General features: G+C 44.6%; 1 long non-coding RNA gene and 1 pseudogene across 1 annotated transcript; both read left to right on the top strand.

The window, feature by feature from the left end:
* Window positions 1–68,048: 68,048 nt before the first annotated feature.
* LOC125525406 lies at window positions 68,049–116,892 on the top strand. The gene is made up of 3 exons (XR_007291287.1): window positions 68,049–68,171; window positions 68,751–68,758; window positions 116,657–116,892. It is a non-coding gene; the product is annotated as an uncharacterized LOC125525406 (long non-coding RNA).
* Window positions 116,893–121,849: 4,957 nt separating this feature from the next.
* Window positions 121,850–122,906, top strand: LOC125518421 (annotated as a pseudogene).
* Window positions 122,907–144,179: the final 21,273 nt, after the last annotated feature.

Raw genomic sequence — 144,179 nt, 5'->3', positions numbered from 1 at the left:
CCCTGAGCACCAGATCAGGTTTGGTAACTTAGAGTACGTCGCTGCTACTTCTTGAGCCTGCGTTGGTTTTTTCCCTTAAAGAGGAAAGGGTGATGCAGCAAAGTAGAGATAAGTATTTCCTTCAGTTTGAGAACCAAGGTATCAATCCAGTAGGCGAAGAACACACAAATCACCAATACCTGCACAAACAATCAAACACTTTCACCCAACGCGATAAAGGGGATGTTAATCCCTTCATGGTCGCTTGCAAAGGTGAGATCTGATAGAGATAGATAAATAGAACTAAACAAAAGATAAAATATTTTTGGGTTTTTTGCGTTATAGATCTGAAAATAAAAGATTGCAAAATAGTAGACCGGAAACTAATATGATGGAAAATAGACCCGGGGGCCATAGGTTTCACTAGAGGCTTCTCTCATGAAGGCAAATAATACATTGGGTGAACAAATTACTATCGAGCAATTGATAGAAAAGCGCAAAATTATGATGATATCCAAGGCAATGATTATGCAATATAGGCATCACGTCCGTGTCAAGTAGACCAACTCCTGCCTACATCTACTACTATTACTCCACACATCGACCGACTCCTGCCTGCATCTAGAGTATTAAGTTCATAAAGAACAGAGTAACGCTTTAAGTAAGATGACATGATGTAGCAGAATTAACTCAAGCAATATGATGAAAACCCCATCTTTTTATCCTCGATGGCAACAATACAATACATGCCTCGCTGCCCCTACTTTCACTGGGTGAGGACACCGCAAGATTGAACCCAAAGCTAAGCACCTCTCCCATTGCAAGAAAAACCAATCTAGTTGGCCAAACCAAACCGATAATTCGAAGAGAAATAAAAGATACCAAATCATGCATATAAGAATTCAGAGGAGATTCAAATAATATTCATAGATAAGGTGATCATAAATCCACAATTCATCGGATCCCGACAACACACCGCAAAAATCGGATAGATCTTCGAGAACATCGAGGAGAACATGGTATTGAGAATCGAAGAGAGAGAAGAAGCCATCTAGCTACTAGCTATGGACCCGTAGGTCTGAAGTGGACTAGTCACGCTTCATCGGAAGGGAAATGGAGTTGATGTAGATGCCCTTTGTGATCGAACCCCCCTCCGGCAGAGTATCGAAAAAGGCCTCCAGATGGGATCTAGCGAGGTCAGAGACCTGCGGCGGTGGAAAAGTGTTTTCGTGGATTGATACGTCTCCAACGTATCTATAATTTTTGATTGCTCCATATTATATTATCTACTTTTTTGGACATTATTGGGCTTTATTATCCTCTTTTATAATATTTGTGGGACTAACCTATTAACCGGAGGCCCAACCCAGAATTGTTATTTTTTGCCTGTTTTAGGGTTTCGAAGAAAAGGAATATCAAATGGAGTCCAAACGAAATGAAACCTTCGGGAACGTGATTTTCTCAACGAACAAGACCCGGGATACTTGGACCCTACGCCAAGAAAGGAAACGGGAGGCCACGAGGTAGGGGGGCGCGCCTACCCCCCTGGCGCGCCCTCCACCCTCGTAGGCCCCGGCCCTGTTGCTCCACCGACATACTCCTTCCTCCTATATATATACCTACGTACCCCCAAACGATCAGATACGGAGCCAAAACCCTAATTCCACCGCCGCAACTTTCTGTATCCACGAGATCCCATCTTGGGGCCTATTCCGGAGCTCCGCCGGAGGGGGCATCGATCACGGAGGGCTTCTACATCAACACCATAGCCCCTCCGATGAAGTGTGAGTAGTTTACCTCAGACCTATGGGTCCATAGTTATTAGCTAGATGGCTTCTTCTCTCTTTTTGGATCTCAATACAATGTTCTCCCCCTCTCTTGTGGAGAACTATTCGATGTAATCTTCTTTTTGCGGCGTGTTTGTTGAGACCGATGAATTGTGGGTTTATGATCAAGTCTATCTATGAATAATATTTGAATCTTTTCTGAATTCTTTTATGTATGATTGGTTATATTTGCAAGTCTCTATGAATTATCAGTTTGGTTTGGCCTACAAGATTGGTTTTTCTTGCCATGGGAGAAATGCTTAGCTTTGGGTTCGATCTTGCGGTGTCCTTTCCCAGTGACAGAAGGGGCAGCAAGGCACATATTGTATCGTTGCCATCAAGGATAACAAGATGGGGTTTATTTCATATTGCATGAATTTATCTCTCTACATCATGTCATCTTGCTTAAAGCGTTACTCTGTTTTTAACTTAATACTCTAGATGCATGCTAGATAGCGGTCGATGAGTGGAGTAATAGTAGTAGGTAGCAAGAAGGATTTCTGGCGCCGTTGCAGGGGAGGTCTACGCAAAAGTCAACATACCAAGTAGCCATCACATACCCTTATCTCCCGCATTACATTATTTGCCATTTGCCTCTCGTTTTCCTCTCCCCCACTTCACCCTTGCCGTTTTATTTGCCTTCTCTCTCTATCCTCCCTCTCTTTCTCTATTTGCCTCTTTTTGCGCGCCTGCTTTTTGTTTGCTTGTGTGTTAGTTTGTTTACTTGTCATGATGGCTCAAGATAATACTAAATTGTGTGACTTCACCAATACTAACAACAATGATTTCATTAGCACTCCGATTGCTCCACTTACCGATGCTGAATCTTGTGAAATTAATGCCGCTTTGCTGAATCTTATCATGAAAGACCCATTTTCCGGCCTTCCTAGTGAAGATGCCGCTACCCATCTAAATAGCTTCGTTGATTTGTGTGACATGCAAAAGAAGAAAGATGTGGATAATGATATTGTTAAATTGAAGCTATTTCCTTTTTCGCTTGGAGATCGTGCTAAAGCTTGGTTTTCGTCTTTGCCTAAAAATAGTATTGATTCATGGAATAAGTGCAAAGATGCTTTTATCTTTAAGTATTTTCCTCCCGCTAAGATCATCTCTCTTAGAAACGATATTATGAATTTTAAGCAACTTGATCATGAACATGTTGCACAAGCTTGGGAGAGAATGAAATTAATGATACGTAATTGCCCTACTCATGGTTTAAATTTATGGATGATTGTTCAGAATTTTTATGTCGGATTGAATTTTGCTTCTAGAAATCTTTTAGATTTGGCCGCGGGAGGCACTTTTATGGAAATCACTTTAGGAGAAGCTACTAAACTCCTAGATAATATTATGGTTAATTATTCTCAATGGCATACTGAAAGATCTACTAATAAAAAGGTGCATGCGATAGAAGAAATTAATGTTTTGAGTGGAAAGATGGATGAACTTGTGAAATTATATGCTAATAAGAGTGTTTATTCTGATCCTAATGATATGCCCTTGTCTACTTTGATTGAAAATAATAATGAATCTATGGATGTGAATTTTGTTGGTAGGAACAATTTTGGTAACAACACGTATAGAGGAAATTTCAACCCTAGACCTTATCCTAGTAACCCCTCTAATAATTATGGTAATTCCTACAACAATTCTTATGGAAATTATAATAAGATTACCTCTGATTTTGAATCTAATATTAAAGAATTTATTAATTCGCAAAAGAATTTTAATGCTATGATTGAATAAAAATTGCTTAAGATTGATGGTTTGGCTAGAAACGTTGATAGAATTTCTCTTGATGTTGATTCTTTGAAACTTAGATCTATTACACCTAAGCATGATATCAATGAGTCTCTCAAAGCCATGAGAATTTCCATTGATGAGTGCAAAGAAAGAACCGCTAGGATGCGTGCTAAGAAAGATGCCTTTATAAGAGCGTGTTCTTCTAATTGCTATGAAAATAAAGATGAAGATCTAAAAGTTATTGATGTGTCCCCTATTAAATCTTTGTTTTGCAATATGAATCTTGATAATGATGGGACTTAATATGATCCACCTTTACCTAGAAGGCGTTCTAAGAATTCGGAATTTGTTGATCTGGATGCTAAATTTGATAAAGGTGGGATTGAAGAAATTAAAACCCTAGATGTTGCTAAAACCACTATTATGGATTTCAAGGAATTTAACTATGAAAATTTCTCTTTGATTGATTGTATTTCCTTGTTGCAATTCGTGCTAAATTCTCCTCACGCTTATAGTCAAAATAAAGCGTTTACTAAACATATCGTTGATGCCTTGATGCAATCTTATGAAGAAAAACTTGAATTGGAAGTTTCTATCCCTAGAAAACTTTATGATGAGTGGGAACCAACTATTAAAATTAAAATTAAATATCATGAATGCTATGCTTTATGTGATTTGGGTGCTAGTGTTTCCACGATTCCAAAGACTTTGTGTGATTTGTTAGGTTTCCGTGATTTTGATGATTGCTCTCTAAACTTGCACCTTGCGGATTCCACTATTAAGAAACCTATGGGAAGAATTAATGATGTTCTTATTGTTGCAAATAGGAATTATGTGCCCATATATTTTATTGTTCTTGACATAGATTGCAATCCTTCATGTCCTATTATTCTTGGTAGACCTCTCCTTAGAACGATTGGTGCAATTATTGATATGAAGGAAGGAAATATTAGATTCCAATTTCCATTAAGGAAAGGCATGGAACACTTTCCTAGAAATAAAATTAAATTACCTTATTAATCTATTATGAGAGCCACTTATGGATTGCCTACCAAAGATGGCAATACCTAGATCTATTCTTGCTTGTTATGCCTAGCTAGGGGCGTTAAACGATAGCGCTTGTTGGGAGGCAACCCAATTTTATTTGTATTCCTTGATTTTTGCTCCTGTTTAGTAATAAATAATTTATCTAGACTCAGTTTTGGTTGTGTCTTTTTGTGTTTAATTAGTGTTTATGCCAAGTAGAACCGTTGGGAAGACTTGGGGAAAGTCTTGTTGAACTTGCTGTAAAAAACAGAAACTTTAGTGCTCACGAGAACTGCTGTCATTTTTATTTGGAAAGTGATATTTAGTTAATTATTTTTGAAGATGTTTAATAGATAAATTCCTCACGTCCAGCAATTTATTTTAGAATTTTTGGGGTTCCAGATCTTGCGCTAGCTACAGATTACTACAGACTGTTCTGTTTTTGACAGATTCTGTTTTTCGTGTGTTGTTTGCTTATTTTGATGAATCTATGGCTAGTAAAATAGTTTATAAACCATAGATAAGTTGGAATACAGTAGGTATAACACCAATATAAATAAAGAATGAGTTCATTACAGTACATTGAAGTGGTCTTTTATTTTCTTTCGCTAACAGAGCTCACGAGATTTTCTACTTTAAGTTTTGTGTTGTGAAGTTTTCAAGTTTTGGGTAAAGATTTGATGGATTATGGAACAAGGAGTGGCAAGAGCCTAAGATTGGGGATGCCCATGGCACCCCCAAGATAATCTAAGGACACCTAAAAGCCAAAGCTTGGGGATGCCCCGGAAGGCATCTCCTCTTTCGTCTACTTCTATCGGTAACTTTACTTGGAGCTATATTTTTATTCGCCACATGATATGTGTTTTGCTTGGAGCATCTTGTATGATTTGAGTCTTTGATTATTAGTTTACCACAATCATCCTTTCTGTACACACCTTTTGAGAGAGCCATACATGATTTGGAATTTGTTAGAATACTCTATGTGCTTCGCTTATATCTTTTGAGTTGTATAGTTTTGCTCTAGTACTTCACTTATATCTTTTAGAGCACGGTGGTGGATTTGTTTTATAGAAACTATTGATCTCTCATGCTTCACTTAGATTATTTTGAGAGTCTTAAAAGCATGGTAATTTGCTTAAAATCCTAATATGCTAGGTGTTCAAGATTAGTAAAATTTTCTTAAGAGTGTTTTGAATACTAAGAGAAGTTTGATGCTTGATGATTGTTTTGAGACATGGAGGCAATAATATCAAAGTCGTGCTAGTTGAGTAGTTGTGAAATTGAGAAATGCTTGTGTTGAAGTTTGCAAGTCCCGTAGCATGCACGTATGGTAAATGTTATGCAACAAATTTGAAACATGAGGTGTTATTTGATTGTCTTCCTTATGAGTGGTGGTCAGGGACGAGCGATGGTCTTTTCCTACCAATCTATCCCCCTAGGAGCATGCGCGTAGTGCCGAGGTTTTTGATGACTTGTAGATTTTTGCAATAAGTATGTGATTTCTTTATGACTAATGTTGAGTCCATGGATTATACGCACTCTCACCCTTCCATCCTTGCTAGCCTCTTCGGTACCGTGCATTTCCCTTTCTCACATTGAGAGTTGGCGCAAACTTCGCCGGTGCATCCAAACCCCATGATATGATACGCTCTTTCACACATAAACCTCCTTATATCTTCGTCAAAACAGCCACCATACCTACCTATTATGGCATTTCCATAGCCATTCCGAGATATATTGCCATGCAACTTTCCATCATTCCGTTCATCATGACACATTCATTATTGTCATATTGCTTAGCATGATCAAGTAGTTGACATAGTATTTGTGGCAAAGCCACCATTCATAATTCTTTCATACATGTCACTCTTGGTCCATTGCATATCCCGAGACACCGCCGGAGGCATTCATATAGAGTCATCTTTTGTTCTAGTATCGAGTTGTAATCATTGAGTTGTAAATAGAAGTGTGATGATCATCATTTTCTAGAGCATTGTCCCAAGTGAGGAAAAAAAAAAGAAAGGCCATAAAAAAAGAGAAGGCCCAAAAAAAAGAAAAAAAGAAAGAAAAAAAATGAGAGAAAAAGAGAGAAGGGACAATGTTACTATCCTTTGCCACACTTGTGCTTCAAAGTAGCACCTTAATCTTCATGTTAGAGAGTCTCTTGTTTTGTCACTTTCATATATTAGTGGGAATTTTTCATTATAGAACATGGCTTGTATATTCCAACAATGGGCCTCCTCAAGTGCCCTAGGTCTTCATGAGCAAGCAAGTTGGATGCACACCCACTAGTTTCTTTTGTTGAGCTTTCATACATTTATAGATCTAGTGCATCCGTTGCATGGCTATCCCTACTCCTTGCATTAACATCAATCAGTGGGCATCTCCACAGCCCATTGATTAGCCCCATTGATGTGAGACTTTCTCCTTTTTTGTCTTCTCCACATAACCCCCCTCATTATATTCTATTCCACCCATAGTGCTATGTCCATGGCTCACGCTCATATATTGCGTGAAAGTTTATAGGTTTGAGACTACTAAAGTATGAAACAATTGCTTGGCTTGTCATCGGGGTTGTGCATGATGAGAGCATTCTTGTGTGACGAAAATGAAACATGACTAAACTATATGATTTTGTAGGGATGAACTTTCTTTGGCCATGTTATTTTGAGAAGACATAATTGCTTAGTTAGTATGCTTGAAGTATTATTATTTTTATGTCAATATGAAATTTTTTCTTGAATCTTTCGGATCTGAATATTCATACCACAATTAAGAAGAATTACATTAAAATTATGCCAAGTAGCACTCCGCATCAAAAATTCTGTTTTTATTATTTACCTACTCGAGGACGAGTAGGAATTAAGCTTGGGGATGCTTGATACGTCTCCAATGTATCTATAATGTTTGATTGCTCCATGCTATATTATCTACTGTTTTGGACATTATTGGGCCTTATTACCCACTTTTATATTATTTTTGGGACTAACCTATTAACCGGAGGCCTAACCCAGAATTGATGTTTTTTTGCCTGTTTTAGGGTTTCGAAGAAAAGGAATAGCAAACGGAGTCCAAACGGAATGAAACCTTCGGGAACGTGATTTTCTCAACGTACAAGACCTGGGAGACTTGGACCCTACGTCAAGAAAGGAAACAGAAGGCCACGAGGTAGGGGGGCGCGCCTACCCCCCCCAGGCGCGCCCTCCACCCTCGTGGGCCCCCTTTTGCTCCACCGATGTACTCCTTCCTCCTATATATACCTACGTATCCCCAAATGATCAGATACGGAGCCAAAACCCTAATTCCACCGCCGTAACTTTCTGTATCCACGAGATACCATCTTGGGGCCTGTTCCGGAGCTCCGCCGGAGGGGGCATCGATCACGGAGGGCTTCTACATCAACACCATAGCCCCTCCTATGAAGTGTGAGTAGTTTACCTCAGACCTACGGGTCGATAGTTATTAGATAGATGGCTTCTTCTCTCTTTTTGGATCTCAATACAATGTTCTCCCCCTCTCTTGTGGAGTACTATTTGATGTAATCTTCTTTTTGCGGTGTGTTTGTTGAGACCGATGAATTGTGGGTTTATGATCAAGTCTATCTATGAATAATATTTGAATCTTCTCTGAATTCTTTTATGTATGATTGATTATATTTGCAAGTCTCTTCGAATTATCAGTTTGGTTTGGCCTACTAGATTGATCTTTCTTGCAATGGGAGAAGTGCTTAGCTTTGGGTTGAATCTTGCGGTGTCCTTTCCCAGTGACAGTAGGGGCAGCAAGGCACGTATTGTATTGTTGCCATCGAGGATAAAAAGATGGGGTTTTCTTCATATTGCATGAGTCTATCCCTCTACATCATGTCATCTTGCTTTAGGCATTACTTTGTTTTTAACTTAATACTCTAAATGCATGCTGGATAGCGGTCGATGAGTGGAGTAATAGTAGTAGATGCAGGCAGGAGTCGGTCTACTTGTCTCGGACGTGATGCCTATATACATGATCATACCTAGATATTCTCATAACTATGCTCAATTCTATCAATTACTCAACAGTAATTTGTTCACCCACCGTAGAATACTTATGCTCTCGAGAGAAGCCACTAGTGAAACCTATGGCCCCAAGGTCTATCTTTATCATATTAATCTCCTACTACTTAGTTATTTCCTTTGCTATTTACTTTGCCTTTATTTTACTTTGCATCTTTATCATAAAAATACCAAAAATATTATCTTATCATATCTATCAGATCTCACTCTCGTAAGTGGCTGACAACCCCTATTTGCGTTGGTTACGAGGATTTATTTGTTTTGTGCAGGTACGAGGTGTTGGAAATATGCCCTAGAGGCAATAATAAAAGGATTATTATTATATTTCCTTGTTCATGATAATTGTCTTTTATTCATGCTATAATTGTGTTATCCGGAAATCGTAATACATGTGTGAATAATAGACACCAACATGTCCCTAGTAAGCCTCTAGTTGACTAGCTTGTTGATCAACAGATAGTCATGGTTTCCTGACTATGGACATTGGATGTCATTGATAATGAGATCACATCATTGGGAGAATGATGTGATGGACAAGACCCAATCCTAAACATAGCATAAGATCGTATAGTTCGTTTGCTAGAGTTTTTCCAATGTCAAGTATCTTTTCCTTAGACCATGAGATCGTGTAACTCCCGGATACCGTAGGAGTGCTTTGGGTGTACCAAACGTCACAACGTAACTGGGTGACTATAAAGGTATACTACGGGTATCTCCGAAAGTGTCTGTTGGGTTGACATGGATCAAGACTGGGATTTGTCACTCCGTATGACGGAGAGGTATCACTGGGCCCACTCGGTAATGCATCATCATAATGAGCTCAAAGTGACCAAGTGTCTGGTCACGGGATCATGCATTACGGTACGAGTAAAGTGACTTGCCGGTAACGAGATTGAACGAGGTATTGGGATACCGACGATCAAATCTCGGGCAAGTAACATACCGATTGACAAAGGGAATTGTATACGGGGTTGCTTGAATCCTCCACATCATGGTTCATTCGATGAGATCATCGAGGAGCATGTGGGAGCCAACATGGGTATCCAGATCCCGCTGTTGGTTATTGACCGGAGAATCGTCTCGGTCATGTCTGCTTGTCTCCCGAACCCGTAGGGTCTACACACTTAAGGTTCGGTGACGCTAGGGTAGTGAAGATATGTATATGCAGTAACCCGAATGTTGTTCGGAGTCCCGGATGAGATCCGGACGTCACGAGGAGTCCGGAATGGTCCGGAGGTAAAGAATTATATATAGGAAGTGCTATTTCGGCCATCGGGCCAAGTTTCGGGATCACCGTTATTGTACCGGGACCACGGAAGGGTCCCGGGGGTCCACCGGGTGGGGCCACCTGCCCCGAGGGGCCACATGGGCTGTAGGGGATGCGCCATGGCCTATATGGGCCAAGGGCACCAGCCCCAAGAGGCCCATGCGCCAAGAATAAGGAAGGGAAGAGTCCCAAAGGGGGAAGGCACCTCCTAGGTGCCTTGGGGAGGAGGGATTCCTCCCTTGGCCGCCGCCCCCCTAGGAGATTGGATCTCCTAGGGCCGGCGCCCCCCTAGGCTCCCTATATATAGTGGGGGAAGGACTGCCTCTCAATCCACGCCTTTGGTGCCTCCTTCTCCCTCTCCAACACATCCTCCTCCTCCATAGTGCTTGGTGAAGCCCTGCCAGAGTACTTCAGCTCCACCACCATCACGCCGTCGTGCTACTGTTGGAGCCATCTTCCTCAACCTCTCCTTCCCCCTTGCTGGATCAAGAAGAAGGAGACGTTACGCTTACCGTACGTGTGTTGAACGCGGAGGTGCTATTCGTTCGGCGCTAGGATCTCCGGTGATTTGGATCACGTCGAGTACGCCTTCCTCATCCCCGTTCTTTGAATGCTTCCGCGCGTGATCTACAAAGGTATGTAGATGCAATCCAATCACTCATTGCTAGATGAACTCCTAGATGGATCTTGGTGAAACCGTAGGAAAAATTTTGTTTTCTGCAACGTTCCCCAACAGTGGCATCATGAGCCTAGGTCTATGCGTAGTTCTCTTGCACGAGTAGAACACAATTTGTTGTGGGCGTTGATGTTGTCAACTTTCTTGCCGCTACTAGTCTTATTCTTGCTTCAACGGTATTGTGGGATGAAGCGGCCCGGACCAACCTTACATGTACGCTTACGTGAGACCGGTTCCACCGACTACATGCACTAGTTGCATAAGGTGGCTGGCGGGTGTCTGTCTCTCCCACTTTAGTTGGAGCGATTCGATGAAAAGGGTCCTTATGAAGGGTAAATAGAAGTTGACAAATCACGTTGTGGCTTTAACGTAGGTAAGAAAACGTTCTTGCTAGAACCCTTTCAGCCACGTAAAACTTGCAACAACAATTAGAGGACGTCTAACTTGTTTTTGCAGCAAGTGTTTTGTGATGTGATATGGCCAAAGTTGTGATGAATGATGAATAACATATATGTTATGTATGATATGTTCATGCTATTGTAATAGAATCACGACTTGCATGTCGATGAGTATGACAACCGGCAGGAGCCATAGGAGTTGTCTTATTTTTTTGTATGACCTGCGTGTCATTGAGAAACGCCATGTAAATTACTTTACTTTATTGCTAAACGATGTTAGCCATAGTAGTAGAAGTAATAGTTGGCGAGCAACTTTGGAGACACGATGATTGAGATCATGATGATGAGATCATGGTGTCATGCCGGTGACAAGATGATCATGGAGCCAGATGAGATCAAAGGGAGCTATGTGATATTGGCCATATCATGTCCTATTATTATTTGATTGCATGTGATGTTTATCATGTTTTGCATTCTGTTTTTAGAACGGGTAGTAAATAAGATGATCCCTCATAATAATTTCAAGAGTGTTCCCCCTAACTGTGCACCGTTGCGACAGTTCGTTGTTTCGAGCACCACGTGATGATCGGGTGATAGATTTCCAACATTCACTACAACGGGTGTAAGACAGATTTACACATGCAAACACTTAGCTTGACTTGACGAGCCTAGCATGTACAGACATGGCCTCGGAACACAGAAGACCGAAAGGTCGAGCATGAGTCGTATAGAAGATACGATCAACATGAAGATGTTCACCGATGTTGACTAGTCCGTCTCACGTGATGATCGGACACGGCCTAGTTAACTCGGATCATGTTATACTTAGATGATCAGGAGGATGTCTATCTAAGTGGGAGTTCATTGAATAATTTGATTAGATGAAACTTAATTATCATGAACTTAGTCTAAAATATTTACAATATGTCTTGTAGATCAAATGGCCAACGTAGTCCTCAACTTCAACGCGTTCCTAGAGAAAACCAAGCTTGAAAGACGATGTGGCAGCAACTACACGGACTGTGTCTGGACCTTGAGGATCATCCTCATAGCTGCCAAGAAAGATTATGTCCTACAAGCACCGCTGGTGACGCACCTGTTCTCCCTGCAGAACAAGACGTTATGAACGCTTGGCAGGCACGTACCGATGACTACTCCCTCGTTCAGTGCGGCATGCTTTACAGCTTAGAGCCGGGGCTCCAAAAGCGTTTTGAGAGACACGGAGCATATGAGATGTTCGAAGAGCTGAAAATGGTTTTCCAAGCTCATGCCCGGGTCGAGAGATATGAAAGTCTCCGACAAGTTCTTCAGCTGTAAGATGGAGGAAAACAGTTCTGTCAGTGAGCACATACTCACTATGTCTGGGTTGCATAACCGCTTGACTCAGCTGGGAGTTAATCTCCCGGATGACACGGTCATTGACAGAATCCTTCAGTCGCTTCCACCGAGCTACAAGAGCTTCGTGATGAACTTCAATATGCAGGGGATGGAAAAGACCATTCCTGAAGTATTTGCAATGCTGAAATCAGCAGAGGTAGAAGTCAAAAAGGAACATCAAGTGTTGATGGTGAATAAAACCACTAAGTTCAAGAAAGGCAAGGGTAAGAAAACCTTCAAGAAAGACGGCAAGGGAGTTGCCGCGCCCGGCAAGCAAGCTGCCGGGAAGAAGCCAAAGAATGGACCCAAGCCCGAGACTGAGTGCTTTTATTGCAAGGAAAGTGGTCACTGGAAGCGGAACTGCCCCAAATACTTAGCGGACAAGAAGGCCGGCAAAACGAAAGGTATATGTGATATACATGTAATTGATGTGTACCTTACCAGTACTCGTAGTAGCTCCTGGGTATTTGATACCGGTGCAGTTGCTCACATTTGTAACTCAAAGCAGGAGCTACGGAATAAGCGGAGACTGGCGAAGGACGAGGTGACGATGCGCGTCGGGAATGGTTCCAAGGTCGATGTGATCGCCGTCGGCACGCTACCTCTACATTTACCTACGGGATTAGTTTTGAACCTCAATAATTGTTATTTAGTGCCAAGTTTGAGCATGAACATTGTATCAGGATCTCGTTTAATACGAGATGGCTACTCATTTAAATCCGAGAATAATGGTTGTTCTATTTATATGAGAGATATGTTTTATGGTCATGCTCCGATGGTGAATGGTTTATTCTTAATGAATCTCGAGCGTAATGCTACACATGTTCATAGTGTGAGTACCAAAAGATGTAAGATTGATAATGATAGTCCCACATACTTGTGGCACTGCCGCCTTGGTCACATAGGTGTCAAACGCATGAAGAAGCTCCATGCTGATGGACTTTTAGAGTCTCTTGATTACGAATCATTTGACACGTGCGAACCATGCCTCATGGGTAAAATGACCAAGACTCCGTTCTCAGGAACAATGGAGCGAGCAACCAACTTATTGGAAATCATACATACTGATGTGTGCGGTCCAATGAGTGTTGAGGCTCGCGGTGGCTATCGTTATGTTCTCACCCTCACTGATGACTTGAGTAGATATGGGTATGTCTACTTGATGAAACACAAGTCTGAGACCTTTGAAAAGTTCAAGGAATTTCAGAGTGAGGTTGAGAATCAACGTGACAGGAAAATCAAGTTCCTGTGATCAGATCGTGGAGGAGAATACTTGAGTCATGAGTTTGGCACACACTTAAGAAAATGTGGAATAGTTTCACAGCTCACGCCGCCTGGAACACCTCAGCGTAATGGTGTGTCCGAACGTCGTAATCGCACTCTATTAGATATGGTGCGATCTATGATGTCTCTTGCCGATTTACCGCTATATTTTTGGGGGTATGCTTTAGAGACTGCCGCATTCACTTTAAATAGGGCTCCATCAAAATCCGTTGAGACGACACCGTATGAATTATGGTTTGGGAAGAAACCTAAGCTGTCATTTCTAAAAGTTTGGGGATGCGATGCTTATGTCAAGAAACTTCAACCTGAAAAGCTCGAACCCAAGTTGGAAAAATGCGTCTTCATAGGATACCCTAAAGAAACTATTGGGTATACCTTCTACCTCAGATCCGAAGGCAAGATCTTTGTTGCCAAGAATGGGTCCTTTCTAGAGAAAGAGTTTCTCTCGAAAGAAGTAAGTGGGAGGAAAGTAGAACTTGATGAAGTATTACCTCTTGAACCGGAAAATGGCGCAACTCAAGAAAATGTTCCTGAGGTGCCTGCACCGACTAGAGAGGAAGTTAATGATGATGATCAAGATACTTCTGATCAAGCTCCTACTGAAATTCGAAGGTCCACAAGGACACGTTCCGCACCAGAGTGGTACGGCAACCCTGTCTTGGAAATCATGTTGTTAGACAACGGTGAACCTTCAAACTATGAAGAAGCGATGGCGGGCCCGGATTCCGACAAATGGCTAGAAGCCATGAAATCCGAGATAGGATCCATGTATGAAAACGAAGTATGGACTTTGACTGACTTGCCCGTTGAGCGGCGAGCCATAGAAAATAAATGGATCTTTAAGAAGAAGACAGACGCGGATGGTAATGTGACCATCTATAAAGCTCGGCTTGTCGCTAAGGGTTATCGACAAGTTCAAGGGGTTGACTACGATGAGACTTTCTCACCGGTAGCGAAGCTAAAGTCCGTCCGAATCATGTTAGCAATTGCCGCATTCTATGATTATGAGATATGGCAAATGGACGTCAAAACGGCATTCCTTAATGGTTTCCTTAAGGAAGAATTGTATATGATGCAGCCGGAAGGTTTTGTCGATCCTAAGAATGCTAACAACGTGTGCAAGCTCCAACGCTCGATTTATGGGCTGGTGCAAGCATCTCGGAGTTGGAACATTCGCTTTGATGAGATGATCAAAGTGTTTGGGTTTACACAGACTTATGGAGAAGCCTGCGTTTACAAGAAAGTGAATGGGAGCTCTGTAGCATTTCTCATATTATATGTAGATGACATACTTTTGATGGGAAATGATATAGAACTCTTGGACAGCATTAAGGCCTACTTGAATAAGAGTTTTTCAATGAAGGACCTTGGAGAAGCTGCTTATATATTAGGCATCAAGATCTATAGAGATAGATCGAGACGCCTCATAGGTCTTTCACAAAGCACATACCTTGATAAGATATTGAAGAAGTTCAATATGGATCAGTCTAAGAAGGGGTTCTTACCTGTGTTACAAGGTGTGAAATTGAGCTCAGCTCAATGTCTGACCACGGCAGAAGATATAGAAGAGATGAGTGTCATCCCCTATGCCTCAGCCATAGGTTCTATTATGTATGCCATGCTGTGTACCAGACCTGATGTAAACCTTGCCGTAAGTTTGGTAGGAAGGTACCAAAGTAATCCCGGCAAGGAACACTGGACAGCGGTCAAGAATATCCTGAAGTACCTGAAAAGGACTAAGGAAATGTTTCTCGTTTATGGAGGTGATGAAGAGCTCGTCGTAAAGGGTTACGTCGACGCTAGCTTCGACACAGATCTGGATGACTCAAAGTCACAAACCGGATACGTGTATATTTTGAATGGTGGGGCAGTAAGCTGGTGCAGTTGCAAGCAGAGCGTCGTGGCGGGATCTACATGTGAAGCGGAGTACATGGCAGCCTCGGAGGCAGCGCATGAAGCAATTTGGATGAAGGAGTTCATCACCGACCTAGGAGTCATACCCAATGCGTCGGGGCCGATCAAGCTCTTCTGTGACAACATTGGAGCTATTGCTCTTGCCAAGGAGCCCAGGTTTCACAAGAAGTCAAGGCACATCAAGCGTCGCTTCAACTCCATTCGTGAAAATGTTCAAGATGGAGACATAGATATTTGTAAAGTACATACGGACCTGAATGTAGCAGATCCGTTGACTAAACCTCTCCCTAGAGAAAAACATGATCAACACCAGAATTCCATGGGTGTTCGATTCATCACAATGTAACTAGATTATTGACTCTAGTGCAAGTGGGAGACTGTTGGAAATATGCCCTAGAGGCAATAATAAAAGGATTATTATTATATTTCCTTGTTCATGATAATTGTCTTTTATTCATGCTATAATTGTATTATCCGGAAATCGTAATACATGTGTGAATAATAGACACCAACATGTCCCTAGTAAGCCTCTAGTACTAGCTCGTTAATCAACAGATAGTCATGGTTTCCTGACTATGAACATTGGATGTCATTAATAACGAGATCACATCATTAGGAGAATGATGTGATGGACAAGACCCAATCCTAAACATAGCACAAGATCGTATAGTTCGTTTGCTAGAGTTTTTCCAATGTCAAGTATCTTTTCCTTAGACCATGAGATCGTGTAACTCCCGGATACCGTAGGAGTGCTTTGGGTATACCAAACGTCACAACGTAACTGGGTGACTATAAAGGTATACTACGGGTATCTCCGAAAGTGTCTGTTGGGTTGACACAGGATCAAGACTGGGATTTGTCACTCCGTATGACGGAGAGGTATCACTGGGCCCACTCGGTAATGCATCATCATAATGAGCTCAAAGTGACCAAGTGTCTGGTCACGGGATCATGCATACGGTACGAGTAAAGTGACTTGCCGGTAACGAGATTGAACGAGGTATTGGGATACCGACGATCGAATCTCGGGCAAGTAACATACCGATTGACAAAGGGAATTGTATACGGGGTTGCTTGAATCCTCGACATCGTGGTTCATCCGATGAGATCATCGAGGAGCATGTGGGAGCCAACATGGGTATCCAGATCCCGCTGTTGGTTATTGACCGGAGAGCGATCTCGGTCATGTCTACATGTCTCCCGAACCCGTAGGGTCTACACACTTAAGGTTCGGTGACGCTAGGGTTGTAGGGATATGTATATGCAGTAACCCAAATGTTGTTCGGAGTCCCGGATGAGATCCCGGACGTCACGAGGAGTTCCGGAATGGTCCGGAGGTAAAGAATTATATATAGGAAGTGCTATTTCGGCCATCGGGACAAGTTTCGGGATCACCGGTATTGTACCGGGACCACCGGAAGGGTCCCGGGGGTCCACCGGGTGGGGCCACCTGCCCCGGGGGGCCACATGGGCTGTAGGGGGTGCGCCTTGGCCTATATGGGCCAAGGGCACCAGCCCCAAGAGGCCCATGCGCCAAGAGATAAGGAAGGGAAGAGTCCCAAAGGGGGAAGGCACCTCCTAGGTGCCTTGGGGAGGAGGGATTCCTCCCTTGGCCGCCGCCCCCCTAGGAGATTGGATCTCCTAGGGCTGGCGCCCCCCTAGGCTCCCTATATATAGTGGGGGAAGGAGGGCCTCTCAATCCACGTTTTTGGTGCCTCCCTCTCCCTCTCCAACACATCCTCCTCCTCCATAGTGCTTGGCGAAGCCCTACTGGAGTACTGCAGCTCCACCACCACCACGCCGTCGTGCTGCTGTTGGAGCCATCTTCCTCAACCTCTCCTTCCCCCTTGCTGGATCAAGAAGAAGGAGACGTTACGCTTACCGTACGTGTGTTGAACGCGGAGGTGCCGTCCGTTCGGCGCTAGGATCTCCGGTGATTTGGATCACGTCGAGTACACCTTCCTCATCCCCGTTCTTTGAACGCTTCCGCGTGTGATCTACAAAGGTATGTAGATGCAATCCAATCACTCATTGCTAGATGAACTCCTAGATGGATCTTGGTGAAACCGTAGGAAAATTTTTGTTTTCTGCAACGTTCCCCAACAGTGGCATAATGAGCTAGGTCTATGCGTAGTTCTCTTGCACGAGTAGAACACAATTTGTTGTGGGCGTTGATGTTGTCAACTTTCTTGCCGCTACTAGTCTTATCTTGCTTCAACGGTATTGTGGGATGAAGCGGCCCAGACCAACCTTACACGTACGCTTACATGAGACCGGTTCCACCGACTGACATGCACTAGTTGCATAAGGTGGCTGGCGGGTGTCTGTCTCTCCCACTTTAGTTGGAGCGGATTCGATGAAAAGGGTCCTTATGAAGGGTAAATAGAAGTTGACAAATCACGTTGTGGCTTTAACGTAGGTAAGAAAACGTTCTTGCTAGAACCCTTTTTCAGCCACGTAAAATTTGCAAAAACGATTAGAGGACGTCTAACTTGTTTTTGCAGCAAGTGCTTTGTGATATGATATGGCCAAAGTTGTGATGAATGATGAATGATATATATGTGATTTATGAGATGTTCATTCTATTGTAATAGGAATCACGACTTGCATGTCGATGAGTATGACAACCGGCCGGAGCCATAGGAGTTGTCTTTATTTTTTGTATGACTTGCGTGTCATTGAGAAACGTCATGTAAATTACTTTACTTTATTGCTAAACGTGTTAGCCATAGTAGTAGAAGTAATAGTTGGCGAGCAACTTCATGGAGACACGATGATGGAGATTATGATGATGAAGATCATGGTGTCATGCCGGTGACAAGATGATCATGGAGCCCCAAGATGGAGATCAAAGGAGCTATGTGATATTGGCCATATCATGTCACTATTATAATTTGATTGCATGTGATGTTTATCATGTTTTTGCATCTTGTTTGCTTAGAATGACGGTAGTAAATAAGATGATCCCTCATAATAATTTCAAGAAAGTGTTCCCCCTAACTGTGCACCGTTGCGACAGTTCATTGTTTCGAAGCACCACATGATGATCGGGTGTGATAGATTCCAACGTTCACATACAACGGGTGTAAGACAGATTTACACATGCAAACACTTAGGTTGACTTGACGAGCCTAGCATGTACAGACATGGCCTCGGAACACAGAAGACCGAAAGGTCGAGCATGAGTCGTATAGAAGATACGATCAACATGAAGATGTTCACCGATGTTGACTAGTCCGTCTCACGTGATGATCGGACACGGCCTAGTTAACTCGGATCATGTTATACTTAGATTACAGGAGGGATGTCTATCTAAGTGGGAGTTCATTGAATAATTTGATTAGATGAACTTAATTATCATGAACTTAGTCTAAAATCTTTACAATATGTCTTGTAGATCAAATGGCCAACGTAGTCCTCAACTTCAACGCGTTCCTAGAGAAAACCAAGCTGAAAGACGATGGCAGCAACTACGGACTGGGTCCGGAACCTGAGGATCATCCTCATAGCTGCCAAGAAAGATTATGTCCTACAAGCACCGCTAGGTGACGCACCTGTTCTCCCTACAAGAACAAGACGTTATGAACGCTTGGCAGGTCACGTACCGATGATACTCCCTCCGTTCAGTGCGGCATGCTTTACAGCTTAGAGCCGGGGCTCCAAAAGTGTTTTGAGAGACACGGAGCGTATGAGATGTTCGAAGAGCTGAAAATGGTTTTCCAAGCTCATGCCCGGGTCGAGAGATATCAAGTCTCCGACAAGTTCTTCAGCTGTAAGATGGAGGAAAACAGTTCTGTCAGTGAGCACATACTCACTATGTCTGGGTTGCATAACCGCTTGACTCAGCTGGGAGTTAATCTCCCGAATGACGCGGTCATTGACAGAATCCTTCAGTCGCTTCCACCGAGCTACAAGAGCTTTGTGATGAACTTCAATATGTAGGGGATGGAAAAGACCATTCCTGAAGTATTTGCAATGCTGAAATCAGCAGAGGTAGAAGTCAAAAAGGAACGTCAACTAGGGTTTAAGCTTCTGTCACTCTAGCAACCCATCATCTACTTATTACTTCCCAATGCCTTCCCCTAGGCCCAAATAATGGTGAAGTGTCATGTAGTCGACGTTCACATAACACCACTAGAGGAAAGACACCATACATCTCATCAAAATATCGAACGAATACCAAATTCACATGACTACTTATAGCAAGACTTCTCCCATGTCCTCAGGAACAAACGCAACTACTCACAAACCATATTCATGTTCATAATCAGAGGGGTATTAATTTGCATAAAAGATCTGAACATATGATCTTCCACCAAATAAACCAACTAGCATCAACTACAAGGAGTAATCAACACTACTAGCAACCCACAGATACCAATCTGAGGTTTTGAGACAAAGATTGGATACAAGATATGAACTAGGGTTTGAGAGGAGATGTGCTAGTGAAGATGTTGATGGAGATTGACCCCCTCCCGATGAGAGGATCGATGGTGATGACGATGATGATGATTTCCCCCTCCCGGAGGGATGTTTCCCCGGCAGAACAGCTTCGCTGGAGCCCTAGATTGGTTCCGCCTCGTGGCGGCGGTGTTTCATCCCGAAAGCTTGCTTATGATTTTTTCTAGGGCGAAAGACTTCATATAGCCAAAGATGGGCACCGGAGGCCTACTAGGGAGCCCACGAGACAGGGGTGCGCCCCCACCCTCGTGGATGGTGGGTGGCCCCCCTTGTTGGGGAACATACTAATTTCAAAAAATTTCCTACGCACACGCAGGATCATGGTGATGCACATCAACGAGAGGGGAGAGTATCGTCTACGTACCCTCATAGACCATAAGCGGAAGCGTTATGAGAACGCGATTGATGTAGTCGTACGTCTTCACGGTCCAACCGATCCAAGTACCGAACGCACGACACCTCCGAGTTCAGCACACGTTCAGCTCGACGACGTCTCACGAGCTCCGATCCAGCAGAGCTCCACAGGAGTGTTCCGTCAGCACGACGGCGTGATGATGGTGATGATGTTGCTACCGACGCAGAGCTTCACCTAAGCACCGCTACGATATGATCGAGGTGGATTATGACGGAGGGGGGCACCGCACACGGCTTGGAACAATCAACTTGTGTGTTCTAAGGAGCAAGGGGGAGGCCGGCCGGCCCTTGCATGGCGCACCAGGAGGAGTCCTCCTCCTAGTTGGAGTAGGACTCCCCCGGCCCCCTAGTCCAATTCGGTTTGGGCTAGGGGGGCCACGCGCCCTGCCTCCTCTCTTCCACCACATGGCCCATGAGGCCCAATACTTCTTCCCCGTATTCCCGTAACTCCCCGGTACTCCGAAAAATACGTGAATCACTCGGAACCTTTCTGATGTCCTAATATAGTCATCCAATATATCGATCTTTACGTCTCGACCGTTTCAAGACTCCTCGTCATGTCCCCGATCTCATCCGGGATTCCGAACTAACTTCGGTACATCAAATCACATAAACTCATAATACCGATCATCACCGAACGTTAAGCGTGCGGACCCTACGGGTTCGAGAACTATGTAGACATGACTGAGACACCACTCCGGTTAATAACCAATAGCGGAACCTGGATGCCCATATCGGCTCTCCTACATATTCTACGAAGATCTTTATCGGTAGAACCATTATGACAACATATGTAATTCCCTTTGTCTATCGGTATGTTACTTGCCTGAGATTCGATTGTCGGTATCTTCATACCTAATTCAATCTCGTTACCGGCAAGTCTCTTTACTCGTTCCATAATACATCACGTCGTGACTAACTACTTAGTCATTTGCTTGCAAGCTTGTGATGTGTATTACCGAGAGGGCCCAGAGATACCTCTCCAATACTCGGAGTGACAAGTCCTAATCTCGATATATGCCAACTCAACAAACACCTTCGGAGATACCTGTAGAGCATCTTTATGATCACCCAGTTACGTTGTGATGTTTGATAGCACACAAGGTATTCCTTCGGTATCTGGGAGTTGCATAATCTTATAGTCGAAGGAATAAGTATTTGCATAAAGAAAGCAATAGCAATAAACTGAATGATCATTATACTAAGCTAAGGGGTGGGTCTTGTCCATCACATCATCTATTTATATATAAAAAATAATTGACAGGTTCACCAAAAAAAAGAATTAATCTAGAAATTACCAGAAAAAACAGAAACATCCAATAGCTTATTTATTGACTAAAATTTTTATAGCCATTAGATAAGAATTAAGTGGAAAAAATTACCCACCATTGCCATTACAACAAAAAAAGTTTCCTCTACCACCACGAGCCTTTCAAGCTTCTGCCCTAGCGTTGTTCTTTCTTTTCTTCGCCATGCCCTTTGTTAATCTAACCCTACTCTAGCCTCCTAAACGACCCCGGTCAGCCTAGAATTCTGCACGGTGCAGATGGACAAACGGAACTTGCAGTTCATTGCATAGTAGGAGTAGCAGGGTTGGGAGGATTCGAGGGTTAGGAAAGTGATGGGGCCGATGGAGCGAAGGCAACCCCAATCGATGGATGATGACCCCAAATCCCAAATTACATTTGTCTCTATGCTTGCATGAATGCCATATGGCATGACTAGAACTTCTATGGAAGATTGGGAGTTCACCATGCTCACCTGGAAATCTGCTTTGTGTTCAAGAGTTCTGAACTCCAACAGAATCTGCTTGCCGTCCAGATGCCCGCTGGGACCTCTCTGGTGCATCCCTCTGTCGGTGTACTAAGGTAGGGGTACCCTAGTACCCCGAACTTGTGCACGGGCAGTCGCAGCATCCCCGCGGCAAGGCTTGCCGGGTGACCGCCAAGACCCTCCGCGGCTACTTTGAAGACCATTCAAGAACGAAGTACCCAAGACAAGACCCCGGCGAGAGGAGCTTTCCGGGAAGGCTATCAAAAGCATCTCCAGGCCCCGGCAAGAGGAGCTTGCCGGGAAGGAAACGAGACCCCGGCAAGAGGAGCTTGCCGGGAAGGCCACTCAAGGCATTTTCAAGGGACTTGCCGTGACGCACCACGCGTCCCGGCAAGGCCCCACTCATGGCATTCCCAGAAGACCTGCCGCGGCGCGCCACGCGTCCCGGCAAGACCCGGTGAGCGACAAGCTCCCGGACGCGACAAGACGACGACCGCGGCGAGGAGTTTGCCGCGGGAACCGCCTCTCCGAGCCCGCGCCCCAGCACAACCACCACGTGTCGCTCTGGGGGCCTCCCCCGAGCACACGTGGCAGGAGGTCGCGCGGCTAGGGGTGCGAGGTGGCGAGCAGGCGCTGACGAGATAACCATCGTGGCGAACGGTGGTGTCCCTAGCGGTCCCTCTCGGTACTGTTTAGGCGACACAGACGGGCATTTAATGCCCTTGTCCCCTGCCGTCAGGGTTAGGTATGATAGCACTGTAGCAGGTAGCTGTGCCTGCTACAGCACCTAGCTATGCCTATCCACGGCACCCTTTCCATTTTTGCCCTTGGCCCCCATTGCTCTATGTCGGTAACCCCTTGAGTATAAAAGGAGGCCCGTCTGCAACGTAGAGGGGGGTCGGCCATTCTGAGAGCCTTCGGGGTTAGCCACTTCGAACACTCACGCTCGGTCTTGCTAGCTGCTGGAGTATACTGTAGCACTCCGCGCTCCCGAGCTAGAAATCAATACAACACCACAAAGCAGGAGTAGGGTTTTACGCATCCGTGCGGCCCGAACCTGGGTAAATCGCCCGCGTGCTTCGCCTCGATCTGTTCTCCGCTCGCGTGCTTCGCCTCGATCTGCTCTTTGCGCGACCTCCGCCCCCGCCGAACCAAAAAGGGACCCGGTCCGCCGGTCCCATAGGTGTCCGTGGATCAGAAACCCCGGCATCTCTGGCGCGCCAGGTAGGGGGCGTCGAAGTTGTGTGAATCAGATCCGGCGTTCTTGCAAGCTAGATCTTTTTCATCTTCATCAAGCATCAGATCCGGCGTTCTCGCGAGCTAGATCTTCGTCTTCTTCATCAACATGCCGCCGAAGAAGAAAGTTTCGGAGGCAGCTGCTCCGTCCGCGCCGAGCCAGCCACCGCCGGAGCAAACGGCCGGTGGGGCAGGCGCCGGCGGAGGAACACGCGTCGACGAGGGAACTCGCGGTGCTGCCAGGTCCCAGGGCAAGGCTGCGCTGCCCATCGGCGGCGCAGCCGGCTCCCACAACGACCGGGCGCACTCCAAGACCTCGGCGTCCGTGCATGCACCGCGCCCATCTCAGGAGGCGCGGGACCGGCAGCGTCATGGTACTCACGGTACCATGCGCTCGCTGGATCCGGATCGGGCTGGTGGATCTCGGAGCGCTCCGGACCACCATGCACGTCCACCTGCTGGCGCGAGCGACACGCGGTCGCCCGGACGGGACGCTGCTCCTTCTAACATGGTTAGAAGTCCGAGCATGTCCCGCTCCTCGCACCATTCGCTACCGCCGCCCGCACCGCAGCCGAAGCTTTGGCGCGAGCTCAGCTACTCCTCGACTACCCCCCAGCGCCGGACAAGATCGACGACTGGAGGGCCACTATCCAGAGTCTCATCGGCTTCGCCAACGGCGACACTCCTCGGCAGCCGAGCGCTTCGCAGCCGCGGCGAGTCAGCCAGGTACGAGCCGGTGGTGACAAGACTGGTGGGGGTGCAACCAATGTGCACTCCCCACCCCGAAGGCTGAGGTCGCCGACTCGCCGGATCCACCTCGACAGCGACTCCACCGCGTCGTCAGATCCCCGAGCTCGTCGCGATCAGCGCCAAGTTCTTCAAGAACGGCAGCGGGAAGACGCTCGTACTCGCATCGAGCGCCGGAGAGAAGCGCGACGTCAATCAGACCAGCGCGCTGGGCCCTCTGTTGACATGCATGCGCCAGGGGAACCAGGCGACTTGCCGTACCTGGTAGGTTGCCCTGCGTTCACTCGTGAGCTGCGGCAAGTCCAGTGGCCCAGTACGAAGAACTTCAAGCCAGATGTACCAGAGAAGTACGACGGCAAGTTGCATCCGTCGGAGTTCCTCAGCATCTACACCATCGCGGTGCAGGCTGCTGGGGGACGGGACGACAAGATCCTTGCCAACTACTTCCCGTTGGTGCTCAAGCCCAACGTCAGGTCCTGGCTCATGCACTTGCCGGACAACTCCATATTCTCCTGGGCTGACCTATGCCATCAGTTTGTTGGCGCCTTCACAGGCGGCCACAAACCTCATGGCCAAGAGAGCGATCTTCATTTGCTCGTCCAGAAGGAAGGAGAGCCCCTGCGCCAGTACATCCAGAGGTTCAGCCGTGTACACCACAACATCCCAAATATCCACCCCGCCACGGTAATCAGCGCGTTCCATCAGAACGTGAGTAACCGCAGGATGCGGGAGGAGATGGCGATGTGCAAGATTCGGGACGTCAGCGAGCTATATGCCCTGGCCGACAAGTGTGCACGCGCTAAGGAATGGAGGAAATTCCCCGGAGAAAGCACTGGAGTGGAAGGATCAGACAGTGAGGATGCTGCCCCGGCAAAGAAAAACCGGCGGCGCAACAGGAAGAAGAGGGGCAACGAGGTGCTGGTCGTTGAGCAGTCTGGCGATGAAGGTGGCGCCAAGAAGGCTGCAGTTGGTAGCTCCGGCAAGGAAGTTGCCACATGCACCAACTGTCAGGCCGTGGCGGTCGCCGACAAGCGGGACAGCTCCGACAAGCAATATTGCAAGATTCACCGCACCAAGGGCCACGACCTCCAAAACCGCAAGAAGGTCGAGCAGCTCGTCCAGCAACAGAGGGCTGAGTACGAGCGGCGCGACAAGGAGAGAGCCCAAGGGGGTGCCGAGAAGCCTGGCCAGAAGCGCGCCGGCCAGGAAGGATGCCGCGGCAAGGCCAAGCAGCGGCAAGGAGACAGGCTTCCCCGCGGTCGCGACAAGGATGAAGACGGCGATGAGGATGAAGACATGGATGACGTTGAGACCAGTGAGCAGGAGTTTCAGAAAGCCACAGAGGTCTTGTGCATTGACGGGGGTGCTTCCCTGCATACCTCGCACCGCCAACTCAAACAGTGGGTGCGGGAAGTCAATGCAGCAGAACCACCCGTCGAATCGCGCAAGCTTCCGAAGTGGTCCAGCACGCCTATCATCTTTGACATTGAGGACCACCCTGACCGCACCACCGCGGTCGGGTGTCTGCCGATGTTGGTTTCGCCGACTATCCGCAACCTCAAAGTCACCAAGATGCTAGTTGATGGCGGGGCCGGCTTAAACCTGATCTCCTCCGCTGTACTCCGAAAACTCCAGGTCCCTGACAGCGAGCTCGAAGAGACCGGCACATTCCAAGGAATCAATCCGGGAAGGAGCAAGCCGAAGGGGAAGGTCACGCTGCCGGTAACATTCGGCAGCGAGTTAAACTTCAGGACTGAGAGGGTCACATTCGACGTTGCCGATATCCCGTTGCCTTATAATGGGATACTTGGCCGCTCAGCACTCGCCAAGTTCATGGCGGCCTCTCACTACGCGTATAAGGTGCTGAAGATGCCAGGCCTGATAAGCGTCATTTCTGTCCCTGGCGACAAGAAGGATGCTCTTATCTGTGCTGACAAGATCTACCGGGAAGCAGCAGCCGCGGCAGACCGCGATCCACTTGCCGCTGAAGCTCCCGGGACCAAGAAGACCAAGTCCGGCAAGAGTTCTGGTGCCTACTCCGGCAAGCGCACCTCTTCGGAGTGCTGCGCTGCCGTTGAGGACGCACCATCGAGCTCCAGGAGGACCAAGCCCGGCAAGAGCTCTGATGCCCACTCCGGCAAGCGCGCCTCTTCGGAGTGCTGCGCTGCCGTCGAGGACGCACCATCGAGCTCCACCGGCAAGCGCGAGAAGACGATGGCAGCTCCGCCAGAGACGAAGAGGGTATCCACCAAGGTGGACGGCGCTGGTGGTACCTTCACCATCAGTGCCATGCTTGACCCTAAATAGGAAAGCGCGCTCGTTACTTTCCTGCGGGCGAATGTCGACGTGTTTGCATGGCAGCCGTCTGACATCCCCGGTGTTCCCAGGAAAGTGATTGAGCACCACCTTGCCGTTTGTCCCCACGCGTGGCCCGTCAAGCAGAAAGTCAGGAAGCAGGCAATGGAGCACCAAGAATTCATTGCAGAAGAGATCAAGAAACTGGAAGCAGCAGGCCTCGTCAGAGGAGTGCTCCATCCCACGTGGTTGGCCAATCCTGTAGTCGTGCGCAAGGCAAACGGGAAATGGAGGCTTTGTATCGATTTCACCGATGTTAATAAAGCTTGTCCCAAAGACCCGTTCCCTTTGCCGCGCATCGACCAGATTATTGACTCCACAGCCGGATGTGATTTGCTTTCATTTCTTGACGCATACTTAGGGTATCATCAAATCTTCATAGCAGAAGAGGATGAGCAGAAGACCGCATTTATTACTCCATGTGGCACGTACTGCTTCGTACGGATGCCTTTCGGATTAAAAAATGCTGGTTCAACATTTGCAAGAGTGGTCCATATTGCTCTTGAGCCAGAAATACACAGAAATGTGGAAGCCTACATGGATGATATAGTGGTCAAGAGCAAGGACAGGGCAACCCTGCTTCAAGATTTGGACGAGACCTTCGCAAATCTGCGCAAGATCAGCCTCAAGCTCAACCCAGAGAAGTGCGTGTTCGGAGTTCCCTCCGGCAAGCTTCTCGGGTTCTTCGTGTCTCAGCGGGGAATTGAAGCCAACCCCGACAAGATCAAGGCCATTGAGCAAATTGAAGCACCAAAGCGCGTCAAGGATGTACAGAAACTTGCCGGTTGCGTGGCTGCTCTCAGCAGGTTTATTTCTCGGTCTGCTGAGCGCGCCCTGCCGTTTTTCAAATTATTGAAAAAGGCAGGTCCAATGAGATGGACGCCGGAAGCGGAGGCTGCGCTGCAAGACCTGAAGAGATACCTGTCCTCCCCCCCAATACTTGTCGCGCCTAAACCACAAGAGAAGTTGCTGCTGTACATAGCGGCAACCAATCAAGTGGTTAGTGCTGCGTTGGTAGCAGAGAGGGAGGCAGATGATGAGCCAGCAACCGCGGCAAGCGCATCCAGCGACAAGCAGGGGGCTTCCCTGACAAGCTTTGGTCCCGACAAAGATGGATCTGCGCAGATGCATGAGGAGACGCGGAAGAAAATGGTGCAGCGCCCAGTTTACTTTGTCAGTTCCCTCCTGCAGAGGGCTAGGTCAAGGTACTCTGGTGTGCAGAAATTGCTTTTCGGCCTTCTCATGGCCTCGAGAAAGCTGCGCCATTACTTCCAAGCACATGAGATCACAGTTGTCACTCGCTTTCCGCTCAAGAGGATACTGCAGAATCCAGAAGCGACAGGCAGGATTGTTGAGTGGGCACTGGAACTGTCAAGCTTTGGTCTCAAGTTTGAAAGCACTTCAACTATCCAGAGCAGAGCATTGGCAGAATTTATAGCTGAATGGACGCCAACACCAGATGAAGAAATCCCAGAAACGAGCATCCCCGACAAGGAGGCAAGCAAAGAGTGGCTGATGTACTTTGATGGTGCCTTTTCGCTGCAAGGCACCGGCGCTGGTGTGCTGCTTATCGCACCCACCGGGGAGCACCTCAAGTACGTAGTCCAGATGCACTTTCCCAAGGAGCAAGCAACAAACAATACTGCAGAGTACGAAGGCTTGCTTGCCGGTCTCCGGATCGCGGCAGACCATGGGATCAAGAAGCTCCTTGTCAGGGGTGACTCACAGCTTGTCGTCCGCCAAGTAAACAAGAATTATCAGAGTCCGTTGATGGAAGCTTACGTCGACGAAGTGAGAAAGCTAGAAGAGCACTTTGACGGCCTACAAATGGAGCACGTTCCGAGATCTCAGAACGCCCTTGCTGATGGCCTGTCAAAGTGCGCCGCACTTAAGCTACCTGTGGAACCAGGGAACTTTGTGCTCAAGCTGACCCAACCGTCCGTAACACCATCAACTGGACAAAGCAAGAAGAGGAAGTTGATTCCTGGTGACTACCTGCCGGCAGAGCTTCCCGAAGCCGCCGCCAAGAAGGTCCCCAAGATCAACACCGAAGGCGCTGAGGAGCAGTCTGCTCCGGTAAGCCCTAGGGCTTGTTCCGTTGAAGAAGAAGCTCCCGGCAAGCTTGTCGCGGAATGTCACGCTCCGGCAGAGACACAGCCTCTCGCCGTAGAAGTGGATATTCCCGCAGCAATCTCCAAGATCAACGCCAAGAGCGCCGAGGAGCAAGATGCTCCGGCAAGCCCCAGGGTTTGTTCCGTTGAAGCTGAAGCTCCCGGCAAACTTGTCGGGGAACATCAAGCTCCGGCAGAGACACAGCTTCTCGCCGTAGAAGCGGATGTTCCCGCGGCAGCAGAGTTGCCTTTAGTCCTTGTTGTCGAGCCACAGGCTCCAACGTGGGCGCAGCAGATTGTTCGTTTCCTTCAGACAGGAGAACTTCCCGAAGAGCAAGAAGAAGCCGAAAGAGTAGCCCGGCAGTCAAGTATGTACCAGTTCGTCGACAAGACACTGTACAGAAGAAGACTCAGCGGTGTGAAATTGAGGTGTATTCCCCGAGAAGACGGACAAAAGTTGTTGGCAGAGGTACATGGAGGCATATGTGGACACCACATTGGCGCAAGAGCACTTGTCGGCAAAGCATTCCGGCAAGGTTTCTTCTGGCCAACAGCCCTCCAGGATGCAACTGCACAAGTAACCAAGTGTGAAGCGTGCCAGTTCCATTCCAAGCAGATACACCAGCCAGCTCAAGCTCTCCAGACGATCCCTTTATCCTGGCCATTTTCAGTCTGGGGGCTCGACATCCTCGGCCCCTTCCCCCGAGCTATCGGGGGCTTTGAGTACTTGTACGTCGCAATCGACAAGTTCACAAAGTGGTCGGAAGTGGAACCAGTGAGGAAGGTGACCGCACAGTCAGCCGTCAAGTTCTTCAGGTCGATTGTCTGCCGCTTCGGGATCCCTAACCGGATAATCACCGACAACGGCACAATTTACGAGCCACACCTTCATGCAGTACGTCCAAGATCTCGGCGCCAAGGTCTGCTTCGCTTCTGTTGCTCACCCGAAAAGCAACAGTCAAGCGGAGAGGGCAAACGCCGAGGTGCTGCGCGGGCTCAAGACCAGAACTTTTGACAGGCTGCACAAGTGCGGAAGAAACTGGATCGAGGAGCTACCGGTGGTTCTTTGGTCGATCAGAACGACGCCAAATCGAGCCACTGGACAGACACCCTTTGCTCTAGTCTATGGAGCAGAGGCAGTTACCCCCACGGAACTCGTATACGGGTCACCTCGAGTGCTCGCTTACGATGAGCTTGAGCAAGAGCGGCTGTGGCAAGATGACGCGCTGCTCCTTGAGGAAGATCGTCTCCAGGCTGCTGTGCGAGCTGCTCGCTACCAGCAAGCTCTGCGCCGCTATCACAGCCGCAGAGTCAATGCCAGGAGTCTCGAGGAAGGCGACCTTGTTCTTCGGCGCGTTCAGTCGGCCAAGAATTCCAACAAGTTGACGCCGAAGTGGGAAGGCCCTTACCGGGTGAAACGAGTCACAAGGCCTGGCGCTGTCCGCCTTGAGACCGAAGATGGCATTCCTGTGAGCAACTCCTGGAACATCGAGCATCTTCGTAAGTTTTACCCGTAAGGCGCGGTTGTCGGGCCCCGTCCGGCAACCACCTTTCTGTACAAGTCTTGCCGCTGTTGCATGTAATCCTTTGTACAGAGCCAAGCGCAGACCCTGAGCACCAGTAAATGAAGCGCTGCCACCCCGGGGTTATAGCATGCATGCTAGGTTGAGTCTCGTCCTTGGTTAGGGTTGATAGTGCCTAACAGCGGCTAACCCCTAACTTAGAGGTCGAGTGTCCGTCCCTTTGCTCTTCTTTCGTGCGCAAGGGTCGCATATCCTGGCCAGACCGCTTGAGGACGAAAAGGAGAAGAAGGGCGCGCCGGCACCTGAACCCCGACAAGCCAATATTGCCGAGGGTTGCGGGTACCAAGATCCGTTCCCGGCAAGCCAGAGTTGCCGGGGGCTGCAAAATCAGATAAGTCTTTCGTCCCTCATCATGCATCCTCTTATGGACTGGGGAATGTGAAACCGCGTTTCTTCCCGAAAACTGCCATGCTCCCCCGACTCTAGGCCCTGGAGCGCGTTCCCGAGGCCAAGTTTGGTCGTAGCCGCGACAGCAAAGGGATGAAACGAGGAGGCCGCACCCACCTCGTTCCCGCCTCCGTCAAAGGCGTGAGGAAGGTCGAGCGACGTGGGAAGGCGGCAGGGCCTGTTGCCGGGAATGTCTGTCCGAGGGATACTAAGGATTCGCTCCTTGGCGTGGGTTCGACCCGCGAGGCAAATAACCCGGCAAACATCCCCTTTTCATTAAAAAACATCCCACTCAGGTACAGTCCATAGAGAATGAAAAACATGAAAGAGAGGGTTACAAGTTTTAGATGCAGCTAAGGCCCGAGGGCTTACAAATTAAAAAGATAAGGTGCCCGTAATCCCTTTCCTGTCCCTCTCTTCAGGAGGTAGGTCAAGGAGGCGAAAAGGGGAAAAGGGGCGCCTAGACGAGCCACAGGTGCCAGAAGACACCAAGAGAACATCCCGGGGGGCCGACCGAGGGCTTGACGGTGATGGCGACGCCGGAAGCGGGGCTCGAAGACGGGGCGGCAGGACGTCAGCACGCTGTCAAGGGCACCACGCCCTCGTACTCCGACCTGACGGCCTTGCCGCCAGCCCTCTTCCCCTTCCGCAGCCTCCCTACGCCAGTCGCCCGAGGAGACGCCCCCGGGGAGTTCAAGGAGCCGGCGACGCGGATGATGGGGTCGCCGGTGTCGCGCGAAGCGGCCGCCCGACACCTAGTCGGGCCCGCCATCCCGCCGACCGTTACCCTCATCATCGCTGTCGCTCTCCTCCTTGTCACCATCACTCGAGGAGGAGCCTTCGCTATCGGAGGAGCTGTCCACGCAGCACTTCGCCCGAGTGCCGAAGCACCCGAAGACCTTGACGGAGAGGAGACCGCCCTCCATCAACTTAAAATGGAGAGTGAGTCCCCCCGTCAAGCTGTGGATACGGGCGAACGTCTTCCACCCCCGATCAAGATACATCACATTAGGGGCTGGGAATACGACGCGGACTCGCGTGCCGCTGATTCCGCAGCCCCTCATGTGCAATCTCAGCGTCTCGGGTGGGTCCAACTCCATCGCGCTCGCAAACGGAGCTGGAAGCCGGAGGCGACGACGGGGCGCCCGGCGCGGCCTGACGAAGAACTCGCAAGGGTTGTCCCCTATATGGACCACCGCGGGGGGAGGAGCCGCCGGCGGAGGCGAAGCTGGCGCACCGCCCCGTCCGCCTCTTCCCCGAGCGCCTCGACCTCGTCCTCGACCTCGTCCGCGACCTCGCCCCCTCCCTCTTCCCCTTATGGCTGGCTCTGCCGCCACGGGCGCGGAAGAGGGAGAGGTGCGTTGTCTGGCGGCGATCCTCGCCGCCACTGATGAAGGGCCAGGGTTCCCTTTCTCCATGATGAATGAGAGAAAGGGAAGCTGAAGCTGAAGGAAGGAGGAGATGGGAGAGTGCGGGCTTCCGTGCTCCCCTCCTGCTCTTTATAAAGGAGCGAGGTGGGGGCTCAGCCGCCCCGCTCGGCGAATCAAGGCACGGGAAGGGCAAGGAGTCGGCCCCGACCCGCTGCCTCTGCTCGCAACGGCCCAGCTTCCCACTTCCACCGTCCGTGACTCCAGGCGCATGGAAGCCACGTGGCGAGGATGCGGAACCGGGGCGACGAATGAGGCGGTCTCGCCCCACCCCGTGATCGCGGGGAGTGGGCGCCTCGGAAACCGCGCACCGGCCCCAATCAGTAAATGCACCACGCCTCCACACCTACCTCCATTTAGGGAGGAGGGCGTGAACCGTTCCCTTCATCATGGCCCGACGCATGCTCGCGAGGCTTAGCCCCGCGCACGCCGCCCACGTCACCCACGGCGCCGCGTTTGACGCGTGCCGTTCTGGACGTGCGCGGCGGAAGCGGAGAGATATGCGGCGTGACCTAGGCCGCGCGTGCCCGTGCACTGTTTTGGGCCTGGCCCAACAGCGCTCGGCACCGTGTCTGGCCCAGGCCCGGGGGCTCCTGTCGGTGTACTAAGGTAGGGGTACCCTAGTACCCCGAACTTGTGCACGGGCAGTCGCAGCATCCCCGCGGCAAGGCTTGCCGGGTGACCGCCAAGACCCTCCGCGGCTACTTTGAAGACCATTCAAGAACGAAGTACCCAAGACAAGACCCCGACGAGAGGAGTTTCCCGGGAAGGCTATCAAAAGCATCTCCAGGCCCCGGCAAGGGGAGCTTGCCGGGAAGGAAACGAGACCCCGGCAAGAGGAGCTTGCTGGGAAGGCCACTCAAGGCATTTTCAAGGGACTTGCCGTGACGCACCACGCGTCCCGGCAAGGCCCCACTCAAGGCATTCCCAGAAGACCTGCCGCGGCGCGCCACGCATCCCGGCAAGACCCGGTGAGCGACAAGCTCCCGGACGCGACAAGACGACGACCGCGGCGAGGAGTTTGCCGCGGGAACCGCCTCTCCGAGCCCGCGCCCCAGCACAACCACCACGTGTCGCTCTGGGGGCCTCCCCCGAGCACACGTGGCAGGAGATCGCGCGGCTAGGGGTGCGAGGTGGCGAGCAGGCGCTGACGAGATAACCATCGTGGCGAACGGTGGTGTCCCTAGTGGTCCCTCTCGGTACTGTTTAGGCGACACAGACGGGCATTTAATGCCCTTGTCCCCTGCCGTCAGGGTTAGGTATGATAGCACTGTAGCAGGTAGCTGTGCCTGCTACAGCACCTAGCTGTGCCTATCCACGGCACCCTTTCCATTTTTGCCCTTGGCCCCCGTTGCTCTATGTCGGTAACCCCTTGAGTATAAAAGGAGGCCCGTCTGCAACGTAGAGGGGGGTCGGCCATTCTGAGAGCCTTCGGGGTTAGCCACTTCGAACACTCACGCTCGGTCTTGCTAGCTGCTGGAGTATACTGTAGCACTCCGCGCTCCCGAGCTAGAAATCAATACAACACCACAAAGCAGGAGTAGGGTTTTACGCATCCGTGCGGCCCGAACTTGGGTAAATCGCCCGCGTGCTTCGCCTCGATCTGTTCTCCGCTCGCGTGCTTCGCCTCGATCTGCTCTTTGCGCGACCTCCGCCCCCGCCGAACCAAAAAGGGACCCGGTCCGCCGGTCCCATAGGTGTCCGTGGATCAGAAACCCCGGCACCCTCAATTGATGAATACACCGCACGCCGGTTGGAAGGTCTTACTTCATGATGTCACTGCCCTTCTTCCTTCAACTATAGTCGTTGCTACCGCTCTGCTGTCTGACCACGGGCCAATCTCCCTCGCCTGGGTAGGCAGTAGGGACTACATAAGTCAGATGCATGAGGGATAGGGATGATAAACCACAACATGAGGGAGCTCGACTATTGGTGTTTGAGTGAAGAGTGTTGCATCCATGGCGGCAGAAGCTTTGCAGATGAACTCGTGAAGATGATGAACCACAAAGATGAGGGAGCCCGACTGTTGGAGTTGAGGTTAGAGTGTTGTATCCTTGGCGGCAGAAGCTTTGCACACGAACTGACGAAGATATTTAGGGATAATTCTCACTTCGCACAATGCTTCGTGGAAAAAATGGCAGACAAAATAATACATGCTGGGTAAGGTAAGGCGTTGGGGGAAGTGGGTAGTGGACCCATATTTTTCTCGAGCTAGATTCGTGGCAACTATGGTTCTATGCTGGCGCTAGATATGTGACCAGGACTTCTAGACAACCCAGATGGAACTTGGAAGCACATCACGCTGTGGAGAAGACTTCACAGGCCAATGAGCTGTGAGGCTGCGACTTACGTGGATGTATGCAAACAGAACACTTGCAAGTTTCTCGGTTGATGACACATCGCGTGCACTGCAAGTTTCCTCAGCTCAGGTATTTGTTCTGCATTAACCTTACTTTGCCTTAGCACATATAAATGTTTTTTTATTTTCAGTATTTCAATCATTGCATGATTAAGGCTGCAATCAGCACAGAGAAATTATGTGACTAATGCTGCAATTTTCCTTTCGGAAAGTTCAGGTTTTGCGCAAGTAGGGAACTCTGTAGGGAGGGTAAGAAAACCTGCCTTTTGTCTCTTCTTTGCTAAGAATTGAAGTGGTGGTGGATACTAACTAGAGCGTAAAGTTAATTAATAGTAATTCCACTATAATAGCTGCACAACTGGCTGTCTGTACCTTACAAATTTCTTATTTCAGAAGATTCTTTATCCATGTGTTACAACTATCTACGATGTCTCCCTATTGTTCCAACTCTGTAGCTCTACACGGAGGGTAAGAATTGCTACTTCCTATACTTATATATCTATTCAAAGAAGAGATGTCTTGGTAGATATTTTACTAACCAAAAATATATTTATAATTTCCCCCTTTTCATAGACATTGCATTGTCTATGAAGATCTCCTATTTCTTAAAGATTCTATACCCATGCGTTAACACTAATCAGGGGTCTCCTGTATTGCAACTCAATATATGTCTATGAATACATGGTAAATAATAATTTTTGTAGAGTTTTGTTTTGAATATGATGGAAAATGATAAACAGTTGAAATTGGGACCAGGTTACGCTTAGCAGATCATTATTGTTTCTTGAGATGGGATCCTCAAAATTTACAACATTCTTATTCTACTATTGAGAATATAGCATCCTCATTTTTTTGTGAAAAAAATATAGCATCCTCATAAACCAGTTCGTACATTTTTACACAAATTCCTTTTTTTTGTGAGAAAACTTCCGATCTATTCATCAACTGTCAAGGTAGTACAAAGAATACTAAAAGTAAAATTTACATCCAGGTCCATAGACCACCTAGCGACGACTACAAGCACTGAAGCGAGCCAAAGGCGCGCCGCCGTCATCACCCCTCCCTCATCGGAGCCGGGCAAACATTGTTGTAGTAGACAGTCGGGAAGTCGTCATGCTAAGACCGCATAGGACCAGCGCACCAGAACAACAACCGCCGCCAATGAAGAGAAGCATAGACCGAAAGGATCCAACCTGCAGACACACAGACATATACTGTGTTACAGAGATTGTTTTCATTGGCAAACATTTAATGTCCAACATGTTGGTCGGGCTAAATTGTGCTACTTCCACATGGGAATGAATATAATATAAATTGAATTGATGGGATCTACATGGTTGTGCAAAAAGTTTCTTGGAGGTCAACCGTAGTGGTATTGCTCTATGGAATATATAGTCACGTACAGTGGATATGGGATAAGCCTTACCTGTGCTTACAGAAATTAAATTATTATTCTTTTGCAATATTGGACAGCAGATCGTAGAGGTATTGCCCTATGGAATGTATATATATGTTGAGTTCTAACTTACAAGTGTTTATTTTTATTTTTTTGTTAGAAGATATGCCTAATAGCGAATTGCATGAAATTGGGAAATGAGAAAATATACCTGTACCACTCGCATTTCCCATTTTCACCGGTGAAAAAAATAGTGTGCTATAGTAAAATAGGGCCGGCCTTCAAATCCACTACTAGCATGATATATCGTGCTATAACGTGGTATTAGCGAGACACTATACACTCAGTTATATAGTGAACCATTGCCCAGCACGCTATAGTGTGCTATTAGTGGCACTATAGCGTCCTAACTTTTCAGTGATATTCACCTACGTGACAAATGGTCATACTATTTTACAAAATTTACATGCCCAAGTACTGATGAATACCTCTGTGCTTGATTTTTAAAAAATAATTTTACAAATATTGTGAATACGGGAGTGAGTTCCTAAAATCAAATCTACCTTATCACCTCCTATCTAGCTGAGGCAGCTAATTTGTCTACAATGCACTAAGAATGGAGTCGGCACTGAAGTTTCTACATACCCTTTTATGTTACTGGTATTTACCCCCGTGAGTGGTTGACATTTTGTGGGAGCACATTTTCACTACTGTGGGTTCTGGACATTTTGCTTCCATACTCTTGGTGTGCATAAATAGAACTGAATATATATCAGATGTTACATGGGTTCATGCATGGGTGCCTAAGCTTATGTTCTCAGCTAATTAATATTTTCCCAATGCAGGTTTATCTTGGCTTACCATAGTTTTATATATTTCATATTCATTAATATTGTATACTATTGAGTTGTTTCCTAAGATCATTTTACACAATTGCTGCCATATCCGAGTCTTTGCGATGATTTTCACGCCATAAGCAGCCAACTATTCTAGATAATGTGGATACCTAATACCTATATAGCCTGAGCTATGCAAGGAAGAAATCCAACAACATTGAACGGTTTGGGGGGCACAGCCAAGTACCAGTGAGTGAGATCAATACCCCAACTCCAATTTTGCAGTATTCCAAATAATATTTATTCACACTTAAAGGAAAATAAATTTTAATTCCATGAAATTAATTAAAGTAATAAGTTATCTGCCTCTGGATCTTTTGATGAGAGAGACGGACCGCAAGGGCACACTTTTTGGACATAGCACTGCTGGGTTAGATATAACAAATTTTATCATTTGAAGGAAGTTGATTGGATATTTCTAAAATAGGTCATTGAAATTCATTGTGGCTATCAATCCATCTTACATAAAGGATTTGTTACAATATGCTAAATATGTAATACTCATAAAATTGACCAAATAGTATGAATCCATAACATTTTTGTGTGCTATTTTACAAGTTGAGAGAAATGGGTTAGTGGAGATCATTGATTTCGTTATAATGACCTCACGAAGGTAATTAATAATATGTTATCATAATTAAACTTTATAATATTCTAGCCCGCGCATCGAGCGGGCCACTCTGCTAGTTCTCCTAATGATGTGATCCTGTTATCAAATGACAACATATGTCCATGGTTAGGAAACCTTAACCATCTTTGATCAACAAGCTAGTCTAGTAGAGGCTTACTAGGGACACGGTATTTGTTCATGTATTCACACATGTATTTAAGTTTCCGATTAATACAATTATAGCATGAATAATAAACCTTTATCATAAATAAGGAAATATAAAATAACAACTTTATTATTGCCTCTAGGGCATATTTCCTTCAGTCTCCCACTTGCACTAGAGTCAATAATCTAGTTCACATCGCCATGTGATTTAACACCAATAGTTCGCATCGTCATGTGATTAACACCCATAGTTCACATTGCCATGTGACCAACATCCAAAGGGTTTACTAGAGTCAACAATCTAGTTCACATCGCAATGTGATTAACACCCAAAGAGTACTAAGGTGTGATCATGTTTTGCTTGTGAGAGAACTTTAGTCAACGGGTCTCTCACATTCAGATCCGTATGTATATTTGCAAATTTCTGTGTCTACAATGCTTTGCATGGTGCTACTCTAGCTAATTGCTCCCACTATCAATATGTATCCAGATTGAGACTCTGAGTCATCCGAATTTGTGTCAAAGCTTTGCATCGGCGTAACCCTTTACGACGAAATCTTTATCACCTCCATAACCGAGAAATATTTCCTTAGTCCTCTTAGGTAACTAAGGATAAATTTTGACCGTTGTCTAGTGATCTACTCCTGAATCACTATTGCACCCCCTTGCCAAACTCATGGCAGGGTACATAACAGGTCTGGTACACAACTTGACATACTTTATAGAACCTATGGCTAAGGCATAGGGAATGACTTTCATTCTCTATCTATCTTCTGTCGGGGTCGAGTTTTGAGTCTTACTCAACTTCATACAATGCAATGCAGGCAAGAACCCTTTCTTGACTGGTCCATTTTGAACTTCTTCAAAACTTTGTCAAGGTATGTGCTTTGTGAAAGTCCTATTAAGCGTCTCGATCTATCTCTATAGATCTTGATGCCCAATACATAAGTAGCTCCCACTCAACAATATGCTATCCAGAAATTCTATATCACTTCCAATCAACAATATGTCATCCACATATAATATCAGAAATGCTACAGAGCTCCCACTCACTTTCCTGTAAATAGAGGCTTCACCATAAGTCTGTATAAAACCATATGCTTTGATCACCTCATCAAAGCGTATATTTCAACTCCGAGATTCTTGCACCAGTCCATAGATGGATCGCTGGAGCTTGCACACTTTGTTAGCACCTTTAGGATCGACAAAACCTTCTGGTTGCATCATATACAACTCTTCTCTAAGAAATCCGTTAAGGATTGCAGTTTTGACATCCATTTGCCAAATTTCATAAAATGCGGCAATTGCTAACATGATTCGGACAGATTTAAGCATTGCTACGGGTGAGAAAGTCTCATCATAGTCAACCCATTGAACTTGTCAAAAACCTTTTGCGACAAGTCGAGCTTTGTAGACAGTAACATTACCATCAGCGTCTGTCTTCTTCTTGAAGATCCATTTATTCTCTATGAGTGGCCGATCATCGGGCAAGTCCACCAAAGTCCACACTTTGTTCTCATACATGGATCCTATCTCAGATTTCATGGCTTCAAGCCACGTGTCGGAATCTGGGCTCATCATAGCTTCTTCATAGTTTGTAGGTTCGTCTTGGTCTAATAACATGACTTCCAGAACAGTATTACCGTACCACTCTGGTGCGGATCATGCTCTGGTCGACCTATGAGGTTCAGTAGTAACTTGATCTCAAGTTTCATGATAATTATCATTTGCTTCATATCTAGTTCGTGTAGGCATCGCAAGAACAGTTTTCTCTGATGTAGTACTTTCCAATTCGAGAGAAGGTACAACTACCTCATCAAGTTCTACTTTCCTCCCACTCACTTCTTTCAAGAGAAACTCCTTCTCTAAAAAGGATCCATTCTTAGCAACAAAGATCTTGCCTTCGAATCTGTGGTAGAAGGTGTACCCAATTGTTTCCTTAAGGTATACTATGAAGACGCACTTCTCCGATTTGGCTTTGAGCTTATCAGGCTAAAGCCTTTTGACATAAGTGTCGCAACCCCAAATTTGAAGAAACAACAGCTTAGGTTTCTTACCAAACCATAGTTCATACGGTGTCATCTCAACGGATTTAGACGGTGCCCTATTTAACGTGAATGCGGCTGTCTCTAATGCATAACCCCAAAAAGATAGTGGCAAATCGGTAAGAGACATCATAGAACGTACCATATCTAATAAACTACGGTTACAACGTTCAAACACACCATTATGCTGTGATGTTCCAGGTGGCATGAGTTGTGAAACAATTCCACATTGTTTTAAATGAAGGAAAAACTCGTAACTCAAATATTCGCCTCCACGATTAGGTCGTAAAACTTTATTTTCTTGTTATGATGATTCTCTACTTCACTCTGGAATTCTTTGAACTTTTCAAATGTTTCAGACTTGTGTTTCATTAAGTAGATATACCCATACCTACTCAAATCATCTGTGAAGGTCAGAAAATAACGATACCCGCCGCGTGCCTCAACACTCATTGGACTGCATATATTAGTATGTATTATTTCCAATAAGTCATTAGCTCACTCCATTGTTCAGGAGAATGAAGTTTTAGTCATCTTGCCCATGAGGCATGGTTCGCAAGTATCAAATGATTCATAATCAAGTGATTCCAAAAGTCCATCTGCATGGAGTTTCTTCATGCGCTTTACACCAATATGACCTAAATGGCAGTGCCACAAGTATGTTGCACTATCATTATCAACATCGCATCTTTTTGGCATCAATATTATGAATATGTGTATCACTACGATCGAGATTCAATAAACCATTCATATTGGGTGTATGACTATTGAAGGTTTTATTCATGTAAACAGAACAATAATTATTCTCTGACTTAAATGAATAACCGTATTGCAATAAACATGATCTAATCATATTCATGCTCAACGCAAATATCAAATAACATTTATTTAAGTTCAACACTAATCTCTAAGGCAGAAGGAGTGTGCTATGGTGATCGTATCAACCTTGGAATCACTTCAAACACACATCGTCACTTCGCCCATAATTAATCTCTGTTCATTCTGCAACTCCTGTTTCGAGTTACTAATCTTAGCAACTGAACCGGTATCAAATACCCAGGGGCTACTACGAACACTAGTAAGGTACACATCAATAACATGTATATCAAATATACCTTTGTTCACTTTGCCATCCTTCTTATCTGCCAAGTATTTGGGGCAGTTCCGCTTCCAGTGACCATTTCCTTTGCAGTAGAAGCACTCAGTTTCAGGCTTTGGTTCAGTTTTGGGCTTCTTCACGGGAGTGGCAACTTGCTTGCCATTCTTCTTGAAGTTCCTTTTCTTTCCCTTGCCCTTTTTCTTGAAACTAGTGGTCTTGTTAACCATCAACAGTTGATGTTCTTTCTTGATTTCTACCTTCGCCGATTTTAGCATCGTGAAGAGCTCGGGAATCGTTTTCATCACCCCTTGCATATTATAGTTCATAACGAAGTTCTAGTAGCTTGGTGATAGTTACTAGAGAACTCTGTCAATCATTATCTTATTTGGAAGATTAACTCCCACTTGATTCAAGCGATTGTAGTACTCAGACATTCTGAGCATATTCTCACTATCTAAGCTATTCTCCTCGATCTTGTAGGCAAAGAACTTGTCGGAGGACTCGTACCTCTCGACACGAGCATGAATCTGAAATACCAATTTTTAGCTCTTGGAACATCTCATATGCTCCGTGGCGTTCAAAACGTTTTTTAAGTCCCGGTTTTAAGCCGTAAAGCATGGCGCACTAAACTATTAAGTAGTCATCATATCGAGCTTGGAAAACGTTTATAACGTCTGCATTTACTCCTGTAATAGGTTTGTCACCTAGCGGTGCATCAAGGACATAATTCTTCTGTGCAACAATGAGGATAATCCTCAGATCACGAACCCAGTCCGCATCATTTGTACTATCATCTTTCAACTTATTTTTCTCTAGGAACATATCAAAAACATAGGGGAGCTACAACGCGAGCTATTGATCTACAACATAATTTGAAAATACTATCAGGACTAAGTTCATAATAAATTAAAGTTCAATTAATCAAATTACTAATGAATTCCCACTTAAATAAACATTCCTCAAGTTATCTAAGTGATACGTGACCCAAATCAACTAACCCATGTCCGATCATCACGTGAGATGGGGTAGTCATCAATGCTGAACTTCTCTATGTTGATCATATCTACTATATAATTCACGTTCGACCTTTCGGTCTCTAGTGTTCCGAGGCCATGTCTGTACATGCTACGCTCGTCATGTTTAAGCCAAGTATTCTGCATGTGTAAAACTGTCTTACACTCGTTGTATGTGAATGTAGAGTCTATCACATCCGATCATCACGTGGTGTCTCTAAACGACAGACTGTAGCAACGGAGCATCTCAGGGAGAACACTTCTACCTTGAAATTTAGCGGAGGGACCATCTTATAATGCTACCGTCGTTCTAAGCAAAATGAGATGCATATAAGATAAACATCACATGCAATCAAAATGTGTGACATGATATGGACATCACCGTCTTGTGCTTTTGATCTCCATGTCCAAAGCATCGTCATGATCTCCATCGTCACCGGCTCGACACCTTGATCTCCATCGCCTCGTCGTGGTCGTCTCGCCAACTATTGCTTCTACAACTATTGCTAACTCATAGCGATAAAGTAAACCAATTATATGGCGTTTGCATTTCATACAATAAAGAGGCAACCATAAGGCTCCTGCCGGTTGCCGATTGTAACATCCCAAATTTTCAATTTGGAATGTTATACATTAGATCATCATTGCATATCATATTTTATTGCTTTTGGGCCTGATCCAGAAATTCTATGCAACTCAAGGACCCATGGAGAGAGTTGGGGATTTCGTTATTTTCATATTTGAGTTTTCTCAAATTTTGAAAATAGGATCATTTGATTTGATTTATTTTATCTTCAATTATTTCAATTATAGAAATAAGTGAGAGGGAATAAAATGACTTTCCCAAAATAAAGAAATATTGAGGATTTAATAAAAAAATCAAATAAGATTTTATTTTGGAGTTTTTCGCTGTTTCATTTGAATTTAGGAAAAATGATCATTTTTCAAAATTGCTTTTAGGCCCCAAATAAATGTTCACTTTGTCCGCCTTGATTTTAGAAGTCGGGAAAAATTTATTTCAGAATTTTTGGAGTCCGTTTAGTATTTCTTTTCTTTCTTTTTCTACACGTAAAATTATTTAAAAAAAACAGACCGACCTAACCGGGCCATGTCCGACTAGGACACTTGGCCCGGCCGGCCTTTAAAGCCGCGAGGGACCGAGCCAGCCACAGCCGCCCCAGCCCCCAAAACCCTAGACGCCACCGCCTCGATCCGCGCGCCGCCGCCGCCCTCGGTCCACACGCCGCCAGCCGCCGTCGCCGCGCGAGTCCGCCACCCGCCGCCCCTCGCCTCGCCGCGCGCCGCCGCCACCCGCCGCACCGGAGCCGCGCCGCCGCCGCCGTCGTCTCAGCGGAGCCGCCCGAGGTAGCCGCCGTTGTCTCGGTTTTCGCAAAGAAAACCGATCGGTTTTTTTGAAAACCTAGATCCGTTTTTTTAGATCCAGTTCGGTTTATTTTTGTCGGTTTAGTTAATTAGCGAATGACTGCTTTTTTGTTCATTTTTACGAACGGTATTCGTCGTTTAGCCGCAGACAACGAACGTTCGTTCGTTAGTCTATTCGTCGTTTTTTCTTTTTCTTGGATTTTCCGTGATTATGTCTGATTGCAATTTCTGATCCGATTTTAGTTTTAGTTTAACTTTTCGCTCGTTTATCAGAATCAGGCGATTCAAGCGCCTAGTGTTTCGTCTCGAAACCCTCTTTCCGTTTAACCAACTCAAACAAGTTTTTGCATCTGTAAAATTTGACTTAGATCCAGATTAGTAAACGAAGCTTGTTTCTTTTGCCGTTTGACTTTTGTTGCTTCGTTTGATTTGATTCTTTTTGCAAACTGGAGTTCTTAAGTTGAACTTTCTGGGTAGATTTTCTTATTTGAGTTTTACCCGTGCATTAGATGAGTACTTATTGTGTGCTTGTTTGTTTGCGATAGAGTACCCGGAGTGCGCCGCTTGCTACTTTGAATCTCTAGGTTTCACGGATCATCAGCAAGGCAAGTAACACTTTGATCATACCTCTTACTACCCAGTTTTATTGCATTAGATCAATCCTCAAACATCTGCCTTGAATAGGATCTGATTAATATGTGGGTTTTGGGAAGTAGATGAGGTAGCACCTATTACCTATTTTATAAAACCCTGGGAGTTACTTGTACGTTTGCTTATGCCATGCTATGCTTGTAGACGTGGATTGGGTGAGTGTATCCATGACAGATGTGAGATTGTTAATTAATGGTTTATTTAAGGTGGCAACTTTAATACACATCTGGGTGGATTGAGGCACCTGGGTATTCCAGCGATTGCCTGTTTTTCTTTATGGACCGCCACCCAGGCTCAAAGGGATCATGAGATTATTCATGCTAGAAACTTCCGTGTGCAGCCACAAGCTACTATGGGCTCTAGCATAGTTGATTAAGTCGTGCGAACTCTTACAGTGGTAGACTAGCAGATGTAGGGGGAAGTAGGTGTAACGGTCAACCCGATCGTAAGGTGCTAGCGCTTATGAAAGACTATCTCTCGGTCATCCATTTCCCAAACACCATGTAGTGCGAGAATCCCAACGGAGGAGATCGAGTCTTGTAGGGAAAAGTGCGCAAACCTCTGCAGAGTGTATAAACTAATCATGGTTAGCCGTGTCCCCGGTTATGGACAGTTTTGAGTATCTTGTACTTGGATTATCATGTGAATCTCATCATGTGACTTTAATTAATTTTGTTGGGTTTTAATAATGATGTTTAATTGGGATTGAGAGGGTGTCTACACTCTCAATGTTTAACAACCACCTTGATAGTTAAATAAAATGTATTCCTTTGCAGTAGGGAAAAACTGGCTTTACGCAAAACTGTAACCATAGAGCTTTCCACCAGCCATATATGCATGTAGTATAGCCTATTCAGTTCACTATTCTCTATGTGTTACATTGCCAGCATATTCCATGTGCTGACCCGTTTTCGGGCTGCAACGTTCATGTTGCAGACTTTTAGACGACGAGTAAGGTACCTTTAGGCCGTGGTTCTATACTCAGTGATGGCGTTGGAGTTGATGGACTCACTTATCTTCCAAGCCTTCCGCTGTTATCGTTATTAGTTGGCCTTAAGCCATATTTATTGTAATAAGTTCTCTTTTGAGACATTCGATGTAATAAGTGTGTGATTGCTACTCTATTATAAATCCTTCAAGTACTGTGCGTGACATCATTACTGATCCAGGGATGACACTAAAGCACAGAGATCGGACTGTTTGAGATCTGGTCACTACAAGATGGTATCAGAGCACACGCTGACTGTAGGACACGACCACTAAGCTAAAAGCCCTAGATCACTACTCACTCTTCTCATTTTTGACTCCTCATTTTTTCTACTCTTTTAGGATTGCGGATGCAAGGAACAAGTTCACGCAACCGGATGAAGATACACCCTTTGGACGTCACTTGAAGGAAGTCACTAGATACCTGAACATCGGAGTACCAAGCTTCACCGGGACCTACAACGCCACTTTACCTGAAGAGGAACGCTGGATGATTCAAGTTCAAGTTCCAGGAAGGACGTTCACGCCTGTCACTGAGCCCATAGAGTTTTCCTTTGATGCACCAACCCGGAGTCTAGGAAAGAGTATGGCAGCCCACATCACTATGGGGCGCATTGGAGAAGTTTACCACAAGGATCTCAAGGATACTATCTACCAGATTTGTGGGCGCCGAGATGAGCAATGGGAGATGACCAGCACCAGGAAGGATGGATCAATTGCAGATTTCATCCAGGAGTTAAACCAGCACATTCGACGCCAGGAGAACCAGATGTGCGCAGGCATGATAGACCTGAAAAAGGCCATGACCAAGATCACGGAGCTGGAGGAAGAAGTCAAGTCTACACGCGATGGATATGATGAGGAAATAGCAACACTAGTGGATAAGAATGATGATCTAAAGAAGAAGCTAAAAGTGTTCATGTGATTTCCCGCAATTGGAGGAGAAGATGATTGCACTTGTCCAGAGAACTACATCATCATCGACGACACCGACTCGGACCCAGACGATAGCGATGATGACTATGTTGATGAAGCTGGAGAAGATATCATGGAGTCTTCATCAGAGCAGTTTTTCTAGTCGACCACCATATCAGTAGTAGTATTCTCCCATGTATCTAGTATAGCCCGAGCACTTTTGTAACGATAGATAGACCGTTGTATGCCCTTGTTTGATTGAATGAAGTGGTTTTGTTTGCATTTGCTTCATGTGCATATGGGTAGTGTTTTCTCTCTAGACCTCATTCTATCTTATATTCTCATCTTTTCTAAACCCATCAGATGCCTCCGAGACGTGACAATGGATTTGCATTTCCACCGGAGCTCACTCAGTTGATCCAGCAGTAGAATTCGTTGATGCAGTTGCTAGTCCAGAATCAGAATCAGGGGAACAACAACAACAACAACAACAACCCACCACCGCCACCACCTGTTGATCACTTAACCCGTTTTCTTAGGCTGAATCCGACAGTGTTCTCTAGTAGCACCGAGCCTATAGTAGCATATGATTGGCTCCGCAAGATTGGAAGGGAGTTAACCACTACAGGATGTACTGATGCTGAGAAGGTGCGCTTTGCCGCACATCAGTTGGATGGACTAGTAGCATCATGGTGGGAGAATACACTGTCACCTACCCTATAGCCACGGTGACATGGGACCAATTTCAACAGGCTTTTTGTACTGCCCATGTTTCAGCACGAGCTATGGCCATGAAGAAGCATGAGTTTCGCAACTTACGCCAAGGAGGATGGACCATTGGCCAGTATATGGATGACTTTAGTAAACTAGCACATTATGCCCCAGATGACGTTGCTACAGATGCAGCTAAGCAGGAGAAGTTTCTGTAAGGACTGAATGATGAGCTGAGCATGCAGTTGACGGTAGCAACTTTCAACAACTACCAGGAGTTGGTAGATAGAGCTCTCATGATTGAAGGGAAGCAACAACAGATTGAGAACCGCAAGAGGAAGTATGGACAAGGAAAGTACAATTCTGGAGCTCTGCAGAAGCCATGTTTTACCTCGAAATCGGGAGGACATTTCCAGCATACCCATGGAGGAGGTAGCTCGCACAATCATAATGGCCCCAAGAATGGTAATGGGAATGGAGGAAGCAATGGCCAGAACCATACCAACCCATCAACACCAGCCAAGAGAGACCTGAGCCAAGTCACTTGTTATAAGTGTCAGAAGACTGGACATTACGCCAATGAATGTCCCGAAGCCCAGAATGGAAATGGCAATGGAAGCTTAGGGAAGAAGCCGAACCCTTTCAACAGGGGACAGGTGAATCACGTTAACGTGGAGGAGGTTGAAGCCCAGCCAGATGCAGTAATAGGTAAGTTTTTGGTTAAGTCATTTACTGCAATCGTTCTTTTCGATACTGGTGCATCACATTCATACATATCACGGGGATTTGTGGATAAGTATAAACTGCCCACCAAAGTTCTTAGAACACCTATGTTAGTAAGCTCACCAGGAGCGGAGTATATGGCCAGTCGAGGATGTTTTCAAGTGCCATTGAGTATAGGAAGGCATGTTTTCCCCTCGGATTTAATCATTTTGGAATCACAAGGTTTGGATATAATTCTGGGTATGGATTGGCTATCGATGTATGGAGGAAACATTGATTGCGCCAGTAAGTCAATTTTGCTTACCACCCCAGAAGGAAGGAGGATCAAGTATGTATCGCGGCATTTGCCGAATAGGACTCAAGTAAATTCCCTAACAGGAGTTGTACAGGAGGAAGTACCAATGGTAAAGGATTTTCCAGATGTATTTCCAGAAGAGTTGCCAGGCATGCCACCGGATAGGGACATATAGTTTTTGATTGAGCTTTTGCCAGGCACAGGACCAATATCTAAGAGACCATATAGAATGCCTACAAAGGATTTGGAGGAGATTAAGAAGCAGATCAAGGAGTTACTGGATAAGGGATATATTCGCCCAAGTACGTCACCTTGGGGATCGCCAGTACTTCTAGTGGAAAAGAAGGATGGATCGTTAAGGATGGTTGTTGATTATCGAGGATTGAATGAAGTGACGATCAACAATAAGTACCCACTGCCCATGATCACTAATCTGTTTGACCAATTGCAAGGAGCAAAGGTATTTTCCAAGACCGATTTGCGATCAGGATACCACCAGTTGAAGATTCGAGAGCAGGATATATCTAAGACAGCTTTTACCACCAGGTACGGGCTGTATGAGTATACCGTTATGTCATTTGGTCTGACTGACACACCTGCATATTTCATGAACATGATGAACAAAGTGTTTATGGAGCTTTTGGATAAGTTCGTCGTACTGTTCATTGATTATATACTAGTTTACTCGAAGAATGAAGAGGAACATAAAGAACACTTGCGTTTGGTACTTGCTAAGCTCAGAGAACATCAGTTATACGCCAAGTTCACCAAATGTGAGTTTTGGCTGAAGGAAGTTGGATTCCTCGGACATGTTATATCCGGAGAAGGAATAGCAGTAGATCCCACCAAGGTTGTCACTGTGACAAATTGGGAAGCCCCAACAACAGTTGGAGAGATCCGGAGTTTTCTTGGACTTGCAGGATACTACCAGAGATTCATAGAGAATTTCTCAAAAATTGCAAAACCTATGACGGAGTTGTTGAAGAAGGATACCAAGTTCATATGGACTGAGGAATGTGAGGCCAGTTTTCAGGAGTTGAAGAAACGTTTGGTTACCTCGCCAGTGTTGATTCTACCAGATCAGCGCAAGGATTACGAGGTGTATTGTGACGCTTCACGTCGAGGACTTGGAGCAGTGCTTATGCAGGAGGGAAGAGTTGTTTCGTATGCTTCACGACTGCTTAAGCCCCATGAGTTGAATTATGCTACACATGATTTGGAGTTAGAAGCCGTAGTGCATGCATTGAAGACTTGGAGACATTTTCTCATTGGAAACCATTGTGAGGTGTACATGGATCACAAGAGTTTGAAGTACATTTTCACGCAGAAGGAGCTGAATCTCAGGCAAAGGAGATGGTTGGAGCTCATCAAGGATTATGATATGAGATTGCATTATCACCTCGGAAAGGCTAACATAGTAGCCGATGCGTTGAGCCGTAAGAGCCATGTCAACACACTAATGACGGGAGATTTACCGAGGGAGTTAGTCAAGGATCTTTGTGAGTTATGTTTGGAGATAGTTCCGAGAGGCTACGTTGCAGCATTGGAGATTCATTCTACTTTGATGGATAAGATCAGAGAAGCTCAGAAGACCGACAAGGAGATTGCCTCTATAAAGGAGAAGTTGAGCAAAGGAACAGCTAAAGGATTTCGTGAGGATGAGCACGATACCTTATGGTTTGAGGACCGCGTTTATGTGCCCAATGATCCGGAGATCAGGAAGTTGATTCTGCAAGAGGCCCATGATTCACCATACTCGATTCACCCAGGAAATACCAAGATGTATTTGGATTTGAAGGATACTTTCTGGTGGACAGGAATGAAGAAGGATATTGCAGAGTATGTAGCAGTTTGTGATGTATGTCAGAGAGTAAAGGCAGAGCATCAGAAGCCAGTAGGATTGCTACAACCATTGCCGAAACCCGAATGGAAGTGGGATAAGCTAGGCATGGATTTTATCATGGGATTACCCAGGACGCGTTCAGGCTATGACTCAATATAGGTTGTAGTCGATCGCTTGACGAAGGTAGCTCATTTCATCCCAGTAAAGACCACTTACACCAGTGCTAAGTTGGCAAAGATATACATGACCAGGATCGTATGTCTGCATGGAGTTCCGAGGAGCATTGTATCCGATAGAGGAACCCAGTTTACCTCAAGGTTCTGGAATCAGTTGCACGAAACTTTGGGTACCAGGCTAGAGTTCAGTACAGCTTTTCACCCGCAGACAGATGGACAGACCGAGACAGTCAATCAGATTTTGGAGGATATGCAGAGAGCTTGTACGCTAGATTATGGATCTAGTTGGGATGACAATTTGCCATATGCAGAGTTCTCTTACAACAACAGTTATCAATCCAGTTTGAAGATGGCCCCTTTCGAAGCGTTGTACGGAAGGAGGTGCAGGACCCCATTGTCGTGGGATGAAGTTGGAGACCGCCAGTTGTTTTGGACCGGATTTGATTAAGGAGTCTGAACAAAAAGTGAAATTGATTCGCGATAGGCTCAAGGTAGCCCAGTCCAGGCAGAAGAGCTATGCAGATTCTAAATGCAAGGAGATAGTTTACGAAGCCGGAGATAGAGTTTATCTTCGTGTATCTCCACTTCGAGGAGTTAAGCGTTTTGGAGTTAAGGGAAAGTTAGCGCCACGTTTTGTGGGACCATACAAAGTTTTGGAGCGTATGGGAGAACTTCCTTACAAGTTGGTGTTGCCCGAAGGATTGTCAGGAGTTCACGATGTGTTCCACGTTTCCCAGTTGAAAAAGTGCCACAAAGAGATGGCTGATATACCGCTAAGAGATGTAGTGTCGCTGGAAGCAATTCAGTTGGAGAGTGATTTAACCTACCAGGAGAAACCAGTCAAGATTCTCGAATATGTCAGCCGAGTAACCCGGAACAAAGTTATCAAGTTTTGTAAAGTTCAGTGGAGCCACCACACCGAGGATGAAGCCACCTGGGAGCGAGAGGAAGATTTGCTGAAGGACCACCCTCACCTATTTTCTAGCCAACCCGAATCTCGAGGGCGAGATTCATCTTAAGGGGGTAGGTTTGTAACATCCCAAATTTTCAATTTGGAATGTTATACATTAGATCATCATTGATTATCATATTTTATTGCTTTTGGGCCTGATCCAGAAATTCTACGCAACTCAAGGACCCACGGAGAGAGTTGGGGATTTCGTTATTTTCATATTTGAGTTTTCTCAAATTTTGAAAATAGGATCATTTGATTTTATTTATTTTATCTTCAATTATTTCAATTATAGAAATAAGTGAGAGGGAATAAAATGACTTTCCCAAAATAAAGAAATATTGAGTATTTAATAAAAAAATCAAATAAGATTTTATTTTGGAGTTCTTCGCTGTTTTATTTGAATTTAGGAAAATGCGCATTTTTCAAAATTGCATTTAGGCCCCAAATAAATGTTCACTTTGTCCGGCTTGATTTTAGAAGTCGGGGAAAATTATTTCGGCATTTTTGGAGTCCGTTTAGTATTTCTTTTCTTTCTTTTTCTGCATGTTAAATTTTTTTTTTAAACGGACCGACCTAACCGGGCCGTGTGCGACTAGGACACTTGGCCCGGCCGGCCATTAAAGCCGCGAGGGCCCGAGCCAGCCACAGCCGCCCCAGCTCCTGAAACCCTAGTCGCCGCCGCCTCGATCCGGGCGCCGCAGCCGCCCTCGATCCACGCGCCGCCAGCCGCCGCCGCCGCGCGAGTCCGCCACCCGCCGCCCCTCGCCTCGCCGCCGGAGCCGCCGCCGCCCCGGGACGCCGCACCAGAGCCGCATCGCCGCCGCCGTCGTCTCGCCGGAGCCGCCCGAGGTAGCCGCCGTTGTCTCGATTTTCGCAAAGAAAACCGATCGGTTTTTTTGAAAACCTAGATCCGTTTTTAGATCCGGTTTGGTTTATTTTCGTCGGTTTAGTTAATTAGCGAACGGCCGCTTTTTCATTCGTTTTTAGGAACGGTATTCGTCGTTTAGCCGCACACAGCGAACGTTTGTTCATTAGCCTGTTTGTCGTTTTTCCTTTTCTCGGATTTTCCGCGATTATGTCTGATCGCAATTTCTGATCCGATTTTCGTTTTAGTTTAACTTTTCGCTCGTTTATCGGAATCAGGCGATTCAAGCGCCTGGTGTTTCGTCTCGAAACCATCTTTCCATTTAACCAACTCAAACAAGTTTTTGCATCTGTAAAATTTGACTTAGATTCAGATTAGTAAATGAAGCTTGTTTCTTTCACCGTTTGACTTTCGTTGCTTCGTTTGATTTGATTCTTTTTGCAAACCGGAGTTCTTAAGTTGAACTTTCTGGTTAGATTTTCTTATTTGAGTTTTACCCGTGCATTAGATGAGTACTTATTGTGTGCTTGTTTGTTTGCGATAGAGTACCCGGATTGCGCCGCTTGCTACTTTGAATCTCTAGGTTTCACGGATCATCAGCAAGGCAAGTAACACTTTGATCATACCTCTTACTACCCAGTTTTATTGCATTAGATCAATCCTCAAACATCTGCCTTGAATAGGATCTGATTAATATGTGGGTTTTGGGAAGTAGACGAGGTAGTACCTATTACTTGTTTTATCAAACCCTGGGAGTTACTTGTACGTTTGCTTATGCCATGCTATGCTTGTAGACGTGGATTGGGTGAGTGTATCCATGACAGATGTGAGATTGTTAATTAATGGTTTATTTAAGGTAGCGACTTTAATACACATCTGGGTGGATTGAGGCACCTGGGTATTCCAGCGATTGCCTGTTTTTCTTTATGGACCGCCACCCAGACTCAAAGGGATCATGAGATTATTCATGCTAGAAATTTCCGTGTGTAGCCACAAGCTACTATGGGCTCTAGCATAGTTGATTAAGTCGTGCGAACTCTTACAGTGGTAGACTAGCAGATGTAGGGGAAAGTAGGTGTAACGGTCTACCCGATCGTAAGGTGCTAGCGCTTCTAAAAGACTATGTCTCGGTCATCCGTTTCTCAAACTCCATGTAGTGCGAGAATCCCAATGGAGGAGATCGAGTCTTGTGGGGAAAAGTGCGCAAACCTCTGCAGAGTGTATAAACTAATCATGGTTAGCCGTGTCCCCGGTTATGGACAGTTTTGAGTATCTAGTGTTGGAAATATGCCCTAGAGGCAATAATAAATTGATTATTATTATATTTCCTTGTTCATGATAATCGTTTATTATCCATGCTAGAATTGTATTGATAGGAAACTCAGATACATGTGTGGATACATAGACAACACCATGTCCCTAGTAAGCCTTACACGTACTCTTACGTGAGACTGGTTCCACCGACTGACATGCACTAGTTGCATAAGGTGGCTAGCTGGTGTCTGTCTCTCCTACTTTAGTCGGATCGGATTCGATGAAAAGGGTCCGTATGAAGGGTAAATAGCAATTGGCATGTCACGTTGTGGTTTTTGCGTAGGTAAGAAACGTTCTTGCTAGAAACCCATAGCAGCCACGTAAAACATGCAAACAACAATTAGAGGACGTCTAACTTGTTTTTGCAGGGTATGCTATGTGATGTGATATGGCCAAAAGGATGTGATGAATGATATATGTGATGTATGAGATTGATCATGTTCTTGTAATAGGAATCACGACTTGCATGTCGATGAGTATGACAACCGGCAGGAGCCATAGGAGTTGTCTTAATTTATTTATGACCTGCGTGTCAACAGAAACGTCATGTAATTACTTTACTTTATTGCTAACTGTTAGCTGTAGTAGTAGAAGTAATAGTTGGCGAGACAACTTCATGAAGACACGATGATGGAGATCATGATGATGGAGATCATGGTGTCATGCCGGTGACGATGATAATCATGGAGCCCCGAAGATGGAGATCAAAAGGAGCAATATGATATTGGCCATATCATGTCACTATTTGATTGCATGTGATGTTTATCATGTTTATACATCTTATTTGCTTAGAACGACGGTAGTAAATAAGATGATCCCTCATAAAAATTTCAAGAAGTGTTCTCCCCTAACTGTGCACCGTTGCTAAAGTTCGTCGTTTCGAAGCATCACGTGATGATCGGGTGTGATAGATCCTTACGTTCACAAACAACGGGTGTAAGACAGTTTTACACATGCAAAACACTTAGGGTTAACTTGACGAGCCTAGCATGTACAGACATGGCCTTGGAACACAAGAGACCGAAAGGTCGAGCATGAGTCGTATGGTAGATACGATCAACATGAAGATGTTCACCGATGATGACTAGTCCGTCTCACGTGATGATCGGACACGGCCTAGTTGACTCGGATCATGTAATCACTTAGATGACTAGAGGGATGTCTATCTGAGTGGGAGTTCATAAGATGAACTTAATTATCCTGAACATAGTCAAAAGGTCTTCGCAAACTATGTCGTAGCTCGCGCTTCAGTTCTACTGTTTAGATATGTTCCTAGAGAAAAATTAGTTGAAAGTTGATAGTAGCAATTATGCGGACTAGGTCCGTGAACTGAGGATTGTCCTCATTGCTTCATAGAAGGCTTATGTCCTTAATGCACTGCTCAGTGTGCTGAACCTCAAACGTTGTCTGTGGATGTTGCGAACATCTGACATACACATTTTGATAACTACGTGATAGTTCAGTTAAACGGTTTAGAGTTGAGGCACCAAAGACGTTTTGAAACGTCGCGAAACATATGAGATGTTTCGAGGGCTGAAATTGGGATTTCAGGCTCGTGCCCATGTCAAGAGGTATAAGACCTCCGACGATTTTCTTAGCCTGCAAACTAAGGGAGAAAAGCTCAATTGTTGAGCTTGTGCTCAGATTGTCTGAGTACAACAATCATTTGAATCGAGTGGGAGTTGATCTTCCAGATGAGAAAGTGATGTTTCTGCGAAGTCATTACCACCAAGTTGCTAGAGCTTCGTGATGAACTATAATATATCAGGGACATATATGATGATCCTTGAGATATTCGCGATGTTTGACACCACAAAAGTAGAAATCAAGAAGGAGCATCAATTGTTGATGGTTGGTGAAACCACTAGTTTCAAGAAGGGCAAGGGCACGAAGGGATACATCATGAAAGAGCAATTCAGCTGCTGCTCTAGTGAAGAAACCCAAGGTTGAACCCAAGCCCGAGACTAAGTGCTTCTGTAATAAGAGGAACAGCCACTGGAGCAGAATTACCCTAGATACTTGGTAGATGAGAAGGCTGGCTAAGTCAATAGAAGTATATTGGATATACATTGTGTTGATGTGTACTTTACTAGTACTCCTAGTAGCACCAGGGTATTAGATACCGGTTCAGTTGCTAAGTGTTAGTAACTCGAAATAAAAGCTACGGAATAAACGGAGACTAGCTAAAGGTGAGCTGACGATATGTGTTGGAAGTGTTTCCAATGTTGATATGATCAAGCATCACACACTCCCTCTACCATCGAGATTGGTGTTAAACCTAAATAATGGTTATTTGGTGTTTGCGTTGAGCATAGACATGATTGGATTATGCCTATCGCAATACGGTTATTCATTTAAGGAGAATAATCGTTACTTTGTTTATTTGAATAATACCTTCAATGGCCTTACACCTAAAATGAATGGTTTGTTGAATCTCGATCGTAGTGATACACATGTTCATGCCAAAAGATATAAGATAGTAATGATAGTACCACCTACTTGTGGCACTGCTACGTAAGTCATATCGGTATAAAACGCATGAAGAAGCTCCATGTTGATGGATCTTTGGACTCAATCATTTTTGAAAAGTTTGAGACATGCGAACCGTGTCTATTGGTGTATATGCATGAAGAAAATCCATGCAGATGGATCGTTTGGACTCACTTGATTTTGAATCACTTGAGATATGCAAATCTTACCACATGGGCAAGATGACTGAAAGCCTCGGTTTCAGTAAAATGGAACTAGAAAGCAACTTGTTGGAAGTAATACATTTTGATGTATGCAGTCCAATGAGTGCTGAGGCGTGTAGTGGATATCGTTATGTTCTTACTTCACAGATGATTTGAGTAGATGTTGAGTACATTTACTTGATAAATCACGAGTCTGAATTATTGAAAGGTTCAAGTAATTTCAGGGTGAAGTTGAAAGATCGTCGTGACAAGAGGATAAAATATCTATGATATGATCATAGAGATGAATATCTGAATTACGAGTTTGGCACAGAATTAAGACATTGTGGAAATTGTTTCACAACTAATACAGCCTGGAACACCATAGTGTGATGGTGTGTCCGAACATCATAACTGCACCCTATTGGATATGATGCATACCATGATGTCTCTTATCGAATTACCACGATAGTTTATGGGTTAGGCATTAGAGACAACCACATTCACTTTAAATAGGGCACCACGTAATTCCGATGATATGACACCGTATGAACTATGGTTTAGAGAAACCTAAGCTGTCATTTCTTAAAAGTTTGGGGCTGCGACGCTTATGTGAAAAAGTTTCAGGCTGATAAGCTCGAACCCAAAGCGGATAAATGCATCTTCATAGGACACCCAAAATAGTTGGGTATACCTCCTGTCTCAGATCCGAAAGCAATAAGGGATTGTTTCTAGAATCGGGTCCTTTCTCGAGGAAAAGTTTCTCTCGAAAGAATTGAGTGGGAGGATGGTGGAGACTTGATGAGGTTATTGAACTGTTACTTCAACTAGTGTATAGCAGGGCACAAAGAGTTGTTCCTGTGGCACCTACACCAATTGAAGTGGAAGCTTATGATAGTGATCATGAAACTTCAGAGCAAGTCACTACCAAACCTCGTAGGATGACAAGGATGCGTACTACTTCAGAGTGGTACGTAGTCCTGTCTTGGAAGTCATGTTGCTAGACAACAATGAACCTACGAGCCATGGAGAAGCGATGGTGGGCCCGGATTCCGATAAATGGCTCGAGGCCATAAAGTCCGAGAGAGGATCCATGTATGAAAAAAAAGTGTAGACTTTGGCGGAACAACTCGATGGTCGTAAGGCTGTTGAGTACAGATGGATTTTAAAAGGAAGACGGACAATGATGGTAAGTATCACCATTAAGAAAGCTCGACTTGTCGTTAAGATGTTTTCCGACAAGTTCAAGGAGTTGACTACAGTGAGACTTTCTCACTCGTAGCGATGCTAAGAGTCTGTTGGAATTATATTAGCGATTACTGCGTTATTTATGAAATCTTGCAGATAGGATGTCAAAACATTGTTTCCTCGACGATTTTTCTTGAGGAAAGGTTGTATGTGATACAACCGGAAGGTTTTGTCAATCCTGAAAAATGCTAATAAGTATGCAAAGCTCCAGCTATCCTTCTGAGGACTGGAGTAAGCATCTCGGAGTTGGAATGTATGCTTTGATGAGATGATCAAATTTTTTTGGGTGTATACAAAGTTTATGAGAAACTTGTATTTCCGTAGAAGTGAGTGGGAGCACTATAGAATTTCTGATGAGTATATGTTGTTGACATATTGTTGATCAGAAATGACGTAGAATTTCTGGAAAACATATAGGGTTATTTGGAAAGTGTTTTCAATTGAAAGCCTGGATTAAGCTGCTTGAGCATTGAGCATCAAGATCTATAAGGATAGATCAAAACGCTTAATGGAACTTTCAAATGAGCACATACCTTGACATGATCTTGAAGGTGTTCAAGATGGATCAGTCAAAGAAGGAGTTCTTGCCTGAGTTGTAAGGTATGAAGTTAAGACTTAAAGCTCGACCATGGCAGAATAGAGAGAAAGGACGAAGGTCGTCCCCTATGCTTAAGACGTAGGCTCTACAGTATGCTATGCTGTGTACCGCACCTGAAGTGTGCCTTGCCATGAGTCAGTCAAGGGGTACAAGAGTGATCCAAGAATGGATCACAGGACAGCGGTCAAAGTTATCCTTAGTAACTGGTGGACTAAGGAATTTTCTCGATTATGGAGGTGGTAAAAGAGTTCATCGTAAAGGGTTACGCCGATGCAAACTTTGACACTAATCCAGATTATTCTGAGTAGTAAACTGGATTCGTATAGTAGAACAGTTATTTGGAATAGCTCCAAATAGAATGTGGTAGCTGCATCTAGGAGATGACATAGAGATTTGTAAAGCACACACGGATCTGAAAGGTTCAGACCCGTTGACTATAACCTCTCTCACAAGAATAACATGATCAAACCCAGAACTCATCGAGTGTTAATCACATGGTAAATGTGAACTAGATTATTGACTCTAGTAAACTCTTTGGGTGTTAGTCACATGGGGATGTGACCTTGAGTGTTAATCACATATCGATGTGAACTAGATTATTGACTCTAGTGCAAGTGGGAGACTGTTGGAAATATGCCCTAGAGGCAATAATAAATTGATTATTATTATATTTCCTTGTTCATGATAATCATTTATTATCCATGCTAGAATTGTATTGATAGGAAACTCAGATACATGTGTGGATACATAGACAACACCATGTCCCTAGTAAGCCTCTAGTTGACTAGCTCGTTGATCAATAGATGGTTACGGTTTCCTGACCATGGACATTGGATGTCGTTGATAACGGGATCACATCATTAGGAGAATGATGTGATGGACAAGACCCAATCCTAAGCATAGCACTAGATCGTGTAGTTCGTATGCTAAAGCTTTTCTAATGTCAAGTATCATTTCCTTAGACCATGAGATTGTGCAACTCCCGGATACCGTAGGAGTGCTTTGGGTGTGCCAAACGTCACAACGTAACTGGGTGGCTATAAAGGTATACTACGGGTATCTCCGAAAGTGTCTGTTGGGTTGGCACGAATCGAGACTGGGATTTGTCACTCCGTGTGACGGAGAGGTATCTCTGGGCCCACTCGGTAGGACATCATCATAATGTGCACAATGTGACCAAGGAGTTGATCACGGGATGATGTGTTACGGAACGAGTAAAGAGACTTGCCGGTAACGAGATTGAACAAGGTATCGGGATACCGACGATCGAATCTCGGGCAAGTATCGTACCGATAGACAAAGGGAATTGTATACGGGATTGATTAAGTCCTTGACATCGTGGTTCATCAGATGAGATCATCGTGGAACATGTGGGAGCCAACATGGGTATCCAGATCCCGCTATTGGTTATTGACCGGAGAACGTCTCGGTCATGTCTGCATGTCTCCCGAACCCGTAGGGTCTACACACTTAAGGTTCGATGACGCTAGGGTTATAAAGGAAGTTTGTATGTGGTTACCGAATGTTGTTCGGAGTCCCGAATGGGATCCCGGACGTCACGAGGAGTTCCGGAATGGTCCGGAGGTAAAGATTTATGTATGGGAAGTCCTGTTTTGGTCACCGAAAAGGTTTCGGGGTTTATCGGTAATGTACCGGGACCACCAGGAGGGTCCCGGGGGTCCACTAAGTGGGGCCCCCAACCCCGGAGGCTTGCGTGGGCTATGTGTGGGAGGGGACCAGCCCCAGGTGGGCTGGTGCGCCCCCCCACAAGGGCCCAAGGCGCCTAAGAGGTGGAAAGGGGGCAAACCCTAAGGGGGTATGGGCCTTAGGGACCATCTTGGTGCGCCTCCCTCTCCCTTCCCCTCTTGGCCGCCTCCCCTTTTCCCATCTAGGGCTGCCGCCCCCCTAGGGGTGGGAACCCTAGAGGGGGCGCACCCTCCTCCCTCTCCCCTATATATAGTGAGGCCTAGGGGCTGCCCATGACACGCGATTAGATCTCTCTCATTGGTGCAGCCCTCCCTCTCTTTCTCCTCATATCCTGCGGTGCTTGGCGAAGCCCTGCAGGATAGCCAGGCTCCTCCATCACCACCACGCCATTGTGCTGCTGCTGGATGGAGACTTCCTCAACCTCTCCCTCTCTCCTTGCTGGATCAAGGCATGGGAGACGTCCCCGGGCTGTACGTGTGTTGAACGCGGAGGTGCCGTCCGTTCGGCACTAGGATCTCCGGTGATTTGGATCACGACGAGTACGACTCCATCAACCCCGTTCTCTTGAACGCTTCCGCTTAGCGATCTACAAGGGTATGTAGATGCACTCTCCTTTCCCTCGTTGCTGGTCTCTCCATAGATAGATCTTGGTGACACGTAGGAAAAATTTGAATTTCTGCTACGTTACCCTACATCTAGTACTTGGATTATCATGTGAATCTCATCATGTGACTTTAATTAATTTTGTTGGGTTTTAATAATGATGTTTAATTGGGATTGAGAGGGTGTCTACACTCTCAATGTTTAACAACCACCTTGATAGTTAAATAAAATTTATTCCTTTGCAGTAGGGAAAAACTGGCTTTACGCAAAACTGTAACCATAGAGCTTTCCACCAGCCATATATGCATGTAGTATAGCCTATTTTGTTCACTATTCTCTATATGTTACATTGCCAGCATATTCCATGTGCTGACCCATTTTTGGGCTGCAACGTTCATGTTGCAGACTTTTCAGACGACGAGTAAGGTGCCTTTAGGTCGTGGTTCTATACTCAGTGATGCCGTTGGAGTTGATGGACTCACTTATCTTCCAAGCCTTCCGCTGTTATCGTTATTAGTTGGCCTTAAGCCATATTTATTGTAATAAGTTCTCTTTTGAGACATTTGATGTAATAAGTGTGTGATTGCTACTCTGTTATAAATCCTTCAAGTACTGTGCATGTCAGCATTACTGATCCAGGGATGACACTAAAGCACAGAGATCGGACTGTTTGAGGTCTGGTCGCTACACCGATAAATTTACAAAACATGATCATCTCATACAAAAACGTATATCACATCATGTCTTGACCATATCACATCACAACATGCCCTGCAAAAACAAGTTAGACGTCCTCTACTTTGTTGTTGCAAGTTTCATGTGGCTGCTACGGGCTTCTAGCAAGAATCGTTCTTACCTACGGGAAAAACAACAACGGTGATTCATCAAGTTTGCTGTTTTAACCTTCTTCAAGGACCGTCCGCAGTCAAATTCGATTCAACTAAAGTAGGAGAAACAGACACCCGCCAGCCACCTTTATGCAAAACAAGTTGCATGTCTGTCGGTGGAACCGGTCCCATGTACGTGGACATGTAAGGTTGGCTCGGGCCGCTTCATCCCATAATACCGTCGAATCAAAATAAGACGTTGGTGGTAAGCAGTATGACTATCACCGCCCACAACTCTTTGTGTTCTACTCGTGCATATCATCTACGCATAGACCTGGCTCATGATGCCACTGCTGGGAATCATTGCATGGAAAAAAAAAAAAAAATTCTACGCATGCACAATGATCTATCCATGGAGATGCATAGCAACGAGGGGGAGAGTGTGTCTACGTACCCTCGTAGACCGGAAGCGGAAGCGTTTGATAACGCGGCTGATGCCGTCGAACTTCTTCGCGCTTCAACCGATCAAGTACCTAATGCACGGCACCTCCGCATTCCGCACACATTTAGCTCGGTAACGTCCCTCGCCTTCTTGATCCAGCAAGACATCGAGGCGTCAGCACGACGGCGTGGTGACGGTGATGGTGAAGTGATCTCCGTAGGGCTTCGCCTAAGCACTACGGAAATATGACTGGTGGTGTAAACGATGGCGAGGGGCGCCACACACGGCTAACAATTGATCTGGGGTGTGCTAGGCGCCCCCTTCCCACATATATATAGGTGGGAGGGAGGAGCAGCCATAGGATGCGCCCAACTAGGAGGAATCCTACTTGGAGTCCCTCCCAAGCAGCGCCCCCTGCCATATATAACCGAGGGGGAAGGAAAGAGGGGTAGAGGGAAGGAAGGGGGAATCCTATTCCACTATTTCCTTTCCCTTCCCCTCTTTCCTTTCGTCCTAGGCCGGCCCATATGGGGGGCGCACCAGCTCCTTGTGGCTGGTGCGTTGATACGTCCATTTTGCATCATGCTTTTACATCGATATTTATTGCATTATGGGCTGTTATTACACATTATGTCACAATACTTATGCCTACTCTCTCTTATTTTACAAGGTTTACATAAAGAGGGAGAATGCCGGTAGCTGGGGTTCTGGACTGGAAAAGGAGCAAATATTAGAGACCTATTCTGCACAGCTCCAAGAGTCCTGAAACTTCACAGAAGTTATTTTCAGAATATATAAAAATACTGACCGCAAGAAGTACCAGAGGGGGCCACTCACCAGCCACGAGGGTGGGGGCGCGCCCCCTGGTGGCCCTCCGATGCCCATCTTCTACTATATGGAGTCTTTCATTGAGAAAAAAAATCATAAAAAAGCTTTCGGGACGAGACTCCGCCGCCACGAGGCGGAACCTTGGCGGAACCAATCTAGGGCTTTGGCAGAGCTGTTCTGCCGGGGAAACTTCCCTTCGGGAGGGGGAAATCATCACCATCGTCATCACCAACGATCCTCTCATCGGGAGGAGGTTAATCTCCATCAACATCTTCACCAGCACCATCTCCTCTCAAACCCTAGTTCATCTCTTGTATCCAATTCTTGGTGGAAGATAATATGTTCAGATCCTATATGCACATTAATACCCCTCTGATTATGAACATGAATATGCTTTGTGAGTAGTTACGTTTGTTCCTGAGGACATGGGAGAAGTCTTGCTATTAGTAGTCATGTCAATTTGGTATTCGTTCGATATTTTGATGAGATGTATGTTGTCTCTCCTCTAGTGGTGTTATGTGAACGTCGACTACATGACACTTCGCCATTATTTGGGCCTAGAGGAAGGCATTGGGAAGTAATAAGTAGATGATGGGTTGCTAGAGTGACAGAAGCTTAAACCCTAGTTTATGCGTTGCTTCGTAAGGGGCTGATTTGGATACATATGTTTCATGCTATGGTTAGGTTTAGCTTAATACTTTTGTTGTAGTTGTGTATGCTTGCAATAGAGGTTAATCATAAGTGGGATGCTTGTACAAGTAAGGATAGTACCCAAGCACCGGTCCACCCACATACCAAATTATCAAAGTACCGAACGCGAATCATATGAACGTGATGAAAACTAGCTTGACGATAATTCCCATGTGTCCCCGGGAGCGCTTTTCTCTATATAAGACTTTCTCCAGGATTGTACTTTTCTACAAAAAGGATTGGGCCACCTTGTTGCACTTTATTTACTTTTGTTACTTGTTGCTCTTTACGAATTATCTTATCACAAAACTATATGTTATCTACAATTTCAGTGCTTGCAGAGAATACCTTGCTGAAAACTGCTTATCATTTCCTTCTGCTCCTCGTTGGGTTCGACACTCTTACTTATTGAAAGGACTACGATAGATCCCCTATACTTGTGGGTCATCATGTGTTTACCCTCTTGGCCCATAAGGCCAATATCTTTTGCCGGGGGTGCACGGAACCCCTTCCGGTGACCCGACAAGTACCCGGTACCCCCGAAACACTTCCGGTGTCTGAATCCCATGGTCCTATATATATGATCACCTAGTTACCTTTAGAGCATCTTTATGATCACCCAGTTACGTTGTGATGTTTGATAGCACACAAGGTATTCCCCCGGTATCCGGGAGTTGCATAATCTCATAGTCGAAGGAATAAGTATTTGACATGAAAAAAGCAATAACAATAAACTGAACGATCATTATGCTAAGCTAACAGGTGGGTCTTATCCATCGCATCATTCTCCTAATTATGTGATCCCGTTATCAAATGACAGCACATGTCCATGGTTAGGAAACCTTAACCATCTTTGATCAACGAGCTAGTCTAGTAGAGGCTTACTAGGGACACGGTATTTGTATGTATTCACACATGTATTTAAGTTTCCGATCAATACAATTATAGCATGAATAACAAACCTTTATCATGAATAAGGAAATATAAAATAACAACTTTATCATTGCCACTAGGGCATATTTCCTTCAGGGGGGTCGGCGTTAGCATCCTTCTGCTTCTGTGGGCCCGTGGCACCTGGACATCACAAACGAGAAACATGAGTAAATATCAAGGAATTGCTCGTCGACACACGAATCGGGCAAGAAACTGGCTCACATCAGACTGTCCTGGTTGGAGACATTATTAATGAAAATCCAATCATGACAAATTAGACCTGTATGAACAGCAGAACTCAAACGAAACAAAGGCGCGAGAAACCCAACGGCACACCCGGGACCAAATCAAGAATCCCTAGAGCAGTCGTTTCCCATGCAGCGCCGCGAGCAAGAGAGAATTCCCTTGATGGGCGGCCGGGCAGCTCACCTTTGTTGGCCAGCTGTGGAGCGACAACCGCGTGCTGGTTATGTTCCTGCTAGCCACGGGGATTGTCCCAGCGAGGTGCTTTCGACGACCTCTACCTCCGATTCCTCTCTGCTCCTACTGTTGCTTGTTCTCTGGTGGGGAGGAGGTGCGACGGTGGCGTTTGGAAGCCCTAGAGCGGGAAGAGGCAAGACGTTCAACGACGGAGGCAGGGAACCCTGGTTCCGCAATGGCGGCGGCGGTGCCATCCCACAACCACAACCTTGGAAAAAGATGGAGGGAGGATATGGTCGAGAGAGGACTTGGCGGCGTACTATTTTTTTATCGAGGGAGGAATCGAACGACCAATTCTCATATAATAGTAATTATTTATGCTTGATTTATGTAAATTTGGTCTTCAGAAATTGATTAAAGATTGATCATGATTCTTTCCTTTCCATATAAAAGTTGTCAAATATACCAAAAAATGATCTTATTGGCACATAAAATCGCTTTAAATAGATTGTGGCTAAAATCCAGTTTAAATATGTTGTTGGATAAAAAATGGTGGGGAAGAATTAGCCGGAGTGAGACGAGACTACCAACTCCCCCTTTAGGATTAGAGATATGTATTATACAAAAACAATCTTTAAAACACATTTGAAATACTGTTGAACAAGTATTTGAAAAATGTTGAATAAATACTAAAAAATGTTGAAACTAGAATTTAAAAAATGTTGAACAAATATTTAAAAATGTTGAATAATTATTGGAAAAATGTTCAACGAGTATATAAAAAATGTTTAACAAGTATTTGAAAATGGTAAACAAGTATCTGAAAAATGTTGAACACGTATTTTAAAAGTATTGAAATAAGTATTAAAAAATGTTGAACAAGTATTTGAAAAATATTGGATAAGTATTAACTGTTGACAAAGTATTTTAAAAATGTTGAGTAATTATTAAAAAATGTTGAACAAGTATATAAAAATGTTGAATAATTATTTGAAAATGTTGAATTAATATTAGAAATGTTGGATGAGTATTTGAACTTTTTGAAATAAATATTAGAAAAACGTTGAACAAGTATTTAGAAAATTTTGATTAAGTATTAAAATGTTGAACAAGTATTTTAAAAATGTTGAACGAGTATATGAAAAATGTTGAACAAGTATTTAAAAATGTTGAATAAGTATTAAAAATGTTGAACAAGTATTTGGAAAATGTTGTATATGTGTACAAAAATGTTGATCACTTATTAAAAACATATTTTTTGACGTATACGAAATTGTAGAGTGAAAACGAAAACAAACATAAGCAAAAAAAAGATAAGAAACAAAGAAAACAAAACAAAAAATGGAGGAGAAAAAAAGAAACCATATAAAAACGAAGAAAACCCTATCAAAAAACGAAAGAAAAAAGTGAAAATAAAACCCATGAAAAGCAATGAAAAAACCCGGCTTTGTTCGCCTCAAGTACGAAAGGCGCCAACAATTTATCTTTTGTAAAGACACAAAAAATTATGTTGTGCAAAGAGACGGGTGCAGTGGCTAGCATCGCGAGCTCTCTCCCGGGAGGCCAGAGATCGATCTCGCTTCTTCCAATTTCCCATTCCCTTTTTGACTCGATTGCTGCGCGGAAATGGGACGGCCCAACTACTCTGAAATCTTCAGCGAGGCGTCCCAACGCGATTGCTTAATGCGATAGATAACGTTCGCGCGACCGATGCAGCGTGGTGGTATTAGTTGGCTTAGCTGCCAATGGGCCGGCCCAGTTTGCTGCCCGACTGTGCGTCCTGAGCTATACGACGCACAATGCATCATAAAGGACGTGCCCGCCTCCTTTTTTGACCGTTCGTGCGCGGTCTCCCCTTCCAAAGTTGTTCTTCAACATGAAAGAGAAAAAAGGAACCCCGGCCCAGTAGCCCGGTCGTCCGTCTTCCCCGTCTCTCCCAATCCGCCGCCGCTTCCTCCCTCATCGCTGTCTCTCCCAATATTTTCCCTCTCCCGCATCCTGTCGTTTCCGCCGTCGGCAGATTGAGTGTTTCCAGAATTCTTCGTCCGCCGTCCCTCCCCGCACCCGCGCACGCGGACACCTATTTTCCTCGCTCGCCTGGTTCTTGTACGATTCAGGGCGGAGCAGGGGATTAATTGATGTAAGGTTCTACTTCCAGTCCATCCAGGCTGCCGGCCGGACCGCCGAGGAGAGAGTCCAAGTTGTCCACGCGAAACCCTAGACGCCGCGCGCGTACCATCTTTGCCGCCTCGCCCAGTTCTTGCTCGCCTCAGCTCGCGGGGATGGAGTAGGACAGCGCCGCCCGTCCCCTCGCACCAGGTCCAGGACGACAGCGCCGTGGGCGGCTGGGTTCACGACGGCACGGAGACCTCCCCTACGGCGCCCCGGCGGAGTGCCCCGAGGCCTTAGATCATCCTCCTTGCCGCCGCCGCCGCGGCCGCCTCGTGCAGCCGCGCTCGTGCGCGACCCTGAACTACGACTGTGCATGCCCTTCATCCCTCTGTCTGGAATCCATGGATTGTATTTTCATTTGATTCTGATCTGAGTATCCGTGGATGGTGGCAGCGGTGGGGAGGACCCCTCCGACGACCTCACCTATTCCGGCAACCATAACCACCGCGTCCACAAGAAAAGTACTAAACCAACCACACATCCCCTCCTCAAGAATCAGAAACAACCATACATGCTGCCATGAACAACCCATACACTACATTGCGTTGTTAAGACAAGCGAATTCAGATGGTAGTAACGATTAATAAGATTAGCAACCGTGGATGCTGTGAAGTGGCTAGAGAATTTCAGAATCCAGACCGCTGCTGCTAGCTCTACTCTGCTCCGCCATTTGGTAACTAATGGCAATGTAGTAGCTGTGTAGTTCATGGTTTATGCATCAGCTGTTCTTTCACCGATCTGTTGCTCGGTGATAAATTGTGTGTGGTTGATTAATTTACTTGGTAAACTACACAGCTCAGTAGCATGCACACCTGAATGCGCTGGGATGACCGGAAAAGTTACATGTTCAGTCAGCCATTCCCTGCAAGCCTATGGCTATGCATTCCAGCGTTTTCCTTCTAAATTCCACTTGTTATGTGCAGTCGCATGGATTGGGGATATGTACCTCGGTTTGGGTTTAAAGGGGAAATCTTTGACCATTTTTATATCAACTATCGAGGATCTCAAGTTCACATGGATCGCACTATGATCAAGTGCATTCTGGTGCTATGATGATTGTGACAGAAGTTGTTAGCTGCAGAAGCAATGGATATGTAAGTGTAACGTCTCTTTTGATCCTGCTTTCTTTATTTTTCAAATCATTAATATTTCCATTGCTTTTCTTCTTGCATAATTGCTCTAATCTCCATAAATTTTGTGTTGATAAAAATTGCTAGTATATGCAGTTGTGGAATAGGAAAAAGGTCATTTGCTTACTGGAAATGATTATGCTTGAACTCTGTTCAAGATAGGTCTCAGCTATGATAATGAAAATATATTGAGCAAAACAGGAAATGTGTTATTTTTTAATGGAATAGATTATTCCTTAACTCTGCTCGTGACAGGTGTCAGCTCCAATATTAAAAATCAGTGCACGATACAATTTTTCTCATCTGGAACTGCGCTTAGAAGGTGTTTGGTCTGAAAGCTACGCTCTTGAATACAATGTGATATAAAAGGTTCATGAAATCATCAAGTATGGAAATGCTTGACCGTTTCTGTAAATTACATAGTACAATATTATCAGTTTGTTTTTTTGCATTATTTCCGAGTTCTCTTGCAGTACTATTCAACAACCTATCTTCCTGCCTACTACATAAAAGAGGGTTTTTGTTTACTTAACATGGTAGCCTGATTAACAAAGTCATGGTTTATGTCAGTTATTTTTTCCACTACCAAAGCAACAGCTCATCTTCCCACCTACTAGATATACTACTGCTTGATTGCTTAGTTCCCCGCTTAAGAAGCTCCACCGTACTTCTATATGATCCTAAAAAAATTATGTTCTAATTTTGTGGAAAGAAACGCATGGTGCTGATGTTTTGAGGGCTGATGTTCATTTCTAGAGGCAAATAATCTCAGATCTCTATGTGAACTATAATCCCATCTAGATAATCCCCCTCGATATAGCTCCCATCATTTGCACAACACAATCTAGCATAAGACGGTTCTGATTTGGATTATGGGTGTTTCTCCAAAAGCTAGGATTATATGCCTGAGAACAGACAAATAATGTTATAAACTTACCTTCGAGGCAAACAGAACCATAAGAATAGGTGGCTGCATAGTAGAAGGCGTCTAATCATGTTGTTCGTATACACTACAATATCTTTAGAGAAGCCGACAAAAACAGAGACATCCTAAATTTGGTTTTCTGTTCTTTCTTGTCATTTAAGAAAAGAAACATTAACTCTTGAGTTATCATTAAGGGAATATGCCTTATTAGCATACTCTTATGGTGGTTATTATTGCTCAACGTTGTAAGGAAAAAGAAGAATATCACGTTTTTGTCTTAGAAAAGGGTTGTGGCAAACTTTTCATAGTATAAGAAATGGAAGTATAGATAATTAGATCAGCTGCATTTTTCCTTTGTTATATCTGAAATCCAGAAGTGCAGGTTTGTGAACTGAAAAAATGGTGGTTCCATGCAGGATTTTGACCTCCATAGGAAATCTACAAGGGGAACAACAACAAAGGAAACTGGTGTAAGATTTAGTACCAATACTCGGAGATGAGCTACCATCAAGATTATGTCTCGACAATCAAGTATAGTGTCAGTAGGGATGGCAATTTTATCCATGGATCTGGATACCCATGGATACCCGACCCAGTTGAGCAAGGGTATGGAGCACATTTTTGCCCATGGGTCCGCGGATATGGATACCCAGGAACAGCTGGGTTGGGCACGGTTATAGTTTGTGCTCCATGGATATCCAATGGATACCCGTATGACATGTGGGGCCATACGGCAGTGACAGTAGAAAGAACGAATCAATGGGAAATGGCACGCAATATGCAACTGGTGCCATAAGCTATATGCTGCAAAATCAACCTCTGGTATGTCACACTTAAGGACTCATCGTATTACTTGTTGCCTACTTATGCATGTAGCTTATGTTGACATTTGTGAGTGATGATGTTGAGTTAATTTGATCTTTGGGAAGGCTTCATGCTGAAATTTCTATGCCCATGGAGCTCCATGGGTATGTGGGTATCCAGTGGGTTTGGGCATGGGCACAAGTTGTGCCCATGGATAATTTGGTGGATGGGCAGAGGGTAGGAAGATGGGTCGTGGGTTGGATTTGGACCAGCTCCACCCGCCCCAAACCCGACCCATTGCCATCCCTAAGTGTCAGCACTTATGGTAAGCAGATATGAATGTTTCTAGAATAACTATTGGTTTGATCTAAAAAATTATTGTTATGCACCCACATTATATATCTAAAGTTGGTACTATATATAAATTCGAGGAGTAGTATAAACAAAGCTGTACGTGAACATGCAAAAAAATCTCAAAAGAAAATAAGGTATCAGATTAGTTTCATAATCACAGTTATGCAAGAGAATACAGAATAAAGTGGACTATTGCTTGAATCTCGAAATAATGCATGATCCATATTAAGTTAATTAGCAATACCATGTCACTTCGATACTTCAGATAATATTCCTCCAAACCTGACGAAAGTTCTTTTACGGTTGAGATCTTTGTTAAAAGGAAATACAAATTCAGTATTTTTGCAAGATAACTGGTGTTGGCTGTTATGCAGGATTTTCTACTGAACTCACAGAAGTAGATTGTGTATCCCATCCAGCGTTCAACCTAAGGGACATCCAGGGGACCACTTTGAATAGGAAATTGTTTGTGTGGAGGAAAATGCATGGTACTAAAGCTAACCTTCCTTTGGTCCAGATGAAGTCAAGGCAACTGGGTCTTCTATCTTCAAACATCAATTTGTTAGTTTTTCCTGGCTTCAGTGCATCCCCTCATATTACTGTGTTTAAACTACATTACAGTGTATTAATTAAGTAAAATTTATCTGAAGTAGATGTAGCACGACCTTTAGAATTTTGCACACGGGCCACACCAATTTCGAGTAGTCGTATTTCTACATATCTGCTCACCAAATAGCCGCATGATTATTATGAATGTGGTAAACTCTGAAGCTATCTTCTTTATTAGTCCTAAAAGAAACTGAACTATTTGTGTGGGGCCAGAGAAGTGTACTTTCAATACAAACTGCAATTGCTTGGGCAAGATAAATCAACTCAACACTGCAATTTTCCGTATGAAGTAGTAAGAGGAGGCGTACAATTGTAAACTGATTTAGGCTGAAGGCTAGCTGCATCATTGGGGTGTGGTCAAACCCGGCAAGCTGCAACTATGTGGAGCATCCACATTACTGCCACCACATGCTTGCTAAAATGGTTAATCTGAATGTCCTGTACATCGGCCACATCTTCGGTGAGCATGCTCGATGGCAAGCTCAGGCAATTGTTGTTGTATTGAGTATCCAGATGATAACCGTCATGAAAATCACTACATGGATCGATGTGCCCATCATGTCTGGTAGTAGATGCTGTATTATTTGAGCTTGATAGAGTCTGACTATATCCCACGTGGTCTTGTTTGCATCAAAAGTGTGGCCCACTTTGGAGAAGAATACACCAACCATTTTGGTAGTGAGCATCTCAATAGTTCTATTTGGGCCTCATTCCCCTAATACGCTAGTAATTGTCTCCTTTCCCGTATTTCTCCTAGTCTCACTCCCATACACTTCATGATCTAAGAGAGGGAATGCTAGCAGCCATGGTGGCAGTGTCCCCTTCGGCCATTCTTGCAACTTGAGAGGATGAATGCTCTAATGATGTGGCGCAGAAGGCATCGGCGCCAATGAGTTTGCCACCATCCTAGTTGCGACGACAATGCGACAGAGCATATAGTGGACGACAGAGCAACACGGTCAAGGGAGACGGCTCATCAGATGAACCCACAACACGCGGAAGACCAGTGTAGTAGAGAAGAGGATGAGTGGTCTCAGGGGACGAGCCAAGTGAGTAGTCTTAGGTAATGAACGAGACGGGGAAGTCGTAGGTGATGATGAGCTTGATAAAGAAGCCACTAGAGGTAGAAGAAACCTCAATCCCTAGGAAGCAGCGAAGAGGACCAAGATCAGACATAAGAAACCCATTATGACGAGCCTCACAAAGGCAATGTACTTAGAATCATCGCCAGTGATGATCGACATATAGAAGAAGAGTTTGACCACGAGTTGAAAGGTGGACAAGAAGTGTAGGATCATGAGCACTCGTCGAAAACTAGCCGTAATCACCACTAAGACGAAATGCTCAAACTAGGCACGAGGGGTTTGCTTAAGGCCACAAAAGAGCAATGAAGACGACAAACCATGCCATCGGGAAGAGAATACCAAGGTGGTGGCTATATGTAGACCACATGCAACAGGGAGGAAGAGAAATGATATCCCACATGCCTATGCGCGCAAGAGCAACAATCTCCTCTACAATCACATGCTGCTATTCATGATGAACAAATGTGTCATAATAAGAATTCGTCTCGAGAAAAGCGCCGCCAGAATAACCATAGCAGTCAATAGGCAGAAGCGAGCGAGCTTGGAAGCCATAAGTAGGCTGAGCTGGATGCGGTGCGTTGCCAACATCAGAGGCCATAGTAGTCGAGGGAGATGGCTCATTAGAAGGATCCACAACACGTGGACCACAAGTGTAGTGAAGAAGATTATAAGGGGGAATCATCGGGGAAACCTCATGGATGAGCGAGCTGAGGTAGCCTCAGGTAATGAACAAGGTGGGGAAGCATGTGGCGACGTGTGGGTCTATAACAGTATTACGGGAAGATGCGCTAGGATAGGTGGGTGAGGGCAATAAAGGAGTGATAAGTGGATAGGTGGACGAGGGCAATAAATGAATGATAAGTGTATCAGGAAAATTGAGGGAAGAAATATCCTCAACGGGGGAGGCCGAAGGAGAGGATGGACATGGATAGAATCAAATGTTACATATCGAGAAATGCGCATTCGATGACTAACAAGATCGCAACACCGATAGCCCTTTTGCTCATCACTGTAACCTAAGAAGACACATTCAACAGATGCACACCTTTAGAGATTGAAACTGGAGAACTTAAGGGTGTAGTATGATCAATCCAAGATATATTGGATTTATATGTGTAATATGATCAACATGATTGTGAAAATTGATGGACTATTACATTGTCTTGGATTGACTTAGTAGTAAGAAAACAAAGATATTGGAGTAATTGAAATGTTGTTTGTGTTAGGTTGAATGATATATCTACTTGGATTCTAGGTCGGAGTTAAACTTGAGATTGGGCACTTGGATTAGTGATATTTTGACATGAGCTTGAAACATGAGAACTTTAGGTTGAGCATGATCAACATGAGATGTATTGGATTTATATAAGTAGTAGTATAATTGGCATCAATGCGGTATTGGTGGACTATTGGATTATTTTGGATATTACTGGTTGTATTCTAGGTTGGAGATAACTTGAGCACACGGATTTGTGATATTTTGACCTAAACTTAGTAGCTTGGATGTGCCCCATATAGATATGAGCATGGAGATGATACAAATGGATCGTAGTTGGTAGACTTTGATGACTTTGCTAGCCCTCCCCAAGAATGTTACAAGTACAAGATCATCATGGGAGGATGATTTGGGTTAATTAGAATAGATGACAATTTCAATGGTATGAGCATTGTTGGAGCACCTGATCGTGCTTTCATTATGTGTTTGTGCTTCTTTAGATGAAGTAGTAGGAGGAGAGTAGTACTTATGAAGTGATATTATATTGGTGGATAAAAAGTTCTGTAATAACCTTGGAACATGTTGGATTTACTTAGGTGATTGTGATCTTGAAAAACATCTGGTGGATAAATAACTTCTAATTTTTGCATTTGTAGTCATCTAGTGGAAGCTTGCTTTATACTAGACTTGGATAACCATGATAGTGGCTTGGTTGGATCATAGTTATGATTTGTAATAGATGCACACCTTTAGAGATTGAAACTGGAGAACTTTAGGGTGTAGTATGATCAATCGGATATATATTATTGACAGCATGATTGTGAACGTTGATGGAACATCATCTTGGATTGAATTAGTAGGAACAAACTAGAGATATTGGAGTAATAGAAATATTGTTTGTGTTAGGTTCAGTGAAATATCTACTTGGATTCTAGGTCGGAGTTAAACTTATGATTGGGCACTTGGATTTGTGATAATTTTCACATGAGCTTGAAACTAGAGAACTTTAGGGTATACACTACTAGTGAAAACCTTATACACAGTATCATAGCAGTAGCGCTGGACAAAATCATGTGCTACTACTACTTAGTAGAAGAGCCCATAAATAAACCGCGCTACTGCTATATCTTTAGCAGTAGCGCGTACTAGCAAAAAGCACTGCTGCTATGTTTGAACTGGGCGCACATGGCTAGCCCAACTTAGTAGTAGCGCGTATCCTCGCCCAACGCTACTGCTATTCTCCTTAGCTGTAGCGCTTTTCTCGCACATGCGCTACTACTAACCCTACCTTATCCTCCCCACGCGGGCGACCCTCTCTCGCTCCCTCTCCCTCTCAGTCACTCTCGCCCGCGCCAATACCCGTCGTCCGTCCTCCACCGAGGTACTCCCTCCATCCCTCCCTCTTCCTCCCACCGCGCCCTCCTCCCTCCGCCTCCGGCCACCCCCTCCTCCCTCCTCCTCCGACCGCCCCTGATACGTCTCCAACGTATCTATAATTTTTGATTGTTCCATGTTATATTATATTCTGTTTTGGACATTATTGGGCTTTATTATACACTTTTATATTATTTTTGGGACTAACCTATTAACCGGAGGTCCAACCCAGAATTGCTGTTTTTTTTGCCTATTTTAGGGTTTCGCAGAAAAAGAATATCAAACGGAGTCCAAACGGAATGAAACCTTCGGGAACGTGATTTTCGGAATGAACATGATCCAGAGGACTTGGACCCTACGTCAAGACATCAACCAGGAGGCCACGAGGTAGGGGGCGCGCCTACCCCCCTAGGCGTGCCCTCCACCCTCGTGGGCCCCCTGTTGCTCCACCGACGTACTCCTTCCTCCTATATATACCTACGTACCCCCAAACTACTAGATACGGAGCCAAAACCCTAATTCCACCGCCGTAACTTTCTGTATCCACGAGATCCCATCTTGGGGCATGTTCCGGAGCTCCGCCGGAGGGGGCATCGATCACGGAAGGCTTCTACATCAATACCATAGCCCCTCTGATGAAGTGTGAGTAGTTTACCTTAGACCTACGGGTCCATAGTTATTATCTAGATGGCTTCTTCTCTCTTTTTGGATCTCAATACAAATTTCTCCCCCTCTCTTGTGGAGATCTATTCGATGTAATCTTCTTTTGTGGTGTGTTTGTTGAGACCAATGAATTGTGGGTTTATGATCAATTTTATCTATGAACAATATTTGAATCTTCTCTGAATTCTTTTATGTATGATTGGCTATCTTTGCAAGTCTCTTCGAATTATCAGTTTGGTTTGGCCTACTAGATTGATCTTTCTTGCAATGGGAGAAGTGCTTAGCTTTGGGTTGAATCTTGCGGTGTCCTTTCCCAGTGACAGTAGGGGCAGCAAGGCACCTATTGTATTGTTGCCATCGAGTATAACAAGATGGGGTTTATTTCATATTGCATGAGTTTATCCCTCTACATCATGTCATCTTGCTTAAAGCGTTACTCTGTTCTTATGAACTTAATACTCTAGATGCATGCTGGATAGCGGTCGATGTGTGGAGTAATAGTAGTAGATGCAGGCAGGAGTTGGTCTACTTGTCTCGGACGTGATGCCTATATACATGATCATACCTAGATATTCTCATAACTATGCTCAATTCTGTCAACTGCTCAACAGTAATTTGTTTACCTACCATGAATACTTATGCTCTTGAGAGAAGCCACTAGTGAAACCTATGGCCCCAGGTCTATCTTCCATCATATTAATCTTCTAATACTTATTTATTTCCTTTGCCTTTTATTTTACTTTGCATCTTTATCATAAAAACACCAAAAATATTATCTTATCATATCTATCAGATCTCACTCTCGTAAGTGACCGTGTAGGGATTGACAACCCCTTATCGCGTTGGTTGTGAGAATTTATTTGTTTGTGTAGGTGCGAGGGACTCGTGCGTGGCCTCCTACTGGATTGATACCTTGGTTCTCAAAAACTGAGGGAAATACTTACGCTACTTTGCTGCATCACCCTTTCCTCTTTAAGGGAAAACCAACGCAAGTGCTCAAGAGGTAGCAGCCCCCTCCTCCCTCCTCCCTCCTTCGCCGGCAGCCCTCCTCCCACTGCCCCTCCCTCCTCCTTCTCCGGCCGGCCCCCCCCCCCCCCCCCCCCCCCCCCCCCCCCCCCCCCCCCCCCCTCCCTCCCTTGTCTCTGTTCTTGCAAATTGTAGGTAATTTAAATGTAGATTTTAGAATGTAGACATTGTAGAATGTAGGTTTTTTAATAGAATATTTTTTTGACTATTTTAGGTGTTTTGAATAAAATAGAAGTAAGAAAATTTAGGGTAGAACTAGGGTAGTAGAATTTTTAGCAAGTGTTTAATAGAACTAGTTTATTTATAGTAAGTGCTTAATAGAACTAGTTTATTTAGTAAGTGTTTAAAATAATTAGTAAGTAAATTAATAAACTAGTTGAACTACTTTATTTTTAGAAAGAACTAGTTTTTTTCTATTTATAGTAAGTTTATATTTAGTAAGAACTAGTTGAATTAATAGAACTAGTTGAACATGTCATATTTGTTGTTATTTTTTTATTTTAAGCAATTATTTGGGATGTATTAGTAATAACTTATAGGGTTTTTGCTTTTGCAGAAATCAAGGAGCCCCTCCATCATCCCCGCCGTCGTCCCCGTCACCGACCCCCTCGGACCTCGAGGTGAGACCAGCCAAATCTCCATGTCAATATGAGTCCTATAAGATATATATGATGTAGATAAAAACATGTATATCCTATGTTGCTCAAATAGGATATGTGGTTGCCCAAGTGGCCGGTCATGTTCAGGTTACACCTCCGAGTGGCCTATGTTTTGCTGGAGTGTTGATTAATTTACGTTCCGGCAAATTTCAGGCGCTCGATATGTCCTTTTTTAGCAAAGGTCATGCCGGATTTTTCAGTGAATTCTGGCATGACTTGTGCTAGAATATGTAGGAAATATCGAGTGCCCTGGATTTTCTCGAAAAATAATGATCTAATTTAGGTTTTTTAGTACATATATTTAATTGTACAAGTTTAATCTTTGAATTATGAACGTAGGAAATGTTGTACTCGTATGACAAAAGTCTCCCGGGGGAGTGCAGCTGGTGCCATGACGATCGAGGTCTGTGCGATAAGTTCCCTCACCTGGACGATGATCGACGCTTCAGCATTAAGCTCGTGGAGACCTTCGACATTGAAATGGTACGCAACGATGACAAGTTTTTTTCGTAATTAAGCACAACTTCAACTATTTGAACAACTAATTTTCATCTTTTACAATTTGACTAGCTGATCCCATGCCATGCAAGACGCTATGTCTTGGCAAGGATGGGTTTTGAAGACCATGAAAATTTTGAAACAAAGAAAATACACCTAAGGACCCATCATGATATGGATTTTGAAGTAAATCTATACAATTCTCAGAGCGTAACCGGTTTTGGTTGCCAAAACTAAAAAGTACTTTGCAAAATGTATGATTTTTATGAGGGTATGATTGTCACCATGGATCTTGGTGATCCTGACATCGAGCAAAACAATGTGGACATTTGGGTCCTTGTTGATACGCTTCCGATTCTACCACTATGTGAGTTTCTCAAACAGTATTAACTAATTTATATTGTTTATTTCAAAATAGTTGACAGCTTATTTCCATTGACAGCTTATTTTCATTCTTCAAAGAATGTGCGGAAGATGGTAGACAAAACCCACTACACCGATGGCTCCGAATTAACTTATAAGGAGAAAAATCATCTGATCGCATTTTGTACTTTCTTTGAGAATTACAATACCTATTATCGAACTCCTCCAAATTATGGTGAATACGTGCCACTAGTGCACGTGTTGAACCACGATAACTTCTATGGAGATACCATCGTAAGATTTTTTACTATTACAACATCCGTGCATCTTTTGCATACTTCTAAAACTAGTGCATTATTGCTAACTACGAAGTTATTACTATGTCTTTCAACAGAAAATCCCGATGGATTGTGTGCCTCATCTGATGTATTACAATGGTTGCCTTGAAGATCTGAACATACAGCTAGGTCATCCTACGGATCTCACCTGTGCATATCAGATTTCTGAAACCGGTGAACACATGCTAATCAAAGAGTGGAAAAAATGTTTGGACATTTGTAAGGAGGTACTTGGAAGCAACATTAAGCGAAAGGCAAGAATTGGAGACACGATAATCTACATTCTCCATAATGGAGAGCCAGGGGCTATCTTGTTTTTTGCTATTTTACCTTAGAGAATTGTCACATCCCTAGCTTTACCTTGGTCTTGGACTATCTTGGTTGTTGCATCATGTTTAAATTCAAAGGAAAATTGAATTGAGGGAATTCCCAAAGCCACAAAAATCTTTTAAAAATGAGCAAGTTAAAAATTTCTTCAAATGAGCCCAAGGAAATGTTCACTTTAATCCCTGAAAATATTGGCAAGAGGTAAAAATCATAACCAATATTTTAGGGCATTAAGGGTAATTAATTTGGGCATTTTGAATTAAACCATAATGTATTTGAATTGGCTTTATTTCTGTTATAAAAGAAATACATGTCCAATAATTTTGGAAATTATTGTGGGGCTCTAGAGTAATATCTCTAGTCCATACAATAATTTACGGAAGCAACATAAATGGTTTAGTTTTAAAACTAAATCAAAATAGAGGAAAAAATAGAAAATAGAAATAAAAGAGAGAGAGAGAGAGTTACCTGGGCCGGCCTACCTGTTCTGGCACTGTATCGGCCTAGCCCACTGAGGGCAGAGCCGTCTTCTTCCTCCTGCCAGTAGGCAGAGGGGAAGCGTGGCGCGCGCGTGCGTTCCCGGCCACCTCCTGCTTGCCTCCCTCGACCTGATCCGCGCCCGGAGACGCCCGACGCCTCCCCTCACTTCCCCCTCACTCTCTGCCCCCCCTCTGCTCTCTCCTCGCTCACGTCCGAGCGCAGCTGCCGACCGCCGTCCCGTGAACGTGTAGCACTACGTCCACCGCCGCCTTCATGCCCCATGGCTGCGTCTACTAGCTCCGCCTCGATGCCGTGAATCTCCAAGCCGAAGAACGTGCCCCGGATGCCCTGCAGCGTTGCCGCCATCGTCATCTTCCTCACCGCCTCGTCCACCGCACGCCGTTGCCGAATTTGCCGCTGACAGGACGTCCCCGAGCCCATTTACCCTCCCTACGAACTCGCGGTGAGCCCCCGAGTCGTTTCCCCCTTCTTCCCTGGTCGCGTTTGACCTCTAGGCCATAGCCCCGCCTTGGCCGAACTCCGGCCGCCGCCATGGACGACGAGCTCGATGCTCCTGCGCTCTCCCGCTCGCCCCAGCACCACCAACATGCTCATTGCGTCCCCGGGAAGCGAACGCGCCGCGCCGTTTGCTCTAGCTCATGCTGAAACCCCGCACCCGCTCGAGCCCGAGCTCGGACGCCACTAAACCTCGTCGCCGACATCGTTTCCGGCAACCCCGCGGCCTCCCATCCGGTCCTTTGGATGCGGATGAGCGAGAGGACCTCCCTGGTGCCAGCAGCGCGACGAACTACCGTCCCTAACGCGAGTCCGGCGAGCTCTCACCGTTGGTTTGTTCATCGCCGACGTAGGTCCGGCGATGCTGACGTGGCTCTAGCTTAATTAGGCCTAACCACTAATTAGCACTAACCTAATTGACCCTATGGGTCAATGACATGTGGGGCCCGGCCCCTGATTAACTTATTAGTTTACGTTTAATTAAACTGGTTTAGTCACTGTGAGACCGACATGCAGGACCCACGCGTCAGGTTTGACCTGACCGAGTCTGTTGACCTGCTAACATCATGCTAACGCAGTAAAGAATTTTCTGGATTTAAACTTATTCAGAAAATTCCAATCTATCCATATGTACCATTTTCATGCATGTTAGAACAACTTAAGGCCACTATTTAGGAAAAATCAAATGAATGGTATTTAAATAACCACATGTGGATTTTGAATTTGAACTTTGGGTTCAAACCAACTTCATTTAATTGTGTTGCTAGTCGCATTAGCTCAATCAACAACATATTGCCATGTCATTATTATGCATCATGTTGTGCATTACATTGATTGTGTTCCTTCTCTGTTGCCGGTGGTTGTCCCCTCTCGATAGACGTTGTACCGACGCTGTGATCGTTGACACTGATGAAGACCCAATGATATCTTCAGAAGTGCCAGGCAAGCAAAACCCCCTTGTTCATTCCGATACAATCCCACTCTCTCACTCCTGCTCTCTTTTACTGCATTAGGACAACAACAATTCAACTGTTACATGCTGCGGTAGTTGAACCCCTTCCCTCTGCATGACCTGTCATTGCCACAGTAAATAGATGAAACCCACTAGCATGAGTAGGAATTGTTTGAGCCCTGATGTGCCTACTCATTCATGCTTGTTGTCATGCCTGCTACTGCTTAGAGTTGAGTCAGGTCTGATTCATCGGGAATGAATTGGAACATGGTGAACATGTCCTACCGTTGAGAGCTAAGTGTGTGAACATGATTTGGTAAAGGTAGCGGTGAGAGGCCATGTAGGAGTACATTGTGGGTTGTCTCACTGCAGCCGTTCTCAGGAACTGAGTTCTGTGTTTGTGATCCATGAACAGTTACTACCACAATTGGGTTCCGGTAACTCGGCCCCTCTCGGCTTATTAATCAAATCGATCTCTGTCCAGGAGTTGCAACTAGTTTCTGGTGTTTGTAGGTAGTGTTAGTAGTCTACCAAGTGGCACCCGGTACAGGTGGGCTTGGGACAGACTAGGCACAGTGGCACGATGTACCAAGTGGCACCCGGATGGTGGGCTTGGGAACCCTGCACACATCGTTTGGGGCCGTGAGCGACACCTCGGCCGGATCTCCTTGCGGATGGAACCAGAAGAGGCGATAAAACTAGACGAGAGACTTGTGTGGTTAGTCAGGTCGTGGCCGACACCCTCACTCGGCTTCCGCTTGAAGGTTGCCGAGGTACATGACGTGTACAGGGAGATAAGTGGCGAGAGCGTGTGTGAAGAAGTACACCCCTGCAGGGTTATCATTATCTATTCGAATAGCCGGATTCCTCGGATATGGAAACTTGGACCCCTTTCATAGTTCATAGACAAGTAAAAGTGGATACTCTAAAATGCGCAAGATAAGCGTGAGTGCTATGGATGGCGTTCTCGTAGGGAGACGGGAGCGGATCCATAGTGGTGTATTGGTATGGGGAATATGTGGACTCGTGTGCGCCACCTCAAAAGAGTTACTTGCAGTCGTAGTTCAGGATAGCCACCGAGTCAAAGCTGGCTTGCTGCAGTCAAACTCCACCACCCCCTTTGTTGATACTGATGCATATGTAGCTAGTTCTGATGTAAGTCTTGCTGGGTACATTTGTACTCATGTTTGCCTATGTTATGTTTTGCAGAGAGACGTCAGTCTCGCTAGTAGTTCCGTGCGGACTTCGACGTTTAGCTTGATACCTCAGCTACGATCTTGTGCCCTCGACAGGATCTTGTAGATAGTCAGGCTTCTCAGCCTTTTTCATTTGTAGATGTCTGTACTCAGACATGTTAAGCTTCCGCATGTGCTTGTTGCTCGTATGCTCTGTATGTTGGGTCATGAGACCCATGTTTGTAATATCTCGCTCCTCGGAGCCTAATGAATAAATACCTTGAGTCGTAGAGTTATGTTGTGATGCCATGTTGTATTTACACATATCGAGCATATTGTGTGTATGATTGAAATGCTTGGTATGTGTGGGATCCGACAACCTAGTTGTTCATCCTTGGTAGCCTCTCTTATGGGGAAATGTAGTCTTGTGCTTCCATGAGCCATAGTAGTCCGCTACAGCCCAGTTCACCGGAGTCCTGCTAGCCCAGCACTACTGCTCTGGAACACTTGACTGGCCGGCATGTGATTCACTTCGTTCCTATGTCTGTCCCTTCGGGGAAATGTCACGCGGTGACATCCGGAGTCCTGCCTAGCCTGCTACAGCCCGGTTCACCGGAGTCCTCTTAGCCCAGTGCTACAGCCCGGATTCGCACGCTGCTGACTGACATGCTTGATGTTGATTCATGTATGCGTGTCCCCGTAAGTTAGTGCCACTTTGGATTCACGACTAGTCATGTCGGCCCGGGTTTTCTGTCATATGGATGCTAGCGACACTATCATATACGTGAGCCAAAAGGCGCAAACGATCCCAGGCCATGGTATGGTGACACCTGTGGGAATACCGTTCATGAGGCCGCAAAGTGAGATGAGATGTTACCGGCTAGATCGATGTGACTTGGAATCGGGGTCCTGACAATGTTGGTATCAGAGCCTGACTGCCTGTAGGATTACCAAGCCATACTGGTCGAAGTTGACTCTAGAAATGCTTTAGTTATATAAGGGAATTGATTGTGGAAGGGAACGTAAGGCTCTTTTTACTCCTTTACCTTATGCCCTTCTGATCTGAGTCAACCTCTTCTTTTCTACGGGGATTAGGAACTAGGCTTCTCTTCTTTCTCTCAGGATGACGTGTTACTAAACCGTAGTTGCCTAGGATTGTTGAGTTCAAGCCTTAGTTCAGTTCCTACTACTTCCATATGTTCATAGCTAGCCTCAGAGCCTTGATATTGTGATGTTGAGTGGTTATGCCACCATTTTTGCAGGATGTCTCAAATCATTTTGAGCATTTACACCCGTTATGCTGTCCGAGTCATCCCAGGTTTCTAAATAGCCTGATGCACTTGCAAATCTTTCCTCCATGTTCCCGTTGTATTTTTGGGCTAGATTAAGCACACTAATCGGTGTGTTGAGGTACTCTGTTGCCTTGACATGTATGTTGGAGTTAGTATTATGACCCTAGGTGTCCTCGAGAACCACTCAATATTTTGGCAATGCTTTCGTATCCCCAGTGTGATGATTCTAGCCACCATTCTCGAAAGCATCCCGTGATGCCATTTAGTTAGTAGGCCTTCTATTTCTGGTTTCTAGAGCCCAAGATTCACTCTACTTACCTCGTGTCAATAGTGTTGCTCGTACCTTTAGGATATTAGTAACCTTTGCGATATTTCCCGAGGTCTGTGGTATTTCCTTCTTCCAAATACCATGAACTGCTTATGGCAGAAGTTCTTCTGAACCAAAATATCACAACCAGAGTGCTCTTGATGAGTTCTCCGTTCTACATTGTGAATCTGCCAGTTCTACCTTTCTGCATGGGTTATCCAGAAGAAATATGTTGAACTCGTTTGACATACTAATCTATGCATCCACAACTCAGAAAGTATATGTTCCTTCGAGTTGTCCCCCTTCAGTTATATTCCGACCTTCATCTATCAATTGATAGTCAAGGGTATGTGTGCGATCGTGTTCATCGATGCCTACTATTCTTGTGGTTCGACAAGCCGTTCTATTTTAGAATGAATAGGAGAAATAAACTCCAGAACCTCATCCATATCCAGGATTGGGTCAAAGTTGTGGTATTCCGCAGATCAAATGCCAATCCAGCTTCTGCTCTGTTCTACCTTGGAGTGTTACCATCTTTATGTCAAGAATGTCTTGAGAATTACACCACCTCTTATGAATTCTTGATGGAGTGATACTTCTCGCCATCATTATTCATTCCTCGGTCCTGTGTTGTTGTAATCGGAGTGCCGACAAGTGAATTGGATGTGTGAAATCAATACTCCGAGCAACTTGTTGCTTGGTAGTAAATGGACAATACTCTCATTCTTAGCATGTTGGTTATTAAATCCTCATCCTAAGATTGATCATGCTACCTAGTCTTTATTTCCCGGTGCATTCTTCGATCAATGAGTTAGGATTACGTCAATCCCTCGCTCTTTTGATCATATCGTCTTGCTCTGAAAAGCAAGATTGTTCTCGAGCTTAGTAACATATCGGTGGTTCGTGATTTTCCGAATATCTTCTCAGAAGTATTACCAGGTTGTCACCTGACCGCTATGTGGAGTTCGTGATCAAGTTGGTTTCTTGCAAACCAGCCATTCTCCAAGAATCTGTGTCGGTTACCCCCCTGAGCTAGTTGGTTAAGCTAAACAATAACTTGGAGAGTTGGAAGGTAAAAGCTTGCCAGCTTAGTCCATCTCAAGGGATATATTTGCGTGTGTTGAAGATAGATGATATCTTCATCGATTGGTCCCTGTGATCAGTTGTTGGACCTATTGTCGTATCAAAACCTTGATTTGAGTATGGGCTATCATCAAATCAAATCAGAACCAATGATGTTCATAATGTTGTCTTACTCGTGGTGGATCCCTCGAGCATACACCATTATATCTTTTGGGTCTGACCAATGCTATCACTTGTTCACATAATTATGGAATTCCATCTCCATGGAAACCTGGATGAATTGTTGTTGAGCCCATCAGCAACACTGCTACCTTCTCCATGATTCGTGTTAAACATCCAGCTAGTATTGGAAACTTTATAAGCATTATCTTCATGTTTCGTTCATGAAGCATATGTTTGGATGAAAAAAAGTGACTACCTCTGATTCACGTGCATTTGGTGAAAGTTGCCGCCGTGAATTCGAGAAAGTTAGTTTTGCTTCCTCTAGAATCGTCCCAAGTCAGACATGCACATGTGCGAAGTATTCTGTGGTTTGGAGACTTGCAACCTTCATTCTGTATGTATCCCTAGCACACCAAGCCACTGATTGATTTGTTCGAGGCGAAGAATTTCCTTCTTATGAATCATGACTTATGTAAGGACTACGATATCCTCGATGATGGTTCCCAACCTGAACTTGATAGTGTTTTATTATAAGACTACTACGTGGTTATGCTTGTCTTGGACAGCGTGTTCACAGGTATGTAGCAGAACCAGCTCATGTTTTGGAGCTTGCTATCATAGTTCATCTCCCAAGAATCTCGCAATGTCATCTCGTCGATTTGTGTTGCAAACTTTCATTTTTCTTTCTAGACTCGATGAGTCTGGAATATCCTGACACCAACCAGATTTGAATCTCAGGCTGTGATGGTTGGGACATTTTCCCAAGAGTTATAATATTGGTCTCTCGGTAACCGGTAAAGTGGATGACGTGGCCAACACACCCAACCGGAAGACCTGTTATTGTAGTATCTTGTTCGAAGAAGTTGGCCACTTCCCCATAAGGATCTAGTAGAATTTATTCCAATAGTAGTTCCTTATGGATTTTTGTATTCCCGAAGTCTGACCTTTTACTTGATGTCCTAGATACCAAACCATATCAATAAATGGGTTATGCTAGCACATCAAGGAGAACATTAGAAGCGGAGTGCTAAATGTCTCTCAGTCGATCATCCAGATTTTGATCCCTTGGCCTCGCTAAGGTGAAACCTGAGAAAGTGTTATCTTTGTTTGTATCTGCATCCTCCACCATTATTCATCATGGTAGTATGTTGTGTTGCCAGGATCCTTGACATGGATATGGTAAAACTTATTGAATATGGAAATGCTCAAGCTCTTGAGAGCACGCGCAAGCAAAATCATCCCTTGCGTTGTCTTCAACAAAGTAGTCCACGTCTTCCATTCTAGTCTGGGTATGCCATCCTTTCGAACTCCTTCAAACGATCGTTTGTGCATTTCCTTAGGGTGGTATAGAGAGTTTAAATGATCTCTATATCAAAAGTAATTCTTTTTGCCACTTAAAGGAATCATTCTACGAGTCACCTCCTCCAACATGTCTCGTTATGGAATCATGGCAATTATCTCCTCACTACCTTGAAAACCATGCACCATCCTACTCCAGCATGGAATTATCGCCTACCAATTTGAACCTTTGTCATATGTTTATCATCCATCATCTCTGATGTGTGTTTTGTGTCTTAGCTCAAGGGATGTTTCTACGTCTCATTCCATCAGTTGATCTTGTGATCATTAAGATTGATGATCCATTCTTGTGAGGTTGTCTTGCTCTGTTATCGCCATGTTGGATGCAGTTCTCGAAGGAAAGGATGTCATAATCAAACATGACGATCGAATCCACGCTCTTATGAAGTGCAACATGGGTCGTGAAGACTGTGTCAGTTCCTGTCCCCTCTGTCTTCTTACCTCACGTCCTGAATCTCGGGACGAGATTCTTGTTTAGTGGGGGTGAGTTGTCACATCCCTAGCTTTACCTTGGCCTTGGACTATCTTGGTTGTTGCATCATGTTTAAATTCAAATGAAAATTGAATTAAGGGAATTCCCAAAGCCTCAGAAATCTTTTAAAAATGAGCAAGTTAAAATTTTCTTCAAATGAGCCCAAGGAAATGTTCACTTTAATCCCTGAAAATATTGGCAAGAGGTAAAAATCCAAACCAATATTTTAGGGCATTAAGGGTAATTAATTTGGGCATTTTGAATTAAACCATAATGTATTTGAATTGGCTTATTTCTGTTATAAAAGAAATACATGTCCAATAATTTTGGAAATTATTGTGGGGCTCTAGAGTAATATCTCTAGTCCATACAATAATTTACAGAAGCAACAAAAATGGTTTAGTTTTAAAACTAAATCAAAATAGAGGAAAAAAAATAGAAAACAGAAATAAAAGAGAGAGAGGAGAGTTACCTGGGCCGGCCTACCTGTTTTGGCACTATAGCGGCCCAGCCCACCGAGGGCAGAGCCGTCTTCTTCCTCCTGCCAGTAGGCAGAGGGGAAGCATGGCGCGCGCGTGCGTTCCCGGCCACATCCTGCTTGCCTCCCTCGACCTGATCCGCGCCCGGAGACGCCCGATGCCTCCCCTCACTTCCCCCTCACTCTCTGCCCCCCTCCCCTCTGCTCTCTCCTCGCTCGCGTCCGAGCGCAGCTGCCGACCGCCATCCCGTGAACGTGTAGCACCGCGTCCACCGCCGCCCCCATGCCCCGTGGCTGCGTCCACTAGCTCCGCCTTGACGCCGTGAATCTCCAAGCCGAAGAACATGCCCCGGATGCCCTACAGCGTCGCCGCCATCGTCATCTTCCTCATCGACTCGGCCACCTAACACCGTCGCCGAATTCGCCGCTGACAGGACGTCCCCGAGCCCATTTACCCTCCCTACGAACTCGCGGTGAGCCCCCGAGTCGGTTCCCCCTTCTTCCCTGGTCGCATTTGATCTCTAGGCCATAGCCCCGCCTTGGCCGAACTCCGGCCGCCGCCATGGCCGACGAGCTCGATGCTCCTGCGCTCTCCCGCTCTCCCCAGCACCACCAACATGCTCATTGCGTCCCGTGGAAGCAAACGCGCCGCGCCGTTTGCTCTAGCTCGCGCTGAAACCCCGCACCCGTTCGAGCCCGAGCTTGGCCGCCGCTAAACCTCGTCGCCGACATTGTTTCCGGCCACCCTGCGGCCTCTCGTCCGGTCCTTTGGATGCGGAGGAGCGAAAGGACCTCCCTGGTGCCAGCAGCGCGACGAACTATCGTCCCTAACGCGAGTCTAGCGAGCTCTCGCCGTCGGTTTGGTCATCGCCGGCGTAGATCCGGCGATGCTGACGTGGCTCTAGCTTAATTAGGCCTAACCACTAATTAGCACTAACCTAATTGACCCTATGGGTCAATGACATGTGGGGCCCGGCCCCTGATTAACTTATTAGTTTACATTTAATTAAACTGGTTTAGTCACTGTGAGACCGACATGCAGGACCCACGCGTCAGGTTTGACCTGACCGGGTCTGTTGACCTGCTGACATCATGCTGACGCAGTAAAGAATTTTCTAGATTTAAACTTATTCAGAAAATTCTAGAAATTGTTACAAACTTCAAAAAATCATATAAAATCAACTGTAGCTCAGAATTAAATAAATTATATATGAAAAATTATCAGAAAAATCCAATCTATCCATCTATACCATTTTCATGCATGTTAGAACAACTTAAGGCCACTGTATAGGACAAATCAAATGAATGGTATTTAAATAACCACATGTGGAGTTTGAATTTGAACTTTGGGTTCAAACCAACTTCATTTAATTGTGTTGCTAGTTGCATTAGCTCAATCAACAACATATTTCCATGTCATTATCATGCATCATGTTGTGCATTGCATTGATTGTGTTCCTTCTCTATTGCCGGTGGTTGTCCCCTCTCGATAGACGTTGTACCGACATTGTGATCGTTGACACTGATGAAGACCCAATGATATCTTCAGAAGTGCCAGGCAAGCAAAAACCCCTTGTTCATTCCGATACAATCCCACTCTCTCGCTCCTGCTCTCTTTTACTGCATTAGGACAACAACGATTCAACTGTTACATGCTGCGGTAGTTGAACCCCTTCCCTCTGCATGACCTGTCATTGCCACAGTAAATAGATGAAACCCACTAGCATGAGTAGGAATTGTTTGAGCCCTGATGTGCCTACTCATTCATGCTTGTTGTCATGCCTGCTACTGCTTAGAGTTGAGTCAGGTCCGATTCATCGGGAATGAATTGGAACGTGGTGAACATGTCCTACCGTTGAGAGCTAAGTGTGTGAACACGATTTGGTAAAGGTAGCGGTGAGAGGCCATGTAGGAGTACATGGTGGGTTGTCTCATTCCAGCCGTTCTCAGGAACTGAGTTATGTGTTTGTGATCCATGAACAGTTACTACCACACATTGGGTTCCGGTAACTCGGCCCCTCTCGGCTTATTAATCAACTTGATCTCTGTCCAGGAGTTGCAACTAGTTTCTGGTGTTTGTAGGTAGTGTTAGTAGTCTACCAAGTGGCACCCGGTACAGGTGGGCTTGGGACAGACTAGGCACAGTGGCACGGTGTACTAAGTGGCACCCGGATGGTGGGCTTGGGAACCCTGCACACATCGTTTGGGGCCGTGAGCGACACCCCGGCCGGATCTCCTTGCGGATGGAACCCGAATAGGGGATAAACCTAGACGAGAGACTTGTGTGGTTAGTCAGGTCGTGGACGACACCCTCACCCGGCTTCTGCTTGAAGGTTGTCGAGGTACATGACGTGTACAGGGAGATAAGTGGCGAGAGCGTGTGTGAAGAAGTACACCCCTGCAGGGTTATCATTATCTATTCGAATAGCCGGATTCCTCGGATATGGAAACTTGGACCCCTTGCATAGTTCATAGACAAGTGAAAGTGGATACTCTAAAATGCGCAAGATAAGCATGAGTGCTATGGATGGCGTTCTCGTAGGGAACAGGAGCGGATCCATAGTGGTGTATTGGTATGGGGAATATGTGGACTCGTGTGCGCCACCTCAAAAGAGTTACTTGCAGTCGTAGTTCAGGATAGCCACCGAGTCAAAGCTGGCTTGCCACAGTCAAACTCCACCGCCCCCTTTGTTGATACTGATGCATATGTAGCTAGTTCTGATGTAAGTCTTGCTGGGTACATTTGTACTCACGTTTGCCTATGTTATGTTTTGCAGAGAGACGTCAGTCTCGCTAGTAGTTCCGTGCGGACTTCGACATTTAGCTTGATACCTCAGCTACGATCTTATGCCCTCAATGGGATCTTGTAGATAGTCAGGCTTCTCAGCCTTTTTCATTTGTAGATGTCTGTACTCAGACATGTTAAGCTTCCGCTTGTGCTTGTTGCTTGTATGCTCTGTATGTTGGGTCATGAGACCCATGTTTATAATATCTCGCTCCTTGGAGCCTAATGAATAAATACCTAGAGTTATGTTGTGATGCCATGTTGTATTTACACATATCGAGCATATTGTGTGTATGATTGAAATGCTTGGTATGTGTGGGATCCGACAACCTAGTTGTTCATCCTTGGTAGCCTCTCTTATGGGGAAATGTAGTCTTGTGCTTCCATGAGCCATAGTAGTCCGCTACAGGCCGGTTCACCGGAGTCCTGCTAGCCCAGCACTACTGCTCCGGAACACTTGACTGGCCGGCATGTGATTCACTTCATTCATGTGTCTTTCCTCCAGGGAAATGTCATGCGTTGACATCCGGAGTCCTGCCTAGCCTGCTACAGCCCGATTCACAAGAGTCCTGTTAGCCCAGTGCTACAGCCCGGATTCGCACGCTGCTGACCGACATGCTTGATGTTAATTCATGTATGCATGTCCCCGTAAGTTAGTGCCACTTTGGGTTCACGACTAGTCATGTTGGCCCGGGTTCTCTGTCATATACGTGAGCCAAAAGGCGCAAACGGTCCCGGGCCATGGTATGGCGACACCCGTGGGAATACCGTGCGTGAGGCCGCAAAGTGATATGAGATGTTACCGGTAGATCGATGTGACTTGTAATCGGGGTCCTGACAGCGTTGGTATCAGAGCCTGGCTGCCTGTAGGATTACCAAGCCATACTGGTCGAAGTTGACTCTAGAAATGCTTTAGTTATATAAGGGAATTGATTGTGGAAGGGAACGTAAGGCTCTTTCTACTCCTTTACCTTATGCCCTTCTGATCTGAGTCAACCTCTTCTTTTCTACAGGGATTATGAACTAGGCTTCTCTTCTATCTCTCAGGATGACGTGTTACTAAACCGTAGTTGCCTTGGATTGTTGAGTTCAAGCCTCAGTTCAGTTCCTACTACTTCCATATGTTCATAGCTGGCCTCAGAACCTTGATATTGTGATGTTGAGTGGTTATGCCACCATTTTTGCAGGATGTCTCAAATCATTTTGAGCATTTACACCCGTTATGCTGTCCGAGTCATCCCAGGTTTCTAAATAGCCTGATGCACTTGCAAATCCTTCCTCCATGTTCCCGTTGTATTTTTTGGGCCAGATTAAGCACACTAATCGGTGTGTTGAGGTACTCCGTTGCCTTGACGTGTATGTTGGAGTTAGTATTATGACCCTAGGTGTCCTCGAGAACCACTCAGTAATTTGGCAATGCTTTCGTATTCCCAGTGTGATGATTTTGGCCACCATTCTTGAAAGCATCTCGTGATGCCATTTAGTTAGTAGGCCTTCTATTTCTGGGTTCTTGAGCCCAAGATTCACTCTACTTACCTCGTGTTGATAGTGTTGCTCGTACCTTTAGGATATTAGTAACCTTTGCGATAGTTCTTGAGGTCCATGGTATTTCCTTCTTCCAAATACCATGAACTGCTTATGGCAGAAGTTCTTTTGAACCAAAAGATCACAACCAGAGTGCTCTTGATAAGTTCTCCATTCTACATTGTGAATCTGCCAGTTCTACTTTTCTGCATGGGTTATCTAGAAGAAATATGTTGAACTTGTTCGACATACTAATCTATGCATCCACAACTCAGAAAGTATATGTTCCTTCGAGTTGTCCCCCTTCAGTTATATTCCGACCTTCATCTATCAATTGATAGTCAAGGGTATGTGTGCGATCGTGTTCATCGATGCCTACTATTCTTGTGGTCCGACAAGCTGTTCTATTTCATAATGAATAGGAGAAATAAACTCCAGAACCTCATCCATATCCAGGATTGGGTCAAAGTAGTGGTATTCCGCAGATCAAATGCCAATCCAGCTTCTTCTTTGTTCTACCTTGGAGTGTTACCATCTTTATGTCAAGAATGTCTTGAGAATTACACTGGCGGATCTCGGGTAGGGGGTCTCGAACTGTCCGTCTAAGGCGGATGGTAATAGGAGGCAGGGGACACGATGTTTTACCCAGGTTCGGGCCCTCTTGATGGAGGTAAAACCCTACGTCCTGCTTGATTATTCTTGATAATATGAGTAGTACAGGAGTTGATCTACCACGAGATCGGCTAAACCCTAAAAGCTAGCCTATGGTATGATTGTATATTGTCCTACGGACTAAAACCCTCTGGTTTATATAGACACCGGAGGAGGCTAGGGTTACACAAGGTCGGTTACAAATGAGGAGATATGCATATCCGTATTGCCTAGCTTGCCTTCCACGCCAAGTAGAGTCCCATCCGGACACGGGACAAAGTCTTCAATCTCGTATCTTCATAGTCCAACAGTCTGGCCAAAGGATATAGTCCAGCTGTCCGGAGACCCCCTAATCCAGGACTCCCTCAGTAGCCCCTGAACCAGGCTTCAATGACGATGAGTCTGGCGCGCAGTGTTGTCTTCGGCATTGCAAGGTGGGTTCCTCCTCCGAATACACCATGGAAGAGTTTGAATACAAGGATAGTGTCCGACCCTGCAAAATAAGTTCCACGTACCACCGTAGAGAGAATAATATTTCCACAAATCTAATCTGCTGACATGTTTTGCCTGCATGACATCACGCCACGGCCCGGTAATTATTTGAACCGTTTTTCTTTAACCAGTCCCGCACATAACGCGAGGCGGTTTCTTGACACGTCTTGTCAAAGCAGAGATCGTGTTCCCCTTATCACGGGATTCTCATCAATACAAATGTGGGTAACCCAACCGTGCCTGTTGGTATGACTCCTAGATCTTAGGTAAGTCTCAAACGGCCACAAGGAGCACGCCTGATATTCACCCCCTTTATTAAGGGACAGGGCTTTTTCTTCTTTCCCTCCCACGCTCAATCGAATACTTCCCCCGGCTCGAGTTCTAACACCCAAAGCCCAGGTCAGGCGCTTCGGACCTTCAATCATGTCCAGATCCAGCCTTCAAGGCCGGTGGATGCCTTCCTCCGTCACGGAGGAGGACATCAAGAAGTTGAGGGAGGCCAGATATCTGACCGCCGAAATTTGGCATAGGCTGCCCGCCCGAGGGCAGGTCGTCCCTACTCCCAAACCCAACGAGAGCGTTGTGTTCGTCTCCCACTTCCTCCGAGGACTAGGCCTCGCTCTAGATCCCTTCGTTAGGGGTCTTATGTTCTATTACGGGCTGGATTTTCACGATCTGGCCCCGGATTCCCTTCTTCACATCTCGTCATTTATTGTCATTTGTGAGGCCTTCCTCCGCATTACCCCTCACTTCGGCCTGTGGCTCAAGACCTTCGATGTGAAGCCGAAGACGGTCAAGGGGCAGTACGCAGCGTGCAGAGGTGCTCTAATAAGCAAAATTGCTGACGCTCCACGGCCAAAGGGTTCCTTTCCAGAGGTGTCCAGATTGTGGCAACAGGAGTGGTTTTACGTCACAGCTCCCCGAAGTGTCAAGTGGGTAGCTCCCCCCACCTTTCGCTCGGGCCCTCCACCACAACTGATGTCATGGATCAGCAGGGGGCTGAGCTGGGGTACAGCCAAGGACATGCCAATACTGCAGAGCCATATCCAAGATCTCTTCGATGGAGATTTCGGTCTGGTTATGGTAATGCAAGTCATGCTAGTTCGTCGAGTCCAGCCTTGCAAATGCCGGCCCCTCCGCATGTGGGAATTCAACCCGGAAGGACCGCGCACTATTTAGAATTTCCTCGGCATGACACACAAGGAGATGTACAAGTCGTTCTTCAGACCCCAAATAGAGTGTCCGGACACTACCGAGGACGTGGGCCTGAGCTGCAACCGCCCCGCTGCCCAAGTAAGTAATCCCATGGCCGAACACACTGTCATTTTATTTATCATGACATCATCCTAAAGAATCGCTCTTTGACCAGGACTGGATAACAAAGGCGGAGATGATCTGGTGTTCGGCCCCCTTCCTAAAGGCTTGGACAATCAGGTGCTGGGAAAGATGCTTGAGCCAGCACCTTGTCTGGTGCCCTCAAAGGAAGATGAAGGGGGGAATAAAGAGGGTGAAAGCGGGCCTCCATCGCTACCTATTCCAATCGAGGGAATGAGTGCCTCCGCGAGGGAGGATAACCAAGGGGAAGAATCTGACATTCTCCCTCCCCGGGGAAAGAAGAGGACTACCTCTGAAGATCCAGAAACTAAGGCTTCCAAATGGGAGAGGAAATCTCCGCTAGAGGGTCCTACCTCGGAGGGTATTCTTGCCGCACAATGTCTGCGCGGGGATCAGCCCTCTACCGAGCTATAAGTAATCAAAAAGTACTTAATAGTGAAGATATCCTACCTTACTTCCGAAGACAATAACCGATGCTTGTAAATTGTAGCCCGGATCGCAGCCCTTCTCGACAGAGTTCATCTTCGGGGGATCTTCTTCCGGAGATAATGGAGAGTGAAACGCCTCCCCCGGACTCCCCAGCTCAAGAAGCGGGCGACCTTGAAGTGTTGTTGCGAAGGGTATCTCTAGATCCAATATCGCCAGAGGATAACCCTTTGGCTGTCCGGCATCCCCAGTATCCGGCTCCTGAGGAGAGCGACAGCAAGGGTCTGTATTGTGTGTGATCAGACGTGCTGAAGGATCTTCTGGGGAAAGATGTCGTCTCGGAAGCGCATCGTACCCTAATGGGTACGGCAATTGAAAGGATTTCATCCACCGAAAGCGGTTTGCACGAAGCTTTTATGAGTCTGCTGAAAGGCTTTGAGGTACGTAAAATAATGTATACCTTTAATAGTATCGCATACGTTAGATATGCCCATGCAGATAGTAGCCCCTGAGACTCTGGTTGTCGTTGAGAACGGCGACAAACAGAGGATCATAGTCCTAGGTAATAACCAGACCGCCGGTATGCGCAGGTGGTTGAAGCTCCGGTGGCTAGCCGGACTAATAGGTTTTCCGAACTAAAGCAACAGCTAGATGCGGCAGATGCCGACATCGTGCTTGTCAATAAGCGGCTTGACGAGGCACAGGGTGGGTGATTTTTCCGGTGATCGTCACATAATAAGAGCAGCATGATGCCAGTATCTTTAATATGTTGTGACTGTAGATGGAGCTGCCACCATGGAGACCCTTCGGGCGGAGCTTGCCCGAGCCAAGGAGCAAGCAAGGAGTAGCAATGCGGCCGCTTTAAAGGTGGCCGAAGAGTTAAGGGCCGAACAGGCCGCACATTGCGGGAGCAAAGAAAAAATTGCCAAGATGGCCATGGAGTTAAAAGATGCTGCTGACCGTTACCGGCTTCTTGAAGAAGAAAACCGGGTGAAGAAGACGGACCTGGAGAAGGCCCGGGTGGCTGCCAAGGAAGCCCGCTCAAAAATTAGAGCGACGAAGGAGGAGTTGAATCAAGTTACGGATATCGTTTCTGGGAAGCCCTTCTTGTTGCGGACGAAGTTCGGAGATTCGAAATATGCTCCTCTGGACCGGCTATGGAGTTCTGCGGATGAGTACATGGATTTGGCTGCAAGTGCTGCGGATGCTACGGAGTACTTCAAGGATCAGAAAGGTCCTGAAGTGGAGAAGCTGTTCTGGTCACAGTTTCACGCTCCAGTCCGTCCGCTGTTGCTGAATGAGCGATTGACCAGTTGGGCCGAGCTCCATAGATTATCCGGGCTGGCCATGAGGTCCGTTGTGGATCATTTGTGGCCAGGAAGGCCAAGGCTGAATAGCTACTTTAGCTTAGTGCAACAATTCCTTGGCGTTGTGCCACACATCGATGCTGTAAAGAGGTCGGCGTGTATAGAAGGCTCGCGGATGGCCCTTGCCCGCGTCAAAACATACTGGGCAGAGATGGATGCCACCACTGTTGCGGCACAGGGTTCGGCCATAGGCCGAGTGGCTGCCGAGCACTACTTTGAAGAAGTTCTTCAAGGCGCTCGTTCGATAGAGGCTCAGTGCTGGAAGAATATTATGTTTGAGTGACATGTATTCCCATTGTCAAAACAATGTTTTGTTGAGTTTATCAAGGCTGTATTTATACTTTTGCCCGAAAGTACTATGATGCCTCATGTGCGGCCGTTTATCTATATATGTATATAACCTGAAAGATGGTAGTCGTCGGCTTCAGCCCCCACGCATATAATTCGGGGGTGTTCGCAGAAGACGCATGTTCACACTTGATCCAACGTCTTGGTCCATTAAGGAGGTGATAGCGCAGCGAACCAGGCAATCGGACTATAATGCTTTAACACTTTCACTTAGCCAGAGGAGTTTGATAGTGGGGCTACTATATAGCCCCTGGTGGCTCCACACTCATCCAAATTCGGGTTGCGTACATGCCTGGCCGGGAAACGGCCCTTCGTTAAGGCGGAGGAATCACGAAGATTCCGGTAGGTCATCGAGTGGTTGACCAGTCTCACGCTATATCATGACAGTCAGTTTTCGGCTTTCTCTACTGAGGTGCTCGTCCGGGTGAACCAGGGCACAATCGCAGTAGTTCTCCTGGTGCCGCCTTAGCCGATAGAGCGGAACATAAGGCAGCAAAACACAGGAGCCGGGCAAACCCAACATTTGACCAAAGACATGATTCGGAGCTGATGCATATAAGGCCAAACTCGCGACGCCGAACACTCCCTAAGGTATTCGGTCTTTATGATGTAAACCGGGCCTAAACAGTGCCCTTGGTAATAAACCCCTTGTGTCCAGGTACGTGCAATATTCTGACGTGGCCACATGCCAATACGTCAGCATCCTTCTCAATTGTACTGAGAATCCGAGGGATGTGTATCAACAAGAGACAGTAAAAAAGGTTTACGCAGGGTCTTAATCTAAAAAGAATCCTTGGAACGGGTCCCTGCTGCACGTCTGCGCCTGTGTCTCCATTGTGCCGTGTCCTGGACGGGTGTAGCATGATGGTCATCTGTAAAAGAGAGGAACTTAGTTGAAAAGTTGTCGTGCAAAAAGGTAGGTTATACTAAATAAACTATATACAGTTCAAGATGAGTAAAGTTGAGCCTAATTGCCACTTCCTTGCGCGTGTTGAGCCCCTTGTATTGTAATAGGGGTATAGCCATCAAACCTGTATCAAGTACATATAGTTGCGCCGGACTCGTCTAACCGCGTCTGTGGTCTTAATGACCTGGCAGATGCATTAGTTGGTGGGGCCGTTTAGTGGGCAGCCGCACGGTCTTCCGCGCGCAAGGAGCGCTCGATATTTCCATTTACTATAATGATGCCACGTGGACCGGGCATCTTAAGCATGAGAGAAGCATAATGCGGTATTGCGTTAAAGCGAGCGAAAGCTTCGCGTCCGAGTAGTGCTTGATAACTAGTTTGGAATGGAGCGATGTGGAATGTTAAATTTTTGTTGCAGAAGTTATCGGGAAAGTCGAATATAACCTCTAGTAGCAGGGAGCCCGTGCAATGGGCCTCTGGGTCTGGTGTTACTCCTTTAAAGGTAGTATTGCTGCAGCTAATTTTTGTTGGTTCTATCCCCATTTTGCAGACTGTGTCCTGATATATCAGGTTTAAACTGTTGTCGCCGTCCATCAGGACTCGTGTGAAGTGGTATCCGTCAATTATTGGATCTAGTACCAAGGCAGCCCATCTTGCACGCCGGATACTTGCCGAGTAATCCCGATGGTCGAAGGTGATCGGTTGGGACGACCAGTGGCAGAACTCTGCGGTGATAGGCCCTGGGGCATGTGTCTCTAGGAGTGCCGCTTTGTTTCTCCCCTCTGTCATGTGTAACACTTTACTGTTTTGACTTCTGGTGGGAATTTCTTCTATTCCCTAGTGCTTTGTTTGCGAGGCTCGTCCTCGTCTTCGCTTGGTGTATCCTGCCCCTTATGTTCGGCGTTGAGCTTGCCGGACTGCTTGAAGACCCAACATTCTCTATGGGTATGATTTGCAGGTTTATCGGGGGTGCTATGGATCTGACATATTTGGTCCAGAATCTTGTTTAGGCTGGACAGTTCGTCTCTGTTGCCTTTGGAGGGCAGCTTTTGCTGACTTGGCCGAGAGCTTCTAAATCTGGCGTTTACCGCCGTGCTCTTCAGACTGTCTTCTTTATTCCGACGCTTATTTTTGCTGCATCGTGATTTCCCGTTTCCGTCCCTAACTTCGGATGTACTTGGGTCGCTGGTGCTGCATCGGGCTAACCAGCTGTCCTCGCCCGTGCAAAAGCGGGTCATGAGGCTTGTTAATGCTGCCATTGTTCTTGGCTTTTCTTGGCCGAGGTGTCTGGCAAGCCATTCGTCTCGAATGATGTGCTTGAAAGCTGCTAAGGCTTCGGCGTCCGGACAGTCGACTATTTGGTTCTTTTTAGTGAGGAACCTATTCCAAAGCTTTCGGGCTGACTCTCCGGGCTGTTGAGTTATATGACTTAAATCGTCTGCATCCGGTGGTCGGACATAGGTCCCTTGAAAATTTGCCCGAAAAGCGTCTTCGAGCTCTTCCCAGCTTCCAATGGAGTTTTCGGGGAGGCTTTTAAGCTAGTGCCGAGCTGGCCCTTTGAGCTTGAGGGGTAAGTACTTGATGGCGTGGAGATCGTCTCCTCGAGCCATGTGGATATGGAGGATGTAGTCCTCAATCCAGACCCCCGGGTCTGTCGTTCTGTCATACGCCTCTATGTTTACGGGTTTGAATCCCTCTGGAAATTCATGGTCCAGCAGCTCATCGGTGAAACATAGGGGGTGTGCGGCACCCCTGTATTTGGGTGTACTGTGGTGTTCGGATGTTTGTTGTGTTGCATTGCATGCTAGAGCGCACTTGCGTGGCCCGTATATGGATCTGGTTGCGCCGTCCTTTTGATGCGAGCCCTCGCGTGGATCGCGTACTGGCTTATGTGCAGCGTCGTTTGCCGCTCTATGTTGGCCATGAGGTCATCTATCCGACCGGATGGCCATTTTGTTTTTTAATTGAGGGGGATCTAAGGCCTCCTCATCGAATTCAGGTAGCAATTTTCGCTTCGGGTAGCTCTTGGTGTGGCGATTACCGTCGTACTTCGCTGCAGTGTTGAGTACTTCACTCCATCTGATACTGAGTGTGTCTTGTGCAGCCCTGAGCCTTTGCTTCTACTTTTTCAGACTCCTCGCAGTGGCAACAAGCCTTTGATGGGCATTCTGTTGCTTCGGGTGCCTGTCCGGTGTGATGTCGCCCGGGCTGTTATCTTCGACGGAGTTGGGTTGTTCGCTTTGATTCTCCGTGTTGCCGTGGTCGGGCGATGGTTCACCCTGCTCTAACGTTGGGTCTATATGATCGCTGTTTCTGCCGAGGCGGGATTTGGAGCGGTGCTTACGCCGCCGCTTTGACTGCTTCTCGAGGGAACAACCCTTCGATGCGTCCTTCCGTTCCTCGTCGTCGTTTTCTTTGGGTGTGTCCACCATGTATACGTCATATGACGAAGTGGGCGTCCAGTACCCTGTGGGCAGTGGTTCCTGTTCGTCTCCTGCATCATCGTCCATACCATCGATGTCTTCGGAGTCGAAGTCGAGCATGTCAGTCAAATCGTCGACAGTGGCTACTAAGTGGGTGGTGGGTGGGCGGCGAATTTCTTCGTCATCCGCATCCCAATCCTGCCGGACATAGTTCGGCCAGGACTCTCCTGACAAGGAGAGAGACCTTAATGAGTTCAGTATGTCGCCGAAGGGCGAGTGCTGAAAGATATCCGCGGAGGTAAACTCCATGATCGGCACTCGGTCGGATTCGATAGGCACGGGCACAGGCGGTTCGGAGTCCGTGGCCGGGGAAGGATCCGGCAGTTTGGCATCACGGCTCTCGTGAAGGGTAAGGTCGATACTCGGCTCGATCGCTGCTGAGGATATGGCCTCCATGGCGGGGTCTATCCACCCGTCCATGGATGGCGCAACTGGCTCCGAATTGAGGGTCGAAGCGGTTGCCGATATGATCTCCTGAACACTGTCCGATGGTATAGCTAAATCATGCTCATCGTGACCGTGTGGCGCACTAGGCAGGGGCTCGAATCCGTCAAAGATCAAGTCTCCGCGGATATCGACCGTGTACTTTAAGCTTCCAAACCTGACATGGTGGCCAGGGGCGTAACTCTCGATCTTCTCCAGATGGCCAAGCGAGTTGGCCCGCAGTGCGAAGCCGCCAGATACAAAGATATGTCCGAGGAGAAAAGTCTCACCCTGGACTACATCGCTATCGATGATTGAAGGAGCCATCAGGCCCAATGATGACGACACAGAGGAACTCTCAATAAAAGCACCAATGTCGGTGTCAAAACCGGCGGATCTTGGGTAGGGGGTCCCGGACTGTGCGTCTAAGGCGGATGGTAACATGAGGCAGGGGACACGATGTTTTACCCAGGTTTGGGCCCTCTTGATGGAGGTAAAACCCTACGTCCTGCTTGATTATTCTTGATAATATGAGCAGTACAAGAGTTGATCTACCACGAGATCGGAGAGGCTAAACCCTAAAAGCTAGCCTATGGTATGATTGTATGTTGTCCTACGGACTAAAACCCTCCGGTTTATATAGACACCGGAGGAGGGTAGGGTTACACAAGGTCGGTTACAAAGGAGGAGATATGCATATCCGTATTGCCTAGCTTGCCTTCCACGCCAAGTAGAGTCCCATCCGGACACGGGACGAAGTCTTCAATCTCGTATCTTCATAGTCCAACAGTCCGGCCAAAGGATATAGTCCGGCTGTCCAGAGACCCCCTAATCCAGGACTCCCTCAGTAGGCTTGCTGGACGGTAATGGGTTGGATGAGATCTATCATGTAATCGAGTTAGTTTTGTTAGGGTTTGATCCCTAGTATCCACTATGTTCTGAGATTGATGTTGCTATGACTTTGCTATGCTTAATGCTTGTCACTAGGGCCCGAGTGCCATGATTTCAGATCTAAACCTATTATGTTTCCATCAATACATGAGAGTTCTTGATCCTATCTTGCAAGTCTATAGTCACCTATTATGTGTTATGATCCATTAACCCCTAAGTGACAATAATCGGGATACTTGCCGGTGATGACCGTAGTTTGAGGAGTTCATGTATTCACTATGTGTTAATGCTTTTGGTCCGGTAGTCTATTAAAAGGAGGCCTTAATATCCCTTAGTTTCCGCTAGGACCCCGCTGCCACTGGAGGGTAGGACAAAAGATGTCATGCAAGTTCTTTTCCATAAGCACGTATGACTATATTCGGAATACATGCCTACATTACATTGATGAATTGGAGCTAGTTCTGTGTCACCCTAGGTTATGAATGTTACATGATGAACCGCATCCGGCATAATTCTTCATCACTCATCCATTGCCTATGAGCTTTCCATATATTGTTCTTCGCTTATTTACTTTTTCGTTGCTATTGCTATCATCACTACAAAATACCAAAACCATTACTTTTGCTATCATTACCTTTTGCTACCGCTACCACCACTATCATATTACTTTGCTACTAAATACTTTGCTGCAGATATTAAGTTTCTAGCTGTGGTTGAATTGACAACTCAGCTGCTAATACTTGAGAATATTCTTTGGCTCCCCTTGTGTCGAATCAATAAATTTGGGTTGAATACTCTACCCTCGAAAACTTTTGTGATCCCCTATACTTGTGGGTTATCAAGACTATTTTCTGGCGCCGTTGCCGGGGAGCATAGCTCTATTCTTTGAGTCACTTGGGATTTATACTTTCTTATCATTATGAAGAACTTGAGAGATCCAAAAACCAAGATTTATCCCTCAACTATGAGGGGAGGTAAGGAACTGCCATCTAGCTCCGCACTTGATTCACCTTCTATTTTGAGTAAGCTTGCAACACCTAAACCTGCTTCTGCTATTCGTTCTGATATGTCACATGTTATTGATGATGCCACTTCTGCTATGCATGATACTTATGATGAAACTACTTCTATGCTTGATACTATTGTGCCACTTGGTGAATTTCTTGATGAACAACTTGCTAGGGTTAGAGAGAATGAAAATATTGAATCTGATAATATTGATGAAAGTGATGATGAAGACTTGCCCGTTATTCCTAAGGGTTATGTTTTTGATAAAGAAGCTTCTTTAGCTATTTTAGCTTGCAAAGATAGTTATGAACTTAAGAGGTTATTAGCTAAATGGAATAACCAATCTCTAAATGCTAGGATGAAACCTGACCCTGCTTTTGCTACTTCACCTATATTTGTTACTGATAAGGATTATGAATTCTCTGTTGATCCTGATATAATTACTTTGGTTGAATCTGATCCTTTTCATGGCTATGAATCTGAAACTGTTGTGGCACATCTTACTAAATTAAATGATATAGCCACCCTGTTCACTAATGATGAGAGAACTCACTACTTTTATATCCTTAAAATATTTCCGTTCTCATTAAAGGGTGATGCTAAGATATGGTTTAATTCTCTTGATCCTGGTTGTGTGCGTAGTCCCCAGGATATGATTTATTACTTCTCTGCTAAATATTTCCCTGCTCATAAGAAACAAGCTGCTTTAAGGGATATATATATAATTGTGTGCAAATTGAAGAAGAGAGTCTCCCACAAGCTTGGGGGAGGCTTCTCCAATTACTTAATGCTTTGCCTGATCATCCTCTTAAGAAAAATGAAATACTTGATATCTTTTATAATGGACTAACCGATGCTTCCAGAGATTACCTGGATAGTTGTGCTGGTTCTGTTTTCAGGGAAAGAACACCGGATGAAGCTGAAATTCTATTGAATAATATGTTGACAAATGAAAATAATTGGACACTTCCTGAACCAACTCCTGAGCCTATTCCTAAACCAACTCTGAAGCAGAGGGGTGTTCTATTTCTCAGTCCTGAAGATATGCAAGAGGCAAAGAAATCTATGAAAGAAAAAGGTATTAAAGCTGAAGATGTTAAGAATTTACCTCCTATTGAAGAAATACACGGTCTTAATTTACCGCCTGTTGAAGAAACATATGACCTTAATCCATCTCCTATTGAAGAAACGCATGGTCCTGATAACCCGACACAGGTAGTAAAGGTAAATTCTCTCGATTGATATGATAAAGTTGAAATCCCGTTTACTAAATTTCTAGCCCATGCTTAGATGAGTTTGATAAATTTATGGCTAAGAAAGAAGATTTTAATGCTTATTTTGGTAGACAATTGAAATACAATTCAAATATGCTTGAACACTTGGGTGATTATATGGCTAATGTTAAAGGTGAACTTAAACTTATTAGTAAACATGCTTCTATGGTTACCACTCAAGTAGAACAAGTACTTAAAGCTCAAAATGATTTGCTCAATGAATTGAATAGTAAGAATAATGATTACGTTGTTAGAGTGGCTACTAGAACTAGTAGAATGACTAAGGAACCTCTGTATCCTGAAGGCCACCCTAAGACAATTGAGCAAGATTCTCAGAGAAATAATGTGGATGCACCTAGTCCTTCTAATAGGAAGAAAAAGAAAAATGATAGGACTTTGCATGCTTCTAGTGAACCTATTACCGAAGCACCTGAGAATCCAAATGATATTTCTGTTTCTGATGCTGAAACACAATCTGGTAATGAACCTGAAACTAGTGATAATGTTAATGATAATGTTCATGATGATGCTGAACCTAGTAATGATAATGATATAGAAATTGAACCTGATGTTGATCTTGATAACCCACAATCAAAGAATCAACATTATGATAAGAAAGACTTTGTTGCTAGGAAACATGGTAAAGAAAGAGAGCCATGGGTTCAAAAACCCATGCCTTTTCCTCCCAAACCATCCAAGAAAAAGGATAATGAGGATTTTGAGCGCTTTGCTGAAATGATTAGACCTATCTTTTTGCGTATGCCATTAACTGATATGCTTAAAATGAATCCTTATGCTAAGTACATGAAAGATATTGTTACTAATAAAAGAAAGATGACGGAAGCTGAAATTTCCACCATGCTTGCTAAATATACTTTTAAAGGTGGAATACCTAAGAAACTAGGAGATCCCGGTGTACCAACTATACCATGCTCCATTAAAAGAAACTATGTTAAAACTGTTTATGTGATCTTGGAGCCGGTGTTAGTGTTATGCCTCTCTCTTTATATCGTAGACTCGATTTGAATAAGTTGACACCTACTAAAATATCTTTGCAAATGGCTGATAAATCAACTGCTATACCTATCGGTATTTGAGGATGTGCCTGTTGTAGTTGCAAACATTACTATTTTAACAGACTTTGTATTCTTGATATTCCCGAGGACGATAGTATGTCTATTATTCTTGGAAGACCCTTTTTGAATACTGCAGGGGCTGTTATTGATTGCACTAAAGGCAATGTCACTTTTCATGTTAATGGTAATGAGCATACGGTACACTTTCCGAGGAAACAACCTCAAGCTCATAGTATCAACTCTATTGGAAAAATCCCATCGATTATATTTGGAGGTTTTGAATTTCCTCTTCCTACTGTCAAGAAGAAATATGATATTCTTATTATTGGGGATGTGCATATCCCCGTTGAGGTAACATAGTGTTATTCGAAATTTCTCCGGTTCCATATTATTCGGAATGAGTTCGTTAACAAGACTTGATCAACCTTGTTAGTGGATTCCTTTTGATGAGCATGAGATGGATGAAACTAGAAGGCACAACTCTCTGTACCCTCTTTATACTTTATTTTATTTATATTAAATAAAATAAAAATAAGTATTTTCCGTCTGTTACCTGAATTATCCATGCAATATAAAAATACCTTGAAAATAAAAGTTCTCCAAATGCCCTGAAATTTAAATATGATTTTTTTCTGGAATATTTTAGAATATTTGGCACTAAGAACACAACAGGAGGAGCTGGCACCTGGCCACGAGGGTCAGGGGCGCGCCCTACCCCCCTGGGCGCGCCACCTGCCTCGTGGGCCCACGGTGGCCCTCCTCCACTTATTCCTGCACCCACACACTCCTTCCTCCCACAAACACGAATATCCAGCTCAAACCCGAGTCCAAGCTCATTTTGCCGCCATTTTCGATCTCCTTGCTCAAAGCACCTCTCACAAAACTGCTTGGGGAGATTGTTCCTTGGTATGTGACTCCTCCATTGGTCCAATTAGTTTTTGTTCTAGTGCTTTATTCATTGCAAATTTGTGCTGCCTAGGTGACCCTGTTCTTGAGCTTGCATGTCAAATTTGTATGGTCAAAATAGTTCTAATGCATGATATAGGCTCTAGGCACTTGTAGGAGTTGTTGCTATCAATTTTGTTGAGTTTGGTTTACTTTTGTTTTGAAGTTACTAAAACTTTCAGAATTTTTCAGAAAATAATGAAGAGATTTTTTAGGGGCTCATCGAGCCGAAGCTCGAAGGAAAAGCAAAATGAAGAAGCAAAAAAAACCCAAATATAATCTGCCTCGCACCGCGGAGGTTCGGCCGTGTGAATGGCCTTCCGATGATTTCCTGAGAGCAGCCGGGATTTATGATGATTTGTATGAATTGGCTGAGAATGCAGGCCTCACCGCCTTCCTCCACGGCCAACGCGACTAGTATCTCTTACTCACCAATATCTTTGTGCAAAATTTTCATTTCCATTCTAGGAGCTCACCACCTACGGTGGAGTTTTATTTATATGATGAGCATAAGGAGATGTCACTTTATGGTTTTTGTCGGGTTTGTTTGGTCCCTTTCGAGGGAACGACAGAGGAACCACATCGCGGCGATGTGGATGGGTTTATTGATACCATCACTGTAGGGGAAATGAGGAAGGTCTCCGATGCACGAATCACTAGCATACATTTTCCTGTTTTACGCTACTTTGCAATATTTGCTAGTCGTTGCTTAATTGGTCGTGAAAACTGTGGAAACCTTAGTGTTCCTGATATTATTATTTTGTTCCACGGTTTATTCAGTGATAACTCTGTTAGTATGGGCGGTATTATTGCCAAACGGTTAAGTCTGAACCGTACAAAGGGCCCCATCTTTGGAGGCATCTATGCTTCATGCCTAACTGCACATTTTAACATACCTATTAGGCATTATGAGAAGGAAGAAAAATTGTTGCCTCATGTTTATTTAGATTATAAGAGTATGGTGGCACGCGATTTTATTGTTAAGAATAGGGAGGGGGAGCTTAAATACAAATTGTTCTTTCATAAACATCATCCTGAGACTATTACCCTGCCTGCTCCTTCCTTGTTTGATTTATCTTCAGGCCAGTACCTTGTTCCGTTAGAGGCTATTCACGCCTACCGGAACCCTACATCAGCCACAGAGCCAGAGTCGGAACCACAAGTTGATCCTCCACGATAGTCTAATTACCATTGGGATCCGAAGATGATTGCCAACCAGTGGCAATCAGAGTCTTCTTCATCGCAGTACGACCCCAACTATTATTATGGATATCCGCCAGGCCAGCCGTGGCCATAGACCAACTTAGGCTAAAAGCCTAAGCTTGGGGGAGTACGTATTTCTCACCGACATTATATTCATGTTCACACACTCATTGCTAAAGGTCGGTGCTCATACTTTTTCATTGTATCATCCATGCTAGTTTATTTCCTTTTTATGCTTTCTTCTTGTGTGTTTGATAAACCTTAAGAAAAACCAAAAAAATAGTTGTAGCTTTAGCTAGTTTTAATTTCCACGCTTGTAGTAGTAATTAAAAAGAAACCCCAAAAAGATCGCCTGTTCTTCTTTTGCTTGTTGGGAGCTTTCCCGTGTAAATAGTTTTATTTATTTCTTTTCTTTGGGGGTCGATAGGAGAAGACCGTAATTAAATTGTTGTAGTGGCTCTTATATGCATTATTGTTGATCTGATAGAAGAGCCCATATTGCCTTATCTTCTCCTGTTTATTGAATGCTTGCAGATTCCAGCTTAGTCCAATGCACGTGCACTATTATTATTATCCACATCGTTCGGTCGTGCAAGTGAAAGGAAATTATGACGATATATGATGGACTGACTGAGATGAGAAAAGTTGGTATGAACTCGACCTCTCTTGTTTTTGTAAATATGATTAGTTCATCGTTCCTGATTCAGCCTATTATGAATAAACATGTTTGCAATGACAACTAGAGATCATAGTTTCTTGTGCCATGCTTGATTAGCTAGGAGCTTATAATGGTTTACCTTGTGTGCCAACATGCTATTAAAATGGTTGTGATGTGGTATGATAGGGTGGTATCCTCCTCTGAATGATTTAAGTGACTTGACTTGGTGCATGTTCACGCATGTAGTATAAACAAAATCAACATAGCCTTCACGATATTTATGTTCATGGTGGATTATATCCTACTCATGCTTGCATTCGGTGTTGATTAATCTTAATGCATGTTCATGACTGTTGTCACTCTCTAGCTGGTCGCTTCCCAGTCTTTTGCTAGCCTTCACCTGTACTAAGCGGGAATACTGCTTGTGCATCCAATCCCATAAACCCCAAAGTTATTCCATATGAGTCCACCATACCTACCTATATACGGTATCTACCTGCTATTCCAAGTAATTGTGTATGTGCCAAACTCTAAACCTTCAAATAAATATCCTTTTTTGAATGCTCGAATAGCTCATGTATCAACTAGGGCTGTCTGTATCTTCCATGTTAGGCGGGTTATTCTCAAGAGGAGTGGACTCCGCTCCTCACTCACGAGAAAGTGGCTGGTCACCGGGATGCCCAGTCCCATGCTATATACAAATCAAATCAAAATAATTGCAAACAAAACTACCCCTGGGACTCTTGTTAGTTGGAGGCACTCGTTGTTTCGAGCAAGCCATGGATTGATGCTTGTTGGTGGAGGGGGAGTATAAACTTTACCATTCTTTTTGGGAACCGCCTATAATGTGTGTAGCATGGAAGATATTGCCATCTCTTGGTTGTTATGTTGACAATGAAAGTATACCACTCAAAATATTATTCATCTCTATTTTAAAACCGAGCTCTGGCACCTCTACAAATCCCTGCTTCCCTCTGGAAAGGGCCTATCTATTTACTTTTATGTTGAGTCATCACCCTCTTATTAAAAAGCACCAGTTGGAGAGCACCACTGTCATTTGCATTCATTACTGTTAGTTTACATTGAGTAAGACTTGACTGGATCTCTTTTACCATGAATTACAACGTCTAGTCAGTCCTTGACCATTAAAGGTGCTCTGCATTTATGTTTTGCGGTCTCAGAAAGGGCTAGCGAGATACCATCTTGTTATATCATATTATGATTGTTTTGAGAAAGTGTTGTCATCCGAGATTTATTATTATTGCTCGCTAGTTGATTATGTCATTGATATGAGTAAACATGAGACCTGTGCGTTATTGTGAATATGGTTAGTTCATAATCTTTGCTCAAAACTTGAATACCGGCTTTACATATATACAACAAGAGCAAACAGAGTTTGTAGAAGTTTTTCTTTATCACTTTCAGTTTATCAACTAAATTGCTAGAGGACAATCAAAGGTTTAAGCTTGGGGGAGTTGATACGTCTCCGTCGGATCTAATTTTCCAAACACTTTTGCCCTTGTTTTGGACTCTAACTTGCATGATTTGAATGGAACTAACCCGGACTGACGTTGTTTTCAACAGAATTGCTATGGTGATTATGTGCAGAAACAAAAGTTCTTGGAATGACCTGAAACTTCACGGAACATCTATTTGGAAATAATAAAAAATCCTTGCAAAAGATGAAGACTAGGGGGCCCACCACCTGTCCACGAGGGTGGGGGGCACGCCTGCCCCCCTAGGGCATGCCCCCTACCTCGTGGGCCCCCTAGAGCTCCTCCGACCTCAACTCCAACTCTATATATTTGGTTTCAGAGGGAAAAAAATCATAGAGAATGATTCATCGCGTTTTACGATACGGAGCTGCCGCCAAGCCCTAAAACCTCTCGGGAGGGCTGATCTGGAGTCCGTTCGGGGCTCCGGAGAGGGGAATCCGTCGCCATCGTCATCATCAACCATCCTCCATCACCAATTTCATGATGCTCACCGCCGTGCGTGATTAATTCCATTGTAGGCTTGCTGGACGGTGATGGGTTGGATGAGATCTATCATGTAATCGAGTTAGTTTTGTTAGGGTTTGATCCCTAGTATCCACTATGTTCTGAGATTGATGTTGCTATGACTTTGCTATGCTTAATGCTTGTCACTAGGGCCCGAGTGCCATGATTTCAGATCTAAACCTATTATGTTTTCATCAATATATGAGAGTTCTTGATCCTATCTTGCAAGTCTATAGTCACCTATTATGTGTTATGATCCGTTAACCCCGAAGTCACAATAATCGGGATACTTACCGGTGATGATCGTAGTTTGAGGAGTTCATGTATTCACTATGTGTTAATGCTTTGGTCTGGTACTCTATTAAAAGGAGGCCTTAATATCCCTTAGTTTCCGCTAGGACCCCGCTGCCACGGGAGGGTAGGACAAAAGATGTCATGCAAGTCTTTTCCATAAGCATGTATGACTATATTCGGAATACATGCCTACATTACATTGATGAATTGGAGCTAGTTATGTGTCACCCTAGGTTATGACTGTTACATGATGAACCGCATCCGGCGTAATTCTCCATCACTGATGCATTGCCTACGAGCTTTCCATATATTGTTCTTCGCTTATTTACTTTTCCGTGCTATTGCTATCATCATTACAAAATACTAAAACCATTACTTTTGCTATCATTACCTTTTGCTACTGCTACCACCACTATCATATTACTTTGCTACTAAATACTTTGCTGCAGATATTAAGTTTCTAGGTGTGGTTGAATTGACAACTCAGCTGCTAATACTAGAGAATATTCTTTGGCTCCCCTTGTGTCGAATCAATAAATTTGTGTTGAATACTCTACCTCGAAAACTGTTGCGATCCCCTATACTTGTGTGTTATCAGTGTAACATGATCAACATCATTGTGTAAATTGATGGAATATTACATCATCTTGGAATGAATTAGATGGTTGGATCGTAGTTATGATTTGTACTAGATTCATACCATTAGGGATTGAAACTAGAAAACATTAGGGTGTAGTATGATCAATCGGAGATATATTGGATTTATGTGAGTGTAATATGATTAACATGATTGTGAAAATTGATGGACTATTACAACATTTTGGAATGAATTAATAGGAAGAAAACAAAAATATATGAATAATAGAAATGTTGTTTGTGCTAGGTTCATTGATATATCTGCTTGGATTCTAGGTCGGAATTAAACTTGAGATTGGGCACTCGGATTTGTGTTGTTTTGACACCAGCTTGAAACTAGAGAAGTTTTGGGTGTACCATGATCAACCTGATATGTATTGGATTTATATAAGTATAGTATGATTAGCTTCAATGTGGTATTGGTGGACTATTGGATTCTTTTGGATATTACTAGTTGGATTCTAGGTTGGAGATAACTTGAGCACATGGATTTGTGATATTTTGACCTAAGCTTAGTAGCTTGTATGTGCCCCATATGGAGCATGGAGATGATACAAACGGATCATAGTTGGTAGACTTTGATGATTTTGCTAGCCTCCCTATGAATGTTACGAGTACAAGATCAGTATGGGAGGGTGATTTGGATTAATTTAAATAGCTCACAATTTTAGTGGTATGAGCCTTGTTGGAGCACCCGATGTTGCTTTTATTATGTGTTTGTGCTTCTTTAGATGTAGTAGTAGGACGAGGGTAGTACTTATGAAGTGATATTATATTGGTGGATAAATAGATATTTAATAACCTTGGAACAGTTTGGATTTACTTAGGTGATTGTGATCTTGAAAAACAGCTGGTGGATAAATAACTTCTAATTTTTGGATTTATAGTCATCTAGTGGAAGCTTTTGCTTTATATTGGACATAGATAACCATGATAGTGGGCTTGGTTGGGTCATAGTTATGCTTGTACTAGATGCACAATGTTAGAGATTGAAATTGGAGAACTTTAGGGTTTACTATGATCAATCGGAGATATATTGGATTTATGTGTAATACGATCAACATGATTGTGAAAATTGATGGACTATTACATCATCTTGGATTGAATTAGTAACTACAAAATAAAGATATTGGAGTAATAGAAATGTTGTTTGTCTTAGATTCAGTGATATATCTGCTTGGATTCTAGGTCGGAATTAAACTTGAGATTAGGCACTTGGATTGTGATATTTTCACATGCCCTAGAAACTGGAGAACTTTAGGGTGTAGCATGTTCAACCTGGGATTTATTGGATTTATATAGGTATAGTATGACTAGCATGAATGCGGTATTGGTGGACTGTTGGATCAGCTTGGATATTACTAGTTGGATTATAGGTTGGAGATTACTTGAGCACTTGGATTTGTGATAATTTTACCTAAGCTTAGTAGCTTGTGTGTGCCCCATATGGACATGAGCATGAAAATGACATAAATGGATCATAGTTGGTAGACTTTGATGATTTTGCTATCCCTCACCAAGAATGTTACGAGTACAAGATCATCATGGGACGATGGTTCGTTTAGTTCGAATGGATGACAACTTCAGTGGTTTGAGCCTTGTTGGAGCAGCTGATCTTGCTTTTATTATGTGTTTGTGCTCCTTTAGATGCAATAGTAGAAGGGTAGTACTTATGAAGTGATATTATATTGGTGAATAAATAGATCTTTAATAACCTTGGAATAGTTTGGATTACTTAGATGATTGTGATCTTGAAAAAATCTGGTGGATAAATAACTTCTAATTTTTGAATCTATAGTAATCAAGTGGAGGCCGAGGTAGTTTTAGAGGAGCGATGAGAAAGCAAGTGAGAAGGTTTACTCGATTGCCTAAAGATCGACATTGCCGCAATGGCTTGGCGCAAAGCCCGGTGTGGCTATAAGTGTTTTCACCCCCTCCCACCTCCAGTGCATTGTTCAATTCCTGCCAATTCGGCTTGGTGTCCTTCCCTGTTTGCGGGTTCGGTGCCACTAAGTTGATCCGGCATCACACGTTCTTCCGCCGTGCGTCCTTGGCCTTTTGCGGTAGGTAACGTCGTGCTCTCAGTTGTGTCTCGTGGGTTAGCCATTGCGGTGCCGATTGCCTGTGTGGCCATGGCGGCGCCCAGCAGGGGAACACGAAATGTGGGACTGAGTCATCGCACATAGCAACCCGAAGCCAGGCAAAGGATGCCTGGTTGGACTGGCAGGGAGTGGATTGCACATGAGGTATGGCGAAAGGGATGAAAACGTTGTTGCGAGCGGACCGTCATTGGCGTCATTCATTACACTTGGAGCCAAGCGTCAAGGGGGTGCTGATTGGGGAAGGCAGGAATATGGTTGGATCGTAGTTATGATTTGTACTAGATTCACACGTTTAGAGATTGAAACTGGTGAACATTAGGGTGTTGTATGATCAATCGGAGATATATTGGATTTATATGAGTGTAATATGATCAACATGATTGTGAAAATTGATGGACTATTACATCATGTTGGAATGAATTAATAGGAAGAAAACAAAGATATTGGAGAAATAGAAATGTTGTTTGTGCTAGGTTCATTGATATATCTGCTTGGATTCTAGGTCAGAATTATACTTGAGATTAGGCACTTGGATTTGTGTTGTTTTGACATGAGCTTGAAATTAGAAAAGTTTAGGGTGTAGCATGATCAACTTGAGATGTATTGGATTTATATAAGTATAGTATGATTAGCATCAATGCGGAATTGGTGGACTATTGGATTATTTTGGATATTACTCGTTGGATTATAGGTTGGAGATAACTTGAGCACATGGATTTGTGATATTTTGACCTAAGCTTAGTAGCTTGTATGTGCCCCATATGGACAAATGTATTGTAGTTGGTAGAATTTCATGATTTTGCTACCCTCCCCAGGAATGTTACGAGTACAAGATCATCATGGGAGGATGATTGTGATTAATTAGAGTAAATGACAATTTCAATGGTCTGAGCCTTGTTGGAGCACCTGATCTTGCACTAGTTGGATTATTTTGGATATTACTAGTTGGATTCTAGGTTGGAGATAACTTGAGGACATGATTTGTGATATTTTGACCTAACCTTAGTAGCTTGTATGTGCCCCATATGGATATGAGCATGGAGATGATACAAACAGGTCGTAGTTGGTAGACTTTGATGATTTTGCTAGCCTTCCCAAGAATGTTACGAGTACAAGATCAGTATGGGAACATGATTTGGATTAATTAGAATAGCTGACAATTTGAGTGGTATGAGCCTTGTTCGAGCACCTGATGTTGCTTTTATTATGTGTTTGTGCTTCTTTAGATGTTCTAGTAGGAGGAGGGTAGTACTTATGAAGTGATATTATATTGGTGGATAAATAGATCTTTCATAACCTTGGAACAGTTTGAATTTACTTAGGTGATTGTTATCTTGAAAAACAACTAGTGGATAAATAACTTCTAATTTTTGGATTTATAGTCATCTAGTGGAAGCTTGCTTTATACCGGACTTAGATAACCATGATAGTGGGCTTGGTGGGTCATAGTTATGCTTGTACTAGATGCACTTTGTTAGAGATTAAAATTGGAGAACTTTAGGGTGCAATATGATCAATCGGAGCTATGTTGGATTTATATTGTGTAATATGATCAACATGATTGTGAAAATTGACGGACTTTTACATAATCTTGGATTGAATTAGTAAGAACAAAACAAAGATATTGAAGTAATAGAAATGTTGTTTGTCTTATGTTCAGTGATATATATGCTTGGATTCTAGGTCGGAATTAAATTTGAGATTGAGCACTTGGATTTGTGATATTTTCACATGAGCTTGAAACTGGAGAACTTTAGGGTGTAGCATGATCAACTTGGGATATATTGGATTTTTATAGGTATAGTATGACTAGCATGAATGTGGTATTGGTGGACTGTTGGATCATCTTGGATATTACTAGTTGGATTATAGGTTGGTGATAACTTGAGCACTTGGATTTGTGATAATTTTACCTAAGCTTAGTATCTTGTATGTGCCCCATATGGACACGAGCATGAAGATGATATAAACGGATCATAGTTGGTATACTTTGATGATTTTGGTAGCCCTCATCAAGAATGTTATGAGTACAAGATCATCATGGGAGGATGGTTTCGATTAATTAGAATGGATGACAACTTCAGTGGTATGAGCCTTGTTGCAGCAGCTGATCTTGCTTTTATTATGTGTTTGTGCTCCTTTAGATGCAATAGTAGAAGGATAGTACTTATGAAGTGATATTATATTGGTGAATAAATAGATCTTTAATAACCTTGGAACAATTTGAATTTACTTAGATGATTCTGATCTTGAAAAAATTCGGGTGGATAAATAACTTCTAAACTTTGGATCTATAGTAATCTAGTGGAGGCCAAGGTAGTTTTAGAGGAGCGATTAGAAAGCACATGAGAAGCTTTACAAAATCGCCTGAAGATCGACATTGCCGCAACGGCTTAGCGCAAAGCCCGATGCAGCTATAAGGGTTTTCACCCCCTCCCACACCTCCCGTGCATTGTTTAATTCCCGCCAATTCGGCTTGGTGCCCATCCCTGCTTGTGGATTCCGTGCCAGTAACTTGATCCGGCAGCACACGTTCTCCCGCCGTGCGTCCTTGGTCTTTGGCGGTAGGTAATATCGTGCTCTCGGCTATGTCTCGTGGGTTAGCCATTGTGGTGCCGACTGCCAGTGTGGCTATGGCGGCGCTCAGCAGGGGAACACGAAATGTGGGATTGAGTCATCGCACATGGCAACCCGAAGCCAGGCAAAGGATGCCCGGTTGGACTGGCAGGGAGCGGATTGCACATGAGGTATGGCGGAAGGGATGAAAACGTTGTTGGGAGCGGACCATCATTGCCGTCATTCATTGAACTTGGAGCCAAGCATCAAGGGGGCTGGCGATTGGGGAAAGCGGGAAGATGGTTGGATCGTAGTTACGATTTGTACTAGATTCACACCTTTAGGGAATGAAACTGGAGAATGTTAGGGTGTGGTATGATCAATTTGAGATATAATGGATTTATATGAGTGTAATATGATTAACATGATTGTGAAAATTGATGGACTATTACATCATCTTGGAATGAATTTATAGGAAGAAAACAAAGATATTGGAGTAATAGAAATGTTGTTTGTGCTAGGTTCATTGATATACCAGCTTGGATTCTAGGTCATAGTTAAACTTGAGAATGGGCACTTGGATTTGTGTTATTTTGACATGAGCTTGAAACTAGAGAAGTTTAGGGTGTAGCATGATCAACCGGAGATGTATTGGATTTATATAAGTATAGTATGATTAGCATCAATGCGGTATTGGTGGACTATTGGATTATTTTGGATATTACTAGTTGGATTCTAGGTTGGACTTGAGCACATGGATTTGTGATATTTTGACCTAAGCTTAGTAGCTTGTATGTGCTCCATATGGATATGAGCATGGAGATGATACAAACGGATTGTAGTTGGTAGACTTTGATGATTTTGCTAGCCTCCCCAAGAATGTTACGAGTACAAGATCAGCATGGGAGGATGATTTGGATTAATTAGAATAGATGACAATTTCAATGGTATAAGCCATGTTGGAGCACCTGATGTTGCTTTTATTATGTGTTTGTGTTTCTTTAGATGAAGTAGGAGGAGGAGGGTAGTACTTATTAAGTGATATTATATTGGTGGATAAATAGATCTTTAATAACCTTGGAACAGTTTGGATTTACTTAGGTGATTGTGATCTTGAAAAACATCTGGTGGATAAATAACTTCTAATTTTTGGATTTATAGTCATCTAGTGGAAGCTATTGCTTTATATTGGACTTAGATAACCATGATAGTGGGCTTGGTTGGGTCATAGTTATGCTTGTACTAGATGCACAATGTTAGAGATTGAAATTGGAGAACTTTAGGGTTTACTATGATCAATCGGAGATATATTGGATTTATGTGTAATATGATCAACATGATTGTGAAAATTGATGGACTATTACATCATCTTGGATTGAATTAGTAACTACAAAATAAAGATATTGGAGTAATAGAAATGTTGTTTGTCTTAGGTTCAGTGATATATCTGCTTGGATTCTAGGTCGGAATTAAACTTGAGATTAGGCACTTGGATTGTGATATTTTCACATGCCCTAGAAACTGGAGAACTTTAGGGTGTAGCAAGTTCAACCTGAGATTTATTGGATTTATATAGGTATAGTATGACTAGCATGAATGTGGTATTGGTGGACTGTTGGATCAGCTTGGATATTACTAGTTGGATTATAGGTTGGAGATTACTTGAGCACTTGGATTTGTGATAATTTTACCTAAGCTTAGTAGCTTGTGTGTGCCCCATATGGACATGAGCATGAAGATGACATAAATGGATCATAGTTGGTAGACTTTGATGATTTTGCTATCCCTCACCAAGAATGTTACGAGTACAAGATCATCATGGGACGATGGTTCGTTTAGTTCGAATGGATGACAACTTCAGTGGTTTGAGCCTTGTTGGAGCAGCTGATCTTGCTTTTATTATGTGTTTGTGCTCCTTTAGATGCAATAGTAGAAGGGTAGTACTAATGAAATGATATTATGTTGGTGAATAAATAGATCTTTCATAACCTTGGAACAGTTTAGATTACTTAGATGATTGTGATCTTGAAAAAAATCTGGTGGATAAATAACTTCTAATTTTTGGATCTATAGTAATCCAGTGGTGGCCGAGGTAGTTTTAGAGGAGCGATGAGAAAGCACGTGAGAAGCTTTACTCGATTGCTGAAAGATCGACATTGCCGCACCGGCTTGGCGCAAAGCCCGGTGTGGCTATAAGGGTTTTCACCCCCTCCCTCCTCCAGTGCATTGTTCAATTCCCGCCAATTCGGCTTGGTGTCCTTCCTTGTTTGCGGGTTCCGTGCCACTAACTTGATCCGGCATCACACGTTCTTCCGCCGTGCGTCCTTGGCCTTTGGCGGTAGGTAACGTCGTGCTCTCGGTTGTGTCTCGTGGGTTAGCCATTGCGGTGCCGACTGCCTGTGTGGCTATGGCGGCGCCCAGCAGGGGAACACAAAATGTGGGATTGAGTCATCGCACATAGCAACCCGAAGCCAGGCAAAGGATGCCTGGTTGGACTGGCAGGGAGCAGATTGCACATGAGTTATGGCGAAAGGGATGAAAACGTTGTTGCGAGCGGACCGTCATTGGCGTCATTCATTGCACTTGGAGCCAAGCGTCAAGGGTGTGGCGATTGGGCAAAGCAGGAAGATGGTTGGATCTTAGTTACGATTTGTACTAGATTCACACCTTTAGAGATTGAAACTGGAGAATGTTAGGGTGTGGTATGATCAATCGGAGATATATTGGATTTATATGAGTGTAATATGATCAACATGATTGTGAAAATTGATGGACTATTACATTATGTTGGAATGAATTAATAGGAAGAAAACAAAGATATTGGAGAAATAGAAATGTTGTTTGTGCTAGGTTCATTGATATATCTGCTTGGATTCTAGGTCATAATTAAACTTGAGATTGGGCACTTGGATTTGTGTTATTTTGACATGAGCTTGAAATTAGAAAAGTTTAGGGTGTAGCATGATCAACTTGAGATGTATTGGATTTATATAAGTATAGTATGATTAGCATCAATGCGGTATTGGTGGACTATTGGATTATTTTGGATATTAGTAGTTGGATTCTAGGTTGGAGATAACTTGAGCACATGGGTTTGTGATATTTTGACCTAAGCTCTGTAGCTTGTATGTGCCCCATATGGATATGAGCATGGAGATGATACAAAGGATCGTAGTTGGTAGACTTTTATGATTTTGCTAGCCTCCCCAAGAATGTTACAAGTACAAGATCATCATGGAAGGATGATTTGGATTAATTAGAGTAAATGGCAATTTCAATGGTATAAGCCTTGTTGGAGCACCTGATCTTGCACTAGTTGGATTATTTTGGATATTACTAGTTGGATTCTAGGTTGGAGATACCTTGAGCACATGGATTTTTGATATTTTGACCTAACCTTAGTAGCTTGTATGTGCCCCATATGGATATGAGCATGGAGATGATACAAATTGATCGTAGTTAGTAGACTTCGATGATTTTGCTAGCCTCCCCAAGAATGTTACGAGTACAAGATCAGTATGGGAGGATGATTTGGATTAATTAGAATAGCTGACAATTTCAGTGGTATGAGCCTTCTTGGAGCACCTGATGTTACTTTTATTATGTGTTTGTGCTTCTTTAGATGTAGTAGTAGGAGGAGGGTAGCACTTATGAAGTGATATTATATTGGTGGATGAATAGATCTTTAATAACCTTTCTTATTCAACTATTAAACTTCCCAGACATTAGGTTTTCTCTATCCTTGGTCGGTAATTCTCAATTATTGCAGAAGGTTTTCCCTGTCCTTGGTTGGTAATTCTCAACTATTGCAGGTCATCCCTACTCCAACTGAAAGATGCTTATTTACCCTTTACCTCCTCTTTGTTTGACACATGCTTTAGCTGAGCTTCACTAACTTGTCGAAAGGTATCTTGCTCGTTCCAGGTCATAGTTGACGAATTCAAGTACAACCTGCTGCTGAGTTGCAGCTTTTCTAAATCTACTATTTTCCAGTTCATCGTAACTTTGTCATCCTTTAAAATTATCTTACTGGGCAATATTTTGAATCCAGATTTATCTGCAAAGGTGCAACAATGGAGATTCAAACTAATGTCGCATCCTACAAGCAAATAAGACTACACTCCAGTTTTAACTCTTACTACCTATTTTTATTTCATGTAGCTACTTGTTCATGTCTTTGATTTAGGTTATTTGCTTCTGCCCTCCCTGTGATTGCAGATTTAATTTAAGCCCAGACCATGCTAGCAGTGAGTTGGAATCAGTTTAAATTGTTATGTTCTCGTTGTCTCTTGCTCTGTTTCTCTTGCCCACAGGTACATTTATTCATTTTCGCTGACCTGCTATGATCTATTGTAATTCGGGTTCAGATTTTTATTTTGTAGCCCTGCTTTGTGCTGTCCAAATTCAAGTTACGCCGCCACAAATTCTCAGCTTTATTTCTCTGGATTCTGTTTTATCTATGCCTGCTATGTGTTTGACAAAAATCCAAGCAGGCTGAGGCAAAGATTTTGTGCTTAGTGTTTTACTCAAGTATGTCATCTTTTTCTGAAATTTAGCTCCAATGAACTGAAATTTATTGTCATCACTTTTTCCCCTGCATGTCATTATCATCTCATCTCACCAAACTCATGCCACATAGCCTGGCGAGCTCACTCCTTAATCATTCTATGTAGCAGTTCTGTAGCTTTATTCACGGAATTGAGAGATGATGTTTGCGCTCAGTTAGATGCTGCTTGCTCGATTTTGACTATGTTGGCTGCAATAATCAATCTATTTGATATGGGCCCTATAAGCTCCTTCGTTGATCTTTGGTTACAAATCCTAGAGCTGTTCTTGATGTATTGAGAGACATTTGTTAGAACCCATGATCACCTTTTTAGCTATGGTTCATCTTTGCCATACGATGTGTTAGTAAACTGACTGAGAATGTTAGATAATTTTATATGGATTTCGATCTTGCAGCTGCAGCCACGCGCTGTATGTGGCGGGGGGTTACTTCTGGTGCAATAATACCATTTTGGAGTGTCACGTGTTTGCAACTATCCTTATGTGCAGCCCCTGCTAACAAGGCATCAGAGAAAATTAAAGGGACAAACAAAGTGCTGAAAATAAAAGTATCCACTTAGATATGGTTTTTTGTACTGCTCTAATTTGTCCTGGCTAAATTAACTATTTTCTGTATGCCCAGTTTTGCGTCCCATGTGTTGTTTCTTTTGTCCATTGAAGCCGTTCTTTCATATGTAGCTCGGTTGCACAGCGCGAGGCAGCAATGGTGGTTGCGGGTTGAGAGAAGTGGAGAAGAGGGTTCCTCGAGACTCCATCCATGAATGGTGTGGGTCCAATGCCTTAGGTAAATTTCCGCTCTTCCTTCATTTCTTCATCTTCAGTTGAAGAATCACCCGTCTACTATCTTCTCAAAGGGTGGCATGCGGCAATGTTGGGGACCAGCGAGGAAGATGGCTGGTGTACATTCTTTGAAATAAAGCTGAAGTAAGCCACCACCGAGCCTACTTAGCAGACCATGTTGGTGTTTCAGCAACAACAACTGCACATGTTTGTTTTCTCTCTTTCAACTTCTTTTCAACAATCAGTGGCACAAAGAGATGATTTTTATGTCATCCTCCCCTTTGTTCAGGGTGAGGAACTTAGGAAGCAGGCCGGCACTGCAACATACATCAAATGCAGCTTGGAGACACATCAGGTGCAAACAATACCAGGAATTAGGATTGGTTCTCATTTGTTCGACCAAAAGTTTGCTGGTAGATCAGTTTAAGGTACTGTTGTTGCCTTGTTGGCCTTGCCAGAATTAATGCCATGATTGTCTTAAACACTGCCTTCAAAGGGGTCCTTCAGCCTCCAAGGAGAAGAGAACTGATGTCTGCCAGGGAAAAAACTAGGCGAAGCTCTGGATGCTCGATCGAGTAAGCACCCACTTGTTATCACTATACTTCGTCGGTTGTCCACTGAAGTGTGAGCAGACTATTCCTCAAATTTTGTCCATGACATCTTGCTTGCCACGTGGTCCCCTTACCTCAAAATAGACATATTATAATCTATGAAGTACTGTTTAGGCAAGGCATTCTACTGCAAGTAAACTATAAAACTGAATGGTTGTCCAAAATTTCAAATTTGCACCATGCATTCCACCTGATCTGCCAGTTTAACTATCTTCTTAATTGTACCGCATACATTTGATGTGTGGTAGTACGTGTGTGATGAAGCATGGTGTAGTAGCAAACTAGCAACTGAATTTTTTGACATACCGTGGATTTCTTTCTGCCTCTAGTTGATGCTCGATGTGTTCATCCGAAGGTCCGTACGGACCCTGCTCTAGACATGTGTATCCTTAATTTCTGTGTGCAATTGTGCAATCCATGCTTTACACTTCAAGTGAGATAATAAAATTTAGCTCATGTTGCCCGTCCATCATGCACCCAGAATATTTTACCTCCCTGCTTTTTATATTTTGGTTGGGCATGTTTTTCAGGACAGATTAGTGATAGTTAATTTTTTTTATGGTGAACGCGGCAACTCCCGGTGCCTGCTAAAGAACAGGGCCAGCAATAGGCATTTAGAATACGTGCAAGCAAATTTATCTCTAGGTAACTTATTAGGATGCATCTGGTACTTTTCAGCCATGGCAAAGGCACGGGTGTAGCTGCATCTTGATGAGAGGATCGACTATTTGTGATGATTTATTATGGTAGACAATGGAACTAAAATTTGGTAAAAAAAATGATGATTTGATAGGTGATTTATGATGTACTATTTTAAATAACGATACTAAGCTTTTATTCCATAGATGACATTTGGTTATTCTGCATTTTTTTCCTTTACAAAGATAGATATGATAAGAGATAAACATCATGTACAGGTTAACTTTTTGTGTGCCTATTAGCATGCCTTGCTGCCAAGTGGAAATAGTCTATATGATGCTCATAAATAGAGCTTCCCGGTGGGAAGGATGAGGCACACTCATTGATACTTTGGTTTTATATCCATTTGTAATACGTTTTTTTCTCTTCCAAGCATATAAACTTTAGCAAATTAGTGTGTGCAATCAAGTCTCCTAAGTGAACAGTCTTATTTCACCATATCATCAAGTTTCAGAGCATATAAGATTAGAGCATGTCATGCTATGTGAAAATCTCTTTGGAGACCTAATTTCATATTTTTCAATTTTGTCTGTTAGAAAACCACTTTCCTGAGTTGTTAGTCTGAGTATTCAAATTGATCCGCAGAGTTCAGGGCTTCTGGATGGAAGAGTTTCCTACAACCTCAAATATTAGTACTCTCTACCTAGACTTCATAATAATGCCTGACTTTTTCCAAAGAATTGTTGAAGTATGGGTTGTTCGTGCATTTGCAGTGTTGGAGGTGTTAATGCAAGATTGTAGGGTTGGAAAGTATAGCAAAACGTCAGTTGGTGCAGGGACTTGGTGAAGCCATCAGACGACTGTGTCTGCTTCCCCGATGGTTTTGACTTCTGATGCATGTTACTTGATGACTTGGTCTTTGTGGCAGCTTTCAGTTTGAACTGGCATTCAGTGGCTTCATCCTCTTTGGTGCAGCTTGGAGTTAGTGTGCACATCTGAATCTTTTGACTTTCCTGAAGCATATTACTTGGTTAATTGGTTTATGGCGCCTGCTAACTTACATGAGATTTCGATGGAATCTGATCTCATTTTTTGCTCCCAGTGAATATACAAAAGGCTAGAAGTAAATGATGGAAGATCCCTTGGTATCAAACGAGGGTCCTACTTTCGTACTCAAAGTTTGTATAATAGATAATCAAAATTTGGCCTTTAGCTTGCAAATTTATCACCTTACAGGAGAAGTAAAGGTTGCATGTATATGAGCTCTGATTATCTCCATATATACTTGAATTGCTTTGGGGTCATGCTTGGATTTGTTAGACTACCATTCTACATACTGTTCTGGATGATTGCACTTGGTTTGTTAATTTATGTATTTTTGTGGTAAGTTCTTTAGGTTCATCTTATGGCACAGAATTAGTTTTTGGCATACACAGACTTTGAAATTTGGTAATAAAGAAAGATCACAACTAATTTGCCAGCTCTCGTATTTATTACTGTGTTGACGCTTACAAGTAGTGGCCTCCTGACTTTGTAGTTGGATAATGTTGATGAGCCGATATGCAGAGAGAGGTTAGGAATTGTTGCTATGAACTAAAATAATGCACAGTTGAAGGTTCTGAACTGGAAGCTTGAACAAACAGTTTGCCTTGAACGCTCTACCTTTCTCATGTCTCCAATTAGTGTCATCTTCACTGAATATGATTCTGGTTTGTTGGTTGTGCGATTGATTTTTCAGAAGTGAATGTTCTTCTGATTGGTGTTTCTTCAGTGGGATCTGGATCATGGAATCTTCAACTGCATCTGCTTGGTTTGCTGGGGAACTTCCTAGTTTTAATTTGATTGACAACTAGCAAAACAGTCCAGCTAATTTGATGATTAATTCCATCTGATTGTACACTTTCAACTCAAGTTACATTGTAACATATGCCAAGCATTTGTCCGCGCATCCTACGGTCCTCTAGCTGTTCAGTGGCTAATTTGATCACTGTTAACTGTGAAATGCGGATTACGGAATCTTCAGCTACATAGTTTGCTGGGGTACTTCATAGTTTTAATTTAGTTGACAAGTAAAGCTTCTCTCGTTTGATATTTCCTGCCGATTGCTCCATACATCCTGGATTTTTAAGGCGCAGAGTATCCTGAATTCACCATGTAACCTTTAATAAGCTGTTTCTGTGCCTGGTGATGAATATGAGCTCCATGTGCAAAAACAGAAAAATGCATCCCGGACCACTGAATTGGAGATGAATGGTATAGATTTAGGCGGAGGGATCTCAGACCACTTAATGCACATTTCACATTAAACCTTCTGCTAACAATTACAGTAGATATGAAATAGGACTTCTGCAGTAGCCACCTCTAGTCTTTGTGAAATACAGAAATATTACAGATTGCACGGTGATACAAACTTCAAAAAATGCAACTGAAAACACTATACCACCGGATCACCTCTTCTCGGCAACGATGTTCCACACATTATTAACTTATAGAAGAAAATATCCAAACTAACCACTTCAACAACAAATAACATGTCTCCAGCGAAATTATTCACTCAAAGAGAATGGCCAAGATTGAATCTCTCATCTTTACAATGTCAAATCTTGCTTCTTGACGATACAACACGAAAGTAAATTTGGACAGCAGGGATGTTCAGTAGAAAATCTATAATAGCCGCCACACATATCTTCTCGCCTCGCGACGGCGCAGGGCGCTCGGGAGCGTGCCGTGCACCACATGTCGGACGCCTTCCGCCGCTGCGCCAGGCAGGAGGTCGAAATCGGCCACGTCCTGTACCACAGCATGTTCGACGGTTCGACCTGCTCACGAACACGCTCTTCTCCCTCGATGGACAGGACAAGCCGAGGGACCTTCTGGAGGACATAGTGGGGCTCCTCGCCGAGCCCAACATGTCGGACTTGTACCCGTTGCTCCAGGTGTTGGACCTGCAGGGCCTTCGCCGTTGGACGGCCACACACATGAATCACGTCTTCCATCTGCTGGACAAGATCATCGACAACCGGCTGGGCGGTGCCGAGGGCAGGCATCATTGGGACGTCCTGGACACGCTGCTGGCGCTGGGGACCGCTGGCAAGCTGAGCCGCCGCGATTTGAAGGCCATGCTGTTCGACATCCTGGGCGGCGGGCACGGAGACGACCAGATCACGATGGAGTGGAGACCCAGGCGTGATGGCGGCGGTGCGCGCCGAGATCAAGGCGGCCCTCGCGCAGGACCAGGAAAGGATGATAACAGAGGCAGACGTGGTGAAGCTGCCATACCTGCAGGCTGCGGCGAAGGAGTCGATGCGGCTGCACCCCGTGGCGCCGTTGTTGTTGCCACACCTGGTGGTGGAGGAGGGCATGGAGATAGGCGGATACGCCGTGCTCAAGGGCGCAACCATAATCTTCAACTCGTGGTCCATCATGCGCGACCCGGCGGCTTGGGAGTGGCCCGAGGAGTTCATGCCGGAGCGTTTCCTAGGGAAGACGGAACTCGGCATGTGGGGGGAGGAGGTCAAGTTTATCCCGCTGGGCACCGGCCGGAGGCTGTGCCCAGCATTGCCCATGGTGGAGCTCCTCGTGCCCTTCATGGTGGCATCCATGCTGCATGCCTTGGAGTGGCGGCTGCCTCATGGCATGTCACCTGACCAGGTGGATGTGACGGAGAGGTATCCAAAAAAGGAGTATCGAAATGCTGAAATTTGAGATGGGCTCTAGGCTCATATAGCAATTTCTGAAAAATCTGTAAGGGCCCACGTGGGTTATATGGCACTAGGTGTAGCGAGAAGTTTAGTCCCACCCTACTAGTGGAAGAAGAGTTGAAGTGGTTTATAAGGATTTCTCTTCTACATGCTATTGGAGCTTGAGAAGAGAAGAGGCCCTTGCGCACTCCTCCTTCGCCGCCCGCCTCGCCACGCCTCGTCACGACGCGCCTTTCCCTTGCCAAGTTGGATTTAATCCCGAATTTCACCTTAGCCAAAGGTTCTAGGTCTTTCATGTTGACTAAAGGTGGAAAGAAATACTTCATCACATTGATAGATGACTCCACTTCTGTGCGGAACATGACATTATTCATGAGAGGACGCCTCCCTATTCACCCCAGTCAAACGGGGTTGCCGAGCGGAAACTGATTTGGTTAACGCCATGTTAGATACATCGGGTTTATCCAAGGCATGGTGGGGGGAGGCTATATTGACGGCATGTCATGTCCTGAATAAAGTTCCGACTAAGCTTGGACCAAAGGCTGTGGACTGCGTTAATTTGGGTTCGCTAAAAACAGCGTTGGCTATAGATTTCTAGTTGAAATCTGAGATCTGATCAGAAGGTCGGTACATATGGAGTCTAAGCTTGGAAAGGCTGTGGACTGCGTTAATTTGGGTTACGAAAACAGCGTTGGCTATAGATTTCTAGTAGTGAAATCTGAGATACCTGATCAGAGGTCGGTACAATTATGGAGTCTAAGGATGCTACATTCGAGGATATTTTCTATGAGAGATATGCAAAGCACTTCTAGACAGGAATCTGACGAGACTCCTGAACCTGCCATTCCTATGGGATATTATGAACAAACACATTATGAAAATACTGAGGAGGATGACGAGGAAACCCTTGGTAGGGGCAAGATACAAAGGACTGCAAAGACCTTTGATGATGATTTCTTCGTGTACCTCGTGGATGATACTCCCATTTCTATTTCAGAAGCGTATGCCTCTCCAGAAGCTGACTACTGGAAGGATGCGGTCCGTAGCGAGATGGATTCCATCATGGCTAACGGATTCCATCATGGCTAACGGGACATGGGAGATCACTGATCGTCCCTATGGTTGCAAACCACTGGGGTGTAAGTGGGTGTTCGAAAAGAAGCTTAGGCCCGATGGTACTATTGAAAAGTACAAGGCAAGGCTTGTGGCCAAGGGCTATGACCAGCAAGAAGAGGAAGATTTCTTCGATACTTATTCACCTGTGGCTAGACTGACCACCATTCGAGTATTACTCTCGTTGGCGGCCTCGCACGGTCTTCTCGTCCATCAGATGGATGTTAAGACGGCTTTTCTAAATGGAGAGCTAAAGGAGGAAATCTACATGCAACAGCCTGATGGCTTTGTGATAGATGGTCAGGAAAGAAAGGTGTGTAGGTTGATAAAATCTTTATATGGCCTGAAACAAGCACCTAAGCAATGGCATGATAAGTTTAATACAACTCTGACATCTGTTGGTTTCGTTGTTAATGAGGCTGACAAATGTGTATACTATCGCCATGGTGGGGGCGAAGGAGTTATATTGTGCTTGTATGTTGATGACAGACTGATATTCGGAACAAACCTCAAAGTCATTGAGGAGGTCAAATCGTTTCTATCTCAGAACTTTGAGATGAAAGACCTTGGTGTGGCTGATGTTATCTTGAACATCAAGCTGCTGAGAGATAATGAGGGTCGAATTACACTTCTGCAATCCCACTACGTTGAGAAGGTGTTGAGTCGTTTTGGATATTCGGACTGCACGCCATCTCAAACACCATATGATCCTAGCGTGTTGATTCGAAAGTCCAAAGGCATGGCTAAAGATCAATTGAGATACTCTCAAATCATTGGTTCACTGATGTACCTAGCGAGCGCAACGAGGCCTGACATCGCGTTTGCTATGAGCAAACTGAGTCGGTTTGTTTCCAAACCGGGTGATGTACATTGGCATGCTGTTGAGAGAGTTATGCGCTATATGAAAGGTACTATGAACTATGGACTTCACTATACCGGATACCCGTCGGTACTTGAAGGGTATAGTGATGCGAATTGGATCTCTGATGCTGATGAGATGAAGGCCACAACTGGGTATATGTTTACTCTTGGAGGTGGCGCTGTTTCCTGAAAGTCTTGCAAGCAAACGATCTTAACGAGATCGACAATGGAAGCAGAATTAACAGCATTAGACACATCTGGTGTTGAAGCGAGATGGCTTCGAGATCTTTTGATGGACTTGCCATTGGTTGATAAACCGGTTCCGGCTATCCTTATGAACTGTGACAATCAGACTGTCATCACCAAGGTGAAGAGTTCAAAGGACAACATGAAGTCCACCAAACACATAAGAATGAGATTAAAAGCTGTCAGAAAATTAAGAAACTCTGGAGTGATAGCGTTGGACTATGTCCATACGGCTAAGAATCTGGCAGATCCCTTTACGAAAGGGCTATCACGTGTTGTGATAGATAATGTATCGAGGGAGATGGGTATGAGACCCACATGAGTTGCCATAGTAGTAACCCAACCTATGTGATCGGAGATCCCGTGAATTAGGACTTGGGAAAATAAGCCAGTGGTGAACTGAGGAGAGTAACTATACTAACCCACTCCGTTGGAGATGTAATACTCTCGATACTGTATGGTAGGATGACTATTGTCTTAATGTGTTCCAAAGCTTATGTAAGCAAGATGCTATCCTACAGAGCGATCTTTGGAGGAACACACCTATGTGAGCCCGACTGCTGGTCACAGTCTATGAGATTAGGGTGATCTCTAGTAATCTCATGAATAGGCCAGGAGTGTGACTTATATGCTCCACCCGAGGGGTCAGCCTTCGGCAGCCTAGTACTAGTAAGACATGTAGTGAAACTTCTTTACGCCAAACTGACAATTCAAGGTATAGTCCATTGTTCAGTTGTGAAGGAGTGTAGCTACTTGCTCTAGGTGAAGTTCAACCTTAACAGGTCTTCACTGACACACTGGTATATCGAAACAGCAATTGGAACAGAGGACACAATGGGCCCTCGAGATCTGGTGGGGGATTGCTGAAATTTGAGATGGGCTCTAGGCCCATATAGCAATTTTTGAAAAATCTCTAAGGTCCCATGTGGGTTATATGGCACTAGGTGTAGTGGGAAGTTTAGTCCCACCCCGCTAGTGGAAGAAGAGTTGGAGTGGTTTATAAGGGTTTCTCTTCTACATGCTATTGGAGTTTGAGAAGAGAAGAGGCCCTCGCACACTCCTCCGCCGCCGCCCGCCACGCCACGCCTCGTCACGACGCGCCGCGGGTTGCGGGATTGAGCCGAGCCGAGCTCACACCTACACGCTTATTTTTGCCAGTCACTAACGGAGAGTTCTCTGACAGCTCGTCGGATCGTGGGCTGTCACGGACTCGGACGTGGGTCGAGCCCACGTCTCTCCACGCAGCTGCGTCTATATAAGTGTGCGGTGTCTCCTAACCCTAGCCGCCACGAACAGATCACATCTGCTCCACGCACACGCCCACCGTCGTTCCCTTGCTGCTGCTGCCGCCGGTGACTCCATCCCGTCCGCCGCGTACACGGTCGACGGGAGAGCAGGTCTCTGAAACCACGCCCTTCTGGTTCCTATACGGGGTGAGGGGCGAGTAGGTTTTTGGGCAGCGATTACGCGACTGCTCGCTTCCGATCGTCTACTTCCTCTACGTCCGCGTCGCCTTCATCATCACCATGTCCACCGACGCCGAACATGCCGCCGCCGAGAAAGCTGAAGCCGACAAGAAGGCCGCCGAGGACGCCGATGCCGCCACCAAAGCCGCGGCCTCTGCATGGCCTACCGGAGGGTATAACTCGTTTATCCCGCTCCTACTGTTTTCTATTTTAGCCATGCTAGCGTTATACGTAGGTCTTTCTGCAATTAGCGTAGTATGTGCTAGTTTGACTGAATATTAGTATGTGTTTATTTGTGTCAATGCCATGCTAGTGATTTACTCGTGAATTAATTTAATCGAGAAATTGCCTATTTACTCAACACGAAAGACATCTTATATTTTGAGACAGGGGAAATACTATTTTCAACGTGCATGCACGGCACTGTATTCCTATTGATCGGCAAATAAGGCGTGCATGCATCTTCTATATATATGGTATTTTTGATAATTTTAATGCATGAATTATGCACAAATTTTCTTTTTATCTTATACTAGTAAGCGTGCACGTATCATCAAAGAGTCATGGTTCGCTCTCTCCTAACTTCTCTCACTACGGGAAAAGTGGCGGCGACAGTTTGCCCCTCCCTTTGTCCTCGAGATAGTGGGTCCCTGCATTCATATTCCACCGCTCCAAACGGGAGGGGTGATGCTTCGACTCCAGTGCGGTGAGGATGTCGTTGCACCAAAATAATACAACACGCTCTCGTCCACCTCCAAAAAATTATTGGCAACACACCATTCATGTCATATTTTTTTCTTTTAGGGGAAACAACAATCTATTAGTAAATAGTTTGCAATGTCATGTACAATCAGTTGCCTAACAACACACCTATGCTCTGACTTCGGCTTTCAACGTGTCGCTTCATCTCTAGATGTTTAGAGCAATAACACACCCCCTTTGTGGTAGCAATCACTGAAGTGGTTGGTCATTATTTTGTGAAAAAGAATTGAAAAGAATCGTCGTTTACCTTCACCCATTCATCCATTTTTCTCTAGTCTTGACCACCTATCCAGTGTCTGGTCAGTTGCATTGTGTCAATCGCATCACGTGTACCTGCAAAATAGGTTTTTTGTACAATTGTCATGAGGTTGAGTTTCTGCATCAGTTCCCCTCATATTGGTGTTGCTTCAAAATAAACGTAAAAAGAGTTGATTCGTTTGATCAAAAAGTAAATACCATGGATCCAAACATCGTTGACGAATTGCTTGGAGCTTATAAGGTATGGAATGTCAAACTAATGGTAGTAAGGGCGTGCATGTTGAGAACATCTTGTCCTATATTATTCTTTGCGGATAAAAACTTGCATTACTCAAACAACGTCATCATGGCAATCTGCTTTACTACCTCTAGCGGGCTGAAACCTAACCAAATAGTATTTCTACTTTCAGAGTTAGCATACCTAGCCAACAAATCACCAACCAAATTCTGGCTACGGTTGATATGAATAATACAAGTCATATGAAAAGACAAAAGATGTTTGATCTCAGCAATTAATGATGCAAACACTGATCTGTCCAGATCCTTCTCCTTGAGCATGATCCTTCCCCTTGAGCACGTTCACTGCTCAAAGCGAGTCCAATTCCACACAAATAGGCAACTATGCTTCTTGTCCTATATGTTAATGAAGAAAAGAAAAGTTTGATTTCCTATGAAGTATTTAAGTAACCTTAAGATAAATATGAATTCATTCATAATCATTTTTACCAACAACTTTGAAACCACAGTCTCCCACACTTACAATTTTGAAAAATCAAGGCAGCCTAGAAACAGAAAAATGAGTTAATCCAAATACCTCAACCTTTTATGATTTAGTATATACCCTGCAAGACTATTCAAAATAGAGAAATCGGTTGCATATAGATAAGTAATTTTCTGCTAAAAAATAATGGTTGAAACTTTACTTAAAAATGCAATGCTCCAATTCAGCAAACACCAAATTTCCTTTTTTCCGGGAACACGCATGAGAATTGCATGTAAATCTATTAAGAAGGGGAGAGTGCACCAACCTAAAGAAGGCTAACAAGAGCAGCAGTGCCACAAAGTTTAAACAACTACTCCCTCCGTTCCTAAATACTTGTCTTTCTAGACATTTCAAATGACTACTACATACGGATGTATGTAGACATATTTTAGAGTGTAGATTCACTCATTTTGCTCCGTATGTAGTCACTTGTTGAAATGCCTAGAAAGACAAGTATTTAGGAACGGATGGAGTATAAAACAAAAGGATGACACAGCGTGAAGCTAAATATCATTGTCTCTTCAACAAAAATATTCATGAACAAATCTCGCTATAACTTAGTATTTTCTATTTATATGTGGCGTGTCAGTTTCAATGAACAAAATGAACAATGCATTTTCTAGATCTGAATTCTTAATCCGCAATTTATTAGAGATCCAATTTCTCAATTTTACCCATCGTCTTTAAACTCTGTGTTTTGAATGAAGGAAGGAAAGAACCATCTCCAAAACCCTTTCCCTCCTAAACTACCCACGCCATAAAATTTATTTCAGAAATTTTGTTTAGTGCGATGTCTAGAACGCAGAAGAACATTGTTGTAAATCGCTTGCACACTTGTCGTTGTTGTGCTCTTCTATCCTCAGTCTTCTGTTCACTTACTCGCTGGTCCATGATTAGATGGTGAAAATAGAGCCCTTGATGGATGCGGTGCTGAGCGACTACACCCGTGTCGCAAGCGTCTGGATGCCTGCATGGTGGTCGTCGCCTTACGCGACGCAGTGGCCATCATCAGCGCCCGCTTGCTGGCTGCCCGCCTGCGACGTTGTCGCCATTCTCGACCTGCTTTTGGCGACCGTCCTCCAGGACAGTTGTGAGGACGCCCTGGTTGTCATCGGTGGGAACTTGATGGAGTCCCTAGAGGCCCGCAACTCCGCGAGGTGTGCGAGTGTCGGACATCGGCCTGCGCCATGCCATGGCCATCGTCCATGGTTGCGTGTTGGCCGATCGCATGCGTCACACAGTCACCATCATTTGAGCTGCGTGAGGCGGCAATCCTCTGAATGGCATGTCTGACGCCGTGGCGTCTGTCCACGAGCTCGCCATCGTCTTGGTGGACGCCGCCCTCCGCGGGCATGCCGGCGTGCGGGTGGACGACTCCATCGCCCTGCTGGGCGCGGCCTTCCGCGGGAACGCCGCCGAGCAGGTGGACGCCGCTGTCCGCGAGCGTGTAGTCGTCCGGGATGCCGCCATCAGCGAGCATGCTGTCCTCCGCAAGTAAGGTATATGTCTTCCCAATTCCCACAAGTGGATATCTTCCATGACCATGAGCTTAATGGCGAGGAGAAGAGGCGCACGAAGATGTAAGGCGAAGAGATAGGAGGAGGAGGCTTGCGATCTGGAGTAATTAATGCGTGAGTTACGACGGAAGCGGAAGTAGAGGAGCTTAGTTGGAAAGAATCCCCGAAATATCTCATCCCGCAGATCATGGATTTTTTTGGTAAAAAAATTATACCAGACTAAACGGAACCAGGGTTAATTAGTTAGATTTCTTTCCTAAATAAAAGGTGCGCGACATGGTCTGCCGGCAGAACATCAAATCTGAACCGTCCAATTGACGGGCAGACCACCGGATCATTATGGGCTCTTATATTTTACTTAATCAAATGGATTTGAGGGTTCTGATCACCTCGTGTACACTTTATGGGGTGTCTTTAGAGAAATTCATGTTTGCTCTTTTAATAGTAGTACAGTAAGTCATAGTGAATATCTGTAACTTTTCGTGAGTTATTCTGCAAGTTATGTTGATCAATTAGTAGAATGTTCTCTGATATAATTTATATAACAATCTTTTTTTTTGAAAATCTTAATTTGAGCGCGAAGGCCAATGGTACGCAGAAAACATTTCACGCCAAATGTTTAAATGGATTTTTGTTACTCCTAATTTTTTTTCACATTAAGCTATAAGCATAACTTTGGAATATCAGATTTTCTACAAATGTTTTACGCAACATAATTTAATTGGGACGACAGATGAAGGATGTACCAAAATTTGGGAGGAATAAACGATCCACGTTTCGGTGGGGAGATTCAAAACCTACAAGGGTGGCATTTTTTCCCTGCCGTCCAATTCGAAGGAAAAAAAATGCGAAGCAGGCCCCTTGATTGCACGGTTTGAAGGCCCAGCCTGAAAATTTTATTTGTGAGTGGATGGACAAACTTTTTAGTACCACCTCACATAGATATGGGAGAAAATAATTCTATAGGGTGGACGAATAAAAAAATCCACCTTCCTTTATTAATAGGTATAAATTAAAACATCTACAGTCGGATACATCAAATCCTACCCCTCAAATGCCCGCAGACGCGCTCGGTTGCGTCTGCAGACAGTGACCGGTGACACCTGAAATTATCATATCCACAACCGGATACCGCAATTAAGAATCCTCAAATCCATACAACTACATGCAGGTGGAACCTAATCTTGAGCGGAGCTCGTTCGGCTCCGTCCTGACCATGTCCAACGGCTGGCTGCGTCCCTCGGAGTGTTGGTACGGTCACCGGCGAGGTAGAGTAGGAAATGGGACACACACTGGCTCATGGGACTCGAGGCGCCGCCATCTCCCATGCCCTGCTCTTCCTCGTCAGAGCCCGTCACCTGCACGTCGCAACTCGATGTGAGGTCAATGATGGATCCATCGTGGTTGGAGGCGAACATGTCCACCACGACGCGGTTGGGCACCTGGGGTTGTCGGCTACCCGTATCGGCGCGGGAGAGTGCAACTCCGCCTCGTCGACGTCCATCACGAGGGCTGCCGCGACCTCCCGCACCCTCTACCTCGCATGGCGGGCACGCCGTGCCATAGCCTCAGCGGACAGGCCATGGAAGGCCTCCTTGTCGGCGTGCCAACGAAGGGGATGCGCCTCTAGAGCGTCCGAACACCAGATAGAGCGCACCGCCTCTGGGGAGGCAGCGACGACGCCCCTCGCGCCGAGTCTAAGCTCCATTTGAGCGGACTCTATGAATTCCTGCTGGATCGAATCCGACGCTGTCGGGCGTTCTCCTCGCAGACGCGGCGGAGCGCAATGCGGACGACCATCTCCTCCTCGGGCTCGAGTAGGATGAGGTCCCAGTTCACAGATCGGGTGACGAAGGACTCGTATCCGCTGCCCGCCATGCCGGAGAAGGCCGGAGATTACCAGAAAGGGGCTTGGCGACGGAATGGAGTGGGGTGGCTACAATTTGGTCCGGCAAGAGGATGAGGATGGATATATGTGGGGTCGGTGGGCAGCGTGGGCCGGATCTGACATGGCGGACGCGCTCGGGTGCGCCCAGGCCTCTCCATATCCGCCTCATATTTGAGCTGGATATGCGGGGTGCCAGTCTACTCGGGTGATTGAGGCCGGCATGAGGCGTCTGTTTAGGTCGGCCTTTTTTGACCGGACAATGATCGGGATGTCCGCCTAGACGTTTAAGGTCGGTTTGAGGCGCCCAGCTGTAGATGATCTTACATATTCTAGATCCAACAAGATCATTTCAAGTCTTCCTCGCTTAATGACTTTTTTAGGGAATACCATCATGATTGTGTATATTAGTTTGACATAATCGTTACATCATCCACAATTTTTTTTTTTGAAACGGACATCATCCACAATTATAGTAGTAAGGAAATCAGGAGGGTCTCATCCAAGACAACATTCTGGCGACCCTCCGCAAACTTTTTGATAAAGAGTGTTTTATTAACTGAAATATAGCATTAAACGGACAGAGCATAATGAGCAATATTCGACCTCTTCATAGTTAGGAAGCACACGACCAAAGACGAGCAGTCTGACAAAAGAAATGCTAAAAACTGACATATCAGCAATAGCAAAGTCATATATGACCGATAGTATGCCTATGTCGAAGAAGATAGTGGAACGATCCGAAGTTTATGTTGCCATCCATATTGGATAAAAACCTTTCCGGCCACACCCTTCAACTGCATACACATCGCCTTGACAACAGTTGGTACTCCGCAAACTTAGTTAAAATATGCGCGGCTCCCTCCCTTAAGGCCTTAAAGATTTAACACCCCCCCCCCCCCCTGCCAGCGCTGGGAGGACGGGGAACTAGGTCCGGTTGGAGTTTATAGGCCCGGTAACATTTTATTTGTTTGCCTGGACGTCCTCTGTGTTAGCCATGGCGCTAATGGCGTTGGTGGCAGTCATAGCTAGTAATGGCGTTGGCGAGATCTTTGCTGATGTTGGAGCTTGTTTCAGAAGTTTGAACTCCTACAAATATTTATCCTAGCTTCAGACCCTCCTCGATAGATCATTTTGGTCTTCTTATCGTGGTTATCGGGCCAATAGTATTTACAATAATGTTCCTGCTTGCTCCATCATCGACTTTGGTGGGCGTCTCCCTGGTGATGTTGACAATGTAGTGCCCTCTTTGGCTTACGCCAATCGATAAAACTTGATAAAATGGAAGTCAAGGTTGGCTCATGTGCCTCCACTTGGAATGTTGTATCGTGTATCCTCCTCTCACTAGTCCCATTCTAAGAAACTAGATAAATAATGGCCCATGCGTTGCTTTGAGAAGTTATATTTCCTTTTTTTTTCCTTCTAGAGTTGGCTTCTAATGCAGTATCCACGTTAAGCCACAATAGCCGAAAGAAAAGAGTCGTTGGATTATCGAGGATCAATCAACTCCTTTAGATATTGATAGTTAGGGCCTACGAGATGTCATATTCTTTGGTTAAAAGACAAATCTCTTGGTGAAATAATGTCTTTTTGTGTAAAGACACATCCCTTTATGAAAAGATGTCTCTTTGTGAAAAGGCACATTTTTTACAAAACGGTGTCTAATCGTGGACTCAGATATTAGAAACTGATGAAAAATCACGATAATTATTAAATTAGCACTTTACAAAATTCGGTTTGTAACTTTCCAAAAGATGCAACCACTAAAATTGTCTAACTCTGCAAGAAAACTAACGTAACCAAATTTAACATTTCACTTAGGCTATGCAGTTCGATAGCATTTGAACTTTGCAACTCTATACTTAAAATAAAATGCAATGTTTAATGTATGCACTGCTGCTTTTAGCATTGCTTAAACGGAACCATAGCTTTTTTCACATGGGCTAGGCTCACCATCGACAAATAAATCAATCAGAATACAACACCAACTCGTACGAGGTATTAGAGGCGGACATGGTAGAAGAACACAACGCATTACAACGTTGGTTTACAGCTGAACAGGTAACATGGACGCCCCGTTCTTAGATGAGACAAGTGCATATTTCAACCCTGAACTTTTGCCCTAATCTAATTTACAACTCCGAACTCCAATACCGTCTAAATTACAACCCCCAACTCTCAAAACCGGCTAGGATTCAACCCTCCCCTCTCTGTTGACCTGTTTTGACCTGGTTGACCAGTTTTGATCAGTCAACAGGTCCAGTCAGCATGCCATATCAGCCAAAAATGCAAAATTTCCAAGGAAACAATCTGTAAAATCAAAGAAAATCCAGGAAAAGAAATAAGAAATCCAATTTCCGAAAAACAGGGAAAATAAAAAAAGAATTTCCAAAAAAAATTCCAGGAAAAACCCAAAACCTCAAATTCCTGAAAAAAGTATTTCCAGAAAAAAAACCCCAAAAATCTTTTTTTTCTATTTTCCCTAGCTTTTTTCACGATTTTTTTTCGGAATTTTGCTTTTTCATTTTTTTCCTGATCTTGTAGATTTTTATTTACTTTTTCTTGAAATTCTGAAAAAAGAATCTGACATGGCATGCTGATTGGACCTGTTGACTAGTCAAAACTAGTCACCCCAGGTCAAAACCGGTCAACAGGGAGGGGAGGGTTGAATCCTGACCGGTTTTGAGACTTGGGGGTTGTAATTTAGACGGTATTGAAGTTCGGGGTTCTAAATTAGACTAGGGCAAGAGTTCGAGGTTGAAATATGCACTTCTCTCTTTTTAGATGGAAGTCCGATTGAGAAGGTGAACACATATTGTCGTCGAGTTAGTAAATTCGAAAAGATAGATGAACTTACAATGTAAGCATTTGATTTCATGGTTGCAACGGGACATTGACAGACCCACACACATCATGACGACCCAAAAAAAAGTAAAAAAAAAAACGGTGGGCAGACGGCGCCCAAACATGTGCGCAACCATCGATCGATGCGGAATTGATCATCGATCGATCATGTGGCGGCGCCAGCGTTGGACGGCGCCAGAGAATTCTCCTCCTCCGTGCACGCTTTGCCCACGGCGGCGACGCGGTCGAAGGACGGCAGGAGGTCCTCTAGCGTGTCGGCCATGTCTTCCATCTGTCGCTCAATCTCCAGGAGGCGAGGCGGGACGTCGTGGAAGGGCCGGTCCTCGACCATCATGTCTTGCTCCACCCCCTCGGCGATGGTCCGGACCTCGGCCAGCTGGGACCTGATCTCGGCGAGACGGCGTCGTGCCTCGACGCACTCCTCCATTGCGGCTAGCAGGCGCTCCCTCTCCATGCTAAGCTTCGATCGATTCGGTTCGCGCGTACTCGTGCTCAGTCTAGTTCTCGTTCTACTTGTAAGTTGGAACTCGCTCGCTCGGCTCGAGTCTGGTCGTGGCGATGCAGCACAAGGCCGGCGTATATTGGGGTATATAACACGGCGTGGCTGGGCGCGAGTCGGATCCGGGATCGAGAACTCTGACAGGAGAAATCCGAGACGCGTACGCATCAAACTAAGCTTGGTCAGTGGATCACGTACGTGAATGATCGGCCTGGGTGGATAAAGACTATCCCCACCGGTGTCGCCGCCGGGTCCCCACGCGAGTCCTCCTATTCCCCGACCCGACCCGTGTAGTGAAAAGGCCAGCACTGCGCGCGGGCCGGTCTCCGCGCGTGCGTTGGATCAAAGCAACCGATTGCCTCTTAGGGCATGTACAATGGTTGATAAGATAGTCTTATCTTAAGTTTTGCATGTAATTAGAGATGACAAAAAAACATATTTACAATGGGTCATCTCTTAGCTTTATCTTCAATAATTAGTTGTTCCTAAAAACATGGTGAGACAAATTGTGCTAAGAGATCATCTCTTGTCTTCTCTTAAATAAGATAAGACAAGCCTTGTCTTATGATTTTTCTCTCCTCCACCTCATCATTTATCCTACGTGGCAGTCTTAAGATAGAACCATTATACATGCCCTTATTCGTCTCGACTCAACAAGGCCACAAAAATTCCCCTCCTGCCCCTCAACCCCCGCCCTGCTCGTCCTTGCCCTGTGTGTGCCACTTGCAGCATAAAATTGAGTAGCGCTCGCCATGGTTACCATGGTTGCAACTCCGACACCGGCCGGATCCAGCGCACGGTGACCACGGTTGTAGCATCATCGCCTCTGATTCGCCGCCGGTCATCGACTTGTACCATCGTGTCAAGCAAAAAAAAGATGTAACAAAAATCCTTCATTTGCCGGTTGAATCAAATAATTACTAGGTTCCAGCAAAACTAAGCCAGCAGGCAAAACTCGCAGTGGGCGATTGTAGCAAAAAAATAGTTCCAGCAAAAACACACAATGGTTCCAACAAAAGGTTGTTGTTCGGCGGTGAGGGCGTGTCCGCTTCTAGCACATCGCGTGTCAGGCAACAATTTACCGATGTCGGTTCCAACTCTGGGCTTCCCTAGCTCTAGCAAAAGGTCGTCGTGGTTCCAGCATCTGGCAAACCAGTTGCAGCACCCCGCATCCGGCGTGGTCACCACTGGCAGCTGCGGGCTTCCAAGATTTGCCACTGTGATTCTAGCATCTGGAAACCACGGTTCCAACATCTGTAACCATGCGCTGGAGCACCGCTGGCACTACACGACGCATCATCGTCGATGCGGCCCCCCATCGATGCGGTGCAACCACCATGGCAACTCCTCGCGCTGCCGCTGGTCACAACCCCTGGTCTTCGTCCTCGCTCTCTCTTTTGCAGCAAAAAAACAACATGGATGGGGGAGGGGGGACGAGGGTAGGGTGAGCGGTCGGTGCTGAATCTCATGGAGGGGATTTTCTCCCACGGAAGAAACAGAGAAAAATGAAGGGATGAGAGTGACGGGAGGAAGAGGATAAGGGAGGGGGAGAAAGAAAAAAAAAGGAAAAAGGCTGGAGGAATAAGTGACCGACCGCCGGGGAGGCAGTGCGTGCCAGCGAGGATGCGTGGCGACACAACGTGCATCCAGCCCAAACTCGGCGGGCTGGCCGAGTGGAAGCGTTTTCCTAGTGGAAAGCTAGCTAACGCACACCCCTCGCTCCCCCGCATGGGAACTTGGGTCGGCCCAGGTGCAAGGCGAGGCTCCCCTCTTTTATTTAGTTATTTTATTTTTTGTTTCTTAATTTTTTTCTATTCTATTTTTTGTGTTTTTTCTTTTAAAATGCTTGCAATTTTGAAAAAACTAAATTTTAAAACTGTTCATTCATTTTACAAGGAAAAAATATATCAAATACTTCAAAAAAGTTCTCAAATTTAAATAATGTTCTTCAATTTTAAATAAATTTCCATACCTATAAAAAATGTTTGTGAGTTTAAAAAAACGTTCACAAATTCAAAACAATTCATGAATACAAAAGATCATTAAAAATTCTTGTTAATATTTTATTTTTTCATGAATTTTAAATATTATTTGAAATTTCAATATTTTTTATGAATTTAAAAAATGTTCAAAAACTTGAAAAATATGCTTATTAATATGAAAACTGTTTGATAATTAAAAGAATGTTCATAGGTTTGAAATACGTTCATGCATTTTAGAAACTTTTCCAAATTCAAATAATGTTCACAAATTTAGGAAAGAAATCAAAATTTGATAAATATGTTCATGAATTCATTACGAATTTGTGAATTCAGAACTTTTTTGCGGGTTCAAAAATCATACATAATTTTTTTAAATGGTCACAACATCAAGAAATAGAAAATAAAGCAAAATAAGTTTTTAAATAAAATTATATTAAAAAGAAAAAGAAAAACCATGTGAAAAAATAAAATAAAAAGGAAAAAGTGGTTCAAGGAAGGTTCTAGAACCTTTCCAAAATTGGGTGCAAAAAAAAGGAATGGGCCAACCCTTACAAAGGACGTGCCGTGCGAGAGGGTACGCTGTAGATCGCTATCCAGCAACCGACACACGAAATAGAAACTGCCTCTACACGCACCCCTGCAATTCTGCGACTACTCCTCATCAATGATCTTCATCAGCGTGGGCGCCTCTTTTCCACCCACCCAGTGAGCACGCGATCAGCTCATCTACATGTGCACAAGGAGACATCATGTAGGCCATGCATCATTGAGTCAAGCCACAACCCAAGGATTAATCTTTTTTTTTAGAATACACCATGGAAAGATGTACTAGCAACATGCCAACATAGAAGAACTGCCTAGCTGCTGATTTTTTTTTTGATAAAAGAGAGCATACTCTCTGATTTCTATTACCAGAAACCACATTGTCTTATAAGGAACCGCGCTAGAAACAAAAGAAAGGCAGCCACTGCCAATGATGCATCTAATTCCTATCTAAGGGGGGTCATCGGAGAAACGAGCCATCCCTCCCCTCCCCAGTCCCCCCTCCCAGGAATCAGATCTAAGTCCCGAGTTTGAAATAGACTTAAAACCAGCTAAACGAGTATCAAGGTCCTTACAACAGAGACACAACCAAGTACAACATTTTTATTACAGGCAGTAGAGGTGTAAGAAGTCGGGAGAAGATCCATTTGGGGCCAAGCCGCTGATACAGTGCCTTTGGGCATATACTTCAAACACCATGACTACGACAACAACAAACTTGTCTAGTTGAAAATCAAGCTACAAATGGCGATGGGGCAAGACCTATAGATCAAGGACCGTGATACGTCTCCGACGTATCTATAATTTTTAATTATTCCATACTATTATATTATCTGTTTTGGATGTTTTATATGCATTTATATGCTATTTTATATGATTTTTGGGACTAACATATTAATCTAGAGCCCAGTGCCAGTTTCTGTTTTTTTTCTCCTTATTTTAGAGATTCACAGAAAAGGAATACCAAACGATGTCCAAACAGAATAAAACTTTTGCGATGATTTTTCTTGGACCAGAAGACACCCAGGAGACTTGGAGTGCAAGTCAGAAGAGCCGCGAGGCGGCCACAAGGGTGGAGGGCACGCCCAGGGGTAGGGCACGCCCCCAACCTTGTGGGCCCCTTGTAGACCTCTTGACCTAAATCTTCCTTCTATATATACTCTTATACCCCAAAACATCCAAGGGAGCCACGAAACCACTTTTCCACCGCCGCAACCTTCTGTACCCGTGAGATCCCATCTAAGGGCCTTTTCCGGCATCCTGCCGGAGGGAGAATCGATCACGGAGGGTTTCTACATCAACACCATTGCCTCTCCGGTGAAGCGTGAGTAGTTTACCTCAGACCTATGGGTCCATAGCTAGTAGGTAGATGGCTTCTCTCTCTCTCTCTCTCTCTCTCTCTCTTTGATTCTCAATACAAAGTTCTCCTCGATGTTCTTGGAGAGCTATTCGATGTAATACTCTTTTGTGGTGTGTTTTGCCGAGATCCGATGAATTGTGGATTTATGATCAGCTTATCTATGAATATTATTTGAATCTTCTCTGAATTCTTATATGCATGATTTGATATCTTTGCAAGTCTCTTCGAACTATCGATTTGGTTTGACCAACTAGATTGGTTGTTCTTGCAATGGGATAAGTGCTTAGCTTTGGGTTCAATCTTGCGGTGTCCTTTCCTAGTGATAGTAGGGGCAGCAAGACACGTATTGTACTGTTGCCATCGAGGATAAAAAGATGGGGTTTTTGTTGGAAATATGCCCTAGAGGCAATAATAAATTGGTTATTATTATATTTCCTTGTTCATGATAATCGTTTATTATCCATGCTAGAATTGTATTGATAGGAAACTCAGATACATGTGTGGATACATAGACAACACCATGTCCCTAGTAAGCCTCTAGTTGACTAGCTCGTTGATCAATAGATGGTTACGGTTTCCTGACCATGGACATTGGATGTCGTTGATAACGGGATCACATCATTAGGAGAATGATGTGATGGACAAGACCCAATCCTAAGCCTAGCACAAGATCATGTAGTTCGTATGCTAAAGCTTTTCTAATGTCAAGTATCATTTCCTTAGACCATGAGATTGTGCAACTCCCGGATACCGTAGGAGTGCTTTGGGTGTGCCAAACGTCACAACGTAACTGGGTGGCTATAAAGGTACACTACAGGTATCTCCGAAAGTGTCTTGTTGGGTTGGCACGAATCGAGACTGGGATTTGTCACTCCGTGTAAACGGAGAGGTATCTCTGGGCCCACTCGGTAGGACATCATCATAATGTGCACAATGTGATCAAGGAGTTGATCACGGGATGATGTGTTACGGAAACGAGTAAAGAGACTTGCCGGTAACGAGATTGAACAAGGTATCGGGATACCGACGATCGAATCTCGGGCAAGTATCGTACCGATAGACAAAGGGAATTGTATACGGGATTGATTAAGTCCTTGACATCGTGGTTCATCCGATGAGATCATCGTGGAACATGTGGGAGCCAACATGGGTATCCAGATCCCGCTGTTGGTTATTGACCGGGAGTCATCTCGGTCATGTCTGCATGTCTCCCGAACCCGTAGGGTCTACACACTTAAGGTTCGGTGACGCTAGGGTTATAGAGATATTAGTATGCGGTAACCCGAAAGTTGTTCGGAGTCCCGGATGAGATCCCGGACGTCACGAGGAGTTCCGGAATGGTCCGGAGGTAAAGAATTATATATAGAAAGTGCTATTTCGGCCATCGGGACAAGTTTCGGGGTCACCGGTATTGTACCGGGACCACCGGAAGGGTCCCGGGGGTCCACCGGGTGGGGCCACCTGCCCCGGGGGGCCACATGGGCTGTAGGGGGTGCGCCTTGGCCTATATGGGCCAAGGGCACCAGCCCCAAGAGGCCCATGCGCCAAGAGATAAGGGAAAGAAAGAGTCCTAAAAGGGGAAGGCACCTCCGAGGTGCCTTGGGGAGGATGGACTCCTCCCTGGCCGCACCCTTCCTTGGAGGAAGGGCCAAGGCTGCGCCCCCCCCTCTCCCTTGGCCCTATATATAGTGGGGGGAAGGGAGGGCAGCAACACCTAAGCCCTGGCGCCTCCCTCTCCCTCCCATGACACATCTCCCTCCTCCCGCAGCGCTTGGCGAAGCCCTGTTGGAATCCCGCTACTTCCACCACCACGCCGTCGTGCTGCTGGATCTCCATCAACCTCTCCTCCCCCCTTGCTGGATCAAGAAGGAGGAGACGTCGCTGCTCCGTACGTGTGTTGAACGCGGAGGTGCCGTCCGTTTCGGCGCTAGGATCATCGGTGATTTGGATCACGAAGAGTACGACTCCATCAACCCCGTTCTCTTGAACGCTTCCGCGCGCGATCTACAAGGGTATGTAGATCCACTCCTCCCTCGTTGCTAGATGACTCCATAAATAGATCTTGGTGACACGTAGGAAAATTTTGAATTATTGCTACGTTCCCCAACAGTGGTATCAGAGCTAGGTCTATGCGTAGTTTCTATGCACGAGTAGAACACAAAGTAGTTGTGGGCGTTGATTTTGTTCAATATGCTTACCGTTACTAGTCCAATCTTGATTCGGTGGCATTGTGGGATGAAGCGGCCCGGACCGACCTTACACGTACTCTTACGTGAGACTGGTTCCACCGACTGACATGCACTAGTTGCATAAGGTGGCTAGCGGGTGTCTGTCTCTCCCACTTTAGTCGGATCGGATTCGATGAAAAGGGTCCTTATGAAGGGTAAATAGCAATTGGCATATCACGTTGTGGTTTTTGCGTAGGTAAGAAACGTTCTTGCTAGAAACCCATAGCAGCCACGTAAAACATGCAAACAACAATTAGAGGACGTCTAACTTGTTTTTGCAGGGTATGCTATGTGATGTGATATGGCCAAAGGATGTGATGAATGATATATGTGATGTATGAGATGATCATGTTCTTGTAATAGGAATCACGACTTGCAGGTCGATGAGTATGACCACCGACAGGAGCCATAGGAGTTGTCTTAATTTATTTATGACCTGCGTGTCAACATAAACATCATGTAATTACTTTACTTTATTGCTAACCGTTAGCTGTAGTAGTAGAAGTAATAGTTGGCGAGGCAACTTCATGGAGACACGATGATGGAGATCATGATGATGGAGATCATGGTGTCATGCCGGTGACGATGATGATCATGGAGCCCCGAAGATGAAGATCAAAAGGAGCAATATGATATTGGCCATATCATGTCACTATTTGATTGCATGTGATGTTTATCATGTTTATGCATCTTGTTTACTTAGAACGACGGTAGTAAATAAGATGATCCCTCATTAAAATTTCAAGAAAGTGTTCCCCCTAACTGTGCACCGATGCGAAAGTTCATCGTTTCGAAGCACCACGTGATGATCGGGTGTGATAGATTCTTACGTTCGAATACAACGGGTGTTGACGAGCCTAGCATGTACAGACATGGCCTCGAAACACATGCGAAACACTTAGGTTAACTTGACGAGCCTAGCATGTACAGACATGGCCTCAGAACACAAGAGACCGAAAGGTCGAGCACGAGTCGTATAGAAGATATGATCAACATGAAGATGTTCACCGATGATGACTAGTCCGTCTCACATGATGATCGGACACGGCCTAGTTGACTCGGATCATGTAATCACTTAGATGACTAGAGGGATGTCTATCTGAGTGGGAGTTCATAAGATGAACTTAATTATCCTGAACATAGTCAAAAGATCTTCGCAAATTATGTCGTAGCTCGCGCTTCAGTTCTATTGTTTAGTTATGTTCCTAGAGAAAATTTAGTTGAAAGTTGATAGTAGCAATTATGCGGACTAGGTCCGTAAACTGAGGATTGTCCTCATTGCTTCATAGAAGGCTTATGTCCTTAATGCACCGCTCAGTGTGCTGAACCTCGAACGTTGTCTGTGGATGTTGCGAACATCTGACATACACATTTTGATAACTACGTGATAGTTCAGTTAAATGGTTTAGAGTTGAGGCACCGAAGACGTTTTGAAACGTCGCGAAACATATGAGATGTTTCGAGGGCTGAAATTGGGATTTCAGGCTCGTGCCCACGTCAAGAGGTATAAGACCTCCGACGATTTTCTTAGCCTGCAAAGTAAGGGAGAAAAGCTCAATTGTTGAGCTTGTGCTCAGATTGACTGAGTACAACAATCATTTTAATCGAGTGGGAGTTGATCTTCCAGATGAGATAGTGATGTTTCTCCGAACTCATTACCACCAAGCTGCTAGAGCTTCGTGATGAACTATAATATATCAGGGACATATATGATGATCCTTGAGATATTCGCGATGTTTGACACCACAAAAGTAGAAATCAAGAAGGAGCATCAATTGTTGATGGTTGGTGAAATCACTAGTTTCAAGAAGGGCAAGGGCAAAAAGGGATGCTTCATGAAACGGCAAATCAGCTGCTGCTCTAGTGAAGAAACCCAAGGTTGAACCCAAACCCGAGACTAAGTGCTTCTGTAATAAAGGGAACAGCCACTGGAGCAGAATTACCCTAGATACTTGGTAGATAAGAAGGCTGGCAAGGTCGATAGAAGTATATTGGATGTGTTATGTTAATGTGTACTTTACTAGTACTCCTAGTAGCACCAGGGTATTAGATACCGGTTCGGTTGCTAAGTGTTAGTAACTCGAAATAAAAGCTACGGAATAAACGGAGACTAGCTAAAGGTGAGATGACGATATGTGTTGGAAGTATTTCCAAGGTTGATCAAATATCGTACGCTCCCTCTACCATCGAGATTGGTGTTTGCGTTGAGCATAGACATGATTGGATTATGTCTATCGCAATACGGTTATTCATTTAAGGAGAATAACGGTTACTCTGTTTATTTGAATAATACCTTCAATGGTCTTGCACCTAAAATGAATGGTTCATTGAATCTCGATCATAGTGATACACATGTTCATGCCAAAAGATATAAGATAGTAATGATAGTACCACCTACTTGTGGCACTGCCACTTAAGTCATATCGGTATAAAACGCATGAAGAAGCTCCATGTTGATGGATCTTTGGACTCACTCATTTTTGAAAGGATTGAGACATGCGAACCATGTTTGTTGGTAGATATGCATGAAGAAACTCTATACAGATGGATCGTTTGGACTCACTTGATTTTGAATCACTTGAAACATGCAAATCATACCACATGGGCAAGATGACTGAAAGCCTCGTTTTCAGTAAAATGGAACTAGAAAGCAACTTGTTGGAAGTAATACATTTTGATGTGTGCAGTCCAATGAGTGCTGAGGCGTGTAGTGGATATCGTTATGTTCTTACTTCACAGATGATTTGAGTAGATGTTGAGTATATTTACTTGATGAATCACGAGTCTGAATTATTGAAAGGTTCAAGTAATTTCAGGGTGAAGTTGAAAGATCGTCGTGACAAGAGGATAAAAGATCTATGATATGATCATAGAGATGAATATCTGAATTACGAGTTTGGCACAGAATTAAGACATTGTGGAAATTGTT

Source organism: Triticum urartu, chromosome 7 (assembly GCF_003073215.2).
Source record: "Triticum urartu cultivar G1812 chromosome 7, Tu2.1, whole genome shotgun sequence".
Classification (NCBI taxonomy): domain Eukaryota; kingdom Viridiplantae; phylum Streptophyta; class Magnoliopsida; order Poales; family Poaceae; genus Triticum; species Triticum urartu.
Note: the sequence above shows the minus strand (reverse complement) of the source record. Positions and strands in the feature narration are given on the sequence as shown.